General features: G+C 35.2%; 1 protein-coding gene and 1 long non-coding RNA gene across 3 annotated transcripts; both read left to right on the forward strand.

The window, feature by feature from the left end:
- The first annotated feature begins 28,159 nt into the window (after nt 1-28,159).
- LOC113055719 (uncharacterized) lies at nt 28,160-31,580 on the forward strand. Its single transcript, XR_003277566.1, has 4 exons — nt 28,160-28,328; nt 28,864-28,936; nt 30,183-30,388; nt 31,189-31,580. It is a non-coding gene; the product is annotated as an uncharacterized LOC113055719 (long non-coding RNA).
- A 9,231-nt stretch (nt 31,581-40,811) lies between these two features.
- Nucleotides 40,812-105,653, forward strand: LOC113055460 (ephrin type-A receptor 8-like). Of its 2 annotated transcripts, none has more exons than XM_026221780.1 (17): nt 40,812-41,083; nt 56,672-56,736; nt 75,664-76,327; nt 91,271-91,426; nt 92,110-92,577; nt 94,000-94,124; nt 94,852-95,014; nt 95,679-95,784; nt 98,763-98,830; nt 99,016-99,141; nt 99,822-100,007; nt 100,966-101,027; nt 101,159-101,368; nt 101,482-101,631; nt 101,946-102,136; nt 102,660-102,815; nt 104,355-105,653. In XM_026221780.1, the coding sequence occupies exons 1-17, from the start codon at nt 40,996-40,998 to the stop codon at nt 104,467-104,469; spliced, it is 3,099 nt and encodes a 1,032-aa protein (XP_026077565.1). In that variant the 5' UTR covers nt 40,812-40,995; the 3' UTR covers nt 104,470-105,653. The 2 variants fall into 2 exon arrangements, with proteins under 2 accessions (XP_026077565.1, XP_026077566.1); XM_026221781.1 differs by having other exon boundaries at nt 95,679-95,775.
- The last annotated feature ends 38,526 nt before the right edge of the window (nt 105,654-144,179 follow it).

The following is a 144,179-nucleotide window of genomic DNA, read 5'->3' on the forward strand; positions in this document are numbered from 1 at the left end:
ATATTTACCTCTGTTGTCAAAGAACTGCTGTTCTCCAGCTAACATTCAAACACCTCAGAGATGAAGAGGATCCAAGATGGAAGCTTTAGTTGATGCTGTCATATCCGTGTACCACTGTGGGTTCAACTCAAGGCTACCAGGTTCTCAGTGGCATAATTGTACCTGCCACAGAGAGAAGACGACGTGCATTTAACATTGCCCACAAACTGATATTCCACAGGGTTCTGTCAACAGACCGCTATTGTTATCTTTTCCAAGAGTTCAGCTTTGTTCAAAAATTGAGTGGTGTAAAATTTTAAGAGTGCTCTGAGACATCCATTTGAAGGTAGAGCAGGAAGCTCTGGGAAAACCAGAGATGGTCATGATAAGGTCATTTGGAAGCATTATAACTATATCACCTCTTCCCTCAGGTGAGAAAAGGCTTTTTTTCCTTCCTTTAATTGTTGGTTCACACCTACAATTCACACATACCAAATATTTTCACATTAGCTTCAATCATTAACAATGTTTGACCATACTGGTGATCTGTAAAACACGGCTGCAACTATTTTTCTTGTGTGATACTGTACATTATACTAAATCATAAAATCTTTCCATTAGTAACCAAAAATTAAAATGTGCACTTTCTATTTTCTGTGTAGCACAGAATGAGATGTTATGTACTGCTTTTAACAGTGTTGAGAACCAGAAAGTTAAAACTACTCCATGCAACCATTTATTACATACTCTATATAGACAAGTCATCCAAAGCCATATAATATTATTATACCATTTTTGAAAATTTTGAAATTTAAAGCGATAGTTCACCAAAAAATATTCAGGTTTGACAACATGAGAGTGCGTAAATTTTGGGTAAATTATCCATATAAAATCAACATGAAGTGACGTTTACAACCTACTTCTGTAATCAGCTGTATTTATACGCAAATATGGATTTTTTTTTTGAAAAGTGACGTGACATGCAGCCAAGTATGGTGACCCATACTCAGAATTCTTGCTCTGCATTTAACCCAATCAAAGTGCACACACACAGCCATTTATACTGTGGTGCCCAGGGGACAGTTGGGTGTTCGGTGCCTTGCTCAAGGGCACCTCAGTCATGGTATTGGCGGCCCGAGACTCAAACCCACAACCTTAGAGTTAGGAGTCAAGCTCTCTAAACACTAGGCCACAACTTTCCCAATTACCAAGCACATAATGTGGAGTCTGAAAAGTAGGTCACACCACAATGCAGCCAGTTTAAAAGGTTTGAGTAATAAAGTTGTTTCAGAAGCATTTTTGATTTAATATAAAGACGATCACAATAAAACCAAGAACACGTATTATAAAAGATTGATTTCATGTTGTTAGTCAGTGCAAATGAGTATAACGGACAACATTTTCAGCATAAATAGCTTTTGTCTGTTCTTCGCATAAAGCTATTGTATGGGTTCAGAAGACTTGGAATTTAATAAATGAGTTGCATGAACTACTTTAATGGTCCAGCTTTGTCATTTTCAGTGAGTTAAGGTCAGTAAATGACAACATAATTTTCATTTTTGGGTGAACTATTTCTTTAACCTTTCCCAATGACGTACTTCATGAGTTTTAGAACTTTCACCAGGTGTTAATTCCCATTAAACTCTGACAGGCGCTGTTGGGAAGCTGATTGTGAGCCGGCATTGTAGAAATACTGGGAGCAGCAGTCTCAGACCTGACATCTGCCCAGCTCCTAAACACTTCGCTGTGCCTCACTGTGTCCTTCTGTTCGCCAGACCTCTGTCTTTCAAGTCTACAGCAGCAAGATCCATGACGACGACCTCCTGTAAGATCCAGGTAACTGGGTGTGCAACCCTCCTTGTGCTCTTGAGCAGTTTATTTCTGACTTAGTAGATATTGTTTAACATCCCTATCATCTGAAATGATTTGGATAAATGAGATATAGGAAAGCTAAGCTGGAATTAGTATCAGCATAACGTTCTGTACCCTGTGCTGAAGAATACGAGCGTTGCTGCCTCATTATCTCCAATAAGTGTCAATTAGCTTCTCTGTAATACTACAGCTACCACACATGCCAACAAGGCCAATTTAAACAGGGCTATTAAAAGCAAAATGATCTGTGTTTATTATAATAAGATGTGGACTGGGTAAAATTCAGTACTCTCTTATATAGTTTTTTTTTTGTTATGAACATAAGGGCTTTGTTATGTCTGAGTTTTACGTTCTGAATTTAAAAAATCAGAGCTATGCTAAATAGCCTGAAGGTTGCAGTTAAAATTCACAGGACTCAGGATAACTTTACATTATTTTATGGGTGGATTTACTAGGATCAATAACATTCCTTTTTGTTCACCTTATAATACACCTTTTGTCTGTGTTTTGTAAAGGATTATTTCAGCCAGAAATAAGACATTGTCATGATTGACATGATTTTCTTTCAGTTGAACACCGACGGAGATGTTTTACTGAAAGATCACACTTTTATTTTCTGAGAGAGACTTATATAAGTGAGAGACGCCACAATAACCGACTGGTTTGTAAAACGTTCGGATGTATTTTAAAGATTCTATGCCGCAAACTTTAAATATTTCACATACGTTTGAAAATCCAGCATTCTGTTGATCCTGATAAGCACTCATCCTCACAGTTGTAAAAACGAAGGGTTTCTTTTTTCTTGAGGGGTTTTGGCATCACGACATCTTTGTTTCCAGGCGGAAAGTCAAAGAATGCATCTCCTGGAGATCCTGTATAATTCAACCAATCTGATGAAGACTTCGAAACTCCTGAAGTGTTTTCACTTTTGTGTGCCATATGCATTAGACGTTAAGCCATAGGAGCGTGGCGTTTGAGGCTGAGACTAGATATGACCCAGACTTGATTAGAACCCGAGCTAAAAGCTTTTATATGTAATGCTTTTTTGGTATACTGCTTTGACTTTCTTTGTGTCCATATGGATGATTTTTTTTAACACTTGCCTTGTTTGTGCAAAAGTCACATCAAGTATTAGAAATACAAGACACATACAAAGTACTTGTGTAAATCACTTTACATCCATCCAAATATACATAAAGAGTTTATGCATATATTCTCATGACAGCTTGAAGAAAGAAGGACAGGCTACTTATTTACAACAGATCTTTTTAATTAAAAACCAGACTCGTACGCTTCAAATGGTCTGCGCTGGTATCAAAGGACTCCTTTATTTCTTTCTCTAGTTCTTAAAAGAAACCTAAAAAAGGTGGAAGATGTTACTAATTGTATGCAACTGAGTGTTACATTTTTACAGTTTACAGTTACAGTTACACAGTTTTGTGCCATGTTTATATATTTACATATATTTGCATACTTTGCCATTAAAATGATTAATGTACAGATTACAGTACAATGGTACTAAATACATTTTAATGTGGAAGGGGCAATGAAACATTTAGCTGAACTTTTGGTTGTTTAATGCATATTTTTTATAGAATTAGTTTCAGATCAAATGATAATTAGCAGACCCCCTGCAGTACCATTGCGGACCCCCTGTCGAAAACCCTAAAGGTAGAATTTTTATGTTCTAGTTTATGAGCTGACTTATACAGAGTTGTGTTGCCTGCAGATCATAAAACGGAAAAAAGAATCCCATTAAGAAAGACCAAAGAGACCAGAGACTTGTGTTGTGGTGAGCACTTTTGACTTGGATTGGTTTGTAAGTACCTACCTAGCAATTACACCTTAGCATTGTGTCAAACATTCAGAAAACGTTCAAATCTGTCTTGGTTCCAAAATTGTTATTCAAAAGAATAGAGCAAACTCTTCAATTTGCTGTTTTTGTTTATTACATTTTATGCAATGATCCCTTTCATTTGACAAAATGCTGTGGTTTTGGATTTGTTCACATATAGGTCCGCCAGGCAGAAAAATCATTAGTAAAATCATTGAATCATTACTCACTAGCCTTAAAATTTTGTATCTCTAGCTATTTTGTCAGTAACTCCAGAACACTGGAAAGATTAGCTGTCACCGTGTGTTCAGTAACGACATTCGTTGTGGTGCACCATACATACTAAAAATGCCAATAGTCTCATTGTGTTTAACGTGCCGTCCTGCATCCAATTTCCCACCAACAAAATCCTGTCATTGATGATAAGCCCAATCTTCAAACCAATCAGCTATTAGTATGTCACTCTAGGTCCATTTGCATATTTATTGCCCAATCAAAGCAGCTCCTGTCATATCTCAAACATATGTTTGCTGTCCGCACTCAAAGAATTCCCTGGCTATTTTAAATGATAGCTTTTTACTGGATTATGAAGATGTCACAAATGAACTTTTAGCAATGTTAATAATCACTTGCATCTTGGAAAAGCTTCAGAAAAGTAAATATATTAGATTCAGAAGGCTTTTCTGCTGTGGATGTGTATGTATGCTAAATAGTTCTCGGGCAGTATGAAGGCACTGTATCCTTCCTGATAACAAGTTTAAAAATTAATCAAGTCATTTGCATTTATCGCAATATTTGCTTCTGCAACATATTTCAGTGGTTGCACTTGCATATCTACACTGAATGCAATAATGAGGCAGATTTGCCAGAGAAGAATATGCAGTGTCTAAGTGCATGACTGCATTGCTGGCGCAGATGTGTTCGCCTGATATGATGCCTCTGTTTAACCCAACAGACGCAGCGGGTGAGAGATTGTGAGGAGCCTAATAAGTCATTTATGATGCCAACTACTTTCATCTCAAGGGTACGGGGACTAGTAGAGTTAGACTGACGTGTGAGACTCCTGTGTTGCATGTCACTTAGATTTTTTTTGCTGAAAGGAAGGTGGCTCACACAAAAAGCTGTTTCTTTCCCTCTGAGTGCAGCAGTGCAGAAATATTGCGTGTCTCTGCTGCTGAATTTCTGAATGCAGAAATGCCATTTAAAGGAACAGTACACACACACACACATACATAAAATAGAGAACTTTTGAAAATGTTACTGACCCGATTTTTTGAATGGTAATTTATATGAACAAGTACAACAAAGGTTGATAAGTAGAAAATGTCCATAACATTTTGTCTTTAGTTTTAAAAATATATTAATTACTTAATATTTTTTTATTTGTAGAACGTTTTGCTTGAAAGAATTGTATTGCTTTAAAATGCCACATGTTTTGATATTTTGTTATATAATGCAAAGACATTTTAAATGATGGCTTATGTGTCCAAATTCCCTTCAGGACCTCTGTATATATGTATGTTTGTTTGTATATTTTGAATAGACTCGTATAGCACATGAGTCATGTAAATTACTTTAATGACATTTTTATGGTGCTTTTGTTGAGCCTGAAACCTTCATCTTTCATTCACTATTATTGCATGAAAAAAAAAACCCCAGATAATTATTTAAAATTTCACCTTTTGTGTTCCACAAAAAAAGTGTCTATACAGGTTTGAAAGTACATTAGGGTGTGTAAATGATGACACAGTTTCCTTTTTTGAATGAATTGTTCTTTATGTGTGAGAAAGTATTTCCTGTGTGAATCATTCAGTTGCATCATTGATATTATGGCAAGAAATTCTGTCATAAATCTTACCAACACCTGAGCTATATTACATATATGTGGCAACAACCTAAAGAAATTGGGGTTATTAGATTCATAAACACACTCGTGACAGTCAGATGCTGGTAAGAGATTCTGGAAGAATCCGTAAATAACTCGGAGAAGTGTGCAGGAGGTGGACTGATGGAGATAATGAACATGTAGGAACCGTAAACTGCTAAAAATGCCAAACGTCAGGATCACACTGCTGACTTTATATCACAGAAAAAAGGGGGCATGGGTGGTGGGGGTTTGATATAAAAATGTCATTATTACAGGAAAATCAGCTCATATGCAAAATATGAGCAACAAATATGTGCCTCTTAGGCACAACGCAGCCGCAGATTTCTTCAGTTGTAAATTAAAGCACTGTTCTGGGTTCAGAACACCATAGAAAATAACTTCAACAAACTGCATTTTTTTCTGAGTTTGTAAAAACCAGCATGAATTCAGTGTACAGTAATGCACTTGCAGCAGAAATGAAACAATTCAGTTCACGTAAACTTATATATATATATTTTCAATAGTTTTTTTTTTTTTCTGTTTTACTATATTTTAAAATGTTAGTTATTCCTGTGATGCAAAGCTGAATTTTCAGCATCATTACTCCAGTCTTCAGGGTGGTCACATGATCCTACAGAATCATTATCACTGATATCCTGATTTGCTGCTCAAGAAACATTTCGGATTATTATTATATTGCAAAAAGATGTGCCGCTTTACAGTTGTGCATAAGAACATAAATATAAATGGCATTACTCTCAATTTAACAGTTTAATGCATCCTTGTTGAATAAGATTTTTTCTTTCTTTTAAAAAATTATATGTATGTCTGTGAAATATTTCACTGACCCCAAACCTTTGAATGGTTGCATGTTTAAATTGTGCCTCCGGTTTGCTGGCCCAGTTTAGCCTCCAACATCAAACTGGGGAGGGTAAGTTTACTACTGTTTTGATTGTTGGACGAGTACATGAGTTTGCCTCAGTCGTAACATAGATGTAAAGGGGCACTTGAGTGAGTGCGCGTGCAGCACTTAAGAGGCAATTATCCATCAGTGTGCCCTGGTCCCCATTCAAACATGGTGCTCATCCTTTTTTAATGCTGTTGAATGGAGCACGCAGTCTCCATCGCAGCAGGGGGCTTCTGGGCAAGTCACGGAAGCCCTGGCTCAGAGCTGAAAGGCTGTGCTCTGGTGTCTCACGCCACTCGCATTTACACACACACACACACACACACACACTGCTCTTGCTCTAGTTCTCCTAGACAGACTCATTTCCCCAGCCTGATGCCTTGAACTACTTTTAAGGACAACCATTCACATGTATGTATATGCATCACCTGCATGGCTCTAAAAAAAAAAAAAAAAACTGGAATTTCCTTGCTCTTAAAGACAACAAGAGACAAACTTGAACCAATTTACTTCATAATATATTTGATGAAAAGTACAATATTTTAATCCTCCTCTAAAATGACCACTTTTCAGCTGATGTTTTTTTTTTCCTTGCTAAATATCTTGTTTGATTTGGATGTGCAACAAATTACAAGATTAAACAGCATTTAATGTTGACTAGGTTAAGTGTCAGCTTTGTTTAGATATTTAGATCTAGCACATCAATTCTCACTATTAACTAGTTGCTTATTAACATGCATATTACCAGGATATTGGCTGTTTATTAGTAAATAAAAAACATATATTTTGCATGACCGCATATTCCTAAATCCTCCCCATACCTAAACATAACAACTGCCTTAATTACTATTAATAAGCAGTAATAAGGAGTTCATTGAGGCAAAAGTCATAGTTAATAGCTAGTTAATAGTAAAAACTGGACCATAAAATAAAGTGTGACTGTTGTTTTTTTCTAAAACATAATTTGGAGAAAAAAAATACTATACACAAATTACACAATTTTGGATATACAGTAAGAGTATAAAGAGCTGAAAACAATAATTTTGGATAACAGCTAACTCTCAGTTAACATAATTCTGCTTCCCTCAACAAAAACTTTTAGATTAGGTTATTGCAGAAAATAAGCTTTGTGACCGACAAAAGTTTATGATTATTACACATTTTTTAATCAAGAAAATCTCAACATATAAACACACATTTTTTTTTTTTTTTTATATATTTTGAAGCCTAAATACAATCGGCAGAAGTAAAAAGCTAAACCTAGCGTATAAACAAGCTACATCATGATCACATGACTTCAGCATCACTACCATTTAGCTTCTGACAACTCTTTCAGACTTTATGGAAGTTAGAGTAAAATAGTTTCACTGTTGTGAACACAATGAGGCTGTAAAAGCAGATTATTGAGTGGATGAGTTTATCTTTTCGGCTAATGATGTTTTATGTCCCCAACAACCTCTGTAGTCCCATTTAGCAACTTATTAGCAACCAACTTTTCCAAGACAAATACAAGCTTTCAAAAAGTTTCACAAGGGTTTTACTGATGTATTTTATGTCGTAGAATAAAACTTGAAAATATTGAGAGCTTGTGTTGACAGACCTTATTTCAAGCATTTAATCAAGAACCCCATTTAAAAATGGGAAATGCTAATATGCTAACTTGTTTTTGGGCTTGTGGCCTAAAATATTTGAGATCAATTGAGATCTCTGATGTTTGGTTGGAAACTTTGATAAACTGATGTAAGATATCATTATTCAGGTCTGAAAACTGAAGAGGCTCTATTGTGAAAAACAAAAGGCTCCATTCAATCTCATTACTGTTTACTAGAAACAATTGAGATATTCCAGAGTTGTCATTTGTGACTTTTCTTACCAACAGACCTCTTTCTCTCGCTGTCTCTTGCGCAGACATGCAACAATGTCTTGTGGGATCGGTCCTCAACAGTTGCTCACTTCCTGTTTACCCACAACTAGCTTTAATCCTTTTATCTGTCCTTGTACGCTCTATTGTGTGAGAGCAGAATTAGTGCCTATTTAACAATGCATCATCTCAGACACACATTACCATTATGAGTCCTGATTACATTGGGGTGACTGTCTCGTTTCAGATTGATTTATGGCAGATTATCACTAGAAACAGTGTTAATACTTCAAATCCCAAATAGCAACTCTTCTCTCAGAGATTATGCATTCGAGTGTCTCTTATGAGATCTGAAATCGAATGCTGATTATGTAAGAATTTAGTTTATCAAAGTTTATTGATACAACTATTATTAATAAATGCAATTATTTACGAAGCGAAGCGATAGTGTGGTTCGATCATATAATGGTTGGATTTTTTTTATGAGTTAAATCAGGTAGAAATTGCTCTTTACGGTAACAAATGCAGATGATTACTTTTTACAATGTACTATTTTGTTGCATATTGCCTTATTATAAAGTGCAGGGATGTAAAAGACAAGTACAGAGAGAAATATTACCAGTAAAAAGTGAATTTCACAAGTCTCCACTGAATGATTATTATTTAATACACAAATCCTCACTTCAGCTTTGGGTTTCTTTTTTTGTTATGCATAACTTGGTGTTAATATTCTGTTTCGGATGGCTCACAGCTGAAATTTTTCATGTCTCACTCATGATTAGGTGCTGACTCTGATATAATGATACCGACTTCCGTGAAGCACGCATATGTTCGTCTTCCACAGCTACTGCGGCTCCGCTGGGACCCGCTAGATCCCGCTGGGATTTTCCTCCATACTCTCAGTACGGCTATTTGTGCTACACCTTGTTAGAATGAGGCAGAAAGTCCAAGAAAAATGTGTGAGGTTGAGGGAGGCCGGGGAGGAGTGAACTATAAAAAGAATCCGTCACTGCTGTATTCAGGTTGGGCTCAGGAATAGCAAGCAAACGCTGTTGGTAAACAGCGCGTCGGTTAAGGTTCACATAACATGATTACCAAAGCAAAACGACGCAAAACGTCATTTTACTCAAATGGGGACACCTTCACCTTCAAAACTAGGCATGAATCAGAAACTACAAAAACAAAGTAACTTCAACCAACTTTTAACAGGATGCCATACTGCAATTTAAAAACAAATCGAGAATGCTTTAATATATACAGTTTTATCAAATGCAACAATCACAGCACGATCTTATGAACAGATCTTGTGGTTAATAATATTCTTATTGCTCTTTTTAATGAGTCTGTTGCACCGATTTGTGAAACAGTATTGAACTTGCTCTTTTTTTAATGGTTTGAATCCGATTCAATCAGTCAGTGGATCGTTTAGAGTAACTCACAACTGAATTTCGAGTCATCTTTCAGTTAGGTCTGACTCCAAATGAGCCGTGAATCGTATGTATATTTTAGGTTCATACTGGTCACACCAACGGACTGTTGGCTGCACATCTGATGCATATGGGACACAACAGTGGAAATGCTTCAGGATTGTCGAAGTCCTCATCGGATTGGTTGAATTTCTACAGGATTTCTGCGAGACATGCCCTTAACGTTCCACCTGGAAACAAAGATACCATGGCGCCAAAACCCCTCACGAAAGAAGAAACCCTGTAGTGTTTACAACCGTGACAACGAGTGCTTATCAGGATCAACTAAACGCTGGATATTCAAAGTTCGCGGCATAGAATCTTTAAAATTTGGCCGAATTTTACACAGTGGTCTGTTATTGTGGCGACATTTCCACGCCTCGTAACGTGACGATGAACGAACCGAACTGTGATTGGTTGTTTGACATGTCGGTGAAACGGCCTCATGCGTGGGCCTTGGCCAATGAAAGCTGCCATAGATTCCAGACCTTCAGTTTGAACGTGAGATCAAACTAACATCAGACTGTTTACTGATTAATTTACATTTACATTACATTACATTTATTCATTTAGCAGACGCTTTTATCGCTTTTAATGATATATAAGTGCTAAAACAAGTCTCAGTTAGGTTAACACAGTACACGTAGCATGGAATTTTAAATAATATAATAAATAAAAAGAAAACAGATAGAATAAAAAAAATAAAAGAATAGAGCAAGCTAGTTAGAGGTCTTTACACATACACACATATATAAATAAAAGAAAAATAGAATACAAAAAGATTAGAAAGGTAGTTAGATTTGTTTAAGAATAGAATTAGAATATTGAGTGAGAAAGTACACTGATTAACTGATTTGATTAATTTAATCAGTGTATATTAAAACAGGATTATTTTACTTATAATTCAAGGGAAAATATATATATATAATTATATATATATATATATATATATATATATATATATATATATATATATATATATATATATATATATATATATATATATATTTATATATTTAACATGTTTATGACTATATTATTTGATTAAAAAAGGCAGTATATATTAAAACAAATATTTATATATAATTAGTTTTACATATTTAATATATTTAATTTAGTATAATAATTAATTTGTTATTATTTAACTAAATTATTCGTTTTTAATTGTTGTTTCATATATTACTATAATGTCTATTTTTTATATTTCACAGAGTGAATTGTAAAAGCCCTGAATCGTTCAGAGGGATTCACAACTGACTACCTCATTAAAGCGCAATTCATTTTTCGGTTATGTTTGATACTTAATGAGTTATCATATATTTTAAGTGACAAAGTGATCTTTTCTTTTTTTTTTACGGGCAGAAATATTCGTATAAATTCAAATTATACTGAGTGTGCCTATCAAGGAGTGTTTTGCACGAAATACCATGTGCTACTGTACATTGGCACCAACAGTTTAGTGAATTCGGTTCTTTCCTGGTTTCACCGAGCTGTTCCATATGTAACAAAGTTAATAACAGGACACGAGGGCTCTCAGGTTTAATTAAGAGGGAGCTATCTCTGCCCACACATCTTTAAAAATAGATTTCACATCCACCATAACCTCAAGGTTTCTCTGGTTAATATGCCAAAGCTTTATCAGATCGAAGAAGGAGAACCAGAAAGGCAAAAAGACGCAGGTGGCCACACTGCACCACAAAAATGCAAAACATTAAAATATTATAATTGTATATTAAAATATAGTTTTGTATACTTAAAATTCAGTAAAAATATATATTTATGTGTAATTGTATGTATTTAATATATTAAAAAATATATTAATATATCAAATAGTATCTCTTTATTTACTAGTTGTAAATCTTTTCTATTATTTATTTAATGTATAATAATTTTATTAATAAGTACCTTACATTTTTATTGTCTTTCATTTAAAGCTTGATAGACATCTAAAAATCACATCAATTCATAAAAATGAAAGAAAAACATCTTTATGTAACACTTCAATTCAAAACTAAAATGTAAAACATTAAAGTTAATGTTATCATTGTATATTAAAGTTTAATGAAAAATGATCAGTATATTAAACACTATTTGTAGTAATATATTAAATGGTATTTGGTTAAAATATTTTAATACTTAGTTTTTAATTATTATTTAATTAATTAAAAAACTATATATATATATATATATATATATATATATATATATATATATATATATATATATATATATATATATACAGATACACACATACATTTGTAGCACCTAAATTCAAAACAAAAATGCAGAACATTCAAATTATATTATATATAACATTATGAATTTATGTCTTATTTCAGATTGTCAGCTGTAGACAACTAAATTCTGCTTCACATTGTATATCTCAATAACATGCAGATCTCTTGTAGAACTCATGTCCACTGCTGGACACATTGGTGTTTTTATTTACTGGTTGATGCATTTCTACCATCATATGGTACTGTTATCAATTGTTTATGTGTTATATTATATTGCATTTTGCTTGAATTTTGTAACAAGATGCTGAATTATCAAGCAATGATCTGATGCTTTGACTTAATTACAGTTCACACATTACAGGCTAGCTAATGACAGCCCAATATAAATCTAAAATTGTTCCTCGCTCACTGTCACCCATCTGTCAGGCACATACGTAATGCATCAGGACATAACTCCATCTCCATAGCAGACAGACTGAGAGCACGGCACCTAGACATCTTAATGTTTCTGAGAGCTTCCCGTCCCCCCGTAGAGCCTCCCCCTCCACACACCACTCAATCCACAGTTAAGATATCTTGCTAGTTGATAACAAGCGGCCTCTGCTGGGATTTCGATAGGCACACTTTTATTTCACCAGAAGATGTCTGCAAGAAGTGTGGAAGGAAAGAAAGCGGGGGAAAAAATAAAAAGAGCTTGCTGTCAATTATCTTCCCTCCACCAAGCTCCAGGAGAAAGGAAGCGGGTAATGTTGGGTCCTGAGCTTCGGGCTGTCCATCAAGGCCCGACTCACACCGGCTCTGCCAGACCTGAAAAATGGATGGGAGCAGAGCGCGTCAAAAGGTACTGCGAGTCACAGAGATGCAGGGAGAAAAAGAGCCTGTCCTTCTGCCTGGTGTTAAAGGCATCTGTGTCCACAGCTGTTCATCGCAGACCACACTGAATCCTGCTGCACATTTGTGTCTGCTCATTACTGCTTGAGAAATTCACTTACATTTATGTATAACTTTGTGTGCATTGATGATACTTTAAATAACGTGGATTGCTGAGAAGTCTGTAATTTATTTTTTGGAGCAATTAGACTTTTTTAAGTCAATTTATGTGTATTGTGCATATTTATTATCTATATAAATACACACATGCATTTATACAGTATATTTCAGAAAATTTAAATTGTTGTATGTTAAATAATTTTATATAACAAATTATATGAATATATAGATGTAAAACATAATTTAATTTAAATATATATACTGTATGTATATGTATTTTTATATACATATTAAATATACACATATATTATGCAAACAAAAATAATATATATATTCTACATTTTATTATTATTTACTTGTCTTAATGTTGTTCCAAACCTGTTGTTATATTTTTTCTGTAGATCACAAAAATAAAAAAGGAGAAGAAGCAACCAAATCCATATAACCAAAATCCTGAAGAAAATCCAGTTGAGAACCTCACTGTTGACTGTTAAGGGATAAAAAGTTTAGTTAAACTATATTACACAGTTCTTCCATGGCATGTTTTTGATCTGGGTCATCTTAAGTCATTTAAAGTCTTTCCATTTCATTTTTTAGTCTAAGTGGGTTTTGATAAATAATAAAGATAAAAGGTCGAGAAGGAGCAGAGAGCAATCTGATAATAAAAAAAAAAGACAAGTTAAAAAGCAATACATGACACAAGAACTGCTTGTCATGTAATAATCGGACATATGCTTTTTAAAATGGACCACATAGTGTGTGTTCACTGAAAAAAAATGTGCATAAACAATTTTCACTCAGAAATTGCTAGTAAATTGAACAAACAGTTACAAAGAAATGACAAGTAAGAGCTCAATTTAAATGTGTGATTTTGCAGTAGAAAACTTTAATTGTATTTTCATTATTATTATTATTATTATTATTATTATTATTACAGTTTGATTTATTTATTAGATGCACATTAACTTTCCAGGTTCTAAAAATGTGAGAAATATTTTGTATTTTTTTATTAAGCAAATTTTTCGTAGCATTATAAAAGCAAAAAAAGTCATTTTGAAAAATGGTAAATATGTGTGACTTGATGTTTTCCCTACTGCGATTTTTCCACCGCCTCTACGCTTTTCCTGGCCAATTATTATTCTGAAACAAATCTAGTAGTCCATCAGGTGCCAAATGACCGAAATGTGAACCCGATTCATTACTGATACTGCATCTAAGATTAAGTGACTGCTTATAGATTTTATAATAAGTGGGCAACAGTGAACGCTTTGCTTTGTGCAAGCTGACTCCCGAGAGCACTGCAGTATCAATGCTGTACAAGCCAATTAATTCAAGCGAAATCTCTGAGAATTTATGGACTAGGATGACTTCATCATTGCTTATAATTACTTTCATAGCCCTTGGGTTCCTTCTAAATGAGCTAAAACCAGAGAAAATAAAGTATTGCGTGTCAGCCGGGGACACAGAAGACAGAAGAAGACACAGAAGAAGATGTACTGTCTTACACGGCTAAGCCGAACAGGTCCTTACAGCGAAGTAGCTTTAAAGTGTTAATGCGAACTTGCGCTGCCCCTGTCAAAACAAAACTGGAGGTAATCAGTAATAATCAGTCCAATATTATGAACAACACTTCACTGAGGTGTTTAATGTATGCTGCCGACTCGATGGATCGTGTCAGTCATCTCTTAGCTGAATCTAACATATGTTAGCAGCCATGCTAACACTAGATTTATTGTTTTCTCACCCGAGGCTTGGTTCCTGAGATTCCCAATATGCTGTAGAAGAACAGATTTGATTTAAAGACTCCCTTTTTAATTCATGAAGTGAAAAAAAAACTAAACAAAACACATTGCCCCCAAGATAACAAAGGACATAGACCAAGGAAGGCTGTTTTCCTGCAAATTGAATGTCGTTTCTTTTAACACAGTTGTCCTCTTCGACAAACTTTTGACTTCTGGCTACAAAAAGACAATACAAACAAGATTACAAAAAGGAGCCGGCATTACAAAGTCTTGCTTTGAATCCTCTGAGGTTAACACAGAATCTTTCCCAGCTTGCCCCAAGGTTCAGACGACACATCGACAGCAAAACAAAGCTTGTGGGTTAATCATTTCATCGAGCAGATGTTAACTTTCGTGCTCTGGGTTTTATATAACCATTTTTTTTTTTATCTTGCGAATCCCGGTAGTGTAATTACAGCAGTAAAACCGTTTCTCATTAGCATAGTTATGCAATCTGAACTAATGAACTGTGCTGGAATCACATTGAAAGTGAGAGTGTATATGCACTTCAGAAGTGCTTCTAGTTTTTTATGATATTTTAGATGCTGATGTATTCTTGCAGAAAGTGACTGAATTCTTTGCAGGTATTCTCAGTTCACTCAACAAAGAAATGCTCTCATTAATAACAGGTTGTTGTGACTACATCTGTCAAGCATTAAACTACAATATATATCTCTCTCACTTAAAAAAAAAAAAAAAAAAAAAGAAAGAAAAAAGAAAAAACGGAGGCAGTAGCCTTCATAAAGGTAAACCTTTGTATCTTATAAACCCCTAAACCTTAGGCATATTAGTACCTAAAGTGTAAATATCTTTATCTTAATGGTACATATTAGTATACGTACTTACCATCCCAGTTTGTACCAAAAGTGTACCACATCATGTTATAACTATGCTTAGGGATGCACAATATATCGGTATCAATTTCTCTGTGGATATTAGATATATATCAGCCAAATTAGATATTTTAACATGCATGCTCATTTCATACATTTTACATTAAGATCATTTAATTCTTCCTCAATATTTTTAAGTTAATCTTTAAAAACGTTAATTAACCGCCAATACTACAACTAATAAATGACTAATAATACATCTAATCTTTAGCACATTTCTAAAATATTTTTTATTCTATATTGTAGTGCTGTGATTCATAAATTCACTTGTAAAAATGACCAGTTTCAGTTTTTATTTTTCAATTTAGTGAAACAAAATAGAATAGAATAAAATCCTTGACAGCTTATTGTTTATTTAAAGTGACAAATAATTATTATTTTATATATTATATATATATATTTTGTAACTTTTAAATGATACATATGTTATTAGTATATAAAATACAATTAAAATATAATAAAATAAAATATTTAATACAATTTTATATACAAATTTTAAATGCATTTTTTAAAATATATTTTCATTTTTTATATTTAATAGATTTTTTATATCTATCTATCTATCTATCTATCTATCTATCTATCTATCTATCTATCTATCTATCTATCTATCTATCTATTTTTTCTTTTTTTTTTTGGAAAGCTGACAAATTAACCAAGAACATGATATTTTTGAGTGAACTATCTCTTTAACAATTAATTCCTGTTATGGGCACATGAAAAGAAGGAACAATTATGCTGAGGATATTCAGGGATACATATAGAAATGTTGATACTGCTGAATATTCCTGCAGCGCTGGAGGTTTCCTATGAATAGTTATTTCATGTGGTGTATATTTGCATGCATGAATATTGTGAATCTGTTTGTCTTAACTTTCGTGACCTCCTATGCTGATTTTCTGCAATCCATCTTCAATATCAGCTCCTCGGGAATCGTTAAACACGACTCCAAAGGATTCCACACTACGAAAATCTCCTGTCAGTTCATGGTACGTCCCTGAGCAAGAACCAAATTTCCATTATTGAAAGCCTCTCTCTGGGCATGTCAGAGTCCAGTCGATACAGGCGTACGGAAAAGCAGTGGCCTGTCATTGTCTGCTGTGCTTCTGACAGTCCTTAACACTCAAATGGACGACCCTCGTCTGGAATAAAGACCCGTGGCACTGGCAGCATTGGTGTGTCACTGTCTGGCTCCCAGATCAGCCGGGTGTCCGGTCCTGTCAGTGATCTGGTGCTGGGGATAAGAACACACAGGCAGACAAACCAACACTATCTATGAGATGTGCCTGCTGCCTGCACCCCAGACACTGTCACGGTGAGTTTGCCAAGCAGCTTTAACACAGGACACAGGTTGTACAACAACTGAGGCCAATGAGGTGGATAATGAACAATAGTTTTATTTTAGAGTCAACATAAACAGTGTTTACAAGTCACTTTACTTCTGAATTCTGATGCACTTTGGCCCCAGAAAGTATTGGACACATTTGGATGCTTAATAAATCTAATTAATTTTATTAGATTACTAAATGTCTATATATTGAAGTTTGTCATAACTCTAGCATTCCTTATTTGCATGTTGTAATCTAATATCTCATAAATACATAATGAACAATAAAAAGTATTTTATATATATATATATATATATATATATATATATATATATATATATATATTAAGAAAAAAATGAGTTCCTTTTTCTCTATGGTCCCAATACAGTATTTCCAAGTGAAACACAATAATCAAATGAAAAAATAAATAAAAAGGGCCACTATATTTATACTGTAGATAACTTTTTTCTGTATTTAATTTTTCTCTATGGTCCAAATACTGTTTTATTCCCCCTCTCCTCAAGTGACATATACGTAGAATAGAACAGAAACAGAATATTCAACAACAAAAAAATTAAAAGTGGCCATAAGAGGTTAAAAGTGGCCATGAGAAGACACTTGATAAGAGGGATTGTTGACGCAAGAAAGAAAATTGCTACAGAGTCGAGAAAGTTGGTACAATTGTTATTTTTTTTAATTTATTTTTTTACTTTGAAATAGCATACACAGCTGACACAAGTTTAATTAGACCAGGAATGTATATCAAGACTAATTTCATGTCAACTTAATTTGGTTAGTTTTTGGGGGGTTTTGACCTCTTGTGTCCCAAACATAGTAACACAGTTGGGCATATCAGTATTTCCCTTCCTTCTCCAGCCTTTGGCTTGTCCTGTAATGTATGTCACCTATTCCAATTTCCAGTCGACGGATGGCATGTTTGTGCTCTCTCTGAGGTTTTGTTCTCGTTCTCTTACAGTAGTGGAAGCCGTCGGACTCCTATCTTCAGCACTAGAGCTGGGAACAGAGATAAGCTGCTCTAAACGCAGAGAGAGATAGTCAGAGCTGCTTGCTGTTGAGAAAGATTGGGGACACCCATCCTCAAAGCTTTCATTTGTCCATTACGCTCGACCAGGGCCCCTTTCTCCCACTTCCAATCTTAACATGAGAGAAAAGTTTTGATTATAGCTGCCTAGGGGTTTTCTTTGTTTTTGTTTTCACATCGTGGGAAAAATGGGAAGAAAGGTCCTAATAAATTTAACTCGGCTGCTTTAATTATTCCAGAACATTTGGTAGAGAATTCATAAAGTGCCTTGGTCTTTTCCTTTTCAGGGTTTTGGTGCTGCGAACAATGAAAACAGCAATTTCTGTTTAATTGTTTTCCTGCACGACACGAGTGGTGAAGCATATTCATTAGCGATCCACATTCATTATATCCACACAAATGTAATTTTACTGAACAGATATTCAGAAATGGTCAATTTTATGCATTTCAACCTTGAATAATATGACCTGCATAATTGTCTCATGCTGCATTAGAAATCACAAGATGATGATATTGATGCTTTTTTAACTTTCACACCTGGTGCTTCACAATTACTCAACATGAGTGCTGCGTCTAAGCGTTATTCTCTCCAACAGACTGTAATATAATGTTTCGTCTCCACACCAGCTTATGGGCCAGCAACAGCTGGTGATATCACCTTGCCCCATCTGCCGAATGATGCTGGCTATCACCGTCCCTGCACATAAGACCTCGGGCATTATTCTGTCTTCTTCTGTTTATGTACATAACAGTGTTTATGAGTGCTTGCCACTATCTCAGATCAACAGTTTGAGGCTGCTTCCCCATCGAAATTAATTTAGCAAAGATGTTTGTCTGCATCCGTCCCTCTTGAATATAATGCTTAAGCTTCTTCGGCTCCTGAAAGTTAATGGTGATCTTGCTGAAACCAATTAACTATTTCTTTAACCATTCCTTTTCCCAAGTAACTAAAAGGATATTGGTTCAGGCACCATTGTGCTAAAGATTGTTTAATTATGGTCATGAGACATATTTTTTGTCTTGTCTTCAGGACTGACAGAATCAAAGAAACATACAAACTAGCATATTTGTCAGTTATTTCATTGATGAGATTAACTCTGCGTGAAACCTCTCTCCCGTGATTTGAGCCTACAACTTTTAGGTCCAATAAGCCACAATAACTGCAAGCATCCGTTAAAGAATCAACATTTTAACAACCCCAGTCTAATGAGTGATAACCATGACAATGCAAGTAATTAGAGAATGATGAGACATCAAAGACTTCCTATAAAGGCTTTCATGAGAGATTTGGAGGATGGCACTCCGGGCGCTTGAGATGGATATCACACGGATGAGTCTCGCATCTGTCTCAGCTGTGCCAGCTGACGCAAGCCATGTTTCTGAGAATAACCCTGACAGCTCAGCCACCGAGGAGGAGCAGCCGATGCAGAAACAATGTTTCTGAACCAACTAATTGTTTTGGACTAGTGTGCATGGTAAAGTTCGAACTTGCATGCTGTCAAAGACTTGATCTGAAGAACAGAAACATAACCTGTGTTCTTTCACAGAGTTCCTCTAGCATGGCACTCCGACCTGTCCGGCATGAACATGCGTGAAATCTTTCCATTTGACCCTTCAAGGCCGCGTTCCACTAGACCTGTCATATGAAAGTCTCCTCAAATATTCCCTTGTTGGAAAGGGTTGTCTTATCAGTGCAGAGGCTATTCCACAGTTCATGGGCCATGTGACACTGTGTCTAAGGTTCTCATTTTCCTCTCGCTTAAAACAGCACAGCAGTGATGTCCCTGGTGGGTCCAGTCAGGGGAAAGCTGTCTGGTCTAAGGTCGGGATCGGTCGCTCCTTCAGACCACAACTGCCAGAACGCAATAGGGAAATGGCAACCCAGACGCGTGCCTGACTGAATACGAAATGAAGATAGCTAGGAGAAAGACATACATGTCAGATATTTTAGGATGTTAAAAACAAGCCGGGTGAATTTTACCGATTGCACCAGTGTTTTAGCCAGTGATGACCGATTGGACGAAAAGAGGTTTACTTAATGTCAAAAAATCCCTTTAGTCATTTATGCTAAAGAAATGAATTCCAAATTAAAGCTTGTTCCTGACAAGACTAAAAAAAGTGCAGCTCTCTAGAGAGAGCATGACGCACGTATGGCAGAAGTTGTGAAGAAAAGTTTGGTTCTTAACACAGAGAGAAATGACATGCTCGGGCGATTTATTAAAGAATAGACTTTGGGGCAAGAAAAAATAAATTAATAAATAAATAAAATAAGATAAATAAATAAAATCAAAATATTTTGTATGTATGTTTTGTATGTTTGAAGTAAACCTTATTGCAATGCGTCAAAGCAGTCAAAAATAACTTAAAGAGGTTGCCAGTTGCCGTCTTTTATTAAACTGTGGAGCTTTGACTACTGACTTGAATGTCGATGCTTCCCGTTTGTCAGTTGATGGCCTTTCATTTTTAACCAGAAATGTGCATGCATCTTTTCTGATGTTCACTGTAGTTTCTTTGTCTTTTTCACATGTCACTTGAAATGTGTCCACTTTGAATCATTGTTACCAATGTAGAAAAATGTTGAGGAAAAAATAAATGATCAATTGTGAGACTATATTCTGACATAAGTCGCATACCATTCATTGCTGAACTTTCTACCATATGTTACTGGAAATTAAATTACTGGTTTATATTTCCCAATCTCAATAAAGTTTACACACACTTTTGAACCTTGAATTAGATCTTGTTTGGATCACGAGCTGTTGTGGTTTGGAAAGGACCTGTTCCAGAATTAAATCCCTGAGGCTGCTTAAACACTGCTATTTCGAGATTGATTTCCGCATAAATATGCGGATGTCATTCCTGAAACTTTGCAGGGTGTATGTGTCTGAAAAATGAAAGTTTCATACAAATTCTGAATTTATTATACCCATATAAAGTGTGCAAAGCACACTCCCTTTATAACTAAAAAGCGTGACTCATCTTTGTTTATCGCAATCTCACAAAGTTCCGTTATAATCAATGAAGCTGTCTAAGATGACCAATGAATATCTTTTTTACATCGCATCTACACTTATGCTTATGCTCGATCACAAGTAAAGTATGGAGTAACTCAAGGCTCAGTACTAGGGCTGTTACTCTTTATACTTTATATGTTACTCTCGGGAGATATCATCAGGAAACACGGTGTTAGCTTTCTCTGTTATGCTGATTATACTCAGCTCTATATTTTTTCACGGCCCGGCAAAACATTTTTAAAACTAATTCTTTTTCAATTTGAAAAACTAATGGAATGCATTGTCAATATAAAAATGACTTTGGTACAGCCTGGAATTGAACTGCTAGTTTCGTCTGGTCAGAGAACAACTGTTTGGTAACGACAGCGCAGGAGAAGGCGGCAAATGCATAACATTACTCTCTGCACTTTTATTTATTAAGTTTTTGAACTGTTCATTTTGTTTATAAAGCTTCGGTACATAATGGCACTTGCATCTGTCTTACGAATGTACTGAAAATGCTCTAAAGAACATTGAAGGCGAACATAAATGAGATGTACAGCCCCCTGCTTGCAGCGCGTCAGTCTCATCAAGAAAGTGAGTGAAAAACACACACAGACACACACATTTTCATCAAATCATTTGTCATTAAAAGCAGTTCACTTCTGCGATTTGGTACGATTGCGTTCACATAAGCAGCAAACCGTACCAGAGTTCACATGAAGCGTACCCCAGACCACCGTTTTTAAGTGGACTCGGGTACGGTTCACGGGTGCGCATCCGAGTACAGAAGACAGCGTTCACATCATCCGAAAGGAACTGAACTCTGACATCAATCGAATGTCAGAGATAATTTTTGACATTCGATTACAGTTAACCGATCAGTAGTTTTTGTACCACAGTATTTTTTTTACAATCTTTTGCCAAATCTGGCACACTTGTTTAATGGGAGAAAATTATTCTTTGTGAAAACACAGGTTTGAGGTACCATCACACTATACGTTGTGCTCCATCCTTATGGATGTGGAATATAAGAGTCAGTATTTTACTGCATTCTGAAAATTTGTTTATTGAAAAAATAATAGAGGATCCAATAGACAGAGAAATTGTTGACAGAAGTGTTCTTTGCTGAAGAGTGTTCTCATTTTTTTATAACTAAGACGAGAGTAAACATGCATCATGGCAGTAAACTATTTTAAACATACTTTTAAAAAATACTGTTTAAAGTAAAAATTTACACTGCATCATATTATGTTTCCCATATTCACTGTGGGGTCCAACATAATTTGCATGCTTAAAAGCTAGCCAATCAAAAAAGTCCCGTCCTTTTTCCCCCCATAAGGCCTGCCCAACTTTTGTGTCAGGAGGAGCTCAATCACCAAAGTTGGAACCTGAAAGCATTTTTTTCTTCTAGTTGCCATGGCAGCATCAGAGCCAAAACCTTTCTGTTTTCAGCTGACATGAAAATCAATGTGAAAAGTTGCTTCTCTCACACTTTCTCACCTGACAGTGCATCATATCATGGCCTCCATAAATAGTTCTTTTCATTTAGAGCTGATGGAAATCAAGGGGCAAAGAAAGAACAGTGCCAACTCCTAAATCCAACACTGCAGATATCCAATCTCCAGCCTTGAGTATTTATCACCGCAAATACCTACATGAAGTGATTTTAACAAATAGCTTTCAACCAAATTATCCGTGCCAGGAAGGTAAAATCCCAGTGTACTACATCACGGATTCCCCTTTACTCCAACTCAGCCACTTTTACCCCTTTATTCACCTCGTGCACTCATCTTTATATATAAATGTCCCTTCCCTCTCTGGTTTTTATATATTTCCCCATCTTTTCCCCACGTTAATAGCCTTTAACATAGTACAGTATTGCCCTGGTAACAAAGAGAAGCTTCCTCAAGCCATTAATCATGATGACAAGTCCTTTGTTGTCAGTTAGCAGCTGTGTGTGGAGGAACATTACTCTTCTATTCTGGCCCGCGGTGCCGAGTCGGCCCGCTCTGCTCCTCTTTTCATGAGGAATCGGAAACTGGAGGGTCCAACCCCTGCTCGCTTATCAGCTGCTAATTGAACTCCCAGCTGTTAAGAAAATGGTCCCTGTGTGTATTTTCAGACGAGTTTTGGCAGATATTGCAGCCTGGAGTGAACTTCGGGAATGTCTGCCAGCCGCGCTAGTTTCTAAAGGTTAATAATTTGTTTTTGATGAAGGATGATGGCAAACTTTGAGTCGTGTGAAACAGTATTTTAAATGACCGGCCCTCTGAGAATTCCCTGCGTGTCAACATCTCAACTTCGCTTTTGGCTCTGGGGCTGTTTAAGCAAACCTTTTCACAGCGATAATTATAGCTGTAGGCACTCCGAAACGCTGTGAAACTAAGTATTTACTCGCCTGTTAGCCGGTGACTTTATTTGAGGTTGCATACATTGCAATATTTAATGGCCATTTTTTTTTTTTTTTAATCTAGGATGCCTAATGTATATCCTACAGAACTCCATGTGGTGAAACATCTGTGGCATATTGCATTAAACTACTAAAAAGACAGCATGTTGAACAAAATCTTTTTATTTCATAAATTATATTAATATTAAAAATTACTGTAAAAAAAGTAAGATAAGTATGATAAAAAAAATATTTGAATTCATCGAGGAGGCATTATACTGATGAAAAGTGACATTTATCATGTTAAAAAAGATATATATTTAAAATAAATGCTGCACAACTGTTTCCAATGATCAATGATTCAGTGATAATGATTCAGTGATAATAAGAAATGTTTCTGAACCCATTTGGTGTTTGGTATTTTCTGTTTTATTAGGACGGGAAGTGAAGTGGGACAAGGTGGGACTCGAACTCGGGACATCTGAAGCGAGTGTAATATGGTAAAAATAAGACATTTTGGTGGTGCAATGTATTTACTTATATATTGCATTGGGACAATTATTTAATAAAAATAATAATAATAATAATAAAAAAATCTAAATATACTTATCCACCTTATTTTCAAAGAGTGGGCGTGGCCATTGGTAAATTTAGTAGGTCTGGCTTCCGGTGTCACCTGCTTCCAGCTATTAAGCTGTATAAAACTGCTCATTTTGCTGCTTGATAATGCAAACTGGTGTGTCTTACCATATTATTTTAATGTATTATCTGGTTTGTAATCACTGGTTTGTTTTGCAAACAGTATTACCATTTACTGCACTTTGTTATTCTTCTCATTTTTTCCCTACGGCGGCTAATGAACCGGAAGTCTCACACATTCACAGAAAGCAGCGTACTTCAAATAAGATGGATATGACCGGTCAAAAATATTTTTGAATAGTAATTTTTCTAAATTTATCCCCCATTGGCAGGGTGTTCATTTCGGGCTCTAGCTGTGGACAGTGATGGGAATAACGGCGTTATAAATAACGGCGTTACTAACGGCATTACTTTTTCCAGTAACGAGTAATCTAATTGATTACTCTTCTCATCTTAATAACGCCGTTACCGTTACTGCCAAAAAATGCGGCGCGTTACTATAACTGATGATGAAGCTGTTTTTTTTTTTTTCATCAGACCAACTAGATCTCTGAGCGAGAGGCAAATACTTTTTTTTACTGTTCTTCCTTGGTTAGTGGGCAGAGCACGAGACAAGCGCATAAATGCTGACGATTGGCTGAGGTAGAGTAAAATTTCATTGTAAGCCAATCAGAGGTAGAGTTGGGCGGGTTTTCGAAAGCACGCATAGTAATTCGGCTCTTTTGACTCAGCTCACTGAAAAGAGCCGGCTCTTTGGCTCACAAACGGCTCTTTAAATGACTTTGACTATAATATTTCAATTTTTATTACATAATTATTTAATTTCTATAGGCTAAATTTGAAAAAATAGAGTTGGCTCTTCAGATATGCGAGCCAGCTCCCGAAGTTCAACTAAAAAGCCGGCTCTTAGAGTCGGCTCATTCGCGAATCGCGAACGACTCATCAAAAGCTCATTCGCGAACGAGTCGATCCATCATCACTAACGCTCATTCGCGAACGACCCATCATCGGACAGGACAGGACACACAACGAACAACACAAGCCAGTCAGTCAACCAGAGACAGGTATGGCGACGAGCCCAAATAATCCAAAAGTAGCCTTCTCTAAATGGAAGTATATACATTACTTTTTCCTTCAAGAAATTAAAGAAACAATAAAAGGAAAAATATCAAAAGTTCCCAAAAATCTATCGTGTTATTTGCATTGATCCACTATATAAACATAAGATCTACATACATGCCATTTGATTGGAGGCTAGTCTCACTTTGTCCCACAGCAACTTTTTTTTTTAGATGTGTGTACAATGTTTCATGTTTCTGTTAATAATGTATTGTATTAAGTGTCCATTTCATTATAATATTCAGATTTATCATAAATAATTGAACATGCACATGTATTTTAAGTTCCTTTAAAGAGGGGTAGAGGTGGGGTCACGTTTGAGCATTTAAAATTTAATTTTACTTGAAAGTAACGCAATAGTTACTTTCTTAAGTAACTAGTTACTTTAAAAATTTGTAACTGAGTTACTAATTTAGTTACTTTTTGGAAGAAGTAACTAGTAACTGTAACTAATTACTTTTTAAAAGTAACTTGCCCAACACTGGCTGTGGACGACCACCTCACAGTTTTGTAAAAAGCAAAAGCAAATCAAATTCTAGCTAGTTTGCAGTGAACTCCAATTGACCACTGAGTGTTTTGCTTCCCAAAAGTAGTGCGCTCTAATTGGCCATGACATGTGGTTGGCGCTCCAGGTTTTCACCCAGGTTTTCTATCATAAAGACATGAAAAACAATCTGCAATGCGCAACAAAGCAACAAAACCAGCACGGCTATGTATAAACATGACTCACATTGCTGTGGTTTTCATCCTAACCGCTGTTGTTGTGTAGATTAGGTCTGTGAGAATCACCGTGCGGTATTAGCCCGCTACGCGCTAACTGCTGTCCTACTGCCAAAAGCCTGGAGTCAGTGCCTGTTTCTGGAGCTGCGTTTGGAGCCGAGCGCCTCCAGATGAACTTTCCTTCACCCTGCCTCCCACAACTGCTGTGACTGCCACTAGCTCGCTTACAGGCCTCCTCTGAAAGTGACAAAAAGCTTCTGCTGTGTGGTGACGGGCCTTGTTCTGTCTCTCTCCTCGTCCACCCCCATTTCCCATTCCCACTGTTTCTCTCTCAAAATGGGATGCATAAATGTGCATGTGTGTGTGTTTAAGACAGTGAGAGAGAGAATGAGAGAGAGCAGGGTGTCTCTGTAAGCTCAGCAGAAATCCCTCACTAATCAAGTCCTTCCTGTCACCTATAGCGTCTGTTTACTTTGTTCTTCCTTTATTTTGCATAATATATGTGCATATAGGCTTGTTTGAGTGCGCGTTTGAGTGTGTCTCAGCTCCAGCCATATGTGACTGAGATAACAAGTTCCACAAATTAATGATGCTGTCGTAAACATATTTTTGGAGCCATGCTAAGTTTATATCATATAGTCTGCATGTTCAAGTGTCTGGCTTCCTGAATTTTGCATTATATTAGACAATATTTTTGTGAATTTTTAGACTGGTGCTTAATCCGGTTTCTGTACCTGAAGAGGAAATCCAGACGGTGCCCCTGGTGGTTAAGGACATGAATGACACCTGATGGTTTTCACCTCATGGACAATAAAACGTGAAAGAACTCATATTTTCATTCGAGGAATGACCTGAGGTATAGAAACCAAAATGCCTTGGAACACGCTAGAACACACTACCTGCAAATCACCACTTAAAACACCCTATCAACCACATAGCAATGACATGGCGACACTTTAGCAACTGCAGAACAATGCTCTAAAAACACTTAGAACACCTTTGCAACTGTATAGCAATGCCCTAATAAACATTTAGAGCAATGTTTTCATAGCAATGCTATAAAAACCATTTTGAACACCTGAGCAACTACATAACAGAGCTTAGCAACCACATACCAAGACAACAAAAACATTTAGCAAGCACATAGCTTGATCATTCTGTTTTTTGCACAGGAAAACACCACTGACATTTCCGTGTAGTGAAATCTACAGCAGCTAACTACATTGGCAATAAGTGACTAATTAGCTCATCATAAAAACATCATGGGTCCCTGTCTGCTTAATTAGCTTGAAGAGTCCACATGCTTAAGATCCTCTCATGGTCTTTAGAGCATCGTAATCGATAGGAAACAAGCCGGATAATTTCACATACAGTACACTCTTGAATGGGTGAAACAATGGCTGAACTATGCTAACATCTTGATGCTTCTGATCTATGGAATAAAGGTTGAAAATGTGAGTAGATTTTGGCAATGGAAATGTGTCACCACAACGGGTGTTTTCAGAGCATTGCTAAGGAGTGTGTTCATTTAATCTGAACAATGTCTTGAGGTGTGGTAGCCATAGTATCTTGAGACCCAGGCAGACTATTTTCCTCTGTAGAGGACATTATATTTTAGTGAATTTCTCTGAGACCCTACATGCTACAGTTTTAAGTCTGGATGTCCTGTTCAGAGCACATTTTAGAGAGATCACATGTTTGGAGGTTTGATCATAAACCCTGGTCCTTGGTCTTTAAATATGACTGATATTGACAGAATGATCAAATTTAGCACTCTTAGGGGAAATACGATAATATTTTGTAATTATCATTTAAATAGGGCTACTTTTATTTATGTAAATAAACATGTAATTTTGCCTCAAATAACACATTAATATGCAACTGATATGCAATGAATAGATGCATTGTATAGAATGAGAATACCAATTTATGGACAACTTTGACCTTTTCATGTCTTTTTTTTTTTTTTTTTTTTTGACTTTGTCCTGGCATCCTCTTCAAAGGACATAGAATAAAACATGAATACATTTATTTATTATTAATATTATTATTTATTATTTTTTCAGAAATGTTTTTCTTCATTTGTTTCTCATGCTTTAAGCCAGGGGTCACCAAACTCAGTCCTGGAGGGCTGGTGTCCTGCAGATTGTAACTCCAGCCCTAATCAAACACACCTGAACCAGATAATCAAGGTCTTAATAGGTATACTTGCAACATCTAGACAGGTGTGTGTGTTGGGGCAAATTGGAGCTAAACTCTGCAGGACACCAGCCCTCCAAGACCAAGTTTGGTGACCCCTGCTCTAGCCCAGTGGTTCCCAGCACTGCACATTTTGCTTCTCTCCTTTGTCTTGACACAACCATTTCAGGTCTTGCAGTTTCTACTTATAAGCTGAGGATCTGAATCAGGTTAGTTTGATTAAGGAGACATGGAAAACTTATTATTTAAATGAATAATATCATATCCAGTTTGCTTTGCTGCCAATGTAGCTCTGTTGCACCTGTGTTAAGGCTTCTTATCACAACACCAGTTCGTCTTCCTGGAGAATGTGTGCTTGTAATGCATTGGTCAAGCATTCGTGTTTAAGTTTTCTTACTTGGGTCGAGTATATATCTGGCCTTAGAGTTAAAGGTTTGTTCAGTAATAATAGGCTTTAGCATGCAGAACCATTTCTTCAATGAGAGCACTATTCCCAAAAGGACTCAAAGTTTCCCAGCTCATTTTATCAGTATAACTAGTTAAAGTAAAAGTGTGATTCTGTCCTAAAAAAGCTAATTGAAACTGTCTTTCTTAACCTGGATGAATGCATATGAAGCCGGAGTGTCATCTCAGAGTTATTAATCATAATTAGGAAGCCATTTAGTGGTCATACTTCATAACAAGGCATCATGTCTCTGCTTCTGATAAAGTGATAATTAACCCCTAATCATCTTCTCTCTCAAGGTGCATCACCTCTGATGCCGAATATGAGGAATATAAGAGAAAAAAAAGAAAAAAAAACATTGAACAACTGAAGGTAAGAGAAGCACCAGTGGCTTGATAGCAGTCTCCAAGATTATAGTTTTTGTATGTGTATATATATATAATTTTTCACGTCAGCCTTTTATTTATTTTTTATTTTTTATTTTTTTACTCACTTTTAGCATACTGTTAGCGGGTGTTAATTTTGGACTTTTTGCCTTGAAGTCTTGCGTTACACTGAATACTAAATTCCTAGGTGTGAGCTAAATCCATGAGGGGAACGGTGTTAGCAGACGAGCACACATGACTACTCTTAAAGTTTTGTAAGGATTCTTCACGAGCGCAGTGTCACGTTCAGTAGAGCCGGGAGCTGATTTTCACAGTCTATGAGGAGGATGACCACATTAATCACTACTTTGAATTTTGAATCCTGGCACTTTCACGCAAGGCGGCTTTCCATGCCTTTGAGGGAGATAAGGCAATCTTTCACCATCTCTAATAGAATTAAAAATAGAGAGGATGAAGCGGATCGAAAGTGAGGGTGAGAGTGGGCGAGGAGTTTGATACTCTTGATTTGATCCAATCAGGCTAGTGGACCATTAATTTACAAAAAAAACTGTAGCTAACAATGTATATTACTCATAAAAACAACTTTAAGTGCTTAGATGGAAATGCAGAAGAATGAGTCTATACAAATGTGCAAAACAATGAGATAAAAAAAATCTATTAAATAAGAGAAAATCTGAGAGATAAGCTGCTTTATGACTTTCCCCATCGATGGCTTAGTCAGAAAGAGAGACTCGTTTGCTGGGAGGTTTATTCACATTTCAACAAAAAGTTTGTTTTATAACAAAAAAAATGTACAGTGAAGATACTCATTAATATGCATCAAAGAGAAAACTTAATAAAGCCATAGAATTCAGCTTATTTTCATTGACAGCTACTGTATGAATTAGCCTTAAGCAAACAGTTTAGATGTGATTGCAGCAGCATGTACTGTGATTCTTCAATTAGGGAAACTTTAAAGAAATCCATGTTTTTTTTTTAATAATCTGGTATTAAATGATAGAGATAAAGATAATGTTTTGTGTCCCTTTAATTCCCTTTTCCTTATTTATAAGTGTTGAAAGGTTTAACTTCACATTCGTGACGAATCTTTTATCACCTATGAGACATAGTTTGGAGAAGTTTTGTTTTTCAAGATACTCAAAAATGTAAGTATCGCCCATTAGCGAGAAACAAAGACTGGCTTATGATTCATTTCTGACGGAATAAGCAAAGTCTTCTCGCTATGGTTCCAGAGCTGAAGACAACATAATAAGATCAGCGGGCGGTAACCTGTCATGACCATCTACACACTTCATGCTCGGCCTATAATGTGAGATGCTGGAGGTGTGTGATTTTTGCAGAGGGCTTAACTTTGAATGTCACATTGATCACACTTGCTGATTCGGCTGTCAGGAACGTAATTAATGTCGCTTTGGATGTTCTCAAACTGTCATCGCTGGTAAGAGCTGCTGATATTCTGCATTGGGTCTGTGACTCACAGTGTATTTTTACCTCACTCACAGCACGCTGTTTATGTTTTAAAGGGCAGTTGACAGTCATTTTAGCATTTTACTTTATACACATTAATTGCTTGATAAGCAGTTATGAGAAGTGGAGGAATGGAGGCTTGGTAAAAATAGGAATTAAAATCCCATATATATATATATATATATATATATAAAATATATAATTTATCTACTGTAGTTTAATTAGTATAGCTATAGTTTATATTAGCTATACTAATAAAACTACAGTAGATTAAATTAGTCTAAAATTAACCAATAGTGACTTCTAATCAATTCAATTTTTTAAAACATGTTTAGAGATTGTATTTTATACTATTTTTAATAATAAGCATGACTCTCATTTCACAAGATCTGATTTCCCTGTAAAATAAATAAATATTTTAAAGTTTTAAAGCTGGTTTAATCTGGTCTGTCAATCTGACCAGTTGACAATTGTCACAGGAAAAAAGCCCTATAAATCCAGCAAATTTGCTTGACAAGGCCAGGAGACCATTAAACCAGCAAACCATTTTCATTATAAAACCCTCTTAATTTGATTTATAATGATGTGATTAATATACACTAAAAGATTGCTTCTTTTAAATGTGATGTTTTCCATATTTTGAACAAACAAGTCGGAATTTGTGTGAAATTAAAAGATTTGCTCATTTAATCAGCTCATTTACATTTTTGTTAAAGCAGTTGCCAAAAAGGTGTTTTTTCACTATTCTTCATTGTGTTTTGTGTGGCATAGCGGATTCTGGTGATTTTTGCATCCTTGTCATGGTGAGCAGAGCTGCAGGGCTTCCCAATGTGATTACCCTAAAACTGGCTGTGAATCCTGCCATGGAGAAAGTGATTTGCTGGTGTGTTTGAAGTTGGCGGCAAATTTAGGAAGCCTTTGAGTGGCTGTCTGAACTGAATTTGACCCGTTTGTTTGTTCCATCCTTCCGGTCTTTGGCGTTTGATTAAAACTTCACATTAGCCTTTGATGAGAGCAGGCTTCTCCTTTGTAGCGCACGCTCCATCTGGAGCACCGGCCACCATACAGCTGCCATCTTCATTGTGACATTCTCCCATGCCCTCTGGCCACTGTTAAAGGGATAGTTCGGCCAAAAAATAAAAAAACAGTTGTCAGTGTACTAATTCTCCAAATCCATATGATTTCTTCTTTTTGAATATTGCTACTTCTTTTATTTGACTAAGAATAAATATTATTATAAAAATTATAATGATAATTGTTAAAATACATATTATATATTATGAATATAATATTTCATATACATAAATTATTTTATATAATCTTTTATATATTTTAATTATTTATTTATTGACATGTTTTGCAGAGGAAGCTTATATAGCATATGTTATCCCCAAATGTACTTAATGCAAACATATAATGATAAAAAAATTATAAAATTTTAGTAAATATATTTTCATTTTTATTATATAATATGGAAGAAAGACTAAAGAATATGGCTGCTCTTTATATTTTATGTGTATATTTTTAAATAAATGTGTATACTAATATTTCTTGAAAAATGAATTATTATTTTTATACTATTACATTATATAATTCTTTATATTTATATAAATAAACAAATAGTATAAATATATAGCCTTCATTTTTTTTCTGTGCATTACATTTATTTATTTATTTATTTAGTAAGATAACAATCATATGTTTTGCAGAGGAAGCTTCTATAACTTATGAGAAATAACACATTTTACTCCCATATTCACTTAATTTTATGTTCACATATGAATATATATATATATATATATATATATATATATATATATATATATATATATATAATTATTTTTTTTTCCAGATACTGAAGTACATGGCTGCTGTTTTCTGTACAATGATGTACAAAAAAGGCACAAAAGCATGCAGTGAATATATCTAATGAAGTAATATAATATACCAATTTAATTTTGCAGTAAACTATCAATTTAAAGTTACCAAACATCCAGAAAAGTCTTTGTCTGTGAGTTTGTCTCAGTAAAAAAGAGCAAAGCGATGATGTAATAGCAACAAGAGAACAACAAGTCCAGCCAATAGCAGATGACGTCAGACAACAATGCATGCCATGATGTGTTAACACAGAACAGCATTTTGTTAATACCAATACCATTTTTTCATAAAATAAATTAATTTTATCCACATTCTAGGCACGAGCATGATTCATTGCAATACTGACTACATTTATTATGTTTTCTCCATAAATTGGTGAATCCATTAGACTACACAAGCAGGTTTATATATAGCAGTCACTCTGCGTCCAGGACCCGTGTAGTGACCCGCACCATCTGCTGCCACACAGTGCCACAAAATGGCAGGCTGCAGGGTACCCAAGCAGGTAATTCAAGGCTGACGTGTGCTAACCACGCTGCCTGAGCGTCCATCAAGTGCACATGCACGTCAGTTCCCCAGCAGTGCTTCTCATGCTGCAGTATGTAGGGGTTGATTAAACACTTGGAGGCTGGTTAGTGCAGGCACATCAGGATGAGAGCGGACAGTTGGGTGCTTGAGGGATACGGCCAAAGAAAAGTTCATTGTAGTAGGTCAATGTTGCTAAAGTTGTCTACAACATTCCTGTGTGATATTTTTTATTCCAAAAATGAAAAAATGTAAATAAGAAATTAGATTCTCATTGAAGATTTTTTCTTTCTTTCTATTTAACACCTCACTGTAAAAAACATGCTGCCTTAAATTTTTAAGTACAATCAACTTAACTGTGAATGTCATTTAAACTTAAATTACATCATACTGACTTAAAAACACGAGTTCTTTAAAAGTTGAAAGTTGAACTTATTTGAATATATATATGAATATATCTTTTTTCTTTTTTTTTCGTGTGTGTGTAAAATATGACCTGGACATTCTTTTTTTTTTTTTTTTTTTTTTTGGAGATTACATCCGTATGTTCTGGGAAACGTCAATAGCCTTGTGAGGAAAGAGAGAAATTTGGGAGAGATGTTGTGGTGAAGGTTTCAGGCCCGTATGATCCATCGATGTGTGATCCCTTCCACTATCTCAGTTCTCCTCAGCTCCTCTTCACAGAAGCACACAGTGTTTCTTCCACAGAGCGAACTGTCGCGTTTAATTTTGATCATTCCTTAATGATGTCCCACTGACAGTTTTTAGAAAACAAAGAGCTGCAATCAGTAAGAAATGAAATACTCTTGATTTTAATGACAGGATTTGCCTTTGAGCAGAGAGACATATGGTTTAAACTGATTACAAGTTATATTGCATCATCGCTTGTTCTCTCTCTCCCGCTCTCTCTCTCTCTTTTTCTGAGAATACCTGTCATATATGCTTTCTTTATGTTCAGTCATTGAAATGGAACAAAATGGCTTTGTTTTTTGTTTTTCTTTGAATTAAAATCAGTCAGAACCTGAAATAATTATAAACCAGCATATGTGGAGATTTGAGCACATCTGTATTTTTGATAAAAAAAAAAAAAAAAGTTTCATTAGTTTCTGCAAAGTTGCTGAGAACTCAGAAATCATGCAGGTGATATTTAGCGTCAATGACTGCTCATCAAAGCAATAATAGTGTAGAAATATATGTATTTATATATCAAACAACCATTGAACACGTCCATAATGCAGGAAGCGCTAAAGCAGCTTTGATGTTGAAATGTAATCATGGGCTTTAATCATTTGATTGTTCGTGTGGCGTGTCTGAGTATTTAGGTAGCATCATTTGTGTGGGTGTTGCTCCACGTCTGGTGTAAAGCTCAGATGCCGGGCTGCTCTCGTCTCCTGAGGATTAGGAACTAAAGAGCGAAAGAAGCCTCTGCTGGTAAAACCTTAACGCTAGTGCGTCTAAAAGCACACTGCTGAGGAAATGAATTCATTTTAATCTGAACACTATCTGGATATTCTAGTGCTAAATGCATAAAGGAATGTAATAAAATAGAATATGAAATCAAGCCGTATGATTTAGTCACCCATCCTTAAAATGTTCTGCTCTATTTTGCGCACTGCAGAGACACAATAGAAGTTCTTGGCCCTAAAATAGGAAAATATATAGAGGAAAGAGCCTTAAACACTGCAAAAAGTATTGTTCCCTGCATTTTGGCCTGGAAGATAGTGTGTTATGTAATAATGTTGTTTTCTTTTTTTTTTCCCCTTTGTCATAATACATAGTTTTAAATGAACATACTGTATAATACTGTACAAAAGTTTGAGGTTGGTTAGATTTATGATCTCTTATGTCTCTTATGCTCACCGAGGCTGCATTTATTTGATCTAAAACAGTAATATTGTTTAAAATAACTGTTCTATTTGAATACATTTAAAAAATATAATTTATTCCTGTTATGTAAAGCTAATTAAATAATTATGTAAAGCTGAATTTTCAGCATGATTACTGTCTTCAGTGTTACAGGGTTCTTCAGAAACCATGCTAATATGCTGATTATCCAAAGCGACTTACAGTGCATTCAGGCTATCAATTTTTACCTATCATGTGTTCCCGGGGAATTGAACCCCCAACCTTGTGCTAGCTTGCTTGCTAACACAACGCTCTACCAGTTGAGCTACAGGAACACTATGGGCCCTATTTAAACGATCTGAAACGCAAGTGTCAAAGCGCGAAGCGCAAGTGAGTTTGTGGGTGGGTCTCGGCGCTGTTGCTATTTTCCCGGCGGGATAAATGGCTCTTGCGCCCGGCGCAAATCTAAAATGGGTGGGTCTGAAGTAGCTTCATTATTCATAGGTGTGGTTTGGGCGTAACGTGAAATAAACCAATCAGAGCGTCATCCAACATTCCCTTTAAAAGCAGGTGCGCAAGTTCCATTATGGATTGCTATTATTATGGCGTATTTACCAGGCGCACGCCAGGAGCGGTTCACAGCCGAGGAGACTGATGTTCTTGTAAAAGCAATGAAAGACAGAGAAATTGTGTTGTATGGGGATGGGAGAAACCCACCCAAAATAGCGTCGGTTAAACAGGCGTGGGAGGAAATAGCCACAACTGTTTCATCGATTTTTTTTCCTGGTTCTTGACGGACAAACCAATTTGTCAGATGTCCTTATATACATATATGTCTTGCCACTATTGGGCAAACAGGTCTGATCCTTAATTACTACAATTAGCCTGAATAATTTGTAAGCAAGATTTATGCCTATTTTTTCACATCTTCGTGGCACACCACAATGATTTCCGTCATCTCATGTGTTAATATTTTTTTAGTGTAACAATTTATGAATCTTAATAAAAATCTGTGTAGATTATATGAGCAAAGTGTATGCGCGTTGTGCACGCTATATACATTAAGGTCAAGCATGCGCCCTTAAAATAGCATAATGAACAGCGCGCAACGCGCCACTGACTTTAGACTAGGTTTTTTCTGGTCAGTGGCGCAATTGCTTAATGGAACAGCAAAATAGCACCAGGGATTGTTTGCGCCGGAACACGCCTCTTTTTTTGCGCTGATCCGCCCAGGGAGCGCAAGTTCATTCACTAGTTTAGCGACGTGCTTCTGTGGAGGGAAAAGCGCGCTTTGCGCGGGTGCAAAATAGGAATGACACATGCGTCGGTGTACAAAGTCAATTGCGCTGGGTGCAAGATAGGGCCCTATATATGACAATATATATATTATATACATTTTGCTAAATAACTATCTGACCAGTGCCGCTTATTGCACATTTACAGATGCTACCATCTAGTTTAAAGTTGATGTTTCACATTCTCAGAAATTTGTTTCTTGTTGCCAAGCAACGTGACACTTTTATAATATTTCTGGGAAGGTTTAATGTCTGCCAGGCATAGATCATTGAAGTCTGATCACTAAAAATGAACAGCAAACCACACCTGTAGCACAAATGTTGTGGTATGAGTTACACGTTGAAGTTTAATACTTGGAGTCAGATGTTTGTTCAAATCATTAAAGGAACAATTCAGCCAAAAAATGAATATTTACGCCATCTGAGATGTATATTTGGAGAAATGTAGCATTACATCACTTGTTCACTGATGGATCCTCTGTAGTGAATGGGTGCCGTCTATGTATCATAACTTTGAACGCTCCTCTTGTTTCAGGTGTGTTTTTGTTTATTTTGGTGACGTATAAATAAAGTCTTCCCATCTGCCTGCACTTGAGTCTTCACCTCTTGCGATCTGTGACACTACGTCCTTAATAACAGTGGATGAAAAGTTTAGAGCCCTACTGATGATTAAGGCTAGAGTGTGTCCACCTTTGTGTGTGGGTCCATGTACATGATGAATCGACAGGTAAAAAAAAGCCTCAAGTCCAAATATTCATTTATCACCAATTAACTGTTTGACAAACACTTCCTGCTTCGAGATCTGAATTTAAAAAAAATCTCAAACATGCTCCGAAGTCCCGATCTGAATCAACCGAGTCGCGAACAGGCTCCGAAGTGCCGATCTGAATCAACCGAGTCGCGAACATGCTCCGAAGTCCCGATCTGAATCAACCGAGTCGCGAACATGCTCCGAAGTCCCGATCTGAATCAACCGAGTGGCGAACAGGCTCCGAAGTGCCGATCTGAATCAACCGAGTCGCGAACATGCTCCGAAGTCCCGATCTGAATCAACCGAGTCGCGAACAGGCTCCGAAGTCCCGATCTGAATCAACCGAGTCGCGAACAGGCTCCGAAGTCCCGATCTGAATCAACCGAGTCGCGAACATGCTCCGAAGTGCCGATCTGAATCAACCGAGTCGCGAACATGCTCCGAAGTGCCGATCTGAATCAACCGAGTGGCGAACAGGCTCCGAAGTGCCGATCTGAATCAACCGAGTCGCGAACAGGCTCCGAAGTGCCGATCTGAATCAACCGAGTCGCGAACAGGCTCCGAAGTCCCGATCTGAATCAACCGAGTCGCGAACATGCTCCGAAGTGCCGATCTGAATCAACCGAGTCGCGAACAGGCTTCAAGGTCGCGATCTGAATCAACAGAGTCGCGAACAGGCTCCGAATTGCCGATCTGAAAACTTCGACCAAAGAATGTAAAAAATAATTCTATTTCTCTAATAACTCGTACTCTACAACCCTATGAAAGACTCAGATCAGGTATCTAAAAATAAATCTCTATAGTAAAAGAGAAATAATAAGAGGAGTGAAGTTTCCTACAGTTCTGCTGTGTTTGGTCCTCATGTGCATCTGACACTCCACGGCGCGTCTCCGCCCCTCACACGCGCGTTTACAGCGCTAAATTAATCATCTTTGTTAATTATTATACATTTACTTCATTGTCAGCTTCAAGTAGCCTACTTCATTTATTATTGTTCAATGAACTGTTTGAAACAAAAAAAGGTTGTATTTCAGTAATAATTCTAAATTATCAAAATAAAATATATAAAATAAATAATAAAAAAATATGATTTTCAGTTACAATAATTCTAATCCTAAATTTCGACATTAATAACTTACTTTTAGCAACATCAGATGCACGCGCTCACAAGATCTCCCAGTTCTTCTGTAGACTCGCACTAAACGGTTCATTTGAATCAGTGAATTCGCGATCCGATTTAAAAGTTTATTTTGAAAAGACTCAGTTCGGTCATGATGAATCAGACACCGCTTCTATGTGTCGGAGCACGTGATATATTATAGGGAGTAACGATATGTTTTATGAAATGTAGTGAAGTTAAAAGTACGATCTTATGCTTTGGAATGTAGTGAAGTAAAAGTAAAAGTTACTCAAAATAAAACTACTCCAGTAAAGTACAGATACTTAAAAAATGTACTTAAGTACAGTAACGAAGTAAAGCTACTCCGTTTCTGTCCACCACTGCGTCAGAATGAGATTCCAATCAGCTGTTAAAAATGACGAGTTTGTGTATTGTAAACATATTCACAAGATGATAATTATTGGACTGAAGTGATGTGGATTACTTGTGGATTATTTTGATGTTTTGGACTCTCATTCTGATGGCACCCATTCACTGCAAATGATCCATTGCTGAACAAGTGATGTAATGCTAAATTTCTCTAAACATGATTCCAGGAAGGAACAAACTCATCTACACCTTGGATGGCCCAAGGATGAGTATATTTTCTGCAAATGTTTATTTTTGAGTAAACTGTTGTTTTAATTTTAAGTATAATAATAACTGAGCAGTACTAGCATTTGAATAACATATAAGATCTAAATTGGGCTGGAGTTACAAACAGAGGCTCATAGACTCCTCTTCCTCACAAGAGGGACTGAACAGCGCTAGCTGTGACCAGCACAACATCTTCCCTGTGTTCTCAGCCTGAGCAGGAAAGACATTGGCAGGCGGGATGCAGACCCTCACTTTGGCTCCGAATCCCCCCAGTGTCTTTCCTTCTCTCTTCTGTCTGTTTCTCCTGCCCAGCTGCAGAGCCAGAGATGGAGCTGGACTGGTTTATGCTATCACTGCTTTACTTTAAACTTTTATTAATGACATTTGACAAACATTCTTCCATGTTATAATGCTTATTATAAAACAAATCATTCCAGTTATGGTTAGAAGTAATTCTACTAATTACATAATATGACTCTAAGGAATACTAGATTATATAATAACCATTGTCCAGGCAACAGACTTTTAAGTTTCATATCTCTCATGTAACTCATGCACTTTCTTTTTGCATAGTTTTGTAATTGAGCTACATTTGACAGTAGATTTCATTTACTGACATTAGTTAATTACATTTGTTAGTATGAAAGATACTAACTCAAAATGTATACATTCAAATCAAAATTTCTACAACATTACTTAATGTTCTGTAAACTAACACAAATTAACAATGAACAAATATATTTTTATTAACTAATATTAACAAAGATTAATACATGCCCTATGTAATGCATGCTCTAATTTTTAGTTCACGTTAGCCAATGCATTCAAGTATTACCAATTATTTCAATGCAAATCAGTATTTTTTTAGTTGTCAGGAGAATGTTTAAAAAAAAAAAAAAACTTAAAACAAATGACCACGATTATGCAAAATATCCCTTAAATATTCTTTATGATTATTAAAGGATCATTAATGCATATTCCAACACTTACAAAACCATGATTTCAGGGTTGTTACCAAATTTCTATATAAGCTGGTCACATAGAAACCCATAAAATTGTTTACATTTGAGAATTTATTTATATTGCAAATTGGCATAATGTGGACAAATATATTTTCCATGGCTAAAAGGTTTGTGTATTTCAGCAAAAAAATGAAATTGGTTATCGAAAACATGTTGATGCAGTTTTAGGCGAGGGATTCTAGCAGAAAAACAGTATTCTGTTGTGAGAAATGGAGATTTCTTTTATGGATTAAGTTGAATCAATGTCAGGAAAGCAAATAGTGACCCCAGTTTGGTCTGGGTCTGACTGAATCTGACTGAATCAGATATTGCCATGAGAAATGCTCTGAGAAGAGATGGAGCTGCACCGATATGCAGACATCATTTTATCTGCACCTGAAGCATTAAATCATAAAATACATCAAACGATGGTGACAGAGGTGGCCTCTTGTTCATAAATAATAACACGCTGATCTGAAATTGAATGTCCTACTTTTTTATCTGCTTAAATGAGAGAGGAAGGATATTTGATAAACATATCCGATGCACAGCATCAGTCTGAGATTATTAAAATTCATATAAAATTGTTGGTAATATTATGTTATTCAGTACTGTTGAGCATTATATAAATACAAAAGTACTGTATTTTGGGGAAAAAAATACTGTATTTTAAAACATGATGTCATAAAGGTAAAAAAAAAAAATATTCCCTCATGTTAAGGAAATAATTTTTTTGGCAACTTGACTTGACAATATACGCGCGCGTGTGTGTGAGTGTGTAATTTTTTATTATAATTTTATTACTAAATTTACATTTCTAAAATGCATTTAATTCTATAATTCTAAAATATTCATTTCTATATTATATTTTCAAACCAGTATAAAATGTTTTGTTTGGTAATCCCCTAAATTAATAATAAAAAAAATATAATAATTCAAGTCATACATATTTAATATGACTGAATAAACTCAGCACAAATCATTTTGTGTTCTCTTGTAATCTGATTGTTATATTTTCCTTAAAGAAAAATCTTTTCTTTGATGATTATATATCATTTTGACCATTATATAAAGAAGGAAATCAAAATTTGTTTTGAAAAAGCTGTTTTCCTTATTTTCTTTAAACAAAAGGATTTTAATATATGATAGCAAAAATGTACAAAAATAAATCAATAAACCAACAATAGTAATCAGTAAATATATGCATAGGAATGTGGCGGCAGATGAGACATAGGAGGTGTGCTGCATGTAAAACTAGGGATGTGCATATTCCATACACTGCATTCTGATTGGCTGCTCTTTGTAACATGCAGCGCTGGACACGCCCCCGTACTGCTCCTGGTGGTGTTGCATGTGCCCAAGTGCAGGCAGGCAGTTTTGAAAGCAGTTCCTGATAGAGACTACTGGTCTGATTCTACACTGGCAAAGAACGAGAGAGGGAGGGAGAGGGGAGAGCAAGCGAGAGAGAGACAGAGGGAGAGAGAGAGAGAGAGATTTCTCCCCGTGCACCGAGTCCACATTTGCACGATGGCATCAGATCCAGGGCTGCTGCCCCTCTTAGTGTGGACTATATCAATGCAGGTCCTGGGCTCCAGAGGAACGTCTAGTAATGAAGGTAAGTGTGTGTGTGTGTGTGCATCATATGGATGGGGATTTATGCTATCTTGCTTTCAGATGACAGATGATATATATATATATATATATATATATATATAAAGGGAGACCGGGTCTAGTTGTCACAAGGGGAAGTAGTAACAAGGTTCATATCTCGGTACCTATATGATTTTGAGTGTAAAGTTCCAATGTGTTTTATCTAGCAGGACGCCTTCAATTATAACAGGATATTTTTATCCTGTCCTCCAAACTAAAATTTCTTTATCATAATATTTTCATTCCAGCTGTTAGATAAACATATTAAAACAACAGTGACGCACATTTAAATAAAAGCCAGCTATATAATGTACATAGATTTGAATTATGTTTATCAGGACAAGGGTATTTTTAAGTATCTAACTGGGGCGTGTTGTCCCAAGTTGTTTAAATGTTGCAGTAGTTTAATATCTTTTTATGTTGCATTTTCTAGTTTTGCATTATTTGATTTGAATTCCACTGGAAAGCTTATAATAAGCTGTTTAAAGGCAGGTTTCCATTGTTACTCAGTCTACATAGCGTCACAACATGCCCCGCTATCAATAAAGGTCAATGTGTGTTCAGCGAACTGTATTTTTTCCTGTCCAATAATAATAATAATAATAATAATAAATTGACTTTAAAAAAATAAACCTGAGAAAAATTCACTGGAGTTAAAAGTGTGACAACTAGCCCCGGTCTCTTTTTAGTTATACTTGGCAATAAAGTATTTGTATGCATCGGTGCAAATGGCAGGAAAACTTTATTTGAGAGTGACATGCATGTGTGCATGTGCTAAAAAAACGATTATGCTTATAGAAAGTCCTTTTAAATCATACAATCCTATAGATGTATGTGAGGGCTGATCTGTTACGGTGAAAGAGGGACCACACTGCCTGGATCTGTCATTGAGACTGAACTGATCCTGTCACTTATTCTGTGTTCTGCTGGGCTCATCAGTGCGATAACACTACATGTGATTTTCCTAAGTGATATCATACAGTAATCCTATATATTTGAGCATTAAATTGCCAAGAACTGAACTGTTGAACTGAACTGGGGCATGTATTCTGTTTTTAATGATGTACAGCCCATCATATCTAACATCAGATTATCTTTTGAGTTGTTCTTTTACACACACACACACACACACACACACACACACACGCACACGCACACATGCTGTGCAATGTTGTCTTGTTAAGTTCGCAGTATCCTGTCTGCTCCGTCCGGCTGTGAGGTTGTTCCCTCATTATAACTGATTTTTCAAAATGAATAATCCTGCATTTGTGTAGAAAATCAAAGCTTTATTCATTTTCCACTAGACATTTTTTCCTTTTTTATTTTATTTGAGTAATTAACACATTATATGTATATTAACAAGCATCACAATATGCTAAACAAGTGTTGCCATCATTTCTCAGTCACAGTTCCTTTGACATCTTTTACGGTGTCCTGGTTTCATTGTAATACAACTACATGTGAATAATTGAATAATGGTTTTACAGTCTGATGATGTCAGCACATTATCTCATGCGTAATCAAAGGTATTTGTTCATAAAATGTGCATTTACCTTTTAGTGTGATTGGATAGCCACTAAAACATTCATTATCAATGTATTGACAGCATCATAATTACATGGATATATTTAATTAATATAATTTGTTATAAAATATACTATAACTGACAATATATTAAACACATCTGTATATTGAGATGTGTGTGTATATATGAATATAAACATATAATTACAAATATAATATAAATGCATCCTTTTAATTCTATTCCTTTTTCTTAATCTACTGTGAACATCTTTGAATCAGATTCATTGATATTTGGAGATTTTGTTAAAACAAATTCATCTTTCACTTTAAATTGATATTTCTATGAGTTTAGTAATGCATACATTTAAAAATAATGTTTAAATACACTATAATGCATACATTTAATAATAATAATAATAATAATAATAATAATAATAATAATAATAATAATACATACATAATACATTTAATAAAACAAGTATTTTAATTGCTGTCAGTAATTCTTTTTTAATTCTAATTAAATGTTTACATTTTTACATTTACATATTCTTGTTTATTCTGAAATATACATTTAAAAATGTAATAGAAATTAATACTGTTCTATTCTATGCCTGATTCAGATTCATAAACAGTTATTCATCTCTAAATTAGCATAACTAATACATAGGTTTTTTAGTTGCTGTCAGTAAGTCTTTCATTTTCTTGAAACATTTCATTTGTATAATTTATTATGAAATATAGTATGAATTAAAATATACAAATATATTGTAAATTCATACTATGAATTGAATCTTTTATTTTATTCTATTCTATTGTATAGTAGAAGACAATAAGAGACCTCAAATATCTGATTCATATTCATAAACATTTGTACATCTCTAAATTAGTTTAATTTATAGATAAAGTGTTTTTGTTGCTGTCAATAACAGCTGATATGTTCACAATAATCTCAATCTCAACCTGATCATAAAATATATCATAAAATAGATTTATTTAGTTTTTCAAAGAAATTACTATGGTTCAATAGCAGTCCACAGACTCCCAGCATTAGCGCCTAGCATTATTGGAAACCCAGGCTGTGGAATATTGCAATCGTCAGTGGTCAACCTCTGTTTTATTGTCATATCATATTTGTTTACTATGAGGACAGGAAGCAGTTGTGACCCTGTGACCTTATCCAGTCCCTGGATACGTGAGTTTTCCAGCCATAGCATGTTTTTGATCTCAGGGAGAGGGTTTGCGTGTGGCTGAGGCTGCAGCTGGACACGAATGTTTCGCTCAGACACACTAAGAGAACACACTGTGTGTGTGATGTTTCTGCCTCTCCAGTCACTGTCACAAACGGTTCAATACAGCGTAAAGACTGCTGAGGTGAGAGAAAGCAAGAAAGGCAGTCCGAAAAACACCCGAGACGAGAATTGTGGTGCCAAACAAGAGCTGAAGAACTGAAGGGAGGAGACCGGGGCTAGTTGTCACGCAGGGAAGTCGTCACAATGGCTTTATCTCAGAGATTTTGAGACAATCATTTTGAGCATAAATACGCGTCTTAGCTTGTAGTAAACTAGGTGAATATGTTCCAAATATATAATAGAATATCTAAAAGTTTTGTGTCTTTACAGAAACTGACTTTCAGAAATAAACCTTTCTTGAGAAATATTTACTGAAGTAAAAAGGGTGACAACTTGCCCTGGTCTTCCTTACGCAATATAAAACAAATAAACCTTTCAAATTCACCTTTAATTTAACACCTGATGCTTTCAAAGACTTCTCGGCAGAAATGTGGACTGAACGAGTTGCAGTGACAAAAGAAAACAAGGCACCTATTTTGAGCTCTTAAATGACGAGACGCGTGTTTGAAATTCAAAATAACTGTGTTGTTTAATGCTGTGCTGATCGGTGCATTACTGCTGATGCAGTGGCTGTTTTGTCAAATTGTTCCATTAACCTGCACAAAAGTCCTTTGAAAATCCCTGTCGAAAAGCATTTTTTACATGCCTTATAAAGTACTGGAGCTTTTGTGCAAGTGCAATATAAAGCTGGAGTCATTGTTCTCTGTTGTGATGATTGTTGTGCATATTCTGGTGTAAAAAATGCCAGAGACATATGTTTTGTCATGATGTTGACATAGAGTGTACTAATAGGGAGAAAGAGGGAGTGATTATGAAGACAGAGCACAATAATAACACATTTTTACATTTTATAAAAAACAAAAATATCATCAGACATAACTACAAATATAATGTATTTCGATAATTTTATGAAGGAACACATTGTGAAAGTTTACCATATTTGATTTGATTTTATTCTGAAGTGCATTAACAGATTTACTGAATTAATTCCACATTCATGCTGACTGGAGGACAAGTGCAAGGAAAAACATTAAGAGACAAAAAGTTATTTTAAGTGCCTTCTCATCTAGAGTTTTAGTTCTCCGCTGTGTAATTTTCTAGATTGGCCCTTAATCCAGAACATTGTTGGAATACTTATCAGCGGATCTGTGCAATCTATGTAAGAAATTAAATCAATTTTAGTCAGACAGTTTCTCAAAGACCCTTTGTACGGTGTTAAATCAATAAAATCTAGCTTGAAGAGTGATTCTTCTTTTCCCTGCATGATCGACACATTTCTGATGAGAAAAGATTAGCATGAATGTTGTTTTGTCAAATATTAATGCTGTGCTCTGCTCTGATGATTTTATTATGCAATTCATACAGTACACTGTAAATATGATTTTTAAAATGAGTGTTTTATTAGAAAATACTATTTCAGACTTTCTACTTCAAATTGGAATGTTTAATTTAATTGTTTACTGTTGTTTTCTCAGTGTATATGAGCTACTGTTTTATAATTTATACTCTAGAAATTAACTGAATTTAATTTAATATATTTCATCTATTTATGAACATAATATGAACATAACTAGATTCTATTTCATTTACATGTATTCATTGGCAGAAGCTTTACAAATGAGGACTATGACAATCGATTAATCATAAAGATGCAAGCTCGAGATGTTTTAGACGTTGATTGGATTAGCACATCATCGAGAGATACTATTATAGTTTCAATTAACATTTCAAATCTGTTTATAGTTTTTGTATTTTTTACATTATACTGCTTCCAATGGTTTTATTTAAAAAAACAATTAGTAATTGTTTAATTATGTCTGTATGTTTTTATTCAGTTTTTATGTTTTTTTAATTTCGGTTTTAGTTATATTAGTTCATCAAGTTAAACTAAATGTTGAAATGCTGTAGTAGCAGGTTTTTATTTTGTGTGTGTGTGTGTGTTTTTTAATGGTTTTAGTTAACTATAATAACTAAAGGGTTTAAAAACATAGCTGATGTGTTAAGTTTGTAGAATCTAAGAAGTTTGCAAAAAACAAACAAACAAACAAGCAAACAACAACAATAAACATTTAAAATATGTAGATATTGTGCTTTTTTCAACTTTAAAAACAAGTGTATAGTGCTTGTAGTTTTCTGGTTTTAGTATGATTGACTTAAGTAAAACATCTTAAAGTGCGTCGAATAAAACTGCTGATTCTTCAACATCCAACAGAACAATTCTACTTTATATTTTAAATTCTAGACACTTAAGTTTCTGCGTATAAGTTAAATCAATGCTTTGATGCCTCTAAAAAAGGGAAGAAAAGTGTCTGTTGAAGTGTGACAGTGGAAAAAAAACAAATCCCAAAGCAAATCCTTATATTCCCAACAAGGAAACAATAATTCCCGAATAAGACTGTCAAATCCGTTTCTTGTCTTTCTATCCATGTGGGATGCTGAGGAAAGAGATGGCGGTCATGCTCTGTAACTGGGGTCTCAGCATCACAGGGTTCATGCACGATTTCAGGTGGGTTACGCACAATTTCCCCCATGTGTCCTGCTGCTGTTTTGAGGCTTCGTATCGCCTTCCTTTTACAGGATGCATTTGCACTGATCTGTTTAGAGTAATTATTATTATTATTATTATTATTTTTACTGAGCGTCTTGTGTTGATAAAATGACAGGATACAGTATCTGAGTTGCATTGTGATTTCTGACATGTCCGTCCTCTTTGTGGAATAAAAAGCAGAGCCGAAACCTGCATGTGGCTCTCGGTGTCTGGGGAATCTGATTGATTGTGGTCCGTTTGTGACTTTGATAAGTGGGAATTCGGCAGTGGCTGAGAGACACTGGGCTTTTTTAAAGGGAGGCAGTGGTTTAGCATCTGACTGATAACACAAAAGGTTGTAGGTTCAGTTCCCAGAGGAGAACGAGAGGGACACTGAGTTCACACAGGGATTTACACAGCATATAATCATCTTACACAGCCTTGGTTTTTGTTGCTATTGCTTGCTAAAATATATAGGCTTCACTACCACTGCAAAGTTTGGGGACAGTCATTTTAACAAAGTGAATTAATACTTTTATTCAGTCTGTAATTCAAATACATGTTGTTCTTTTGTACTTTCTGTTCATCCAAAAATACTGGGAAAGTATCATGGTTTCTGCAAAAAACATGAAGCAGCACAACTGTTTTAACATTGATGATAATAATAATAAATGTTTCTTGAGCATTAAATCTACTTATTAGAATGATTTCTGAAGATCATGTGACACTGAAGACTGGAGGAATGATGCTGAAAATACAGCTTTGTAGCACAGGAATAAATTACATTTTACAATATATTATAATAGGAAACAATTATTTTAAATTGAAATAATATTTCAAAATATTACCATTTACTGTATTTTTGATCATATAAATGCAGCTTTAGTGAGTGCATTTAAGAAAAAATAAAAATAGTAATAATTCACCAACCCCAATCTTTTGAATAGAAGTGTACAATAAACATCCTTGATATATTAAGAAAAAGAAAACATAATGTATATTCTGTCTTCATAATTTGTAATCATATTATTTGGTTGAAGCTGAGCAATAAATCCAGTTAGTTAGTTAAGCGCCTAGACAATTATGTATTTCCTTAAAGTTCCATTCCAGGATCTAGCTTTGCTGAAATGTTTGTCTAAGACACAATGTTGTCTGTTCACCATCAGACAATACCCAATCTTTATCAGACAGCACGGTTGTCTGGGTTTGCAGCTGTAGTGTGTTTGCACTAGTGAACTTGTGTTACAAGGGCAATTTGGTGAGTTTAGGGCTTCAGACGGCTAAACAAGGAGAAGACTCTAGTTTGGAGACTTGATTCACAGATATAGTATGCATTATTTGGTCTTGCTGAATGTATGCTGCTTTTCTGTTCCCGACCTTTTATTTACATGATGTGTCTGTCCATGCAATTTGCTCTCTGCCAGCTGTAGTACCAGCCTGAATGAGACGAACAGACCTGATGCCTGACAGGGAGGAAAAAGCCACTTGATGTTGTTTTTCAGGAGGAACGAAAGGAGATAGATGGCGTTTCAGCATTGTGGAAAATGAGTTGCCCACAGCAGACATAAACAAATGCATGTGTTGAGCTTTATGGCAGTGCTTTTGGTGTGACGATCTACTGCTCCAGCCAGAGGCCTGTTTCTGTCACGCTGACCAGATGCAGCTCAGCGTCCCACCATGATGGAGAGCGGAGCAGAAAACCCAAACTCCACTGTGTGCTTGTGCCGCAGGAGCCCTCAAACACTGATCCTTCAGCCTGCAGAAACGCTTCCTCAGACTAGAGATGAAGGAACTAATCTGGTTTGAAATAATTGAACTTAGTCCCAAACATTTATTAAACGGGCAGTTGCCATTAATTGTGCCAGACCGAGATTAAGCTTTATCTGAACAGACACCTTTTCAAGTTTAGCTTTTTGCCAGAATTCCGCAGAATCTCATTGTCACACTTTTTGATAGATTTTTACAGTTAATTATCTTTTTTTTTTTTTTTTACATGACAAAATAGTTTGGCTTCAATAAATCATCAAATGATTTGTATGTGTACAAAGAGAATATTCTGCTACATTTTACTTTTAAAATTTTATTTTGACTCTTTTGAGTCCTTAATTCAAAAATTATTTTATAACTGTATGAAATCAACATGAATACATATATTTCTTCTGTGACATTTTTCATTTTCATTTCAATTTTTTATCCATTGAGGTGTTTATAAAAGATTTCATGATGCATAAAACAAGGTTTGAGTTTAAATATGGATTTATTGTGACATCAAGTCCTATTTAGTCTTTATTTGGGGGGCTCTTCAGGTGCTTACTGCTGTCTGAGATTAAATTGGGGAATATTTAGAGTCTAGAAGATTCTTTTGTGTTCCACCTCAAACGTCAAACAGTGTGATGCAGCGATCCTGAAACACTCTCTGATCCTCGCTGATGGATCTCCCTCTCTCTTTTCACAGTGGAAATGTATTTTAACCTCATAATCTGCACATAAATCAAAGGTTTAACCTAATTCAGTGATGGGGTGAACGTGGTGGAAGTCTACGGTGAGATCTCCACAACCAACACGCTCGCTGTAATATCGATGCTTCTCGCTCGCACATTCATCACATTAAAAACTGACAAATAAATTCATCATTTAAAGCAAGCACAGATGCTACCAAAGAAAGAAAAATTAATAAAGATTATTTGAAGGAGAGAAGAGCAGCAAACAGAACTCATTCGGAGGAAAAGATTTATTTAATATCTCTTTCCCCCCGTTGCATCATCAGCGTACAACAAGTTTTTTAGGCTACGGCCCATTATTGGAGAAATTATGTGAAGCTTGCGCTCTAAAGGTTTAATAGAGGTCTGAGCGAGGCTTGCTATTTTTTCACGTTAAATAATCATCTGTTTGCTTAAACAACACACTTTTCCCAGGCCACAGATTTGTGGAAAATCAAGTTATAGTTTGGTGATGAAAGAAATATTCTCTTTTTTTCCAAGCGTCGGGTTTTTGTGTCGTTATTTTTAGACGTTTTATTGAGAAGCGTAATGAAACAGCCCAGTGTCATATCAGAGGTCTTGAAATGCATTGGCCATTTTCAGTCGAGCGTGTCCTGTCATTTCACGGGGTACGGCTGAAATTGTCACAAGCAGACGTGCGGTTCTATCAGCGAGCGATCATTTAGTATTTGCTCTATTGTACTGAACTTATTTCCATTAAATGCTATCAGTGTGTATAGATTCACCTCAGTGCTTCTGATGAATGGCAGCTCAACACTAAAGGCTTTTATATGGATTAAAATATGTCTATCTATGACTGTCAAAAAAGACTTATCGTTGTTCATCTGAGAAAGACTCGTGTTGGGACTTATCCTGACATAATGCTATATGAGAAATCGTGCATTGCTGTGAAGGATTTACTGATTTAGTCAAATGATTTTGTCTGACATGTGAACACAAATCGGGCTTATTTTTGTCAAGCACTGGAGACTCAAAGAAATGAAAAAAAAAATAATAAATTAAGCAATGCAGACTTGGGACCCTTGCAGAGATGCAGCAGGCCCACACATAGCATAAAGTTGATCTTTCTCTGACTATGAGGTGTAGACAGACAGACACATTAATTACCAAAAAGCTTTGCGGGACGGAGTCAGCCCAAGAAGAGCGGGATGCTTGAATCTTTTTAAGGACGTTCAGGAGCCACTGGCCTAATAAAAGTATTTAGATTTTGGTTTAAAGTGTGCATTAACTAAAGTTTTGTGTTATTCAAGTATTATTTTTATCAGCTCATTAATTAATTAATTCTGGGAAATGCACAAATACCTTTTTATGATTCGTAAATGCTCCTAGTAGTTCACTTCTCAGCTATATTATTACATGTAATAAAAAAAAAAAATATATATATATATATATATATATATATATATATATATATATATATATAATATTTGTCAGAAAAAAATTATATTTACTTGTTCCTGTCTTCTATTATTTTTATTTTGTTAGATTTATTTTGATTTATTTTACTTAATTTTATTTTTATGTAAAAGAAACATGCCATTTATTTGATTATTATTATTATCATTATTTATGTTATGACATCCTACAGAATGTTTCTGTTAACATTGCTAATTTTATTTAATTAAAATGTAACTTTCTAAATAAAGTAGTGTGTTTATTATGGTATATGCAGTTTTTTTCTGGGGAATCAAATTAGGTATTGAGTAAATTTTACTGGCATTGATAAGAAATGTATAAAATAAATATTGTTATTATTATTAAAATTATGATTAATTTTTTTGGGACATTGTAGGCTAGGATTTTGTTTTATCCATTGGGATTTATTAGGTTGTGAAAAGTAAATTAAAAAAATTAGAACTGATTTTTTTTTCTTCCGAAATTAAACACAAATTGAACACTTCAATGGTTTGAAGCATTTAAACCCCTTTGAACACTAGTGAATATTAATTTCCTGGTTCATAACTGCTAGTAACTAACTCTTAACTAATACTAGCTGAGCTATGTTCCACATAGTAGTACTGCTGTGCTTTCCCAAAATAGCTTTGCAGGTCTTTCCATCCCACCAGCAAACAAGTGAGCAAACAGTCCCCAGGGACCGTACGGCTTTGACGCCGCGCGGCCGTTTGTGCCACCGCATCCTCCAGAGACCGACAGAGGCTTGTGTTCCTGTATCTTCAGGTCTCAGCTCACCTCGAGCTGAGGAGAACACAGAGCACTGGCATAAACCAATCCGTCCGACAGATAGTCTCCCGAAATAATTGAAGAGTGAGGAGAACAGACAGACCCGTGTCGTATATAGGGAAATGTATCTCTGTTTCTGAACACCATCAACAATTTATTACAGCTCACTGAAGTAGTCTTGCAGCTAAAAGCAGACGGATGTTTGACGCTGGCAGAAAGTGGCAATCTAATGACCGTTTTCTACAAGCGTGATGTGTTTTCAGCGGAGGGACTCTCCGGGGCCTTGAGGATAGATCATGAAATGAGTCCTCAAGGATTTCTTCACTTCAGACGATAAGCTGAAACAGAATCTTGTTTTAAACGACTCCCCGCAGCAGCTTTCTCTCCGTCGAGCGCGAGGGTGTTTAGATGTCCTACCTTTGTTGTTTTCCTTGTGAAGTGTTGAAAGGATGTGTCATTTCAAACAGAACGAGGTGGCCAGTTTTCTGCCTGAGAAACAAAAGCACCGGCACACAGTCGCTGTGTGAAATCTGAAGTCAATGTAATTATAATAGAAAACAATATTTGTCAGACGGACAATTGAACAAAGACTCTAATAATCAAATAAACACAAAAAAGCACGACAGCCCCTTGCGGACGACTGGTCCTGGTCCTCTCTCGTCCTTCACTGTCGTCGCTCCTCTTTTGTATCCTACCAATCTCCTCCGTTGTACTCGAGACCGGTGAGTGTCGCAGGTGTCATTCATTTCCAATCACTGGCTGAGTGATTATTATAAACATTATTTTGAAAACACATTATTGTCTGGTTAGTAAAAGATTTACATTTTTAGCCCAAAATGGATTGTGCTTAATTGTTCAGAGACTATGATGTGCATCTTCTTCACCATCATTTCTCTGTCAGTGACCCCGAGTGTTCAGCCCACAGCCAGCCCCCATCAGTCATCAGGTCTAATAGACGCCTCTGCCTGAAAAAACAGATGAACTGAAAAATTGAGAACACTTTTTGGAGTGTAAAAGAAAAAGATGGAAAAGTTAACCACAGCCTGCGGGACGTCTCCGTTTGTGAATGAGCACAACTGTAAACTTAATTCACAACAGGTCTCTGACTTTTCTGTTTTTGATGGATAGACTCCTTAAAATGATATTTTCTGAAGGGGCAAAAGATTAAAAATTGTTTTAAAAAGTGTACACCTAATTTAAAACAGAGAGATGCTTTGGTTGAGGAAAGGCATTCGTCACCGCTGACAGGCATCTCTGTGTGTAATTGTGACATGGGCTTCTGAAATTGGCTGTAGTAAACAGCAGGATGTTGATATTAGTATTGGTGAAGCTATCAAGGTGCTCTAAAATACCTATATAAATCACTTTACCCTTGTATGCGGTGATACATCTGTCAGTATGTGAACAAATACATGGGTGTACTTATTGACTGATGGCACTACAAAAACACAAATACAAGTACATTTCACTTTCTTGTTTCGCTTTCATGATTATTTGTCAGTAAAAGTCCGTCGGATGACACGTAACACAATTAGGTCTGTGTATAATAAATCACAAAGACTATTTAGATATGTCGTCTGCATGTTCTGCGTGTCTCTATGAGAATGAATGGCGTGGTTTCTTCTGCTACACGCTTGATACCTGTGATACTTCATCCCCAGAGCTGCTTCGATAGTCACTTCATTTTACCATTTCACTTGACCAAAACGGTTGTCATATCATTATACTCAGAAACTTAAAGGTCTTCACAGCAGCCTGTCCAAATAAAACCTCACTCCCACTAAATGGATTTGACACTGGTCAAGCCTATCCAATAGGCACAGACTGGGAGTGGCCTAGGACGACAAAGTGCATTATGGGTGTTGGAGTTTTGCTACCTTATATATTCGTGATTGTTTGAGCAATAGAATGTTCAATAGAACAGCAATTATTTGTTAAATAATAAGTCTAAATTAATTAAAAGTAGCATTTTAAGATACAAAATAATCTATAATGTAGTTCCTTTTTGGAATCTGAATATGTAATCCAGATGACATGTAATCAATCAGTTATTACCCAGCACTGTGTGTTTGTGTGTGTATGTATGTATGTATATATATATATATATATATATATATATATATATATATATATATATATATATATATATATATGTGTGTGTGTGTGTGTGTATGTATATATATATATAAGATTATTTATTTTTAATAAAATATGATTTTTATATTATTGTCCCTTGATGCAACGTCATCACAACATAACAAGGATTTATGCTGATCTTGTCCTACTTTATAAATCCCACTTTGCCTAGTGTATTTCAACACTTTAATGGAGACTCTGTATATTTATACAGTATGTATATTTAGAATATTTAAACCAAATTGTCAAAATGAACCAGATTTTCTATCTCTGACGAGAGTGTGTTTGATTATTGTGTTAGATTGCTCAGCTGTAAAGCTCTGTGCATAATGCATTTTGACAAAATAATGTTAGGTTTTGTCACGCTGCATTGCTACACAAACACACACACACACACACACACACACACACACACACACACACACACACACACACACACACACACACACACAGAAGCTTGTCGTCCTTAGTTTTAAATCTGTGACAAAAAGCCCCAGAATGTACAATGGTTAACTTGCACAGTGTCATTGGCAGTGCACTTCCAGTGTGTGAAACATGTTGACATGCAGATGCTAGTGCTTATGTCCTGAAGTGTGTACTTGGCAATGCTATTTTGGAAGCAGCTGTGCTACTGTCACACTGCGGATAAATGTTAAGGTAGTAACAGCGCTACTTTTAGTTAGTACTGCTTTGTAATAAGCAGCCAAAGAACGATAGGGAAGAAAACCAAGAAGGAGAGAGTGAGAGAGGCCATCTGTTCCTACTTTCTGACCCAGTGCCCTCATCAGAAACAGTCTTTCCAAATTAGAAGTCCAATCGCCAAGTGCACTAATACTGCTGATTACAGCGTGTGAGCGAGGGACGGAGAGATCAGAGAGAGTTAAAATAAAGTTCTCAAGTAGAAAATTACCAAAGTGATGACATTTAAAAGAAACTGAAAAAAAAGGCACAGACAATCTGTTAAAGAACAGAATCAGAGAGTTCCTCTAGAGTAATGTACTGAATTTACCTGTAAAATACAAGAGGAGCTCACCTGGGGTCTGATGTTCGGGTGGTTCTTCTGTAAGTATGGCCAGTTAAATGGATAGGCCACCCAAAAATGAGTGCACCCATCATTTACTCCCTCTCATGTCATTCCATGGATTTCCTGTTTAAACCTTTATTAGAATATTGGTAAACAAACCATTTCGGGTTACATTAACTCCCATAATATTCTTTTCCATGGACATCAATGGGAATCGAAACCATTTGGTTACCAGTGTTTTATTTTACTTTACTACTCCTGTGGCCAAGTAATGAATAAAGACCTTCTGTATGATATTTGCCAGTGGAAGTATGTTGTTGAATTTTCTGCGCATTGAGCTGTGGTCTAAATTTCAGAAACTATCAAAACATTTGCACTCAAATAAAAATCAATCTGTTACAGTATGTACATCCAGCATGGCAAGATGACCGACACTGCGGTAGTCAAACAGATCACTGATCTGTGGAAATGTCTCGTGACAGCTGTCAGGATGGATTTGATATCATACAGTAGTCCTGTACTCAAGCAGGTGTTCTGTACTGTGAAGGTTTAACATTAAACATAAAAAAAACAAGGTGTCAGTTAGGGCTGAACCTGTATGTGACCTCCACGGCATTGTTAAAAATACTGCACCACTTTGGATGAGCAACGTAATGAGGGGAACGCGAAGGTATCGGCAAGCTTCATTTGTTGTTTTGTGGCACCTATGGGACGCTGAAGCTGGTTTGTGTTATCTGTTAGCGCACTACCCGACACACGTCCATGTGGCAGCTGGCATTTTTCCAAATTGGAGGTGACTCTTTGTTTACCCATTTCCAACTAGTTGGGTGCACACTGAATGTAAAGCAGCATTCATGCTCTCTGAGCTTATGGAGGGTAAATTGGGACGGGTGAGCGTCTCACACACAGATGGGCACATCAGTCACAGTTTCCCGCGTCAAGTGTCCCGCCGGCAGCTCAGGGCCAGATGCACATCACCTCTCATGTTCCCCAGACGGATGGGAGCAGGAAGATACAGTTTACACTGTTTAGCTGTGAAAGAAATCTAGCATGATTTAGCCCTCGGCTGCAGTCACAAAGAAAAAAATGCTTGTTCTGTGGTGACCTTGATTTGTACCGAAAACAGGCTATAGGTGTCTGCTCATCAATAAAGCCTTGGGATAGCCCACTGCATATGCCAATGATACTGCTCTACATACTTCATCATGCTACATTTGGGACCTAATGTAAACTACACTACAACAAATCATTATATTTGTCTGATGTTAGCCCTTTTGTACAGTTTTTTAAAGCAGAAATCGAATAGAAAATACATATATATATATATATATATATATATATATATATATATATATATATATATATATATATATATATATATATATATATATATATATATATATACAAACACACAATGAATAATTATAATTATAAAATTGTATTATAATAAATATACAGCAGCTGTTTTCTATAAAATCATATAGTTATAGTTAATTAATAATAATAATAATAATAATAATAATAATAATGATAATAACAATAGTGGTTTTCTTAAATTCATATATATATATATATATATAGAGAGAGAGAGAGAGAGAGAGAGAGAGAGAGAGAGAGAGAGAGAGAGAGAGAACATGACGTACTTTATAAAGAAAACACATTTATAGTGTTCATCTAAAAGTCATTTGTTACAGTTATTTTTAAAAGTCATTTGTTAACAGCTGAAGGGCCAGAAGGCAAAGAAAATGGCAGGGACAGTATTTCCAATTTTCAAAAAAATAAGTATTAAAAATAGTACAATGAACAATTACAGTAATGGTAATTAACCACATCGAATGTCAGAACAATTGATTATTATTATTATTATTATTATTTTAATGATAAAAAATAAAAATAAATAAATAAATAAAAGAAAACAGTCCATCTTCTGTGTTTCTTATTCAGTAGACCTTGTGTTTACCTTTGGGTTAAACTGTCATATTGATCCAGCCGTTGGGGGTTCAGACAAACATTTAGGAAGATATTTGTAATGACTCTTCAGCCTTGAGAGGATGATACCAGTGACCCTTTTTGTCCTGTCCCAGACACGTTATATTATTGTCATTAGACAGTCTGCTTAAAGGTCATGTGACAAGGTCAAAGGTAAGTAAAAGCAGTTTGTTTGAAATAGAAATGTATCCATATAAAGAGAAGATATTGATGCAGTCTCTCAAAATATGCTCAGACGTGCATCAGCTCGTGTCCTTGCAGTAATTATGAAGAAAAGTTATTTTGAAAGCTGCTGTAACATGCTTTTATGTTCAATTTGCAGTGAATCTCCTGGACACGACCAAAATATCGGGAGACTGGGGCTGGCTCACATATCCTTCACACGGGGTAAGAAGTGTCTGCTCTTTCATTACTATTTGTGGGTTGTGTAATTTGAAGGTGTTTTCTAATTGAAGTGCATAGATGCAGCAGTACTAACTGTCATTTATACACTGACATTCTGAAGAGTGTAAACATTGTAGCTTTATGGCGCCTTCAAAATATGTTTTATTTTGTTTGTTCGTCTGTTTGAACTGAGTTTGGCAGATGAAATGTTTGCAGATCGTATTAGGAATCAGTGATTGTTCTTGCAGATCCACTGAATGACAATAGTGAATGAACTTGCTCCTCCAGCTTAAGCCAGCTGGCTTTAGATTGGCATTGTCTAGTCATTTTCACTCGTTTACCCTCACCAGTTTCTTGCTGGCACTAACCCTACATTCTGTTGCACGATCGCACTGTTTCTAGTTTTATGAAGAGTAGGCTATGTTATCAAAGCTGTCTTATTGGCAGTGTTAGAGCCAGTGGCACAGAAATTACATAAAGCAGCTTTAAAGTCAGCATGAAATTAAAAAAATGACCTGTTTACTCTCTCAGTTCACATTACTGGTCACAGCTGGTGCATATTATTCCAAAGAAGAATAATAACTAATAATTCCAAAGGTTCTTGTAATCATTCATCAGAATGTAATAATTTGATTCACTTTTTTTTTTTTTACTGAAATGTTTTGAAAGGCCTCTCTTCTGCTCATCAAGGATGCATTTAAAAACAACAAAAACAGTAAAATTGTGAATTATTATTACATTTTAAAAGAACCGGTTTATATTTTAATATGTTTGAAAGTTATTAAAAAGGGTTGTCTTGAATAAAGAATTATATGAATATTTATTATTTTTTTTTTAATGTGGGGTCAGAAAATACATTTTGGGACAGTACTTTATTTTTATTTTTTTAATTTATAGTTTTATTTAATGATGGATTATATAATATTGAATTTTTTTTTTTTTGTTTAATTTAATGTAATTTCATTCATTCAAGCATGCATTCAATTGTTAGAAAGTGTCACAAAAGTGAATCATTACATAAGCATTATGTCAGTGGTTTTCAACCTGTGGTGGTATTGCAGGTGGGCCGCCAATTATTTTCTGTTCATTTCCAGTCCATTCTAGGGCTGTTCGATTAAAAGAAAACGTCCTAAAATCACGATTTGAGCGTGCGCGATTTCTAAATCGCTTTATACCACAATTTTCCGCGGCCCTGACCTCCCGTATCCGATCCCATCAGAATGCATTGCGCCTAGCGCGAGAACAGAGACTGGGCATATGCCTACAGGTTCACACACTGTCTGTGATGCACCTTTTTTCTGAGCCAATGTTGACGGATCAGAGCGTTCTCACTGCGGTAAAAGGCTAGAAATAAAAAACGTGCGATAATTCATGTCTAACACATGAGCATAGAGTGAATTTGTTAGTGAACAGGATGCAGTTTAAGTGAGAGGAGACACGTTTTAAGTGTGCACACTCTCTCCTCGCAAAGCAGTGTGTATCTGAGCAAGCACGACTGGTTTTGTGACAGAGCAAAGGAAATCTGCTGCGAACAGATAGATTCACACTCGTGCATTATTTTAATGTGCTTTCGCGTTATATTTATGCACTCTCACTGCTGACCGCATACACTGCAAACACCTGAGGCACCGCTACAATTAATGAGCTCTATGAACAATGCATGGCAAAAAAGAAAAAAAAGTCCCTGTATACAGGATTTTTTTTTTTTTTTTTTTTTCACAAGTCTATACATTTTTTTACATCTTCACTATAGTGATAATTTTGACTTATGTCTGTTCTAGAGATGACTTTTAGATAAAGCTCTGATTGGTTTTCTTTTGGAAATATGTTTCAAATTAATCCTGAATGCATTTTGACTGTAAAAGCATATCGATGTGTGTCACAATTGCAAAATTGATAAAAAAAATCACGATAGTTTTTGTTTTGTTTTTGTTTGTCCATATCGCACAGCCCTAGTTTATTCAATAAATAAAGTTTAAATCTAGCTTCTGAGTACTAAGTTATTAACCCAACAATAGCGGGGTCAGTTAATTTTTTTGAAGTGGGCCGCGCAAACATATGTGTTTGGTTGTGTGGGCCGCGAGTTGAAAAAGGTTGGGTACCACTGCATTATGTTATTATAATGTTACAAAAGATTTTTATTTGCAATGATGCATTTATTATAAAATAAAAATAAAATAAAAATCACTGTATCCACAAAAATGTTGCATTAATATTTCAGTAATTTGTCTCTTTAGAGAAATAAAATGGGTTGCAAAAACATATCATGTTGGCTTAAAACATTTACACCTGTTGTTTTGATTTTTATTGAACTTGTTTGAACTTGAAAATTATTTTTACATTTTAAAGTGAAATATGTTCACTGACTCATCTCTTACAGGACAAATGTAAAAAAAAAATAAGATTGCTGCCATATGCTTTGTTCTCACGAACAAACACACACACACTTCTTGTTTCTATCTCTCTTTTATGGTACGGCTGAGAGTAGTTGAATAATGTGTCAGATGGACAAGTGGGATAGAGGAGTTTGGGATTAGGGAAAGTATGTGTGTGTGTGTGTGTGCAGGTGAGTCAGAACAGAGCAGGAGAAGAAAAAAGCAAGGCGATGTACAAAGTTGGCTTCATTTATATTTTCCACTGGAGAAAATGATGCATGGGGTATTGAATTAGCGGCGCAAAAAGTGATCTAAGCGTTGAACTGTCACAATTAGTGTGGGTGGCTGTCAGAGGCTGACGGCAGTGTGATGTCCCTTTGTGAGGTGACAATTAGCAAACCACGCGACGCATCGCAGCCGCTGATGTAACAATCCCTCCATTATCGGCTCACATGTTTAACGCTGGAGGAACGCAAGTAAATTCCTTTCTTTAAACAGGACATGAAAAGGTTATAATCATCAGCCTTTAGTGCTTGTCGTGTGTCGTGAATTGTTATCTAGAGATTGTTTTGGGGTTAAGTGGTTACTTAGGTTGCTAAGTGTTCTTAATGTTCCACTGGTGATGATGGAACTTGGAATCATATTCGCTTTTAAGAAACACACCCCTGGTCTCTAGATATGGCTCAGACCCCTCCTTTTCACTGCTTAGATTTCACTGCTGGTTATATATGCTCTATATAATTGTGTATGTAGTTTCTATTCATCAAATAGTCCTGAACAAATGGATCCCGGTTTCCACAAAAATATTGAGCAGCACTGATTTCTGAAGGATCATGTGACACTGAAGACTGGAGTAATGATGCTGAAAATTCAGCTTGTATAAAGATATTTATATGAATAAAGACAAACTTTCTGTAATGAACTATTTTTACTCCAAGTTGGCACTTAGTAGGTGTTAAGTCTAGGTGTAGGTGTTAAAGAGAAAGTGCAAGACAGAAAAAGAGAGAGAGAGTTTCTGAATGACTGTACAGTCATGAAGGTGCACAAATGAAGTGGATTTCCTCCCGTATAGAGAGCACATTTACTACGACCTGAAAGCTAGAAAATGGGACATACATAATTCACTGAAGTGCGCGTTCAATGCACGTCAACAAGCAGTAACAGTAAAACTGCCAGATAACGAGCATCCCCGTTTGCATTTGCCCTCTAATAACTGCTTGTTAAATGTATTCTCAGCGAACGGTGCAAGCTATTTACTTGAACTTTGCCACCTTTTTTCGTTCGCATCCACTCACATAAACAGCGAAGGCCCGGAACAGTGATCTTTTTTCTTCTCTCAACTGTAAAAATAATTTCCGCAAATAGATTATGTTAGCGTGCATATTCGCACCAGCACAGTGAACACCTCCTCCCCAATTATTACTTGACAGCTAAAATTAGTGGCATACTTTAACAGCTCGGCATTAGTTATTGTACCTGTCTGATGTGACTGCGGCGATCCCCGCTGAAATGAGCCCAGACAAATGCATCTCATTTGCTCTGTTAGATGAATAAACTCCTGTTTGCTTTTCTAATAGCTGGATTTTTCTTTTTTGTTTACATTCTGCTTCAGATCTGCTGACTCCAAATACATAAATAGGAAAGTAAAATAACAAATGCAAGCTCTTTAATATCTCAGTTGTTTGGTATGTCTCATAAGCTAGGTGGCGATGAGATTAAAAGGAGAGTCTTTTGAAGTTTTATTTCTGCTTTGATAAAGACCCTAGTAAATCCATATGCATAGTTTCAGAAAGAAAAATCTCAACTACAGTACTGTGCAAAAGTCTTTGGCCACTAGTATTTTCACCAAACAATCTACAGTATGAATATGCCTAGATCATATTTTAATGATAATAGATTTTAATGTCTTGGCAAATGAGAAATGCACATCTCCATTTATTTATTTATTTATGAGTTTTTATCTCCTATTTATTTTATATGATAAGCGATATCACACAAGCAGTGAAAGCAATATCACAGTATTTCAGTAATTAGATGTTAACAATGTGGTATATTTTAGATAAGCCCTATGATTCAATGGCTCATTCATAAAGAAAGCCATTTACTTGAATGAATCAGCAGTTTGAACCAGTATTGTAGCCAGAAAAGAGACTCTGGGTGTGCATATGAAAATCTGGGTGTGCCACATTTATTGTCAGATTACTGTGCAAAATTATGGGATAGTATTTTTGTCGCACTGCTTCCGTCCAACCATACTCCTAGTGGTAATTTGCAGGTCGCTTCAAAATGTAGTTAATTGTTAAATGTAATAATTTTCTTCCAAATATAATAATTTAGAACTTCTGGCTTGGACATTTCCAATCTGGCAACACTGTCTGTTTATGTTGGGCCCGGGGAGGGAGAAACATCCTCATCAGGTGTAACGTTAGGCCTTGTGTCCGGCTGTCCATCAAGCTGAAGTTTTTTGCTAAAAAAAAAAAAAATTAAGAAAGGAGCTCTGCGACATATTGCTAGCTAGCAATGTGCAATCAAGAATTATCTGTTTATATCATAGACAGTAGCTAAGGTTTATATGCAGCAAAGATCTCTGACTCCAGTTTGGGAGTTGGAGCGGGATCGCGAATCATTTGAGTCAGTTCGGGAGTTTGTAGCGGGATCGCGAATCATTTGAGTCAGTTTGGGGATCGCGAATCATTTGAATCAGTTCGGGAGTTTGTAGCGGGATCGCGAACCATTTGAGTCAGTTTGGGGATCGCGAATCATTTGAATCAGTTCGGGAGTTCGTAGCGGGATCGCGAATCATTTGAGTCAGTTTGGGGATCGCGAATCATTTGAATCAGTTCGGGAGTTCGTAGCGGGATCGCGAATCACTTGAGTCAGTTTGGGGATCGCGAATCATTTGAATCAGTTCGGGAGTTCGTAGCGGGAACGCGAATCATTTGAGTCAGTTTGGGGATCGCGAATCTTTTGAATCAGTTCGGGAGTTCGTAGTGGGATCGCGAATCACTTGTGTCAGTTTGGGGATCGCGAATCATTTGAAGCAGTTCGGGAGTCCGGAGAGGGATCGCGAATCATTTGTGTCAGTTTGGGGATCGCGAATCATTTGAAGCAGTTCGGGAGTTCAGAGCGGTATCGCGAATCATTTGAGTCACCTGACTCCTGTTTGGGTGTTGGATCGGGATCGCGAATCATTTGAGTCAGTTCGGGACAATACTGTAGCCAGAAAAGAGACTCTGGGTGTGCATATGAAAATCTGGGTGTGCCACATTTATTGTCAGATTCCTGTGAAAAACTATGGAATAGTATTTTTGTCGCACCACTTCCGTCCAACCATACTCCTAGTGGTAATTTGTAGGTTGTGCCAAAATGTAGTTAATTGTTAAATGTAATAATTTTCTTCCAAATACGATAATTTAGAATTTATGGTACGATGCTTGGACATTTCCAATCTGGCAACACTGTTTGTTTATGTTGGGCCTGGGGAGGGAGAAACATCCTCATCAGGTGTAACGTTAGGCCTTGTGTTCGTCTGTCCATCAAGCCAAGGTTTTTTGCTAAAAAAAAATGAAGAAAGGAGCTCTGCGACATATTGCCAGCTAGCAATGTGCAATCAAAAATTATCTGTTTATATCGTAGACAGTAAGGTTTATATGCAGCAAAGATCTCTGGGGAGCTGCTGGGGTCACAGTCAGCTGTTGTTTGCTGATTGGTTGGCAGTCCGAATGTCAGCAGATATATTTTAACAAAATTAATTTAAAATGTAAATTACATTTGAACATTTTTAGCATTATTGCACCATATATTGGATTCTTATTTCTGTGCCCCTGAGAGTTTAAATTATAATGTTCAGTGGCGTCACAGAACTGCCAGATTCAAACAGCTTTCGTGCGTTGGCTGGCACTGTGCCAGAGACGGACGCGCTCAGCGCATGTCATAATTAATATGCAGTGTTTTCAACCAGATAATGTTTATTTTAGGTTTCATACATTTAAATATACATAATCACTAGTAAAACAATAGACCCCTTAATCGCCTACGTCACTGTGACGTCACCGTTCTAGCTGGAGGCAAAACATAAGGCAGAACTCATTGCTGGTGCACTAAAAGTTTTAGGTTTTGACTTTAAAATGTCTTCTTGTTGGGTTTTTGGCTGCCAGAATAGAAGGAACAGCACTTTTGTTTCAAAACTAAAGTTTTACCGGATCCTGGCAGACATTCCTTCACAGAAATCAAGAAGACAATTGTGGTTGTCGGCGTACAGACTGGACGGAGATGATCATAAATAATGCTCATGTTTGCAGTGCACACTTCATATCAGGTAAAATAATCTATGCACATGAACTGGTGCGTTGGTTTTATTTAGTAAATCAGCAAGTTTCTGTTTTATAGGTGAAAAGTCGCCAACCCTCAGCGCACTAGCTACAGTAGTTTAAATGTAAACAAACATACAGCGATAGATGTGTGTGCCATCCTTTGAATGATCTCTTAAAATAATACACATTGCTAATCATAGTTAGCCCAGCGATGGGTTACGTTAGAAAATAAACCTTGAAAAAATTCCCCATACCACCCAAAAGTAAATCATATGGCCGTATGGCATACGGGTCAGGTAGCTTGCTTCCATCCGCGAGAATTAATAATAAAAAAAAAAGCTGTCATGGTCCCGCAGAGTCAGGGACTGTACATATTCGGACACGAGGTTACGAACCTTCTTCTGCCTCCATATTTAATAAATCCCTCCTAAAACGTGCTAGCTTACGCTTGTCAACATTGTGTCCGCGCCTCTATTTGCCTCCAGCTAAGCCCCGCCCACCCGGAGACGTTGGAATGTTTACAAACTTTTAAGGGGTATATACATTGGTAGTTTGTAAAAAACACACTGATGTCTATGGAAGCAGCAAAAACTATCTAATCAAATGTAATTTGCAGACGTGCTTTATTCATATATCAGACACACATAGCAGAACAATAAAGTTTACTCTATTCTTCGTCCAGTTCAACAGCCACTTACTTTCATGTATTTCGGGAGAAACTGGGGAATTCAAATGTTGTACGTTAAATCCGGCTGACAGGACTCTGAACTGCAGCGCTCATCTCGTTATAGATCAAGATAATTTATAAAAGTTTTTAAACGAAGAATCGGAATATCAGATAGTTGACATAGTAATCAAGTTTGTGTATATATTTAAATAAAAAATTAAAAACTAAATAAAACAATTAGCGATACATCTGTTAGTGGCTGCGGTGTGTCACGTGACAATCATGACGCGTCACCATGGAAACAATATATATATATATATATATATATATATATATATATATTCTAAGTAAACAACAATAGCCCAAGTTTAGTAAACATTTTTTATTTAGACTATAAAAAATAATTATTCATCTATTTTTAGCAGTGCCAGCTGCCACTGTGGGTGGCACAGGCACACCCTGGCACACCCGTGGCTATGCCACTGGTTTGAACGAATCAAATGAATGAATGACTCAGTGAATTTACATTTACTGCTATCTACTGACAGATGTAGTTTCTTATTAAGAGCATAATTTCATACATACAAACATAGATAGATAGATAGATAGATAGACGATTCCTCTGAGACTCTACAGACAGATCCTGTTGTTGGTCCAAACAAAATGTTTGAACATGTTGATCACGATGGTAAATAGAGTTTGTTTTGTAGTCACAGGCCTGACCCTCATGTTAAAGTGCTACGCTGCTGTCTGCTGGAATCGCTATCGATGGATTAAATAGTTCAGTCTGCATTGTGCCTCTGATTCCCATTTACAAAAGGATTTGCTGCATGGAAACTTTCTTCTATATCCATTCGTCTTTTTCCAGGATTCAGCTCTTCCATTTCCTTAAAATCCAGTCTTCCTCTGAATGCTATGTGACTTTGGCGATGTACGCCGTGCCGCACAATGCATGTTATAGCATCAGGGACAGAAAAAGAGCAGAGCACAAAGAGATTACACTTTGTTTTTGACTCTTTTTTTTACGTCGTCACACAGCGGAGGTGCTGCCGTGCCGTGTGAGTCTCGTAGGTTTGGTGAAGAAACGTTTGCCATGACAGATTGTGTCTCGCGAGGAGGACTTCTTCAACTCTGGGTCGCTTTACACCATCGTTGAGCACAGCTAGAAGAAAATGTAGTATATGGTTCAAGCAAATCTGTCATGTGCTTATCATTTAAGTTTGAGCTGATGGCTGTTTGAACTTGATTAGAGACCAAAATTAAGTTTACTTTCTCTTGAACTGCTAATCGTAAGCAGGTCTTTGACTAGCATGTACTGAAAGCTTTACCTCTCTCATGAGAGTAACTAATAGCATATTGTGCTGTCTCTGACAGCTGCTCAACACATTTCATTTATATCTGCGTCTTGGCTCTTGGGAGGTCTGGAAGCTTGTCATATCTCATGTTAGCGTGCCATATTTTAACGGTTTTAGTGGAAGACTAGAGTTTAATGTTATAGAAATGATTTCACAAGTGAAGATTGCCACTGAATACATGAATACCTACATAGTGATTTCTGCTGATCCAACATGATTAAGCTGTTTTCAATGAATTCAAAAGCCGTCTGCCTTATTCCATCATTTTTGTCCACAAGAAACCGTGGAATTTATTTATTCATTTGTTTGTTTAAATCATCAATCATTATATAAATCAAACTTTATGAACATTTCTTATATTTTCTTTATTTTATATGATTTTATTTAATAATTTATAAATAAATAAATTGCATATAAAAAGCTATATCATTTAAATAAATTTTATATGAAAAGTCATAATTTGTAATTTAAACGTATTTTTGTATGTAAATATTAAATATATATTTAAATGTATCAATTTCCCTCTCTCTCTCTCTCTCTCTCTCTCTCACACACACACACACACACACATATATATATAAATATAATTAATAATATATTAAACAGTATACATTTATATTTTATATGAATATCAAGTTTAGAATATCATAAGTACATTTAAATATATATATATATATATATATATATATATATATATATATATATATATATATATATATATATATATATGACAAAATTAAATAAATAATGAATTAATATTTATGATTTTTATGTATTAAAATACTAAACTTTGTGTAAATTTTATTTATTGATTTTGGTTGCATAAATTTGTGTATTAAAACAATAAAAATGTATATAAAAATGTATAAAAATGCATCAAATTCTTCTTGAATTAGTTCAAATCTCTTTTATTTTTAACAATTAAAAACAGTGTTTTTTTATTTTTTATATATCGTTTAAATATATAGAGTGTGTGGCTTGTTGTGTATATGGTTTTGATAGCTAGCACTATCCCTTCTTAAACTAATTATTGTGTATCTTTTCATGTGCTTTTGTGTGCACACGTCTCTTTTGTACACTTCAGTGTGAATGAAAAATGAGAATGGGCTGCATTCTCAGCAGTAACCTGACAAAAGGAATAAAAGCCATCTCAAACTCCGGCCCGGGGAGATGGATTAAAATTGGATTAAACCAGCACCTTGACTATGAAATCCATCACGTTCCCTCATGCAAGTAGGAGGCTTATGGAAGCTTGTGTGAGCGTAAAGCAGAAAGGAGTGATGAGGAGCTGGCATGGACTGAAAAGTGAAGAGATGGTGCTCTTTTTAACCTACTCCTGTGTGTGCAGTTCACACCTGTTGTGTGTGTGTTTGACCCAGGGTTTGACATGAATCAGGCTGGGAAAATTAGATGTGATACACACTGGATTTAACCAAATCAATGATGTGAATGAATAGGAGCACAAATCAGCCAGTCAAGAGAGAATACCTGCACTATACTGTGTAATATACAATTTAGTCAATTGTAAAATTATTTCGACTTATTAATGGAACACTTATTCATGTCAGAATATTATTATTATTATTATTATTATATATATATATATATATATATATATATATATATATATATATATATATATATATTTTTTTTTTTTTTTTTTTTTTTTTTGGATGAACAGAAGTATTATGAAATGTAATTTCCATTGTTTTCAATTTGAATATATTATAAAATAGAATTGATTCCTGTGATGCAATCATGCATCATTCCTCCAGTCTTCAGTGTCACATGATCCTTCAGAAATCATTCTAATATGCTGATTTGCTGCTCAGGTAACATTTCTGATTATTATCGATGTTGAAAACAGTTGTGCCGCATCATATCCTGATTCATATGATCAGGATTTTTTGATGAATAGAAAGTTCAAGTGTTTTCTAAGTGGTTGCTAGCTGGGTTGTATGCCACAGAATTTCTTTTAAATGACCTCTCGGTTCTTGAATTTGAATTGAGATAGCGAACCGGATGCAGAATTGCATTTGGAATTTAAATGCATGTAGTCCCCATCTAGTGTCTGACTGTACACATGAAACTATCTTGCACTTTAGCAATAAGCTCTGTCACAGCATAGGTTATGGACACTTGTGGCTGTGAGAAATAACAGTGTTTTGATCACTTCTGCTGTACTGCTCTCTGCTAACTGGTGAATCTGATTCCTCTGGAGCTGGAGTGAAAGAGTGGCAGAGCATCCTGTCCCTTCATGACAGATTTCTAGGCTTTGTGTCTGGTCTAGACTGTGCAAGGTGACAGCGCTGTGCCTCAAGTAAAGCTTTGGGAACTTTTCACAAAACAACACCCAGCCACTTGTGCAGATGTTAGCTGGATGCTCGAATCCCAAGCGCGTTTGAGATTTGTCGAGTGATTAAACGATAGCTGTAATTGCTGATTTTACAGTTCAGCAGTATGTCAACGTTTCAGAAGATGCAACAGTGAGCACATCTGAAACTTGCTTTTAGCTGTTAAGATTTAAGGTTAAGGTTGTGCATCGTTCAGAATTGAATTGAGAATTAAATTAAATACCAATTTTCCTGAGTTTAAACTGAATTTGAATTGATTCCTACCAGACCTAATGCAGAATTTGAGCAACTCTATCAAACATGATCTCAATCAAAGCTTCAATCAAACTCTTAAATATTGAATCCGGGCTTGCTTTCATAAATGTGGCACTAATGATAGACGTCTGATGCAGGGTTTGTGTCTGAATGCATTGTTATGTCTCCTCACTGCAGTCAACCAGCCCTGAATCATTTATGGCCCTTCATGAACTCATAGTGAGATGTCTTTTTACAGTCCAATTCAAGCAGGCAGTGAGATGGCTGACCCCGGGCCGACCCCTGGCAGATATCTCTGCCTTCTGCACATTCCTGCAGGGCTCCAGTCGCCATCGGCTGTCACTGAGCCAAATCAGTCAGGCCTTGACAGCTGTTGTCCGATGACTTCATTATGTTCCTATCTGGCTTATGTTTGCCGTGACACGTCTATCGACACCCGCCTCCTTTTTCGCCCACCCACCACAATCGATAGCAGTGATAAGGCAGTCGGAGACGATGACAAATGGACTTTGAGGGGGAGATGATATGGATGCATCCAGATGTCCGCCCACTCCCCCGTTACCGCCAAACATGTCTCCAGATGTCAGCCCGCGCTGTCGCATGGATGCACAGCATTAGTTTGGGAGAGACTGCAGCACCTGAATGCCATCCGAATGGTCATGAGTGTCTGGCTGTCACAGACGTGCAATGATTGCATCATGCTGTATTCACGTCAAGACCATTCGCAAAGGGCTGAGAAACACCCTCGGGTGCCAAGCTTAATGCATTAAAAGTAAAAACATGAATGTGGGTAAATACGTGACAAGCATTCAAACAAAGTGAGCAATAAACTTTAGTCTGAGCCAATAATAAATCATAAAGTATTATATGATTAAGAGGGTGTACATTTGCATTTCTTTTTATATTATGCAAAAAAAAAAGAAGAAAAAAATATTATATATAATATAACATGTAAACACTAAAGCAACATTTAAACTCATGAATAGTAAAAAATAAATACAAAAATGCTGTAATGTATGATATTATTGCATTCATTCATTCATTCATATACTTCATGTTATATCATTTTTCTTGATAATATAAAAATACTTCAGGGTCTCAACGTGTCTTTTTTTCTTAGTTTGAATGATGTAAAATTTTACCTTATTTTCTTTATATAATAAATATTACATTTTATATATTTGTATTAACAAATAATAATTGCACAAACATTTAAAAAAAGGCCAAAAGTTAAAAGTAACTTAATTAAATTGTGAGTATAAATAAATTACAAAAAAATGAATAGAGTGAAAATATGATTATCATTAATTAAGTAATATTCAAATGATATAATAAATGATAGTATGTCTTTGTATGTATAGTATGTCTTATTAAAGGATTAGTTAACCCCAAAATCTAAATGATGTCATTAATGACTGACCCTCATGTCGTTCCAAACCCGTAAGACCTCGGATCATCTTCTGAACACAGTTTAAGATATTTCAGATTTAGTCTGAGAGCTCTCTCAGTCCCTGCATTGACGAAAATGTGGGTAGATATTTGATGTAAAAAAAAAAAAAAAAAGTGTTTGTACAAGAGTATTATATGAGTGGCCAGTGAAGACATCTGCTCAGAGGAAAATGTTATTGATCTTTGATAGCACTGGAAACATTTTGGAGTTCTCTGTTTAAAGGAATAGTTCACCCAAAAATGAAAATTTGTTAAAAATGTACTCACACTCAGACCATTCAAGATGTAAATGAGTTTGTTTCTTCATTGGAACATATTGCTCACAAATGGATCCTCTGGAGTGAATGGGTGCCGTCAGAATGAGAGTCCAAACAGCTGATGAAAACATCACAATAATCCACACCACTCCAGTTCATCAACTAATGTCTGGTGAAATTAAAAACTGTGTTTGTAAGAAACAAAACCATTTTTAAATTGAAACCATTGTTTCCAGCTTAAATGCAATCCTCTATTTATTGCGTTCTACAGTGAAAAAGACGTTTTGTCTGAATCAGTAGTGAAATATGCACATATTAAACACTCATTACAAGCTAAAACGATCCAAAACCGTTCTAAACAAATATATTGATGGGTTTTTATGTTTTTATCAGCTGTTTGGACTCTCATTCTGACGGCACCCATTCACTGCAGAGGATCCATTGGCGAGCATGTCATGCTACATTTCTTCAAATCTGTTGAGATGAAGAAACAAACTAAGCTGAGCACACACTTCTGACCACACACACACACACACACACACACACACACACACACACACACACACACTTCACATCTTTGTTTTTGTGAAATGGTTTTTATTCTGTACAAACTGTATATTCTATGGCCCTACGCCAACCCTACACCTAAACCTAACCCTCACAGGAAACTTTGTGCATTTTTACTTTCTCAAAAAAACTCATTCTGTATGATTTATACGCGTTTTGAAAAATGGGGACATGGGTTATGATAAGCCCTCTCCTTGTAATACCTGTGTCATACCCATGTCATTATACAGAGTTGTGTCCTGATATAATATCACACACACACACACACTATAGATTATAGATATTTTGTTATTATAATTATAATTAAATAAATTCTTGTTTATTTTGAGTAAAGCTTAATTAAATTAATACAAGTTTCTGGTCCAACAATATTTTCTGATTACACCGAGGAACTGAAATTAATAGAGGGAATTTGGATCACTGAAACATTAATGGATTAATTAAAATTAAACAATTACAATTTATTTATCATATTAATTTAATTAAGAATTTGTTTAATTATGAGTGTATTTTTGTATATATTATTTTATTTTGTATTGTAAATATTATTGTATTGTATTATTGTATTAATATAATTTAATAATGTATTCATTTTTTGTTTATATCTTCTCTAAAGCGGTTTAATTTAATGAATAAAAATTTAGAGTCCAATAATCTTTTTCTACAGAACTTTTGATCACTAAAACATTAATTACTTTATTAAAAATTAATTATTAAAATGTATTTAAAATCTTAATTTATTTATTATTATATTATTTTGTTATTCTTATAATACTGCTTCACCAACGTCATTAAACTGTATCAATTAATTAAAAGTTGCTAGATCTAAGAAGCCATGTATCTGCATAAAAAAAAAAAAAGAGTAATACCTTTTATATTGATCTGGAGATTAAGATTAGCTCCATTTACATAAAAAAGTGTCTCAATTAAATGAACAATATCTGAGCAGAAAGATTTTCATTGTAGCTCATTGTACCGTCACTTTGATTAATTTCAATCTTTCTCTCTCATTGATCGTCTAATATGTAATGAAGCTAAAACAAAACGCAGACTTTTATCGGAAACCTCATGAAAGAACTAAAGGAATTACTTGCAGCCCTCGAGTTAACCTGAAAAGTGTTAGATTTGAACAGACTCTCTAATCTAATCATTAGTGTAAGGACAAATTCAATTTAACCGCTGAAGACTCAAAGTGGGAGGCTGGTTACGGTGTTCGCTCGAATCCAACGTTTTAATTACCGTAACAGACTTTTTGTAGTTTCCTCACGGGAATCACGGGCCGAGGTGAGGCCAGGAAAGTGAGGAAATCTGCTGCTTTGGAAGATGTACTCGTGAGAAGAGGCCAAGTTCATGGTGGCCGAGCTCTAGCCTCCTCTGAGGTCAGCCTTTTCCCTTTCAATTAGGCCGGCTGTGTCCGTAATGTATTCAGAGGAGACGATCTACTCGAGGCCAGCGGGAGCTGAATGTGAGAGTACTGTGTTTGCATGATGGCCTTAAACTTCTGCTTTTCCAACCACTGTCTATGTTAACACTTTTGTGCTTGTTAGCAAAGAAAAGATTTTGTTGCTAGCAGGTACGACCCATACAAAGCATTATGAGGCTTTTCTGAGTTAGCTTAAGTTGGTTGCCAAGGTCATTTTTATATCATATCATATAACTTTTTTATTTTTATTATTATTATTATTATGAGTTTTTATAATTTTAGTAATGTGCTTTTGTGATGTTAATTTATTTTTAATATTTTGCCCTTATTTATTTTTGTTTTAGTCATTTTAGTATTTTATTGCATTTGGTTGAAAAGGTGTAGTTTTTAATTTTTTTTTTTTTTTCAGTTGTAGTAATTTTAGTACTTCAGCTTAAACTTTTTTGTTGTTTGCTAAGGTTTTTGCTTTTAATAAGTTTTAATTTTAGTTTAACTAATTTTTTTATCTAGTTGTAATTTGTATTCTTATTTATTTTAATTTTAGTTTAAGTGTTAGTATACTTTTAGTAATGTGCTTTTGCCATTTTATTTATTCATTTAATTTAGGTTTATTTTTTTGGAACTTTCAGTTAAAGTTTTTTTTTTTTCTATATTTATATTCAATTTTATTTAAGCTTTATTTCATATAATAAAACTATTTTTGATGTTAGGTTTGTGATGCCTTCACAGCATCAGTTCTCTCAAACACATCTCAGCCTTGTTCTCATGTCTGCCTGTTGTTTATCTCGCTGTATATCATGTAAAAACGTGAAATAATATCCATAGAGGAGAAAATAGATATGAGATTAGCCTGGAAGAGTATCAGGCTAAAAACACATCATCCCCAGGCTCTCCACAGGCCGCAAAACCATCATTTTCCAATAACAACATAATGCTACATGATGCTCTTTTGCTGCTTCTAAGGAACAAATGCACAGATGCAGATGTGACATCTTTTATAACAAGCTATATGCATTATATATAAATATAATTTATTATTTTTTGACACTGTATAATTAAATCTTCCAAAAATGTGCTTTAAACGGGATGTAATCAAGCCTGATTACTAGCTATACATGTAGCTTACCTGCTGAACTAATCAGAAACCTGGCCATAGACGATGTTTATGCTAATGCCAACTATAGAATATTGTTGTGCACAGTACACAATAAAACAATAACATTCCTTTTTCACAGTTCCCCTCTCCCGAGCTTCCTCATCTGTCCACTCTGCTTATCCAGCAGCCCTCCGCTTTTAATTAGCAGTGAATATTCAGCGGTGTGAGCTCTGAGCTCCAGAGATGAAAGACTCGCTGTGTGGCGGCACATACTGGCTCCTTCTCACGAGGCTGAACCCCAGTCAGACTGGAGGTCTTTCACAGCACCGCTAGTCTTCAACTCGCTGCTTAACTATTTCATGAGCAGGACGGAAGAGACGAGCTAATTACAGACAGACAGCAGTGTTAAAATAAGGCTCTCCTCTCCATACGCTCTACCTGCGCTGGTCTGTCTGCGGTGAGGAGAGGCGAGGGACTTTCGTTAAGGCTGAGTGCTGTTGTTCTTGGCCCTCTACCTGAAAGTCACTCAGTGTTCACGCTGATGAAAGTTGTATAGCATATTTCATCAGTGTTTCTAGAAGTCTTGAGGAAGCCAGATTTGAATTATTTATCAGCAGTGTTGAGGAAGCTGCTTTATGACGGGCAAACTCCAGTATTCATTTCCAGCAGTTCAAGCAGGGACAGAGTTTAGTTACATGCTGCTGTTTCTGACTTTTGCACTTTGTATTCTGTATAGTTATTTTTTATTTGTTAATGATTTTTTTTATGATTATTTCAAACGAAAAGGTGACCATAGATATTTTGCATCTTTTTCTTTATAACTTATTCCGAATATTTAGTCAGATGCTGCAGTTTTTGTAAATTTTTTGTATATTCTGTATAGTGCTATATTAATAATTCAAATTTTATTCTTATTTTATTATTATATATTAATAACAATATTTTCCCAAAATATTGTTACATGCTGCTGTTTTTAATATTTATATTCAGTTCTTATTTTATTTTGTTTTTATTATTATTATTATTATTATTATTATTATTAAATAATATATGTGTGTGTGTGTGTTTAAATATTTAGTTACATGCTGTTTTTAATCCTGTTATGTATAGTACTGTATTTTCTTATTTTATTTTCCCAGCAGGGAGGGTCAAATCACCAAATATATTTATAAAATCTTTTTCATATATATTTGAATTTATTTATTTATATATATATATATATATATATATATATATATATATATATATATATATATATATATATATATATATATATATATATATATATTATTTTATTTTATTTTATTTTACAAATAATTTTTTTTGCTTTGCTTTTGCTGTGGTTTATTTGGTGTATACTATTGTCTTATTTTGATAGTATTTAGTGTAAGTTTAATTCTGTCACCCAAATTAAGATTTGTTCATTCAATAAACCTGGCACTGGACTCCATAAGACTTGCACATTCAAGTTAAAAAAGGGTTATACCCACTCTTATGTAAAAAATAAGGCGAACAGCAGGCAGTTTAGAAAAAGAGGATTGATTTACTCTTGAGTTCACCGCTGTATAAATGTGTGCACAGTAAAGTTGCACATTAAAAGCAGTGATGTTTTGTCATGCTACCTGCTTCCACTACATACAGGGAAAGCTACAGTATTTTGAAAAAAACAACACTACTGAAAACTGTATTTAACTTAGGAGCAATTTCTTTTAGTTAGATCTCTTGCAATATTTTACCTGTTTATTGGGTTTGGTGTTTTGTGACCGATACAGTAGATGAAATTCACTGCTTGTGGACTGCTTCATTCAGACTGATCAGCATTTCTATTTTTTATTTTTTATTTTTTTGCTTCAGGCTCATTATATGAATCTGTAAGTTCATTCGCAAGTCATAATAAAATATTTATTCATGCCTGATTATTTGCAATGCATAAGAAACTGCTTAAACCGCACAAAACCACCCATGAATAACGAGGGATTCTGGACGTTATTAAGGAAATGCAGGACACATTCATCATGATATTAATCTTATGCACCGAAAAGCATATGTAAACGTTTTAAAGAAGCTCTCATGCACATTGCTGTGAAAAGAGATATGCTGTTGAAATCATAATGGACTGATTTATAAGAATCTTCACACTGTAAATATGTAAATCCACAAATAAGATCTCTATTGCATTAAAGAGGTGATTGCAACAGCACAGATTAAGCGTGTAATCTCCTCTACTTAAAGGTTCACTTTTCTGTTTTTGTTTTTCACTGGCTTTATTATTTTATTTATTTTATTTTATTCACATAGAAAACTGTAACTGTATATAGTAATTATTAATATTTTAAAAAGTAACTTGCCATTAGCTTGTTTCATCTAGTCATGATCCCAGCATGTTTATTTTATTTTATTTTAAATTGATAATAAATTGTAATTCTTTATTTCTAATAATCATCATTAAAAAATATATATACAAAAATACTGTATATATATATATATATATATATATATATATATATATATATATACACGTATATACACTATTTTTGTTAATTTCTTAAATTAGGCTATATTTTAGAATTTTCTGCTTTCATAAAATTTTTTGGCAGGATTTAGTAATTTTTTATTTATTCATTATTATTATTTAGTAACTTCATCATTAACGCAATTAAAATGGCAATGTTACAATGGCAACTAGTTAAAAAAAAAAAAAAAATCTAAGATTATCTGTAATTTCTATTAATGTTTATTTTATGTAATGAAAATGTTTTTTAATGGTTTTAGTTTTTAGTTAGTGATAATAACCCTGATTCTCTTTCTGTCTTTGCCAGTGGGATGCAATCAATGAAATGGACGAGTATTTCAGCCCCATCCACACGTACCAGGTGTGCAACGTTATGAGCCCGAGCCAGAACAACTGGCTCCGGACCAACTGGATCCAGCGAGACGGCGCCCGGCGGATCTACATCGAGATGAAATTCACATTAAGAGACTGCAACAGCATGCCAGGCGTGCTCGGGACCTGCAAGGAGACCTTTAACCTCTACTACTACGAAACCGACCGCGACGTTGGCAGCAGCATCTGGGAGAGTCAGTTTTCCAAGATCGACACCATCGCGGCCGACGAGAGCTTCACTAACGTGGACCTGGGTGTGAGGAGACTCAAGCTCAACACTGAGATCCGCGGCGTCGGGCCGCTCAGCAAACGCGGCTTCTACTTGGCCTTCCAGGATATAGGAGCCTGCATCGCTGTCTTGTCCGTCCGAGTGTATTACAAACGCTGCACGGGAATGGCTCGTAACCTGGCCGTCTTCACAGACGTGGTCACGGGGGCCGACTCGTCCTCTCTGGTGGAGGTCAGAGGTCAGTGTGTGGACCACGCCGAGGAGAGAGACACTCCTAAGATGTACTGCAGCGCTGAGGGCGAGTGGCTCGTTCCTATTGGACGATGCGTGTGCAGTGCCGGCTTTGAGGAGCACAGAGACAACTGCATCGGTCAGTGACAGTGCTCTAATTATTATTATTCTGCATGAATTCAGTTGCTTTTTCACCATCTTTAAGCACCTTTGAGTATTTCAGAATTCCCAGTCCAGTCTGTCATATTTTGGTCACTAGATGCAGCTAATGTCTCTTCTTCAACTGAAAGCAGTTTTATTATCTGCTAGGACTTCAGGATGTCTATAGTGGGATGAGATACATGCTAAGGTTCAATTCGTAGGGTTAGAGGTTTGTTCTTAGCCTTAATGAGAACCATAAAATATAAATGTTGGATATAACAATTAGGGAAAAAAATAAAAATAATAATAATAATGAAAATCATGAATGTAGACAATTATCATATATATATATATATGTATATGTGTATGTGTGTGTGTGTGTGTGTGTGTTCTGTTGTGTATATAGGAAGATTTTAGAGACACATTAAAAAAAAAAAATCAATAATATTGATATTTAATGTTTAATACTAAAATATAATATGTATTTATTTCTGCTGTGCTGTAAAGAGGATAAGACACATACTTAATTATATAATTTTTTTATTTATATGCTTATTATTAAAATAATAAAGTATAAAATATATAAAAATAATATTTTATGTCATATTTTTATGACATAGAAAGGTAAAAAGGATGTAAAAAGGATGCTTTATATTATATTATATTATATTATATTATATTATATTATATTATATTATATTATATTATATTATAAGATTGAAGATTTTAATTTTTAAAGTAGCAAAGGTGATGCCCATATATTATATTATTATAATTTTATTATTATAAAATTTAAAATTTAAATTTGTAAAGTAGCAAAGGTGATGTCCATATATTATATTATATTATATTATATTATATTATATTATATTATATTATATTATATTATATTATATTATATTATATTATATTATATTTTTAGTTCTGTGTTAAACCATTAAAAAAAGGACTTTGTTATATCATTAAGTTTCTTTTTAGCTCGTTTTAGCACTTCTCATTGCACTGGAATGAGCAGCCACTGTATATTTTACAGGATACATGACTAAATGCTGTGGAATTGTTATTAATTCAATTTCCCCTCGTGTTGCCGGTACAAGGGCATTCTGTTTTGAACGTATTACTCAAGCGGTCACAGACTCCTTGTTTGTCAGGTAATTTTCTGCTCGATCTGTGGCTAATAGTACTCACAGCAATCCTTTTCCTTTTCCTCTGCCTCCTTTCTAAAGTGCTGCCACTGTCTGTGTGTGTCAGTAAAGGTTAAGTGTCTGAGCCGCAGAGTCAAACTGGGTCGCTGTGCTAATTCTCTCAGTGAGCGCGTCCTCCTCTAGTCACGCACATCTCAGGGACAAACCCAACACGCCAGACTGGGCTGCTCTAGGACACAGCGAAAAAAAAAAAAAAAACAGCATACCACTCTAAAGCCTTAGGCACAGACCCCCGTGGAAGGATTGCATGTCGTCGCAATAGAAAATGTCAAAAGGCTTCCCGTTTTCTTTGACTGAGAGCCGAGCGATGGGTTTTTAAGTGCCGATCAAAACAGAGCACTAGCTTCACGTCTCACTCCTGTCAGCTCTGTTTTGGGTTTTCCAGTGGCAGCCATTACTCCCGGGTCTCCCGGTCCAGTGTGAAAATAGGGAAAATATCTATTTCAGAGGAGATGAGATAGTTCATGCTCATTGGGGTAGCAGGAGCCTTGTCAAATCCACTCCATTTGGCAACTTGATTTAACCTGCTTAGATTCAAGAGAGAGTGTCTTCCCCACGTGTTCGGTCGTCGCTGTGGGCTAACTTATTCATGAGTGCTTGTAAACAGACTTCCATGCAAAACAGTTGTGTTCGGAGAGCCACGGTGATGCTGTGCTGGTGTTAACAATCGGAAAATACAGCGGGATCCAAAGATCTGAGGCTATACTGAAAAGTCTGGAATGAAACTTTTCAGGATTTTTAGAAATGTACAGAATAAACATCAAATGTGGTGATGTAAAATTATCAAGTAATATTTAAGATTTTGCTGTGTTTTTGTCAGTTTGTGATTTGGTCATGTCAGATTTTCTAGCTTTGAACTGAAGACAACCTTTTACACAGATTGCTGTGCTGATGATAAAATTTATAATGAAAATAATAATATAAGTTAGAAAAAAAACATTTATTTTAAATATAAATTTTTTGAAACAATTTAAATGTATTTACTGCCATTTTTGAATAATTTTAATGTGTCCTTGCTAAATAAATAACTATTAATATATTATAATCCATAATAATACAATAATAATATATAATAATATATATAAAAAAAAGTCTTACTGGTGGCAAATATTTACTTTTATTCAATGTGTGTATAAAGAATATGTGTGTGTGTGTGTGTGTTAACTGAAATAAATACAATTTAAAATAAGTTAATAAAATATAAAAACGTAAACTCATTTTATTTCATCTAGTTGCCAAGGCAACATTTAACATTTTTAATTAGTTTACCTAAAATAACTAAAATTAAAACTGAAATAAAAATTTACTAAAACTATGTAGACATATTTTAAAACAACCAAATCTTAAAAAAAAACAGACTTACTTAAAAGTTTAACTAAAATTAACATGAAAGCAAAAAATATAAAAATCAAATATATTTTTAAAACATTATATCAAACAATAGTAAAATAGCACTGAGATATCATTAAAATTCATAATTTTGTTCAGCAGGGACACAATACATTCATCACAAGTAATAGATCAGACTTTTATAATATTACAGATTTTTAAATTTCTATTTCAACTCAATTCTGAGTTCAAAAAAGCAATTTAATATATTGTGGCACTGCTGGTTTCCCAGCATGCATTGCAGCTGGGGTCTAATCAGAAGTGAGTTTGGTCTGATTACTCGCTGGGACTGTAAAAATGTGGGTCTGTTGAAGGTATTTACTGTATAACCTGTTGAACGTGTAGAATTCACTGCAATGTTGCATTTTATATCTATTTACATTTACATTACATTTACATTTAGTCATTTAGCAGATGCTTTTATCTAAAGCGACTTACAAATGAGGACAACGGAAGCACTCAAAAGTGCTAGAACAAGTCTCAGTTAGTTTAAACACAGTACATGTGGCAAGGGCTATTAATAATATGATTAATAAATATAAATCAGACAGAATAAAAAAAAAAGAATAGAGCAAGCTAGTGTTAGAGGTCTTTTTTCACTTGTTAATTGTATTATAAATGTAAAGAAAACAGAATACAAAAAGATTAGAAAGCTATTTTAATGGATATTGCTAGAGTTATAGTTAGTTAGTTAGTTAGTTACCTACTTGTATGATGTTGCATGCTACTGTTTGTACTCATCATGTGACATAAGTATGACATTACTTAAGTCATTTTTAATGTCGTCTTGCATTAACAATACACAGGAAAAACCTAAAAGAAAAGCTTTCTGTCCAAGCTTTCTGTCCGAAATGGATTGTTTATTGAAGAATTTTGCTAGTTATTGAGTTTTTTTAAAAAGCCTACAGTCTGACTTCATAACATTTTGTGATATTAGATGATTTGAAAACTACGGAGCCCCGCACATGAAATACAAGAAAAAATAAATAAATTGTGCGCACGATTTACTAATTCGTTCCCTCAATGTAATAAAATGTGCACACGATTACTATTGCGTTCCGAATTAGTAAATCGTGCGCACTATTTATAAATCGAATGAACGAAATAGTAAATCGAGGGAACGCAATAGTAATCGTGTGCACGTTTTAGTACATTGAGGGAACGAATTAGCCTACAATTTTTTTCCTGCATGATTGTTAGGCATCTCGCTGGCTTTCATGAGGTGACACATCAGCAGCCCGCTGGCGTCATGTAAGGACATTTCAGAATGCTTTAGTCTGTCACTCTTAGATAATGATGTTTATTTTCTGACAGTATACAATTGAATGAAAAGGAAAGGAAGAGAGCTGCAGAGTTTTAATTTATGACATTAGATCAAGCATCTGAAAGCAGCCAATCAGATTATGAATTTACTAAGCAGACAGATTCGATCTTGTCACTTAATAGACCTCCAAGTGTATGTTTATTTCTCACAGACTTGACAAGTGAAAATATGATGTGGTTCGAGAGATGTGAGGAACTGGCTTTGCATATAAGCTGAGAATGATCGTGTTATTTATTTGCATGTGTCGACTGTGTTATTTTAGGCCTCTATTCGCTATTATGCATTCAGATCCCTCAAAGATCAGTTTAATGTGTTGTTTAGATATGGGTCAATCTGTGTCAAATCAACCCAATTTCAGAAACCTCCTTGGCTCAAATTTTTCATTATAATATATAATGGGAAAAAGCACTTTTTAAGTTTTTACATCAACGTTTGCATGCTTGTAAAAGTAGTAGTTTAGTCAGTAAATTTACAGGGGACCTCTAGTTGAGTTGACACAGAATGACCCACATAACTTTTAAGGTTGAAAAAAGGATATTAATGCTGGGTAATGTTTTTTAAAAGTCTGTTGACATAATTTTTAAGGAGTGGAAGAGGGCACCATCTGTGCTTATGCAGCACAATCAACCGTTTAACTGTGTTAGCAGGGAGATTTGACATGACATGAAAACAGACCTTTGCTAAAGTGTAGTGTGATGGACAGTATATTTTTAGATACTTTATTAAGCTGAGCAGGGATGAATACAAAATCTACTGCATGTTCTTGAAGTCATGTTTCAGGTTCAATACAAACATTGACCATTAATTGTTTATTCGTTTTCGTGTCTCATTTACAAGAAAATAAAAGTGTAGAAAATAATTAGTTTTTAGAGGAATTTAGTAATTAGAGTTATTTTTTGAAAAATATAATGTTTACAGCAAGGCACTTGCAATGGGAATATAATTTTTATGTTTAAGAAATCACAAATGTGAAACGTGTGTTTATCTTATTTAACTTATATCGAGCCCAGAGCATGTCTATATGTCTGGCGGCTCGTAGTTTAAATCCAACAAGTAAATAGTAATTTACTGTTTCATTTGAGCCACAGTGTATGTCAAATAAAGCAAAACAATAGCAGCCTACAGCACATGGGTGGCCCTGATAACAAAACCAGATACTGTGGCTGTAAATGGAAAGAATGAGGATTTACGAGGGGGGGCGGAGGGGTAGGGTGGGCGACTAATTAGGCTTTTCTGTGTCTTAGCTGGGCACACATTGTGTACAGCGTGAGTGTTTTCTGGCCAACATATTACACAGGGATTAAATGAGAAATCGGGGGGCTCCAGTGGACAGTATTAAAGCCCTGCACGCAACTATGCCATTGTGGTGACGGCGTTTAATCTGTCAGACCACGACACAGACGGGCGGACGGGGGAATAGTGATGGAGAAAGGGCTTTTCCTGATAAAGGAAAGAATTTTATCTTAGCAAGAAGTAGCTCACAACGTGTCACTCAAAATCTCGGCCCCCCTCCCCAACCGTCAGTAATGGCAACAAACAAAAGCTATGTTCATTTATTCCATGCAGCGGTCGTCCATGTTTTGTATTATAATTTATGGGAGTCTGTAGATTCAGATTCATGTGTTTGCCAATGTAATGACACCGGAGGGACGTGAATGACAGTGTGGTGTTGATAATGAGGGGAAATTATTAAACACATTATATAATCAGATTTTTAGATTCTGATATTCTTTCTCGCAATCTCTTTTTCGCTGTTAATTTAAACCAAACTCGGCAGATGCACAGAAACAGGCCTGCCTCCCTGTCCTCAACTGAAGACCGAATGTCTTATCAGCCCATTTGCATTGCTATTGTTCTCATGCAACAAACGGGCCGTGTGATAAAAATCCACAAAGCCACGGCATCGCAGAAACTTCATAAGATAGATCAAGACTAAAGAACAAGTAAAGCACGCTGGGCTTTTCTCTGGTAATTGCCACACACAAAACATCAGAGTTTTTCATTCAGATGGCTTCTTTCTGTCAGAGGCACTGTAAATGCCTCACTTTGCACGCTTCAATTAGACACGCTTAGATAGGTGACAGCAATTCCATCAAACAATTAGCTGCCATTTAATGCTCATTAGCAGAGATGCATGTGTCTCATTTAATGTGGCTGCACAATATTTCCAAAGGAAAACACTCTTTGACTTTTTTATGCACTAATTGTTGCACAATACCAAAAGGAACCAAAAGGAACACCTGTTGAACAATGACTCGCTACATGACAGTCTGTGTTTACATCTTTAGTGTAAAGAAATTGTAAATATTTCTGGGCGTTAATTTTTAATACACACCAAAAAAAAAAAAAAAAAAAAAATTATCATGCAAAATATCAAATATACAGTATATATATACAGTATATATATATATATATATATATATATATATATATATATATATATATATATATATACATATATATACATGTGTATATATATATATATATATACATATATATACATGTATATATATATATATATATATATATATATACATATATATACATGTATATATATATATATATATACATATATATACATGTATATATATATATATATATATATATATATACATATATATACATGTGTATATATATATATATATATATACATATATATACATGTATATATATATGTATATATATATATATATGCACGTGTATATATATGTATATATATATATATATATATACATGTGTATATATATGTATATATATACATATATATACATGTGTATATATATATATATATATACATATATATACATGTATATATATATATATATATACATATATATATACATGTATATATATATATATATATATATATATATATATATATATATACATATATATACATGTATATATATATATATATACATATATATACATGTATATATATATATATATATATATACACATATATATACATGTATATATATATATATATATACATATATATACATGTATGTATATATATATATATATATATACATATATATATATATATATATATACACATATATATACATGTATATATATATATATATACATATATATACATGTATATATATATATATATACATATATATATACATGTATATATATATATATATATATATATATATATATATATATACATATATACATGTATATATATATATATATATATATACATATATATACATGTATATATATATATATATATATACACATATATATACATGTATATATATATATATATATATACATATATATACATGTATGTATATATATATATATATATACATATATATATATATATACACATATATATACATGTATATATATATATATATATATATATATATATATATATATACATATATATACATGTATATATATATATATATATACATGTATATATATATATACATATATATACATATATACATATATATATATATATATATATATATATATATATATACATATATATATATATATACATATATATATATATATATATATATATATATATATATATATATATATATATATATATGTATATATGTATATATATACTGTAAGTAGATAGTCAACATAAATGGTAATAATTGTGAAAAAATATTATTTGAAAAATGCATTACATTATAATTAGAGAATTAATATAATGAAAATATATATTATTTTAAAATATATATAATTTATGAACATTTTGTATTTTGAGTAATAATAATAATAATAAAAATATATATATATATATATATATACATTGGTAAACTTAGATTTTTTAACCCCACTGTAAATATTTAACAAAAATAAATAAGTATTCCTTGTCCAAAAAAATAAAATAAAATATTTGGCAAGATATAATAAAGGCTATTTAAATCAATTGAGTGACTATTTTTCCTAAGCCTGTTGCATCAGAAATGGAGATAAATGCTCTGTATACTCTGTGCCAACTGGGGCGGCATCTAATCATGGACTCACTTTGATACAGTACATAGCTTACGCTCCTCCGTAACGGCTAAAATTAATGCCAGCCCGTGAAGATTTTAATATCTGTGCTGAGGTCCCTTTTTCCTGCAGGATTTGTTAACATGGTGCCATGTTTCATTTCTGCCTATTAGTGCATGTGAGAGACTTTTAAGAACATAATTAAAGTGGGACGCCCCTGTGGGAGCGTTCAGGTAGATTAAACGACTTCATTAGCTTCACGCTACAGCAAGTGTGCGATGTAGCCAGCGGACAGAAGCAGTGGTCTGAGATACAGGGCTTCCCTGCTGGGAGTCGACTGTCAAAGATCGTACAGCATGTGCAGACGCATCTCGTTAGTGAGAGTTTTGACGGCCAAGCAGATTATTACCTCAATTCTGTCTGGCTGAGAAATTTTGAGAGCTTTTTAAACCAACCTGGACTAGTTTATACCATTTTCAATGGCCAGTGCTGATTTGTTCACTATTAAAAAAAAAAAAAAAAAAAAAAAAAAAAAAAAACTAAGGTGGTTTACTGGTCTTAAATGGTCTGATTTAAAGCGATAGTCCACCAAAAAAAAACAAAAAAAAAACATAGTTTAACACATAAGAAGCTGTTTTGGTGTACATAGGCTACTATGAAAGTCAATGGCTACCAGCAACTGCTTGGTTAAATCACATAAGCTGTTTAGCTGAAATCAGATAAGACCAGTAAACCACCTTAGGATGATTTAAGCAGTTTTCAATAGCATTACTACAGATTTTGGGCTATTTGGCTTTTCATCACTATCGAGAGAGAAATATGAACAGATCAAGCACCGTATATAAGTCCAAAACACTGCTAGAAGAAGTGATGGCTTAAAGTTAAAATAACATAATGATGGATTTGTTGATAAAGAAACAAACTCATCTAGATCTTGGATGGCCTGAGGTTAAGTAAAATTTCAATTTTGGCCGAACTATTCCTTTGGCAGAGTCTGTTTCCATTAGCCCAGCTTGACCAGTCAAAACTACCATACATCTAACAAAAACATGCCTTTTACTAGTATTTTATCTCATCCGGGGATTTTTTTCATTTATTTTTATTAAATATTTCAGAAATGCCTAATCATTTGAACTCCATATCTAGTCTATCTGCGCCATCACAAGGATTTTCCAAGTCAATAATGTCACCAGCTGCATTTCTCCTTCTACTGTTAATGACTCTTCAAGGTCACCCCACATTAAGATAAGTTGGTCTCCATCTATCAAGCACTTAGAAACAGGCACCACTTCTCTTGAGTGAATTGATCTGATAGCAATTACCCTCCTGAGCCTAGAAAATTTAAGATGGGATCTTTGGAGGACGCAGTCCAAGCACAACTATAGACAATAAGATTAAGGGCCAAAACAGAAGCAAAACTGGATGCACTTCCACACAGACCCATACACACATATATAACTATATGTATATTATTGCAAGTATTAGAGAGAAAAACTAGATAATAGACTCCTCTGCCCTCGTGCTCTATGCCACATGGTGTAGTTAATATCAGATTGCGAGCCACAAACAATTAACTCCTTACGGTCCTCTTATATATCCATTAAAAGCCTCCCTCTGGGATAAATAGACATTTTTACACATGGCTGGTTTCGAATTATGCTTCTTTCTTCAGGCTAACACAAGCCATTATCACAAATTAAGATATGCTTGTGTGTCAGAGGTATATGGTTATTTGTGCATGGGGGGTTGTGTTCGTGGGCTTTATAACTCATGCACTTCCTTATAGCCTTGGGATCAATTAAAGGAATAGTTCACTGAAAGTTTTGTCCTCATTTAGCCCTATACCACCCTAACTCCCTGTATTGTTTCCTTACATTATATACACTTACATATACACATGCTTTTAAGATGTATTAGAATTGCATATAAAATATATTTTGATTTCACCATTTTAACGCAAACTAAATTATAACTAAATTATAAAGTTATAAATAAAACGATTATTTTATATATACAAAAATATTATTGGATTTTTTTGTTAAACAAGAAAAATACCATTTCACAATTTCTGCTTCAACATTTCACATTTACTTTAAATAAAAAAAAAAAAAAAAAATATATATATATATATATATATATATATATATATATATATATATATATATATATATATATATATATATATATATATATATATATATATAGAAATCTTACCATATTTTTTTCTGCTATTACAGAAATCTTACCATATTTCATTTATGGAGTGCATGTGAAACATAAAGGAGGTTTTCGATTTTTCATGAAAGTGGATGATGATTTTATATTGTCAAACTTCAAAAAGGAACATAACATAAAGCTGCAATTTAAGACATTCTTAGCTTTATTAAAACTTAGTAAATGTTTTATTTGTGGAGGAACATAGCAGATAGCAGTACAATGAAATATGTTCAGTAACTCTTAAATCTTTTTTGCACAAATGTTTTCATATACAGTATAATTGGCCACATGACCCCAAACCTGCCAATGTAATGATGCCGTTTCATATTCATAATCAATCAAGTCATATTAACATTTTTTTTTTTTTTTACTTCATTGGCAGTATGAATCACAATTTTCTTTTGTTATCTGAAAAAGATATTTGTTTGGAATGACATAAAAGTGAGTGAATGGATAGCAAAATTTGTTTTGGGTGCACTGTTCCTTTAAATCTACAGAGGAGACATTTAGCAAAACCGCAGACATTATTATGACTGAAGAGTAAGTTAAATATGCAGGTAAATCCTCGTATTGTAATGCAAAATATGATCCACGCTGTTTGAAATCAAAGACCTGTCTATTTAATGACTATCAAAAGGTCATGTCTGTGTTCACTGTTATTGTACTCGTGCTTCTGCTTGAATTTCATGCATGAATTGGCATTTTGATAGTCAGAGCTGAAGCTTGAAGGCCCAAACGTTTGCAAGCAATCTTCTCTCCTTCTTATCCATCCTTATTTATTTCTTTATTTATTTTTACCCTCCGGTTGCTCGATCTTGAGACTCGTTCACATGTGGTTTGAGGGCCAGTGGGCATTAGGTCTTATCTTGGTCGCATGGCTTCAGGATCCGGACGGTGCCAGTCATGCTCGGTATCACTGCTGCAGGGATTTTTGCCTGGGGATGGATTGGCCGGCTCCAAATGTCACTGACCTTGATTAATGTCACCCCTAAAAGTGCTGCCATGGATAGAAAGATGCAGAAGTTTTTGTTTTATGATTTGAGAGAAATAATACAGCATGTACTGTACACAACCTGTGGAAAATCTTTGCCTTTTGATAATTAAAAGGCACAGTGCATCACAATGCAAAGCTTCCTCATCAGTCCATCCAGAAGGAAAAGGCTGCAAAAATAGGTCTTTCAGAAATCTGCTTCATGGTAAAAGCTCCAGAGAGAATTAATGATTTTTAATGATTAAATTCAAGCAGTTAAAGGATTTCAGTCTTGACATAAACATGAGCTGATGTGCCTCAGAGATTTATTCTGAACATTTTGAAATAAAATAAATTTCTGCGTTCGCTCGCACACTGCCGTTCAAATGTTTATTTAATATTATTTAGTTAGTTATTTTTTAAAGAAATTAATACTTTTATTTAGCAGGGATGCATTAAAATCTATTTTAAATAAATGTTCTTTTAAAATTTCTATTCTTTACAGGATCCTGAAAAAAGTATCACTGTTATTAAAAAATATATATATGAAGCAACACAGATAAATAATAATAAAACATGTTTACTGAGCAGCAAGAAGGAACATGTGCCAATTCAGAATATTCAGCTCGATAATTCAGCTGTGATCACAGGAATAAATTACATTTTTAGTATATATTTAAATAAAAAAGTTATTTTAAATTATAATAATAATTTAGAATAGTACAATATTTTTGATCAAATAGATGGAGCTTAGTTAAGTGCAGATTTTAGGAAGTTAATGAGAGAAAATACATTTTTAATTATAATCAATGTTTACAGTCGTTAAATTTAATATGCAAATTTTTCTTTGTATGTGACTCGTACCTATTATTTTTCCCCCAATTCTCAAGTTCTTGAAAATGTTCAAACAAAATGCAAAGCATTTCAAATACTATAAATACTACTTTTATGAAATAATGGAAAAACTACTTCCAGAACAGGTGGTCACTGCCGTACTTTATTGACGTTATTCATGAGCTCATTAACATAAGGCCACCCACTTTTAAATATTTATGCTTATTCATCAACTACTACTAGATTTGTGATTGGTTATCCAAACAAGGTGATTTATATCCAACCGAGGTGAATTAGATCTTTAAAAATATAAGTTTTGAGGGTACAGTAGCAAAAACAGTTTGTTTAAGGGTCAAAAACTACACGGGTAGGCATTTTGGTGCAAGAAACTTTGACTGAAATTATACTTGGACTTAATAACAATGCACTTTGGTTAGGCCCTTTAGGGATTCAGCCATTATGTAAAGTTAAAACAACAAAGCAGAAATGTTTGCGTTGTATATTAGAGGCTGAATGGGAGCATCTGTTTTATGAGTCTCACAGGAAACAGTCATTACAGTAACAGTACAGGCCTCCATACATCTTTAAAACAGTTCACCGCTGTGCTGTACGTGTGGCTGGTCCAGATACAAAGCAGCGAATGACACACTAACATGAGTGTGCTGGATGCGTCTGGACCCTGAGCAATCAGTAACCCCTTCAGTGGAGAGAGGGAGTGTGTTTGGAGGACCTGTGATGGAGCGCCACATTTCCAGCCATGATTTAACTGACAGAATCATTCATCACTCAGACAATCCTGCCAGCTCATAAGCAGCTGTTGTTCGGCTCCCATAAGAGTTCTGACGGTGTTTGAGAGCATGAAGAGTCTTTCCGTGTGTGTTTTTGTGAGTCTTCCTGAATACTCTCTTGGTCTCTTAAAGAAATAGTTTGCCAAAATTAAGATCCATTATTTACTTACTCCTGTTGTGTTACTCAGAATAAAGTTTGGAAAAGATGAGGGTGAGTATATGATAATAATAATCATAATAATAATAATATTAATACATTTATTTTTATATACAACAGCAACTTTAAAACAGTTTCTCAAGGTGCAATATATAACAAAACAAACTAATTCAAAACAAGCTAAAATATAAAAATCTAAACAATCATGAAAAAGCTTACCTAAAATGTTTTTTTATAATGACAGAATTGTCATTTTTGGATGAACTACTCCTTTTAAAACACCACGTCTTGTAATCTTTGGACAAAAAGATTATTATTGTTATTAATGATAATAATAACAAGGAGTGACTATAGTAAGCAATTCTTTCAATGTTTTATGTTATTTTGGACACATTTTTTTTTTTTTTTCGTGGTTACATTGTACTCCAGCAGTGTAGCTGTGGGCAAGAAATATTTACTTCTTTTATTTTATTTTATTTTAATTTACTTTATTTATTATCCAACCAATAATCCAACACATCTCTATCAGTCTTATGTTTTTATTGTAAATATAATATAATAATAATCAATATAATAAACAGTTTATCTTTTTATAATTTTTTATATTTTAGCCAAATTGAAATTTATGTGGTTAAATTTGTAATGTATTCAATTTACAAGTTTTAACAAATATTATATTATATTATATTATATTATATTATATTATATTATATTATATTATATTATATTATATTATATTATATTATATTATATAGAATACTATTCTACTGACTAATCTAAGAAGTTTCTTTTTTTATTTTTAAGTATATTTGATTATTGTTAAAAATAAACAATATAAGTAAACAATAAATACATTTTGGCCAAATTAAAATTTATTTGGTTGCATTTTTTATGTACTCAGTTTATTTGCAATTTTTAACACATTTTACTTTATATTATATTATAAGTATGTTTTTTGTATTAAATGATTTTATTTTAAAACAATAATCCAGTAGTTCTCTATTAATTTTATGATGATTTCATGTTGAAAGTTTCTTTATGAATTGTGTAATTGGTCTAACTTGGTTTATGGCATTTACGTGGAAAGACGCCCATACAGGATCATTTAGTTGAGCGTATGAAGTTACACAACAGTAAATAAAAACATTTGATTTGTGCCGATACTTGAATGGTTTTGTTCTCCTACAAGAGTTTGTATAGTCAAAAACACCAAGATGGTTTTTCTTTTCAACTATATTTATTTAACTATCTACACAAAGAGTAAAAATCAAGGTCAGCATACAGTGGCTGTAAATATTCATTAAAATTCATTGTAATGCAAATGTGGATGCAAGGAGCGCGGCGCTCTGACAGGTGCTGACAAACCAAACAGTGTGCCAATGTGCAACAAAAAAAAACGTAGAACAACGCAGCCGTAATGTAGTGTATGTAAACACCACCAGATAAAGAGCACCGGAGTCTCTTCTCACCCCTCGTGCTTTTTTACCCCTCATCTGCTTTGAAAAGACACTTACTGAGTAGGAAGAGTCTTAAAAGCGGAAAAGGTCACCGAAGCTCATCATGATGAACTCGCGTCTGTCTGTCTCAGTGTATGTTGAATGTGTGCTTCTGATTATGTTGCCAGCGGTAGTCGGTCAAAAACTTCAAAGCGTGTAGACGTCACTGTACTCCATGAGCGTACGGCCCCAATGTTTATCGTGACCTGCTTTTCAACTCAGGAGCTTTTCAAAAAAACATCAAGGGAGGGAAGGATTAATCGGATCAAGCCAAAAGAGAAAACAGACAAGGATAAATACTGCAAGAAGGAATACTTTTTGGATTCCCTGGGGTTTCTGTCAGTGGAGATAAAAAGCTTGTTGTTAATTCTCAATCCTTCTTTCAGATTCCTCACCCATATACTTGTTGTCCTTGTTGATTCTCTGAACCGCTACATTTAAGAGTGACACGGTCACTTCACAATTTGTTGCACTTCATTTTGTTCAAATAATGTTACCAGATACGGTTAGAAAAAGTTTTCTGACCATCTAAGCAACAAATAAGCAATGGATTGTTGATTGTTAAACTGTGTTTTACTTTCAGCATGTGAGGTGGGCTTCTACAAGCCAGTGGCAGGTGATCAGCTCTGTGGGAAATGTCCCCTCCACAGTCACTCTGAGACTCGAGCAGCTCTAGCCTGCCCCTGTGATGCCAACTTCTATCGTTCCTCTACAGATCCTCCTGCCTCTCCCTGCACAAGTGAGTCTTCATGTTTGCAAATCATCAAACCAAGAAATCTTCCAACTTTGATTTAATTTTTAGATACAGTCGGACAGAAAATAATTTTAAAACACTATATGAATGTCAATGCATAACATGTAATATAGAAAAGATTTCAAATGCTGCTGGATATTTTCTCTTCACTAACTTCAGTCTACTTTTTTCAATTTTAGAAGTTGCAGTATTTTAACTGAGCTATTGCTATTGCTGAGCTATTAGCTATTTTTTTTTTTTTGTAGATTTACCACAGATCATTGCAATAAATATCCATTTTATTTTATTTTATTTTATTTTGGTCAGCATGCCTGATCAAAGAAGTAAAACAAAATAAAATGGAAAAAATAAAATTAATAAAAATATTTTTGTATATTGCTTAAAAATGTGTGTTTGTGCAATCTGTAAAATAAACATTTTTTAAATAATTTAACTATTTTAAGGGTGCTTTAAGTCTCCCAATACTTTCTGGGACCAAAAATATAACTTTTTTTTTTTATGAGTGGAAAAATCTCAAGACAAGATTACTTGTTGAACTGGGGTCGCGTGGTTACTGAAGTGCAAATTCAATCATTCTCTTTTGATCAGCTAGCCTGATAACCACCAGTTCCCTCAACCTCTCTAATTAACCTATAATTAAGAACTGTCCAACTTCACCCTCCCCGCAGGACCTCCGTCAGCTCCAGTAAACATCATCTCATCTGTGAACGGCACCTCGGTCAGTCTGGAGTGGGGTTCACCTTTGGACCCAGGAGGACGCAGTGATGTCATCTATGATGTCCTTTGCCAGAAGTGCGACAAAGGCGGGACGCAGTGTGAGGACTGTCGGGTGGGTGCCAGAGGGGGTAACGTGGTGGGGAATGGCAATGGAGGAGCTGCAGACACCAATGGAGCTGTCAGTGGGACAGTTGGAGGAGGAGGACCTGGGCTGAATGGGATTGTGGTGGCCCGGACAGGAGCAGCCCTGGTGCGCTTTATCCCTCAGCAGATGGGACTTACAGAAGCATGGGTGACGGTGCTGAATCTCGCCGCTCACAGTAACTACACCTTCCGTATTGTTGCTCTAAACGGAGTCACGCACTTGAGCAGCGAGCCCCCACAGTCTGTGACGGTCAATATCACCACAAACCAGGCAGGTAGGAGACACTAATGGGTCACTTAAGTTTGATTCCATTTATAATTCCTACAACACTGCCAATTGAAAATCAAGGCCTTACTAGCCTGTGATCTAGTCTAATCTACTAGGCTCCAGCCTACAAGTCCAGTCAAAACTAGCTGACTTGTCCATGATGTGTTTTGAAACTTGGTCCGCCTCAGCCAAAGTGTTCTGACAAGGTTGAAATAGTCCCCACCAACTTATTAACCACCTAAAGTAATTTGAACCTGCTATTGATAATAATGTACCAGTTTTAAACAGATTAATCAGTGTAGGTTGATCTCAGCCAAACTAGCTAGTAATCTATCTGATGAACTAACTTAACTATCTTGAACTTGGTAATGTCCATAAATGACTTTTGATCAAGTTTTAAGTTTTGAACAACTTAGTCAAGGTGGTCTACCAGCCATAATCAGGTTGACCTCAACTAAACCAGCTATTAATCAAACTGATCAAGCACCTAGACTAGTTTGAGCTAGCCAATGATCACGAATAATAATTTTGAATAGCTTAGTCAAGGTTGTCTACCAGCCCCTAACCAGGTTGACCTCTGCTTCATCCTCTAGCTGATCGATCACCTTAACTAGTTTGAACCAGCTAATGACTATACATGTTCAGTTTTGAACAGCTCAGTCAAGGTTGTCTACCAGCCCCTAACCCGGTTGTCCTCTGCTCTATCATCCAGCTAGTCTAGCTGGTCAACCACCTAAACTAATTTGAACCAGCTAATGACTATAAATGACCACTTTTAAACACTTTAGTTTAGGTACCAGTTTAGACACCACCCCAAACCAGGTTGACCTCTGCTCCATCGTCTAGCTTGTCTCGGTACTCATCTTAACCAGGCTGACCTATGCTCCATGAGCAAGCTGGTCTTGCTGACCAACCACGTAAACTAGTTTTGACCAGCTAATAAGCCTAAATAACCAGTTTTGAAACCATTGGTATGAATAACCAGATTTAAACAGTTTAGTCAAGGTTGTCTGCCAATCCTAGCCAGGATGACCTACAGTATGTTCAATCAGAAAGCTAGTCTAGCTAATTAACCACCTAAACTAGTTTGAATGACGTAATGACTATAAATGGCAAGTTCAGTTTAGGCACCATCCCTAACTAGGTTAACCTCTGTGCCATCAGCAATCTAGTCTAGCTGATCATCTGAAGGTGGTCTACTAACCCTAAACATGTTAATCTTGAGCCACTAGCTAGCATACTTGCCAATCAACCACAACCAGCTAATCAGCATAAAGACCAGCTTCGATCAGCTAGAAACCATCTAAAGCTGGTAGTATACAATATGTATTTTCCATCAGAAATAAAATGGTAATAGAATATAATTAAAATATTTGTGAAATGACTCTGCTGACTTACTGAGGTAACCCACATGTCTTTGTTTTCACAGCTCCGTCTCAAGTGATGGCCATCCGACAGGAAAATGCCAGTCAGAACAGCGTCACTCTTTTCTGGCACGAACCTGCGCAGCCCAATGGAGTCATATTAGAATATGACATTAAATATTATGAAAAGGTAGTTTCTTCATCAGAGTGATGAAGAGTGACACTTAATGAAGGGTCACATTTTATAGACTAGCCTGGAGTCAAATATAGTTTAACCATTTGATTTATTGACAGCTCAGGCAAATTACCAACCAACAGCACTCTCAGACTGTTTTGTCGATATTATTTAAAGTGACATTGAAGGCAAACATACTGAGCCATGCCAAACACTGGAGGGAAGTTAATTGTCGTGCAAGCCGGGAGCTTTGCTGCCTAATGGCGCAAATGAGATCTCAGCTGTGACAGAGAATTAGTATACAGTGCCTAGTCAACAATGCTGCTATGTAAATATGATTTACGTGCAATCCCTGTTTGCCGAGCTGCTGCCCATGTGCTGATTCCTGGGGAATGGTGCTTAACAAAGACCACGAAGTTGTTTTTGATGGATGTGCAGTGCTGGCGATCTCCTCAGGGAACAGAAGAGGAGCATCAAAGGCTTTTTAACAAAGCGTAATGCTTCGGAGGGTACAGAGTTCACGGACGCAGTGAGGTGAAGCGGGGAATGCTAACAGATTAGTGAGCACTTCAGTTTAATCGCTCCAATCCTCCAGCTTGGGTCTCAAAACATGATTTTGTCAGTTCCTGGTGTGAATTGTCCACTACTGTCTATATTTATGGATTGCATTTACATAAATGACCTTAAATAGACTCTTTATTTGAATATAACCTCTCATTGTCTTATTTGGCCGTTTCCACAGGACAACGAACAGCAAATTTATGCTACAGTGAAGTCAAATAACACCAGTGCTAAAGTTTCGGGTCTGAAGCCCGGCACAAGCTACATCTTTCAGATTCGGGCCAGAACCTCGGCTGGCTGTGGGAGATTCAGCCAGTCAGTGGAGATACAGACGGGCAAAGCAAGTGAGTGTTGTATTATTACCAGTGCAACAGACAGGAATAAAACTTTTTTTTTTTTTTTGATTAATTTATTCCTTCAAGGAACATAGTTGTAATGTTTATGTTCATTTACATAATTATATGTATTTATGTTTATGTATATATTTTTAGTTTGTTACATATTTTTAATGATAATGCATGTTAATATAATAACTTAATAATGTTTCATATTTGTTGTAATGATTAAATGTTTCCTATTTTTAATGCATGAACATGTCAATAAAATATTGAGTTATAATATAATATGAGTCATAATTACGCTAAAAATAAAGAGAAGATTGAATGAAATGGTACATAGTTGAAATGTTTATTTGTTTTAGTTCATATATTATCATTTGATATGTATATTCATATACATTTTCTGCATGAAAAGATATTGGAAGAAATGAGCTTTTATGTCATCATTTTTATTTAATTTTTACATTTAATTTCAGAATTGAAAATCAAATTATATGGTATATTTGTGTTAAGAACATCCTATTGTCTCTCATTTATATTAATAGTGTGTTAAATCAGTGTCCTATTTACAGAATTTCCACTGGCATATCAAGCACAGAAAACCTGTGATGTTTTAGAGTGTTTAATGACGCGTTTGTGTTGATATTTGGTTTCTGTTTTTCTCCACCAGTTCCCCTGCGAAATACCAACATAACCATTATCTGGATCTGTATGGCTTTGGTAACAGCACTGGTGACATTACTGGCCGTTGTCATCTGCAGAAAACGGCAAGAGGAGTACTTTGAATTATCTGCATTTATTTGCCCATTTGCTTTTACTTTGTTACTTAAGGGATAGTTCATCTGAAAATACATTCTGTCATCATTTACTCACTCTCCTCTCTTCTAAAACTGTATGACTTATTTCTTTGACTGAATCACTGACTGAATGAACTCAACTTTTGAATAATTAAGACTGGTTTTGTGAACTGGAGCAAATTATTCATTCAAAAGATTTGACACAAAAGAGTGATCTGTTCACAAATCAGATATATCTATTTGTCTTATAAATGTGCCAAGAAGAGGGTGGAGTTCAGATTTTAGGTGAAATGTTTTGCTGTTATACATATCTTCAGAAGTCATACATGTTATGAGGGTGAGTAAAATTGTCATTGGGTGAATTGTTAGAGTATATTCATGCTAGCTTCCCTTCCACTCAAACACATCTGTGTAATTATCTATGAAAGAGTTTCATGGGACTATATGTACATGTTCACCCTGAAACACATACCTCACAATGGGAATTTAATATGATTGAATTTGGACTAATAACACTATGAAAATATCCTTAAGTCATATACAGTATAGTGCAACAGTGGAGTTCCAGAAATAAAAATCTCATTCATTTTCTCTATACAGAAATTGTATGGACAGATCTACCAGTATTGCCATGTCTGTGGTTTTCCCCGTTGAACTGGTTAAGTGATTATATATATAACAGAAAGCACTCCAAAATATCATAAAACTCCTATGAAGCATTGTGAATTAAGTAATGTTTGCATAAGTTTGAATATTTTGCTATCAAGTTGTATTATATTTAATACTTGCAACCTTAAGTGGCGCAAAAGAGGTTCCGGTACTCTATTATAGCCACACAAAAAAAAACATTCTGTTTTTTTTTTTTTTTTTTTTTTTTTTTTTATGTTTCCCCTCATCCCGAGGTAACAACTATTATTTTGAAGGGCTTTTAAATACAGCAGTCAACAGGCAACCTTAATAATAAATCCTTTTATTAGTTTGTGGATTTGCTTGAGCTAGAAAGAACTACTGAACATAAATAAAATGTGCAAAAGGATTTTGAAAAAAATACCCTTAGAAAGAGCTACTCCATTACTGCATTACTGTATTCAAACTTCCAAACTGACTCAAATGATTCGCGAACCAGCTCCGAACTCCCGAACTGACTCAGATGAATCACGCTCCGAACTCCCGAACTGATTCAAATAATTCGCGATCCCCAAACTGACTCAAATGATTCGCGAACCCTATACGAACTCTCGAATTGATTCAAATGATCCGCGAAGCCGCTCCGAACCATAGACAGTAAAAGAAATGGACACAGCGACCCCATTGGAACTCAATTGAGACAAGTGAAGCCCATTTTTAGCGTTTTTTTAGCACTTCCGTTTCTGACGCGCAGACTCAAGCGAAGCTTGAGGACGTCAGCAACCTGTCTGACAGATGAAAATCTTCTAAGTGGCTGTGCGTGCAAACTGCCATCGTTAATCTTGCAGAGACGGCGAGCTTGAGCGGGGAGTTCTTTGTCGTGAGTGAGCAGGAGTAAGTATTCTGATTAATTATTTTGTATAGTATTTTAAATTGTAACGCCAGTACGCCATATTAAGTTAATTCCCTGCGAGCTTCTCCTCCTGTCTGTACGGTAATGCGACAGAGAGTCGAGTGGTTAGGACGCAATCGTTAGCCTATTTTTTTTTACAAAAACTGTTTATATGGGGCCATAATGTAACATAGAAGGTAATGGAGCCCTTTATACATTGTCGTGTATCTTTAGAAATAAATAATGGACAAACGGAGTCTTTAAACGCCTCAGATGTAAAGTTATTCGCTGTCAAAGTGACGCCAAAATGAATGGGAGTCAATGGGAATGCTAACGCAAGTGAAGTTCTGCTAAAAAATGCCAGCCCCCACCCGACTTCAACTTCCGGTCGAGTTCTTTGCCCCCTGCTCCGAACTCCCGAATTGATTCAAATAATTAGCGATCCCCAAATTGACTCAATGACTCGTGAACCCGCTCCGAACTCCCAAACTGACTCAAATGATTTGCGAACCCGGTCCGAACTCTCGAATTGATTCAAATGATCCACGAATCAGCTCCGAACTCCCGAACTGATTAAAATGATTTGCGATCCCCAAATTGACTCAAATGATTCGCGAACCCGCTCCGAACTCCCAAACTGACTCAAATGATTCGCGAACCAGCTCCTATTTCTCGAACTGATTCAAATGATCCGCGAAGCTGCCCCGAACTCCCGAACTGACTCAAATGATTCGCGATCCTGCTCCAAACTCCCAAACTGGTTCAAATGATTCACGCTCCATACTCCGAACTAGGAAGAATTAGGAAGCGTGCACTGTGAAGGGCGCTCTGAAAAGCGGCAGTGAAGGCAAAGGATTAAAAACTCTATTAAAACAAGATGTCCAAATGAACGTACTGGTACGCTAAAAGCAGTTCTGGGCCGCACTGAGAGGTGGTGGTACGCTCAAGAGCTATATTTGGAAGTGGCGGTACTGAGTACCTGTGTGTACCGACCCACTTAAAGCACTGACCACTGTTTCTGATTTGATCGGTTCTTTTGTCATTTAAAACACTTGTTTGCTTTGAAATCAAATCTTCAATATGATTGATCTCAGAGCTGATTGGTTTGGATCATGATATGAACTCTTTATTGTAGATTTTTCTGTAATCTATAGAGAAAATGAAAGTGAACTGAAAAGTGGGCGGTCTCTGTTGCTCTATTGCTTTTTGATGACAGCAACTTAAAGTTTATGTCAAATAATGAATTTCAACGAACATTTTTCTGTTCATACTATATAAGGCATCGGAGGACGTTTGTTATCCACATTTGAAGGAAAAATTAAGTTAATTAAGTTTTACATTTTTGCTTGAATATTATTAACGTGGGGTTGTATGTGACAAGGCCCTGTTTAAAAAACACACACAATATTTCTCTTTCTTCTCCTGGTTTGTGTTACAGACGTTGTGGGTACAGCAAAGCTTTCCAGGACTCAGACGAGGAGAAAATGCACTACCAAAATGGCCATGGTACGAGAGACACTCTTTTCCTCCGATGATTTTTCTTTTAATGAATTTTAGGCAGGAAACTATTGCTTTTTTGGTCCAGTATTTTGCTGTAGCTGCTGCCTGAGCCCTTCAGTGATTGTGGCTGTGACTGAAAATTGCTTTTTATGCTGCAATATGTGACCAAATGCTAATTCTGTTTATTCTAGTATCATTTCCAGAAGCCAGATTTTATATTGATCCCCACACATATGAGGACCCCTGCCAGGCTGTCCATGAGTTTGCCAGAGAAATTGAAGCGTCCAGGATCAAAATAGAGAAAATCATCGGTTCAGGTATAACTGTCCTTGGTGATTATGTGAAATACACCTGGGCATCTGGGGAATACGTGAGAAATGGCTGGAAAAAGATCCACAGGAAATAAAGCTTTGCTCAAAGAAAATGCAAGTTGTTTATCATTTTATTTGAGAAAAGAATGAAAAACCCTGAAACAAAAACATGTTCATTATTTGAAATAAAATATCTAAAGCGTAAACTTTTTATACATACGTATGTAAAAAAAAAAAAAAAACACAAAATTAAATGAACACACAAACATAACACTCATACATACAGTACACATAAAAATCATATTAATTTTCAAATTATCCTATGCACTATAAGTACATTTTTGATAACTTGATAAATGATAAAATCTAGTGTAAAAAATATAATAATAGTATCTCAGAGATACTAAAATAACACTGATACACACACACACACGCACACAAATAATATTTTCCTTAACACGTTTTTTTTTTTATATTACCGTAGACCATAAGATTTTGTCTTATTAAAAAATGCTAAACATCTCCAGAGAACAACTGTATATATACACATCATTCTATTATTAATGTCAAAACAGTCAGAAATCATGGGAATTTTATTGTGAAGGTTAAACGTGTTAGTCAGATTCAAATCCAGCATGAGATTTTGAACTGTCCACTGTCTGATCTTGTTTTCTGGCACACATCAGGAGAGTTTGGGGAAGTGTGTTACGGGCGGATGAAGCTGCCGGGGAAACGTGATATCCCGGTTGCTCTGAAGACTCTCAAAGCCGGCTACACAGAGAAACAGAGGAGAGATTTCCTGGGCGAGGCCAGCATCATGGCACAGTTTGATCACCCCAACGTCATCCACCTGGAGGGGGTTGTTACCCGCAGTAAGCGCTTTAAGAGACTATCAGTGTAGTGCGCTTCTCAATGGGACATTTTCGAAACACATTATTTTGTTCAAAATTATTCAATACCATTTAGGTAGCATAATGTTTATCCCTTATCCCATACACATATGAATTTGACTATATCATTGAATAAAATGTAAATACATTTTTATAAGAACACATTATTTTTATACTAATTCAGTTGTTATGATTGATTTAACAAAATTTCAGTAAGTAAATAATGTAAGAAAAGGGATTTTGAAATAAATAAAATGAGTTACTCTACAAATAATAAGATCATATATTATTTTCTATTAATTTTAAGTAAAAAGTAATGTAATTAATTCAAATTACATTATATAATTCTTTAATATATATATATATATATATATATATATATATATATATATATATATATATATATATATATATGCACACACACACATTCAGTTTTATTAAATCTTTTTTACTCAATATAAAACATACATGTGTATGCATATTTATTTATTTCTTGAATTATTCATCCAGTCTCTCTCTCTATCTATCTTTTTATCTATCTTTATTAAATATAATGTCTTGTAATATGCAGAAAGATGTAGTAAAATAAAACCCTTGAGGTTGATAATAGACCCCTTCACTTCCTATTGGAGTCCTGATCACCCTGTCAAGGTTTATTATATATATATATATATATATATATATATATATATATATATATATATATATATATATATATATATATATATATATATATATATTTTTTTTTTTTTTTTTTTTTTTTGCCATGATCTGCTTAATGTAGGCTACATTACTACTTCACCTAGTAAGTTGCTTAAAGTTGGGTAAAAAACTAAGGAAAACCCACTGTTTCTCTTCACTCAGACTTGCATCAATCTCCTGACATCTTGTTCGTGTGCTTTCCCCTGTTTTTCTCTGTGTTTTTGCATTCTCTACCAAGGCAAGCCGGTTATGATCATCACAGAGTACATGGAGAACGGCTCCTTGGACTCTTTCCTGAGGGTGTGTAAACATTTTTGTGTTTGTTCTCGTATATCTCTATAGTATTGCTTCTCCTCGCTGAACCTCCCTGTGAACCGAAGTTCAACTTCACAGTTTCTCTCCCTCATCTTGTTTTTCTTCCCTCCAAACAGAGACATGATGGTCAGTTCACCATTATTCAGCTGGTCGGGATTCTGCGTGGCATAGCGGCTGGCATGACTTACCTGGCTGATCTGGGGTATGTCCACCGGGACTTGGCGGCCAGAAATATTCTGGTCAACAGTAATCTGGTGTGCAAGATTTCAGACTTCGGTCTGTCACGCGTGCTGGAGGACGACCCTGATGCAGCCTACACCACCAGTGTGAGTGATAAAACCAGGAGCATACTCTACAACAGGGCTTTTGGTGTTAATTCATGCACCGTTTGGTTATTTGTCTCCCTAAACTGTCTTCCTCCATCTTCATTGGCTTTTAGGGAGGAAAGATCCCGATCCGCTGGACGGCGCCAGAGGCCATTGCCTATAGGAAGTTCTCCTCCTCCAGTGACGTATGGAGTTATGGAGTGGTGATGTGGGAAGTGATGTCATACGGAGAACGGCCATATTGGAACTTGACCAACAGAGATGTGCGTCTAATCGACACTATATATTGGCTATGTTCAGAATAGTGCAGGGTTATTTTAGTTAACTTAAATTTTTTATTGAAATAAAATAAATATTAACTGATATAAAATAAAAATAAAAATAAAAAATTCCAACATTGAGTCGTAAAAAGGATCACCCCCTTGTAAACTCAATCAGGTGTAGCTGATTACCTTCTCAGTGGCACACCGACTTCATTCCAAATATAGCAATACATCAGCCATACTGGAATCATTTTGGCGAGACAAATCAGTGCGATTTCCCACATTTGAACTCAGTTTGATTGTTTTTTCTGCAGGTGATCAAGTCCGTAGAGGAGGGCTACCGACTCCCGGCCCCCATGGGCTGTCCCGGTGCACTGCACACCCTAATGCTGGACTGCTGGCAGAAAGACCGCAACGAAAGGCCCAAATTCTGTCAGATCATCACAGTCCTGGACAAGCTGATCCGGAACCCCAAGAACCTCAAGTCAGTTGACACGTTGTGCAGGTTAGCAGCTAGCAATCGATATGCTGCCTTCGGCGGATTTAACCGACAAATGCACTTTGTCTGCTTCAGATTTGATCCATTTTAAAAGTCTCACAAAGTTGACAAGAAAGTTTCATCCGAGTTGCTGCGATTACGGTGGGCCGCTTTAAGATGCAAGTGTACATTTTCCAATAACCTCATCTTATATTGATGTATTCGCTGTTAAATAAAAGACCTCTGTGCTATATTGACATTGATCTGCCATGAACCGAAAAAGAACGCTTCTGCTTTCACAATTGGACTTGTATAAATTGCACAGCTTGGAGCGCATGTCCTGTCAAGTTGCCGGTGCATATCCAGATGCGTTGATGGAAAGTAATACTGATTTCATCCCTGTATTAATCTACCTACACTGGCCAAATCTACAGCCCCCCTTCCCCACCTTCTATATCATTTTAACTCGTATTGATTGTATGCTCCAGCTCGCCGCATTTCAAAGGTATATCTTGCACATGCCTTCTCACTCCCTCTGCTCTCATTTCAGACTAAACAGTCCTTTGATGAACAGAAGTATTCCTGATTTCACCAGCTGTAGATCTGTGGGCGAGTGGTTGGACACCATTAAGATGGGCCGTTATAAGGACCACTTTGCCGCAGGAGGGTATCTGACTCTAGGACATGTGATGAGCATGAAACAACAGTGAGTTGATTGAGTTCTTACACCATAACACAATGGAGCGCTCCAGACTGCTAATGCAGAAATGAAGTCTTTTAGATGCAATGCCGCATTGTGAAGCTTTGCTCTGGGGTAGATGGAGGACAGATTGGAGGTGCTTTCATGACTTTAAGCCTTTGATTGATCACCACTTCCTCGAGTCGGATGATCAGTGACCATTAGATGGAGTTTCAGGACTATGCGTCTATTGTCTGTCCAATGGCTCAGTCAGTGCTATGCCTGTTGGTCCAGTTTTAGTGGATTTGTAGACGTCGCACACTTCAACCGATGCCTGTTTTCAAACAAAAATGGGAGCTAGCTTGGCGGAGATCAGTTTTAACAGCCTGTTTCATTTAGTTTATGCTATCAATTTGATTGGCTAAAGATGTTCGAAAGTTTAGATCACCCAAAAATGAAAATTTACTACATGCATGTTGTTCCAAACTCATATGACTTCATTACTTTTCTCAGAATTGTGAGATGTAAACGCACAACTGCGAGAAATAATTCAGAATAAGTTGCAATTACAAGAATAAGTTGCAATTATTATTATTATTTTATTTTTTAGTGGTGGGAATGGGCTTCCAATAAAAAATAAGTTAAAGCAAAATAAATAACAATTAATAAAACTGATAAAGTTACTAAAACTTAAAACACTGATTAGTTATCAATTGAAAAAAAAATACTGTGGTATATTAGGGCTATTTTGCCATGTTTTCTCCAAATTTCCTTGACTGTTCAGTGGGTGGTCAATTTTGGACCAAATGCACTGTTCTGCTCAACAAAATGCAATTAGCTTTCTAGAAAACATTTGATTAGAGTCTCTATTAGATGTGCTCATAAAATCAGCCGTGATGTCTTCAGGGTTTATAGTGTGTAAGAAAAAACATTCTTCTCTGACCAACTGCAACTGTGCTGTTTACAAATCATTTGTTTGTGAATCTTTTAACATAAAAAGCCCATAATTAGAGCTGCACAGTTAATTGCATAATTAATCATGTTTATGGTTACAATGGCCATGATTGAATTGAAAAGGGTCAATTACAGCAATAGAAAGGGTTTTGTAGATGTGTTTGTGTAGAAATTAATTGATAGTTCCAATAATTACAGAGGCTTGTTTCCACCATGGTATAAATAAATATAAAGTTTGACTTTTTGTATCACAGTACAGACTTTTTCTTACATTTTTTGAGATTATTAGCTAAGAATTGCAATATATAAAGTAGGAATTCTGATATAAACTCTAAATATCACACACATTATGACTTTTATCTTGCAGTACTAACATTACCTTATTCCACAGTGGAAACCGGCTTCCAATAAAAAAAAAAAAAAAAACTGACATGTCTGTAGTCTCATAAATAATGAGTGCGTTTTAAGTTCTCTGAACACATTTCTCGGCTTGTCTTCCGATGTTTACATTCATAACACAGAGTATGAATCAGAAGTATGAATCATAATTTACTAAATTAAACATATTTCCATAATTATCTAATCAGGTTTCTCTGTCCACTTCCATCTCAGTGACATGCAGAGGTTGGGAGTCACTTTAATGGGTCATCAGAAGAAGATCCTGACCAGCGTCCAGTTGATGAGAGCCCAGGTACTGAACCAGAGCGTGCCGTCAGTGCACATATAATCACGAACACAAGTACATATTGATCTGATATGTATTTGGGTCTTCAAACGACATGGACTATTATTACTGGGATAAGGATGGAGTTTTTCTTCTTCAGCGGGACATTCTGCAATTATCCCTTTTCTCTTTGACTTTCTTTTGTAAATGTTTGGACTGCCTTAAATTACACTTTATTTAAATATTGTTGTACATGGATAAGATTTTATGAATAATAGAGTCATGAATATGTAAAGAGTGGACCTAGTCATGAATATTAAAAAGATTGAAATGAATATGCATAGTGTACAGGTTTGGCCACACCCTTCACGAGTGCCTCAAGCGCTAAAAACGTGACGCTGAATAAAAGACGAAATTAAAGACGGAACGATGAGATGCCACAGGAGAATATGTGTTACAAGCATATGACAAACCGAGAACCTCGAGAGGAAACATTTGGGCTTCTGACAAAAGCTGCAGAGCGTGCAAGAATACGGACAAATACTGAATTTGTCTCTGTGGTCGTAAAAAGGGAAAACGGCAATTGCGTATGTCATGTGTTTGATGAAACACTCTGAAACTCGACCTGCTGTTATTTATTGCGTACAAAACGATGCCGGATCCCTCCGGAAATGGGAGAAATAAATATGTGTAAATGTTGGTCTGCGGAAAACAGAAACATTTAACTTTCCTTACTCTTGAAATCTGCCTGAATTGGAGTCTGTATCTTTCTCTTACTGCTGGATTCAGAGTTCAGGCCAGTTTTGAAATATTTATTCAGACCCTGAGAAAATCAGTATTCTCAGCGTTTGAGCTGCATCAAATAAATCTTTTGTTTTACTAAAACTAACACACTAAGGATATAGTAGTGAACTTGCCTAGCGCTAAAGGGGAATCACACATTTGTGTGGATCTTGAAATGGTGGAGTGGCTAATTTAAAGTCAACATGAAATCAAAACGGACCCTGTTTACTTTGTTAGCTGTTCCTGGGATTACTATGGTCCATTCATCAGTGCATTTTTTTCAAAGGGGAAAATGTTTGTTTTTGTCATTTTCATCAAAAAGATCTCTGCCTCTTTTGCCAGGTGAAAGTTCCCCTCCAACCGCTTTTCACAATTCGATGGAAGCTTGTTTCCACCAAGGGATTAAAAAAATAATAATAAAAAGGCAATTGTGACTTTTCATCTAACAATTACATTTTTCCCCCCACAATTCTGAGTTTATATCTCACATTTCTGACAGAATTTTTATATATAAACTCAGAATTGTCAGAAAAAGTATAATGTCACAATTCTGAGAAGTCAGAAGTGCAAGATACAAACTGAGAATTGTGAGATGTAAAATCTTAATTGGGAAATATAATTGTGAGATAAAAAGTCACAATACATTTTTCTATTTTTTTTTTTATCCCTTTTACAGACATGGGCTTCCATAAGATCCTGCCATATTTAAATCGTGATATGTCCTTTTCACAGAAGTAAAATGGGTTGTGAATGCCATTTCATGTTGACTTTACAAAAACACTGGACCTCATTTAACTTTTGACAACAGGGTATTGTCTGTATGTTAACCTTTTTATTTATTAAATTTTAACTATTAAGTTTCAATTATAAAATGACCTAATTGTGCATTTGTTTGTAAGACAAAGATTAATAGAGTTTGATGAATTATATGTAAGTATTAATAAAATGATTTGTTTTCGCTCCCTCTTTGTTTCTTTGAAAAGCACAGTGCAACTAAAAAAACAAAAAACAAAAAACACTCCCATTTTGTGTCTGTCAGTAAATTCAACCAATTGTTGAATACATTTAAAAGTGTTTTCTTCTTTTTTTTCTTTTTTTTTGTTATCATCATCAATATTGACATCATTTTTACAATTCTCCATTGAAAAAAAAGTTTTTTGTTTTTTTTTATCATTGTGACATATCATATCATTAAAAATATTAATAATATAATAAAATAAAATAAATTTATTTTTCATTATGGTAATTAAAAAACATCAATAACAAAAAAAAATTATATTCATAAATGTGTACTATCAAGTAAATACATTTTTGTATAGTATACACCATGGTATCATACATAAGAAAATATTTTTATGCCTAATTTTTTTTTTTTTTTTTTTTTTTTAGTAGGCTTACAATCAAAAGCTGTTTAAGTCATTTCCACTTAAATTACATTAAAATGGATTAAAAGATGAGTTGAACATTGTACAACTCATAAAGCTGAAAACGGTTTAATTTATTTTGATGAGTTAAAGTAATGTTTGTTTATTTGTTTGTTTTACATTGATGTGGTAATATTTGACACCTCTTGACAGTGTTTGAGTCATTCACCCACATGGATATTTGGTGGAAGATTATCATGCATTATCAGGTGTGTGTGCGTATTCTGTCCCATCTCTCCGGTCTGAACCACAAGCCGCAGCACATCAGTGACAGCAGAGCAATTGCTTTTAATGTCCGCTGGGCTTTAGCTCTCTCCTTTGAGAGGTTTCTTCATTACTTTAACGTAAAGCTGTGAATTTAATGTCTTCAAACTGATTTATGACTACATTGCATATACTGTAGCAAGAGACTGTCAGCTTGCACTTTCACATTATGAAAGTTGTCATCTATGTGGAGACAAAATATTAGCAACTGTGTTTGCCTTTGCCAAGAGTATCACTTGCCCATTTGGATGGTTCTCTGCATGCTGAAACCATTCATGTGCAAATGTCACCTTGAAGCGGATTATACCCAGAATTCATTTCAGGTGAATGATCACATTTACAGAACCCATACAAACATCATTATACTGCAAAACAAGTCTGAGAATTTAGGTTTTCCATGCATACAGTGACTGCTAAAAAGAGCATTGTCCGACTGTAACTGCACTGCATATAAAATATAACATTGAGTTATTAATATAAAAAAAAAAGTTTCTGCAGGTTTTGTTCATAATACATTAAAGTTACATTTTATACATCTTGAAATGTTGGAATTAATATCGACATTTATTGCATTAAATAGTGTTAAAACACCAAACCCTATGTTAAAGTGTATTTCTGTTAATTATTCATTGACATGTTTTTTCCCCTTTTTTTTTTTTTTTTTACCATCGACTTGTTCAGTTTCTTATATTCATTTTTTTTTTTTTTTTTTTGCAGTACATGCAATGTTTAGTGTCATATATTTACATTTTAAAGACTTTAAATTCTTCCAATGTAAGACCTTTTTTAACTGCAATTAGCTTGTAATTGTTGATTTGGAGACTTTATGGTTTCTGATCGAAATTGATAAAGAAAAGTAAATTTATTGACTTTCAGGCATTTTTAAGTGTGCCTTAAATTGCATTCAAATACTATTGCTTCTAGTTGATTTAAAGAACCATACTCTCAACACTGAACTGAGTTGCACTTTCCACAGACAGCTAAAGTGACTTTCTTCCGCAGTTAGATGTCAAATATTGAGTCTGTCCCACAAAACTGTTAGATAAGATAAGTTCAATTCAAAGACAGCCTCGTTTCACAGCTTCAGCCATCGGAGATAACAGAGTTCACTGTTGCGGATGTGTGTTGTGACGATGCATGAAACTTGTCCTCCATCACTTTCTCCTTCCTGTTGAGTGAGCACAGGCAGACAGGACACCAGGAGGTCACGCAACAAGCTGAGCAGCTCCCACACAACATAATGCACACTATTAGAATCAGATTATGCCGCAGAAGACTTCTGACTATAAGTTACAGGCATTTTTACAGCTGTGACATTGCAGATTATACAAACATTAAAATCCAAGTGTAGTTAACAGATAAAATCAAGATTTGAAGTTAAAATATGTATCTGAATGTTTGTTTTCCCTTAAAATGTCACATTTATTTTAAAAGTTCAGCTTTAAATCTATTTCCCTAAACTTCAGATATTTTTAGCTTAATATTTTAACTTAAAAATCTAAAAAGCTTTAGCAGAAGGCACATATTAACGTCAACTGACATTAAAGACATATAAAATCAAAAAAAAAAACATTTTTATTTTTATATATATATGTGTGTATATATATATATATATATATATATATATATATATATATATATGTGTGTGTGTGTGTGTGTGTGTGTGTGTGTGTGTGTGTGTGTGTGTGTGTATATATATATATACATATATATATATATATATATATATATATATATATATATATATATATATATACTTTTTTTTCATATAAATACAGCCTCACTCTCAGAAAAAACTTTTTTTTCCGAGTGCATAATGAGCAAAAGAAACAGCTAATTAATTGTTTAAATTCCTTATAATTAAAACATTTGGCCACCAACAGCAGATATATTTTCATTAAAAATCTTGATATAATGGCCATGGATTTTGACAAAATTAATTTGTATGACATTTTTATCAAAGTACCAATATTTTATATAGATTGTAGTTTTAATTTAGGTTCCTATAATTTCTGACCACCTGTAACTTAAATATATATATATATATATATATATATATATATATATATATATATATATATATATATATATATATATATATATATATATATATATCAGGATACAGAGCATATTAATAATTTTAATTTGTACACTGTAAACAATGCTATAAATTACCTGTCACCAACTGGGTTTAAGACACATACACTTCAATATTAATGTCCACAGTTATCCAAACGAACAAAATGCAAACAGTGGTGTTCTTGTTGTCTCCCAAACATTTGCAATGCGTGCAATTTATACAAACTCTTTGATTAACAATTCATGAGCATTTGAGTGCATGTGACCCAGTTGTACATTGGAAAGGTTGAATTTGTTGCAAAGATCTATGTTGGGCTAACGTGTAAAAAAAAAAAAAAACATTCAGAAATAAGCGGAGAGGAACATAATTACACATTTATGTGCTACAAATATATTCTGCACGCTTTTGTGACCTTGTACTGTAAGCAGCTCTTAATTAGCCTAATTTATCTCATGACTATTTAGCATGAGTCATAACACTCTCATACTTGCATGTATAAAGAATTAAAGAGATTCACAGTGAGTGACCTGATTACCTGAACAAGTCGAATAAGGATTTCCCTACCCTGAAAGCAGAAAGCTACTAGTAAAATGTAATAGTGCCCTCATTAGCATATATGCAAATCGGCATCATTTCAATGCGAAACCTTTACTCTGCTGGCCTCGGCGTGCACCCTAACCACTCAAACTTTCCCTTTGATGTTATAATCAAAGTCTGTCACCGATGATCCTTATTTGCATGAATCTGATACAATCCATGCTGCGCAAATGATCATGCCCCGGGAAATATCAACCAGACAGAGGAGAAATTAAGGTCTAATTCTGAAGATAAGATATTTTAAGGGCCGAGAAAGCGCATATGGTATGAGGTGAATGCTGAATCAGGTGCTTCCGTGGTTTTGTCAGCCAAGATTAAACCTTGTTAGTCACAGAGAGGCCTGAACACCGATTCAACATCATGGAGCTTGTTACTAAAAAAAAAAAAAAAAAAAAAGATTTGCACAATTGAGCTCAAATTATTTCTGTTTTCAGATTTATTTTCTGGAGGGACTAGTGGGTCTAAAATGTAAATTACTCAATTTTAACTTCTTAAAGTATGAAGGCAATATCTAATAATGGTGCTGCCCCCTTAATGTTACTAATAACTTCTCAGAAATTGTTAGCCTATTAGTCATTAGTTATATCAGTTGGTAGCAGAAGCTTAGTCGCATAAAAAAAGTTTTACAAACATATTTACGTGGTTGTTTATTGAACTGTGAGTGTGATGTAGCATTCTAAAAATGATGTATGCATGGGTTGTTAACATGACAGGGAATATTCACTGTCACAAAACATAAAACTGAATATAATTAGTAGGCCTATTGTCATTATTTAAAATGCAGTAAATGGGTAAACTTTTATTTGTCCTACATTGATCTGTTGTTATAAAAGATGCCGTGTGATAAAAAAAAAAAAGCATTACTGCCTTTTTGACCACTGCCCATATCAACTTGTAGATGTGATATTGTTTTAATTGGCGCCTGCAGGTGTACGGCTGTACATACCAGGAGTGCTCTGACTGACCTGAAGCTGAAACAAAAAACTGCATTTTTAAAAGTTAACTTAAAAAAAAATGCAGCCAAGACCTTTGAATAAGCATCCATTCACAACAATTGTGTGTTTCCACTTGTGCCGTTTTTGTTTTCCTGTGTGAACACGCAATGGATGTCTTTGACCAATCAAAAAAAAACAACAACAACAACAAAAAAAACACTTTTAGGGTTATATATATATACAGTGTGAAAAAGTATGTCTTTTGACTCAAAGTCAAAAGACTTGCAAAAGATAATTTATTATTTCATTATTTTTGCTTTGCTTTTGGGTAATATTTGACCCGCACAGGTTTTGAGATTCATCCTTAAATCCAAGTTAGTACAAAATCTAAACACACTGCCTTAAAACACATTTTCAAACTTCAATTTAGCCATAAACCCAAAGGTCTACAAGTGAGCAGTGTCAGAACAACGTCCTCTTCGGTTTCATCTTTTTTTGCCTTTCAGGGCTGTATTTCGAAATCAGTGTCTATTTGAAAAGTTTGGACCTGTCCTAGTTATCTCACTGATTTTGCCTGTGGTTTGTTTTCCCAGCATGCCGTTGCTCCCCCACCGCTGTAGAATAAGGGGGCGGCAGCATGTTTGCAGGCACAGCAATGGGTACGTTACCCCAGACAGAGTGTCTGTCTATTCCTTCCAAGATTTCTGAAAATCAGATCAATGGATGTGACCTAAAAGTTTCAGAATTTCACAAATCAATCAGGAAATTTGATTTGAACACGTTTGACTTCATTTGAGTCATTCTTGCCCATGCAAATGTTGCAGCCATCATGTACAAAAAGTACCATGGCTCTCTTTTTAATTTACAAAACTTTCTCTGTAGTCCAGTGACCCAAATAGAAATGAACAGATGCAAATCCACATATGGGTGTAGAGTTGCAAAATGTTACACCTGTATCACCGTGCAAGTTTTTGTGGAAAACAGCCGAGCAAGACTGATTACCGGTCTGATTACTCTATGCAAATTGCACTAATGTCCATGCCAAAAATAAATTTTAGGGAATCAGCATGTTTCAAACTGGCTCTCATTAAGCACTCCAATGAGGAAGAGAGGCAGAAAAATGGAGCACAGAATTGATGTGCATTGATCTCCAAACCCCTGGAGCCTGAATTTCTCCTCCGGTCTGTCCTCTGGGCACACGTGTTCGCTCGCTGAACCTCTCACCACTGGTCTGACTGGACGTGTGCAACCTACAGGTCAGCATGTTTCCTCTCGGGGGTTTGAGCATCAGCATTTTGTTTCTGATAGCATATTTGCCTTTTTGAAGGGAAATAAAGTTCAGCACTTTGGATGAAAGCAAACCACTTCTGTCTTTACGCAAATGGGTTCTTCAGTTAAATATGTAGCATACCGTGTGAGAACTGAACCCTTATACTTTCTCACCTTTAAAACCTGAAAACGTTCTCAAGATAGAAAACCAAAGCAGTAAAATAAATTAGGTATGTACTGACATGGCTGTTTAATTATAATCCATCCATACTGCATGCATTAGAACACTAGTTTTATATAATGTATTAGAACAGAGGTTCTCTAACCTTCTTTGGCAGCTGAAGCCCTTCAGTCTAAATAAATAACATGAACAATTCTAAGATTTCAAATAATTCAAATATTATTAACTTCTAAAAATGTTATTTTATTTAAAAATAATATCAGACACAAAAATGCAAACACAAAGCAATGGCAGAGTCATTATTTTAGGTTGCTAAGGCATATCCTATGTTGCTAGGGTGTTTGGGGTGGTTACTGCGGAGCCCTGCACATGGCATACAGGAAAAAAGTAGGCTGAATCGCACAATTTACTAATTCGTTCCCTTGATTTGCTAAATCGTGTAAATGATTTATAAATCGAGAGAATGAATTATTAATTGATTTAGCAAATCAAGGGAACTAAATAGTAATTGTGAGCAGATTTTAGTACATTGAGGGAACAAATTAGTAAATCGTGCACACTAATTATTAATCTTTTCTTGCGTGACGTGGACTTTTTTCTGAGTGAAAATTATTTCTACACCAAATTTTCAGTGTAATTAATAAATAAATATAAATAAAAATAAAATTATTGGGTTTTATTGCACTAAATCCAAGCCAAAACAGATTATTAAAATATTATCTGGAATTTTTAATTCATAATTTAATTTATAATTTTACTTGTATATTTTTTTATTTTACTGTTTAGATTTTTTTATATACAATTCTTAATTAATTAATTTATTTATTTTTTATCACATCTTCCAGAGATCCTCTCCTGCAGGTCCATCACAACCCCTATTGTTAGGCTAATTATTGCACACTCTTCAGTACAGTTTGTACAGTGTTGGGTAATGATTAAACATAAATTATTGAAATTAATGCATTTCAGTTTTCAGACCTGAACCAGAAATAGTTATAAGAGTTTAAAAAAATGAAAAGCTAACCCAAACTCACCACATTCTATGTACAGTAGGGCCAAGCATGATTTCATCACGTACAACATGTTCCTGGATCAACATCCTTGTTGATCCTTGAACAACATTCCAATCAACCAATTAGAATTGAGATATAACTTTTCAGGAAATATCTGTTTTAGGCTTACTATCAGGGTTAGGTGCTTTTACACCATTGTCAATCAGCTATCATATCCCAATGATTTTAGGAAAATTATGGGTAAGGTTAAGTTTAGGGGTAGGGATTGGGTTAAGTATATTTTTGGACAATAATGTTGATACAGGATCATCAAGAAATGTTGATCCAGGAACATGTCTTACTTGGCAAAATCACGGCAACCATTCAGTAGGTCCCATTGGGCTTGGGTTTGATTGCAGATCTCTAATTAGAAAAACACAGATGGAGGATTGAAAAACTTCTGGTTGAAGGTCAGAGATTGGTTTTTGTTCCTCATGAATGGTCTGTTTTTCCTTAAAACTTCACTCAACCCAATCATGCAGACTGAGTAATGGCAGCAAGGCCTCATGGGCCGCTTGGTCACGCACATTCAGACTGTGCTGTTTTTGCATGGAAACCACCAAGTGGTTCACTTGGTCACATCACTCCATCACCTGGCCCATCCAACCTCACTTATTTCAAGCTCTGCCCTCCACCCCCTCACAATAGAGTAAATGTTATACTATGTTATACCAGATCAAAAAAAAATCTACTATTTTCAGTATTAAATATAGATGGGCTGGCCGAGCATGTTGTGCTCCTGTGAAGCGTGTTTGTGTCTGCATACTTGAGCGTGTGAGCCAGTGGAAGTGGAGCTGTTCGTTTCATTAGCTGTGATGTTCATTCATTCATGAGAGAGCTTTTCACTCAGCCTCCACACCGCAAGACTTGGAGTCACGAAACGAGCTGCAGCAAACGGGCTTGAATTCAGACACACATACATTCACACTTCAGTTCATGACAACTTTCTGTTTCTGGATTTCACTGATATTGTTAGGCCAGAGCACAATCTGTCATTTTGCTTGAGTGCTCATATATTCTTATTATAATTACTATAAACATTTGTTTTTATAGAGATTAGACATTTAAAAAATTAATAAATAAATAAATGAAGACACATACTAATTATTCACACTGTACAGACTATGTAAACAGGCTTCTTGTCACTTCCACAATTGTAATGTCTTTTCTGGAACAGGAAAAATGCAAAATTATTACCAGTGGTGGACAGAAACGAAGTAGCTTTACTTCGTTACTGTACTTAAGTACATTTTTCAAGTATCTGTACTTTACTGGAGTAGTTTTATTTTGAGTTACTTTTACTTTTACTTCACTACATTCCAAAGCATATCGTACTTTTAACTTCATTACATTTCATAAAACTTATCGTTACTCCCTTTAATATATAACGTGCTCCGAAGCGGTGTCTGATTCATCATGAACGAACTGAGTCTTTTCAAAATAAACCTTTAAATCGGATCGCGAATCGCACCAAACGATTCGTTTACGAATTAGAATGATCCGATTGCAGCTGTTCTGGAGTCGACCACTCACTGATTCAAATGAACCGTTTAGTGCGAGTCTACAGAAGTAAGAACCGGGAGATCTTGTGAGCGCGTGCGTCTGATGTTGCTAAAAGTAAGTTATTAATGTCGAAATTTAGGATTAATTATTGTAAATGAAATCATATTTTTTATTATTTATTTTATATATTTTATTTTGATAATTTAGGATTATTACTGAAATAAAACCTTTTTTTTGTTTCAAACAGTTCATTGAACAATAATAAATGAAGTACTTGAAGCTGACAATGAAGTAAATGTATAATAATTAGCAAAGATGATTAATTTAGCGCTGTAAACGCGCGTGTGAGGGAGTGAGACGCGCCGCGGAGTGTCAGATGCGCATGAGGACCATCTACAGCAGAACTGTAGGAAACTTCACTCCTCTTATTATTTCTCTTTTACTATAGCGATTTATTTTTAGATACCTGATCTGAGTCTTTCATAGAGTTGTAGAGTTAGAGTTATTAGAGAAATAGAGTTATTTTTTACATTCTTTGGTCGAAGTTTTCAGATCAGCAATTCGGAGCATGTTCGCGACTCTGTTGATTCAGATCGGCACTTCGGGGCATGTTCGCGACTCCGTTGATTCAGATCGGGACTTCGGAGCCTGTTCGCGACTCCGTTGATTCAGATTGGCACTTCGGGGCATGTTCGCGACTCCGTTGATTCAGATCGGCACTTCGGAGCATTCGTGACTCGGTTGATTCAGATCGGGACTTCGGAGCCTGTTCGCGACTCGGTTGATTCAGATCGGGACTTCGGAGACTGTTCGCGACTCGGTTGATTCAGATCGGGACTTCTGGACTTCGGAGCATGTTCGCGACTCGGTTGATTCAGATCGGGACTTCGGAGCCTGTTGGCGACTCGGTTGATTCAGATCGGCACTTCGGAGCCTGTTCGCGACTCAGTTGATTCAGATCGGCACTTCGGAGTATGTTCGCGACTCGGTTGATTCAGATCGGCACTTCGGAGCATGTTTGAGATTTTTTTTTTAATTCAGATCTCGAAGCAGGAAGTGTTTGTCAAAGTTAATTGGTGATAAATAAATATTTGGACTTTAGTAGGCTTTTTTTTAACCTGTCGATTCAGCATGTACATGGACCCACACACAAATTTGGTGGACACACTCTAGACTTAATCATCAGTAGGGCTCTAAACTTTTCATCCATTGTTATTAAGGTCGTACTGTCACAGATCGCAAGAGGAGAAGACACAAGTGCAGGCAGATGGGAAGACTTTATTTATACGTCACCAAAATAAACAAAAACACAACTGAAACCAGAGGAGCGTTCAAAGTTATGAGACATAGATAGACCAGTGGTGGACAGTAATGGAGTACCTTTACTTCGTTACTGTACTTAAGTATTTTTCAAGTATCTGTACTTTACTGGAGTACTTTTACTTCACTACATTCCAAAGCACAAAATCGTACTTTTAGCTTCGCTACATTTAAAACATATATCGTTACTCCCTATAATATATCACGTGCTCCGACACGCAGAAGCGGTGTCTGATTCATCATGAACGAACTGAGTCTTTTCAAAATAAACATTAATCGGATCGCGAATCGCACCAAACGATTCGTTTACGAATTAGAATGATCCCATTGCAGCTGTTCTGGAGTCGACCACTCACTGATTCAAATGAACCGTTTAGTGCGAGTCTACAGAAGTAAGAACCGGCAGAACTTGTGAGCGCGCGTGCGTCTGATGTTGCTAAAAGTAAGTTATTAATGTCGACATTTAGGATTAATTATTGTAACTGAAAATCATATTTATGTCAAATTTGTCAGTTGTTTGGGAACTAAATCCGCTGTAAAGAGTGATCTGTTTAAGCCCACTGAAATGCTCCAGTGCAAACGATGCAGACACAGCGTCTCTGTGTTTTAGGTTAAAAAATAAAATAAAATAACCTTAAACTAACACAGATTAAATAAAATAACTCATGCATGTCCAAATTCCCCGCTGCCGTAATATTAACAGTTTTATTAAAATGCTACCATTACGTCTGTTTTTATATTGTTTATCAACAGTAACGTTATACTGTTTGGATTAACTACGAGTAACGTTAGACAGACATGAATGTTTATTCATAACCGTACTGAAAATAAGTAAATATTGTAGCTGATGCTAAATGTCTAGCTAACAAGCTTGCTGGTGCTAACCTGAGGTAATTTTTATAAATAGGCCTAATGTCCAAATATTTTTATTCAACCACCTATATATATAAATATATATATATATATATATATATATATATATATATATATATATATATATATATATATATATATATATATATATGGAGAAAAGAAACGATGTGATTTTCAGAACATGGTAACTACAGTAATTATCAAAGAGGGGAAGAGATGCACCCCGTTTGGCCAGGGCTGTTTTTACACCACAGACAAGGTTTGAGAAGGAAAGAATATCATTAAGAAATAATAATTATATTTTCCTTAAGATGTTCTTCCTAACTTCAGGCCTTATTATCATGTCATATATAGCTGTGATGTTCTGTAAAACCACAAACTTTAAAATACTTTGTTCTTACTGGTGAAAATCAGATGGTCATCTCTGTTTTCTCTCAGGAAAATCACAGTGTAAGCTTCACAGTGAACATTACTCTCGTCAACGTAGTCCATATCAACAACAAAAATATATCTTGACTCCATATAGTGGTTATTTTGGAAAAAATCCCATATTTTGAGCAGTAGGATTATAAAAAAAAAGTGCTAATATAAAATTAAATTAGCCTATATAAAATTGCAAACATCTATCTTTCAGTACTTTTTTACTTAAGTACATACAAAATTGAGTACTTTTGTACTTTCACTTGAATAAAATTGAAAAAGGAGTACTTTTACTTTTAGTGGAGTAATATTTTATTATACGTATCTGTACTTTTACTCAAGTACTTGATTTGTGTAATTCATCCACCACTGATTATTACAAATGAATTTGTATTGATTTTGAATTCATCCAAATCTGAACATTATTAGCCAACAGTTAATTTACTTTTTTTTAAAATAAGCAACCTAAACAATTTTTCATGTAATACATTTCTAACCCATAAAAATATATTATATAAATATGTATAATTTATGAATATAGGTAAAATGTTAAAATGCTTTATAAACTTGAATACCCTTAACATCTGTCCTATCTCAGCTGAAATATATTGCATTTAGTCTGTAAACATTATAATAAAGTATTTGAACCAATCTCTCAGTAACACATTGAATATTTTATGATTGTTATGAATTTTGTTATAATAACTGCATGGTTCTATATTACGTTATACAATGGCCCCATCTAAATATTACCATTAGTAGTGGTGCACTCCTAAAAATGTATGGTTCCATGAAGAACCTTTAACATCCATGAAAACTATCCATTCCACAAAAAGTACTTTATAGTGGAAAAACCTTGTTCTTCACACTAATAATAATAATGATAATAATAATAATAATAATTATATTTATTTATTTATTTATTTATTTATTTATTTATTTATTTATTTATTTATTTTTAAGAACCATTCACTGAAAGGTTCCCCCTTTTGGAACCCCCTTTATTTTTAAGAGTGTACATTTGAGTATTGACTTGGAAACCCTAGCTCAAAGGATACTACACCCCAAAATGTAATTTTTGTCAATAATCACTTAACCCCATGTTGTTTCAAACCCCTTAAAAGCTGTGTTTGTCTTCGGAACACAATTTAAGATATTTTGGATGAGAACCGGGAGGTATGTTACTGTCCCATTGACTGCCAAGTAAATAACAATGTCTAGGTCTAGAAAAGTATGAAAATCATTGTCAGAATATTCCATCTGCCATCAGTGACAACAATATTTTTTGTAAACAAATAAAACAAAAACAATGACTTTAAACAACAATTGTTCTCCTATGTGTCACTCTACATCAGCGTAGTGCCATTTTAGAGAATATGAACTGAACGCAGGCAACTTACGCTCTTCTGTGTCAGCCGCACCATATATTTAAGTTTTGATTAGAAAGAAAAAAGTGCATCAGTGCAGCGCGGCTGACACAGAAGAGCGTAAACTGCCTGCATACTGCTCATATTCTCCAAACTGGTGCTACGGTGATGTGGAGAGACACAGAGGAGACAAATTAAAAAATTGTTAAAGTTGTTATTTTAGTTTTATTCACGTACAAAAAGTATTGTCGTGGCTTCATAATTTTAGGGTTGAACCACTGATGGCAGATTCTGAAGATGCCTTTCATACTTTTCTGGAACTTTGACGGTGTATTTTACTTGGCAGTCAATGGGACAGTCACAAGCCTCCCGGTTTTCAACCAAAATATCTTAAATTGTGTTCTGATGGTGAACAAAGGTTTTAAAGGTTTGGAACAACATGGGGTAAGTGATCAATCACAAAATTTAAATTTTGGGTGGAGTATCCCTATAATCCATCCAGTTTTCTTCTGCCAACAGTCTACAGTATTCCAGATGTTGTTTATCAGTTGTTTGCTTCACTTAAAAATATGAGAAAGAGAGAATAGGAGAAACAATTTCAGCTGTGCCCCATCTGTGAAGTACGGCTAAATAGAAGAGCCTACGTGAATGCGCCATTTGATTTGATTGTTTATGTAGATAGAGCCGACAGAACGCCTGTTCGTGCAGATTCGAGGCAGGAGTAAATCCTGTCTGTGTCTGCGGCGCTCAGAGGAAGACAGAAATGCATTACTCATGTGGCACATTATCAGCTAAAAGAGTTTGGGTAGTGGTGCACAATTAGACGTGCTAATCCTTTACTGAAGAAAGAGTAGCAAAACAGCCGCCATGTTGGGTGGGCTCCGATTGACTCAACCTCACCAGGGTGTTTAAATGGTTTTGTTTGTGCTGTGAAACCACCAGGAAATTTCATAAAAATTACATTTGTAACATGTTGTTGAAACGTATAGGTGTTAACATTTACAAGGCTGAACAGATGGGGAAAATAGTCCATGTTACATCCTTTTTGTGGAAACAGTTTTCACTCAAAAATTGCTAGTAAATTTCACAATTACAAAGAAATGTCAAGTAAAAAAATATTTTACACTGTGATTTTCACCAATCCAATCAAAAGCCCTGCCCTGCAATTACTGTATTTCCCACTGAATATTCTGTATCCTGACTTGAAATACCTCACATATAGTCAAATGCATTGCAAATGCTTTTTGTTATGTTTGTTATTTGTTTTAAGTTAAAAGTCATCATGTGTCTTTGTTGTTGAAGATTCGCAAATGACAAGACCAAAGGACAAGACAGTAATACATGATAATATAAAGTATTTATTTTAATCTGATTTATGTAGTAGTATGATCATTAATGGTGCAGTAAGTTGTAGATCCTACACTAAGTCGAGGACAGAAATGTGTTTCAGGGCGAGACACTTGCCTGAAAAATATTAGCGTGCAGTGATGAAGACGCACTGAGTGGAGTCGACTGCTGAGAACAACAGATGTCACTGCTGGAGACGTCCTTGAAATGACACAGGGATTACAAAATTAATTTGCTCAGATTTGCCCTATTCAGGGGTGATCCAATTAGTACCACACAATTATTTCAAATGCCACTTACTGACCTTTGCCCTCTTGCACCTTGACCCTGCATGTGCAGTAGACACAATGAGTTTGTGCTGTCATTAGCAATACACATATTTTAGACGAATTCATTTTAAGCTTATATTTAATATGAAATATTAAGTGGTTTTGCCACTGTTTCAATGTTCTGCTACAAAATAATCATACATCTTTCATCATAATATATTGTTAAAATGTGTAAAAGTAACAAGTTGTCAACTTTTGGGCGAATCCACCTACCTAAGCATTTAAAGATAATATGAATTATTTGCAACCCATTTAACATCTAAAATGTATAATTTCAAAGTAAAACAGTTTATTAAATGTACATTTCCCATATGGGAATTTTTTTTTTTGGCAAAAATTTATATAGAATATGCTAAATATAACAGCATGTCATATTTGTTTATATATTTCATTTAAACCTTCAAATGGCAGTGTGTGTGTATATATATATATACTTGTTACCTTCTTCTTCCAGTCATTTCCATCTTTCTTCAACGGGATGCAAAATAATACATTCATTTGATAGAACATGCTTTTATTGGAGTAATATGCAAAAGCCTGATTAATCACTTGGCTTATTGAAGTGTTACCTGCACAACCTGCCCCTCTTTTGCATCCTCTGTGCCCTTGCTAGGATGCCATTGCTTTGGCTGCCGCCCGGCATACACTTTGCTTGGCAACAGTCTGGAGCTCCTCCGGTTTCTGCATACGGCTGGCAGACGGGCAGCCCCTGGGAGTCAGGATTGTGTGATAACACTTTGAAATGATTGTTTAGCCCAGGAGAGCACTTGACACGCAATATCTTCCCTGCTTCGATCGACATGGAAAGGCAAGCTTAGAGCAGGGTAAACATCGGCTCAGGGCGTAGACAACCGGCGAGATCCAGAGGAAAGAGTGCTCATCGCATGCTGAGATGCAGGAACGCATCTGGTCCGCCGCACAATTACCACTCTGTCCATCACAGGTCTCATCACCGGAGGCTTCTCTCACCTGCCGCAGATGCATTTATTCTCCTCTTGGCCTGTCTGTGTATTCAGCCTCGACAGCTGCAAATAGACAACAGGTTATGTATTGACAGTCTAATAAAGAGTGTTGGCACTGGATATAAATCACGCAGTGCTGCATGTTTATTGGTAGGGGCGACTCTCACCTCTTTGTCATATTAATAGTTATCCAGATGAGATGTAAAAGGTGTCAAAGGAAGGATGAAAGGTGTATCCACACTGAGAAAAACAATTAGTTGTGAGTTTACACTGTTTTCTTCATATCTCATGCACAAGTCATGCTGTCGCTTTCACTAGACAGAGACGGTAAGGGCCCAAAATATACTCAACTGATGGCTCACAAGCTGTTTTCTGTTTTGAAATGGGTCATAGACCGCTGGGAAAAACAATGCTATATATAAAATGCATGCACTACACTACTGTTCTAATGTCTATTTATTTGATCAAAACAGTATAAAAACAGTACTGTTGTGAAATATCATTACAGTTTCGAATAACTGTTTTCTAATTGACTATATTTTAAAGTATTAATTATTGCCTTGCATGGCTGAATTTTCAGCATCATTTACTCCAGTCTTCAGTGTCACATGATCTTTCGGAAATCATTCTTATATGCTGAAGCATTTTATTATTATTAATATCAGTGTTTAAAACAGTTATGCTGCTTAATATTTTTGTGAAAACGGTGATGCCCTTTTATCTAGGACTCTTTGATTTATAGAAAATCAAATGCAGAAATTATTTGAAATATTTGTAGTGGAGATGAGTGGTACCCGGTGGGGTCTTCTGCTGTTGTAACCCATCTCAAGGTTGTGCGTGTTGTGGCTTCACAAATGCTTTGCTGCATACCTCGGTTGTAACGAGTGGTTATTTCAGTCAAAGTTGCACTTCTATCAGCTGGAATCAGTCGGGCCATTGTCCTCTGACCTCTAGCATCAGCAAGGCACTTTCGCATTGAGGATAAACAGAATTTAAATTCTGTGCAATAAACAATTGTGGAACTGTATTGGATTTGAGTTGAGTTGAGAATCTATGGTAAAAAGTTTATAGCTACGTAGATAGATGAACAATAACAATCCAGTTTAACGCAAACTCTATCGCCCCATCTACGGGACTGAGAGAATGTGCATTAAGCATGTGCAACATCACTGTGCACTGGCATTGGCCATGTCATAGTTATGCGAGCAAAAGTTTGGCCATTGACATAATCCAAACAAGAACCATTCATATATCTATGAAAATGCAGACTCGCTGACATATGACTCCATCAATTGCTTGTTTTATGGCACTTTTAGGGGTGGGTGATAAACTGGTGTGCAGATGTTTCTCTTACTTGCAACTATATGCTTTAAACTAAACTCTTAAGTATATTAAAATATTAATTATAATCAATGCATCATCAAATCCAGTTACTAGTTCATAATCACCTTTTCCAGCAGTAATGCTGAACAGACCACTGTTTCTTTCAGCAAATAAATATAGGTTGTATAATAGGTCTGTCAGAAGACAGAACAGAAAGAAAAAAAAAAATAATTTATACAATAAATACTTATAGTAGGGACATATATACATCATTATATACTGTAATTACTACTTCAAACACTGTTCCAGACTAATGTTGTGCAGCACTCTTTAAAGGGGCGGTGAAATGCTAATTTTCACTCAATATCCTGTTAATCTTGAGTACCTATAGAGTAGTACTGCATCCTTCATATCTCCAAAAAGTCTTTAGTTTTATTATATTTTTAAAAGAAAAATAGTCTGTGCCGATTTTTTTCGGAAAAACACGAGCGGCTGGAGGTGTGACGTGTGGGTGGAGCTAAAGAATCACGAGCGCCAGTAGGCTTTTGTGTTGAGAGCTTCTGTGACATTACCGTGAGGAAAAAAACATCATCCAAAACAAACCATGGTTAACAGTCAGATTCAGCGTATATTTATGATCCAGAATCAGATCCTGAGGCTGAAACTTAACGATAGCAGCAGCAGCAACGATTACAGCAGGACGTCTCTATGTGGTATGAATTGAAACTGTATATATTTGCTTAGCGGTTTTGGACTTCCACTTTATGTCATCTTTTTTTTTTCTTTAAAGGTGTACAAGGTTTACTTGATGTGCTTATGCGCCGATAGCTAAGTTAACAACACAGAGATATTTGAAGCAGTTTTACCTACCGCATGCGGTTCCAACACACGATCGTGACCCTTTTTCGTTGGGACTGCATTATCCTTAAGAAATAAACGATGTGCAAATCCGGCGTCAAACTGGGCCTTGTTTGTAAAACAAGCATCTTCGAAATGCAGGGAACAAACACAAACACTTGCACAACTCCGTCGATGCTCTGTAAAAATAAACTCCATCCACTGGTCCCTTAATGTTTTTTTTTTTTTTGGTAATCTGTGCAGGGTTGTCTTGCCCTCGCAACCAAAAACACACTGCTTTTGTGACATTTCGCTCTTGCTCTGATCAGTGAATGTCTCTGCTCTGCTCTACGGGAGCGCGCGCTCTTCCGGCAGAAGTGGCCTTAGGACCCATATAAGGAAATTCCGCTCCATCTAACGTCACACAGAGCCATACTCGAAAAAAACTTTTCGAAACTTGTGACAAACCGGAAGGAGTATTTTTGGAACAGAAATACTCCTTCAAACGTGCAACTTAATTTTTGAAACTTTGTCCATGTTTTGCATGGGAATCCAACTCAGTGTAAAAAACTCAGTATGCATGAAATAGCATTTCACCCCCCCCCCCCCCCCTTTAAACTTTCAGTGTGAATTTTTCCCAGGTGTTTTATCTGAGAAGGGTCTGAGACTTCAGTCGACCTTCACAGCACAGAAACATCCAGAGCAGTGGTGAGGGTGGACTGAAAGTGTTTGATATCTTACATTCACAGAAATCACTGCAACCTTGGCTGTGTGCTGTCATCACACCAAGGACTTTACTGCTCCAGAATCCATACAACCTATAGAAACAACTCAAAAGAGCAGCCAGAATGTTTTAAAGAATTGGAAGAATATTACAATACATTAGAAATGATTATATTCGCCCCATTAGAATCTCATTGACATGAATGGGATACTAACGGATTGCTATCGTATAATATAATGAATGCTGAAAGAGGGAGTCCAACCATCCATATTTGATATTTGAAAACAGTGATAATTTTTACATTACACAGAATAACACATTTCTTTTAGAAAAGTTAGGTTAGGAAACCCATTATTTTGAAAAGTCTAGCCAATAACAGTTATGTTGACCCGTCCGACAGCTTATTAGCACCATAACAATGATTTGGAGTATATCTGAAACGGATTTGCCATAATTAGATTGTCTCTCTTTCACCCTCCTGCTGCACTCTTTCATTTGAGTGTCATGATGGCAATGAATGACAGAATATTTGCTAGAATTAGTTACTGCCAGGAACGCTAGCGGCCAGATGGCTGGTATATTTCCAAATCAGAAAAGGAAATTAAATAAATAAGGATGGAGATGAAACAACGACACAAAACCTGCCCCTTTTTTTTATTATTTTTTATCAGTGCGTATTTTTATCCTGTTTTACATGATTGTGTTTGTCAGTTAACAACACTTAGAAGTAATGGTGCCACGTGCTAACCTGTGATAACATTTATTCTCACTTCTCAATAATTAACGGTCCTTGATATCTGTCTCTCTGGAGCATTTGCACATTATAGCCAACAGCATTTTAATTATCCTTCATTAAAATATATGACAGTTTGAAAACCCAGCGTGTTCTCATTGATATTCATATAGGTATTTAGCACACATACATTTCAGTACAATTGGACAGGCACTGAAGTATATGATGTTACACTGTTTAACATGTAAATGTGAAAGAATGTGATGCGAGATTTACATGTCAGATACTGCCGAAACATTGATCTTGTACATTTCATTGTCTAAATGTACAAAATTTGTGTGTATACTTTCACATTTTTCAGAGTTTATCTATGGTTAGCTTTGGATGCTCAAAGGGACAAAATTATGAATATATCGAATTAATTATAGTGCTGTTTCAATTAAGTTTGTGTGAATCAATGCTGCTATTGTTAACTAAAATAAATTAAAATATTAAAAAGTATTTGGTAATTGAAATTAATAAATATTAGATTAAATACTAAAAACAACAACAACAACAAAACGATACTAGAAATTATTGATTGCCAAATAACTTAAATACAGACGATAATAAAACTAAAACTGAGATAAAATTTATTTTGTTTATTTTATAATATTAGCCAAAAAAGCAGCAAAGACAACATCATTTTTAGCAGTATTATTTATAATCTAAAAATCTCTCGCTTTCTTTTTGACAGTCTGTAATCTAGAGCAACTAAATCCTCCCTTTCCATTGGGCATCAAACAGCTGCGTTATTGTTTTCTTCCCAATTCCTAGAGGACCACAAGCTGTCATAAACCCATATCTATAAACCAGCTGTCCCAAGATCATGCTAAACTTCACGGCACTCAAGTTCAGTCCATTTACATTCGACATGTGCCTCGTTGTAACCATATGCACTGGTATATGTAATGAGAGGTGGCTGTATGAACGGCTGATTGTCTCCCAGAGTCGATGTATTCTGCTGGGAGGGCAGAAGGTGAAGATCCCAGTGCTGGTACACCTGAGGCAGCTGGTTGAACCCCTTCAGCTGTGGAAGTTATGACGCCGCTTCCTCTGACAGGAACAAGATTGAGCTGCGCTTTTGTGCACTGTCATTATCGCTAAGTAAGATGCTGTCTCCCTGACTAATGAAGACTGAGATCATTCAAGCAGGACATTATGAATAAGGTAATCAAAACTGAAGCGTGGCCCTCTCTAAAATGATTTCACAAATGGGTCACATTTATTTATGGATATGAACATGGCAAATTAAGATGTGCGTGTGTTAATTTTGTCTCATAATTGTCTTTTTACTGCAAGTTGCCTCAGTTTGCAGATTCTTAAACATACTTATAAAGATGTTTTAAAATTGATTAATGCTTGTTGGAAAAGCTACATCCTCCTTTAAATCCCATTATCTTGTCTGTTATTGATTTCTAATTGTGGTTAAGTATCCAAAACTGAATAATGCACAATCTTATGCCAAATTAAAGTCAGAGATGGGAGCACTGATTATAGTTGAAATTCCCTCCTCCAACCTTCAGTCCAATACTTTCTCACTCCCAACTCGTCACATGATTTGGACTTGGTCAGGGCTCCTTGATATCACTTTTTAACACACTGGGTGTTTCTTTAGCATCATTTTTAAACATGCAGGATACTCCATTACATTCAGTTGTTTGCCTTATGTGTCAGATAAATCACATCTGCATGACACATACTGACTAATAATAACAAATTTATTTAAAAAAAGCAAGTATGTGCTAAATTAAAAGACAATTCTGTGTACCAATAGGTGTAAAGATAATCTTGTATTTAACAGAAATTTTGTGAATTATAATACATTTGTTATAATATCAGGATACCTGTATAGGATTTTTATCGACATTTACAACTGTGTGTTTGTTGTGTAAAAATATGGGTCGATTTTCAGTCTGAACAAAAACAGCAGACAGGCTTATTGAAAATGTCAATTCATTCTCTTCTGATGCAGCAGAAAACAGTGCTGTGCTCATAAATGCTGTTTTATCAGCCATTATAAGGTAAAATGAAATGAAGACAGTCTGTAACCTTCGAGAGCTATCTCTCAGAGATAGATTCATATAAAAACACCTGTGCCGTTTATTGAATTTGAAACCTGCAGCGCTCCTATTAATTTCATGAAATCATAGCCTTTTAAAGTGTAATCGTCACATTAATGTTGTCTTGTCTTTTTCTATCCCCAGATGTAAGACCTCTTCAAATTAGACTTTTCTTATACCATTTAAGGTATTCAAGACCTTTTATGGTCTTAAATCTGATACAACTAAATTGAAGACTTTTTAAGGACCCACGAGAACCCTGTATTTTAAACACATTAGCTTAAAAGAAAAAATGCTTTGGTGGCACACGGTCTAAGCAATAGTGAAAGCAAATAGGAGGATTTTCTTCTTTCTTTCTTTTTAAGCAGGATGCAGGAAGTGCTGACAGAATTTTGAGGTGTTTTGATGTGTTTCTTTAATATTGTCAAGGATTCTGTGTTCTGGATAGGGTTGGGAAGATCATTCCATTAGTTAATGAGAATGTTCTGGAAAGCAGTTTTTACGCCTTTCTGTGATGGTACAAATAGGCATCGTTCACTCACCGTCTGTAAGAGCGAGTGGAGGTAGGGGGTGCAGAGCCCATGGCTGTTCTGTATGCATGCATCAGTGTCTTGAACTTGATGCGAGCCGTAACAGAGGAGTGACGTTGGCTCTCTTGGGCTCATTGAAGACTAGTTGTGGTGTTGCATTCTGAATCATTAGTAGAGGTTTGATTGCACATACTGGAAGTCCAGCCAGAAGAGCAATTCAATAGTCCAGGCTTGAAATAACAATGGCCTTCCATAATATTGTGCAATACAAATCTGAATGATTGTGCTGTCATTGCATTACAAATTCAGCTGGATGTTAAAGACTGCCCCAAGATTTCTGACATGAACTTGAAGGGATTAGCCACTTCACAATAATATAAAACACTTAAGAGGTAAGTAAAAGTACATTCATGGGTATTTATTGCAAAAACTGATCATACGATATACGATATACTTATGATATACTCAACGATTTGGAAATAAATTTAAATCAATTAAATTAAAGTACATTTAAATGGTGGTCACAGATCTTCAACAAGATGTTTGATTTTTCCCAAATGTTGGTCGATAAAAGAACATGCTCATAAAAACATATATTCAAAGCCATGCTAATGGTTTGGACCCTAGAGGTTTTTCGCTGTGTAGTTTTCTCAATGTCACAATAAAAGAAGCTCAAGCTCCCTGCTTGGTTTGAGTCCGTGTTGGAGGTCAAGTGTTTGAAGTGAAAAGCTCTATAGTATGGAGAAGGGCGAAGCGGACAGACTCTCTTTAACAGTTAGTAAAGTTGGTTCAAGGTCTGTCCTTGGCATCTTAAACGCAAAAAGTCTGTTCAAACAAAACTAAGAAAAGACTGGCACAACTCTTTCTCTGGCTTTAATACATGTTAGGTCATTCTTACAAGATAAATAGATTGTTCGCTTCTCAGACACTGTTGTTAATTAAAAAAATAAAATAAGTAAAATTGTTTTATTTTAATTCAATCTTGATATATTGTATATGCTTGCATTTAAAGTATATAGGCTATTGTATTTAGTTTTAAATCTTAACCTTAAAATGATTTAAATTGAAGGCATAGTGTAAGAATGGTCCTCATGCAAGTTCACTTTATTAACATTTAAACTGCACTTCAGAAAAGAAAAAAAAACATTGCAATATACAGTATGGCATTTTAAAAGGTTTGGAAGAGAGAGAAAACAGTATAGTTAGACTATTTTGGCATATGGATTATGGCATGAAAAAACTGTCTAACCTCTGAAATAAAGGTGACTTGACTCAAAGATTTTCATTGATGTTTATAATATTCCTTATGCGCAGTGAAGCTCATGTGCCTGGAATTGACTTCTCAAAAACAGATTAGTGTGGGCTGACTGCTTTGGAAAATTGCTGACCTTCCCCACCTTATAGCAACTAACACAGTTCTGTCACTGTAACATCTGAAGTGGCCAATAAAGTTTAATCATCCAAACATTTATTCTTCCATTAACAAAGTGCAGAGCCGCCTCTAATGGAGTGAGGGTCAGCACTCTCTGCTTTGTCTCTATGAAAGAGCTTTCTTTAACATAATGATGCACACACACATACACACAAAACAATCTCAAACATACACTCACATTACTTACAAAGCTGTCTCTAAAATCTAAATGAGCTACATTCAGAGCTGTAGTACAATGGCTCAAATCATTTAAGTTGTTTTCTAGAAGCAGAATTATGATAAAATACATCTATGTTCATTGTAGAGTTACATTAATTAATAGTAACCACAATAGACAATTTTTGCATGAAACTACAAATATTCAGTAATCCAACTTTAGGCCATTTATTGTCACCAAGGAACATATGGGCAAATAAATTAATCAATATTCCATGTCCACACATTTATTTTGGTTGAACTCATACTTGCAATAAGCCAGACACTCCAACACTATTACAGTAACATTAACACTAATATTAGTACACAATGTGATATTTAAGACAAGAAAGTAGCACCTGAAACTATTAAAAACACTTAATTAAAATAAAGTTAATAAATATTTGAAATAATATATTTATTTTTGTTGAGAAATTATATTACTGAATTTAATAATTTAATGAAATACTAAAATATCTATATATATAAAATATTTATATACAGTATTGTTCAAAATAATAGCAGTACAATGTGACTAACCAGAATAATCAAGGTTTTTAGTATATTTTTTATTGCTACGTGGCAAACAAGTTACCAGTAGGTTCAGTAGATTCTCAGAAAACAAACAAGACCCAGCATTCATGATATGCACGCTCTTAAGGCTGTGCAATTGGGCAATTAGTTGAAAGGGGTGTGTTCAAAAAAATAGCAGTGTCTACCTTTGACTGTACAAACTCAAAACTATTTTGTACAAACATTTTTTTTTTCTGGGATTTAGCAATCCTGTGAATCACTAAACTAATATTTAGTTGTATGACCACAGTTTTTTAAAACTGCTTGACATCTGTGTGGCATGGAGTCAACCAACTTGTGGCACCTCTCAGCTGTTATTCCACTCCATGATTCTTTAACAACATTCCACAATTCATTCACATTTCTTGGTTTTGCTTCAGAAACAGCATTTTTGATATCACCCCACAAGTTCTCAATTGGATTAAGGTCTGGAGATTGGGCTGGCCACTCCATAACATTAATTTTGTTGGTTTGGAACCAAGACTTTGCCCGTTTACTAGTGTGTTTTGGGTCATTGTCTTGTTGAAACAACCATTTCAAGGGCATGTCCTCTTCAGCATAGGGCAACATGACCTCTTCAAGTATTTTAACATATGCAAACTGATCCATGATCCCTGGTATGCGATTAATAGGCCCAACACCATAGTAGGAGAAACATGCCCATATCATGATGCTTGCACCTCCATGCTTCACTGTCTTCACTGTGTACTGTGGCTTGAATTCAGAGTTTGGGGGTCGTCTCACAAACTGCCTGTGGCCCTTGGACCCAAAAAGAACAATTTTATTCTCATCAGTCCACAAAATGTTCCTCCATTTCTCTTTAGGCCAGTTGATGTGTTCTTTGGCAAATTGTAACCTCTTCTGCACATGACTTTTTTTTAACAGAGGGACTTTGCGGGGGATTCTTGAAAATAGATTAGCTTCACACAGACGTCTTCTAACTGTCACAGTACTTACAGGTAACTCCAGACTGTCTTTGATCATCCTGGAGGTGATCATTGGCTGAGCCTTTGCCATTCTGGTTATTCTTCTATCCATTTTGATGGTTGTCTTCCGTTTTCTTCCACGTCTCTCTGGTTTTGCTCTCCATTTTAAGGCATTGGAGATCATTTTAGCTGAACAGCCTATCATTTTTTGCACCTCTTTATAGGTTTTCCCCTCTCTAATCAACTTTTTAATCAAAGTACGCTGTTCTTCTGAACAATGTCTTGAACGACCCATTTTCCTCAGCTTTCAAATGCATGTTCAACAAGTGTTGGCTTCATCCTTAAATAGGGGCCACCTGATTCACACCTGTTTCTTCACAAAATTGATGACCTCAGTGATTGAATGCCACACTGCTATTTTTTTGAACACACCCCTTTCAACTAATTCAACTAATTGCCCAATTGCACAGCCTTAAGAGCGTGCATATCATGAATGCTGGGTCTCATTTGTTTTCTGAGAATCTACGGAACCTACTGGTAACTTGTTTGCCACGTAGCAATAAAAAAATATACGAAAAACCTTGATTATTCTGGTTAGTCACATTGTACTGCTATTATTTTGAACAATACTGTATATATTTTAAAAAAATACAAAGCAAAGTGATAATAAAAATAAAAATATAAAGGTATAAATGTTAACTTTAAAATGTAGTTTTTAAAAGATAAAATAAATAAAATAAACTATTTAAAAATATATGAAAATAATAAAAATTACAAAAGTAACTAACAAAATTACTATTTATAAAATATACAAATAAAAGCAGTTTAAATATATTAGCAAGAACTATAAAATGACGTAAATACCATAAATGTATTTGAGTATGTTTGTACATTAGCTTCAAAACTAAGTTTACTGCAAATATATTTACATTATTATGTACTTAGTAAACAATAGCCTGCAACTGACCTTAGCAAAAAAAAAAAAAAAAACGCCGATAGACAAGACAGAGCAGGTTACTTCTGGTATGAAACAAGGTCTTGAAAGCTTTCAAATTTTGCCACTTTTTAAGAAATTCAAACAATAAAAACGTTTTGTGGCTCTTTAATGTTTCAATACAGATTGCTGTATTGCCTCTGTTCAAACGGTACGTGAACTGTCTTTTCATATTTGATTAAAGCACTACATGAACATGAATGGACAACAGAATATATTTTATTTAAGTCGTGGAAAAACGTCAATAACACACAACTTTTTAAATTTAAGTCCACTGAAGTTAATCTACTCTCCTATCTGATTTGTTTGTCGGACAAAATGGCAGATTTGGCATTATGATTGGTCAGATCGCTTGTCAGTCAAGCTCTTTGCAAATGGTCATTTGTACTTTTGGTCTTCTAAAATCTTGAAATCTGCTAAATTGGAACAAATACAGAGTTCTGGCATGAAACTCTAGATGGTGCAGTCTGATAGGTCTAACTCAATCGGACCTAATGACATCATTATCACATGGAACTGCTGATTGGTTCTCTCCTGTATCAGTAGCCAATCAGCTCGCTGCTCAACGTTCAAATATATGACTTGCCGTAGCAGTTGCAGCTTGCTTCAGAAACCCTCCACCTTCCCCAGCTCCACCTGTATATATGACGGAACTAATTTTGTACTTAATGCAGTTTAATTGTGAATAGTGCTGAAGTCCAACTAAAGATTTACTGAAGTATATTTGATTGTGCTAAACTATTGCTCTTTGTGTGCTATTGTGGAACTATTGTAAGTATACTTTAGGTACACTTAAATATCTTGCATTTAAAGAGTACTATTATTCAAATTTCATACAATCATCATCAATAGTGACATTAAAACACATTTTAGGCTTAATATAAAAAAAAATATGCATTGTGCATAAGTACTACTCCAAAAAGGTTTAATTATTTTTGTATATCAGTAGGTCTCTTATCTAATAGATCTGAACTATACTTAGTATGAAATGAATGTATTTTAAATAAAAATATTACCTTTTTATTAGGGTAATACAAAAAAAGGTCTTTCTGACATTTTATTAAAGAAATAAGGCAATCGAGACGATGTGATAATGTGAATTTACAATGTTTTAGTGTACCAAACAACACTTTTCTCTTACATTTTATCCCATTTTGTCTTATTATTACTGTAACGTCTCACTGAAAATTCTTCTTCCCTGTACCCCTTTCCTTTTCCCTTTCCTTTATTCTGTGCATAATCAGAGTGCCGTTCAACAATCCATCCTCTGGTCTGAAGGAGGTCTGGGTTGACCACATCTAGTCGAGGCTGCGATGGAAACAGTGATTATCTCAGTGGGACGCCCTCTTATAGTGAGTCAGACCTGACCCTTGGTGACCCTTGCTGCCCATCTCTCTCTGTTTGGAGTGCAGCCGAAGTCCATCTCCATGTGAGGATGTGGAAATTATGGATGAAGGAAGATGCCTCAAATTTTACAGGGTTGATGTTTCCCCACTGCAGAAACTCCTTTCATCTTTCACACTCGTTTCTGAGCGGTGCAACTTTTTGAGTCTGTTTGAGTGATGATGAGTGGCAGGTCGTGATGGACGGAGGAGAATAAACACTGGCTGAGATGAGGGGCAATTCTTACGGTGTGTTTGGAGGTGAGAGAATGTGGTTTGGATGGGAAGTTTTGCGTTGGCAGGCTGCCTTTAGGGCAAAGCTGTGATCAAAGACTAGACAGCAGGTCAGGAAGAAAAACAAAGCTCGAAGCTCTGAAGTCGAAGATGCCGTTAGGAGAATAGACAGACTGAGATGTTAGGAGGATGGGGTCACATGGAGGCCATGGAGATCAGGTGCGTTTTAGCATGACTGGTGTCTATAAACAAAAATTTAACATAAATAATCATAATAGCATTTCAATTTGGCAGACTCTAATCTGATTGGTTGGCTTTATATAAATAGGGGATAAGGACCCATAGATTTTTAGATTAGTATCATTACATTCTATTAGTTTTTGTTATTATTTTTAATTTGTTGTTATTTTTATACTTTATTTTCTCTTTTGACTCGAATTTTAGATAAGGTTTTAATTATTTTGTTGTGTACTCTTCTCATTTTTATTAGTTTTTTTGTTTTATTTTAAATATTTGTATATAAATTTTATTTATTATTTTTATTTATTTTTAGTTTTTGTTGTTTTAGTAGTTCAGCTAAACAATATTGCCTGACCACCTAGCTGAAAAAACAATCATTTTGACCTTTCACCCTGTAAAAAACAACAACGACAAAAAACACCTATATTGGTCACTTACAAATGACACTTATATTGTACTCCTATAACCACAAGACATAAACAATATATATTTTTTAACAAGATTTTAGTGTGAATATTTCACTTGCTAACCGTTTATACAATTTAGCATTTTTTCTATGACAAAGTAACTATAAAAACCTGCAAAATTGCAAAAACTACAAGTAATACAAAAGTTTTATCATAAGAATTTATTGTTTCATATTTTTTCCCTTATTTAAAGAAAAGAGGTATGATAGAACCCAGAATATTCCTTCAAGCACTTTTGAAGAAGGGATAATCATTGGATTTATCAAATCTTTTCACAATCTTTAACCACTAACCACATCTTAAAGAAAGGAAAAGTGATTTCGGAGAGACTAGCATTGATGTCTTTGATAGCTTTAAAAGCATAAGATCCCACCCCCCCTGCATAATCACTCTGCAAAGCCACGCCTCCTCCGAAACACATGGACACGCACAATCAGACCAGGGGCTAACCAGTGACATGATGAGAGACACTGAGCGTTGAATGCTGTCAGATTGCCTCATTTCTCATTCACCGGTGAGAAAACATTACCGGACAAAGCGCATAATAGTATAATAGTACAATAATAAGTTCATGTTCCTTTGGTCAAGATATATATTTTCTAACTCAGCGTGGGAGAGAATTGTCCTTTTCCAGTCTAAAGTGTCTTGCAGTGCAACCATCTGTTATGAAGGCCTTGTCATTTCAAGACACAGCAGGTTGTTTGTTAAAGCTACTTTTATAAGGATGAATTATGATATCATATATTCAAAACACCTGTGGTGTTGTGGAATAACTACATAATTGAGGGCAAAGAACATAACTACATCTGTCATCATCCCACATCTTATTACTTTAAATTATTGTTCATAGCATATGATATCCAGTAGTTTTGACTAATTCAGGTCTGATAATGTATTTCCTTGTGAATTCATTATTTCTTGACCCTTTTTAGTGATATGCAGCTTGTGCTCACAGAGATTATTGATCAATAAATATCACACAGAATGATTGTAACGACAGATAGATAGATAGATAGATAGATAGATAGATAGATAGATAGATAGATAGATAGATGACAGACAGACAGATGACAGACAGACAGACAGATGATAGATAGATAGATAGATAGATAGATAGATAGATAGATAGATAGATAGATAGATGACAGACAGATGATAGATAGATAGATAGATAGATAGATGGATGACAGACAGATGATAGATAGATAGATAGATAGATAGACAGACAGACAGACAGACAGACAGACAGACAGACAGACAGATGATAGATGGATGGATGGATGGATGGATGGACGGACGGACGGACAGACAGACGATAGATGGATGGATGGATGGATGGATAGATGGACGGACGGACGGACGGACAGACAGACAGATAGATAGATAAACAGAGACAGACAGACAGACAGACAGATAGACAGATAGATAGATAGATAGATAGATAAACAGAGACAGACAGACAGACAGACAGACAGACAGATAGATAGATAGATAGATAGATAGATAGATAGATAGATAGATAAACAGAGACAGAGAGACAGACAGATAGATAGATAGATAGATAGATAGATAGATAGATAGATAGATAGATAGATAAACAGAGACAGACAGACAGACAGACAGACAGACAGATAGATAGATAGATAGACAGACAGACAGACAGACAGACAGACAGACAGACAGACAGACAGATAGACAGATAGATAGATATATAGATAGATAGATAGATAGATAGATAGATAGATAAACAGAGACAGACAGACAGACAGACAGACAGACAGACAGACAGATAGACAGATAGATATATAGATAGATAGATAGATAGATAGATAGATAGATAGATAGATAGATAGATAGATAAACAGAGACAGACAGACAGACAGACAGACAGACAGACAGATAGATAGATAGATAGATAGACAGACAGACAGACAGATAGACAAACAGACAGACAGATGATGGATGGATGGATGGACAGACAGATGGGCGGACAGACGGTGCAACTCACTGTGACGCCTCCAATACAAAACTACAAAACCATTGTTCATATTGATATGTAAATATAATATGCTTGTGTTCTTCTAACAAAAAGTCACATTTCCAGCCCAGACACGGCGATTGCACTGTGCACTCTTCTATGGTCGCTGTGTGAATGCCATATTGTCTGAGCGTTTCTGTCTCTGTATATCCTTGTCAACGGAGCGGGAACTAGCCAGGTCACGTAGACGAGCCTCAGCTCAAACCAGCTGTCAGCTGTGGGCTTTGGCTCCAGCTGTTGTGAGCCCTTCTGGGCCTGAGCTGCTGGGGGTTTTCTGCTGGAAGCCGCAGTCGCTCTCACAGATGCCTAACTAGGATCTCTCGCTACATTGTCTTTCTCTCATTTGGGTGATGTCTGCTCTGCATGTTAATTACCAATGTTTATTTTCATCTCTGAGCAATGTATAATTATGTTTTTTCCCCTTGTTTGTATTGCACTTGTTATTGTGGACAAGACGTTTGACTATTTGACGGTTATTAGAAATGATTGGCAAGTAATTTTAATGAAAAGTCATGTCTTCACTGCACTGAATGAGGCAGATGTTTCAAATACTGATCTGCCCACAAACTTCAACGCTGATTTTTCTAAATATAGGTGAATGTCTGGATAAACTGTATCCAAAAAAATAATAATTATATATATATATATATATATGTGTGTGTGTGTTTGTGTGGGTGTGTGTGTGTGTGTGTGTGTGTGTGTGTGTGTGTGTCTGTCAGTTTTTCTTCTTTTTATATTGTAACATCATTTTATTTTAATTAGCGTACGCACATTTTCCCATCTTAAATTGTCATTATTATTATTAATTTATTATTATTATATATTTTTTGTCAATTTCCATCATTATCAGTGGTTAAATTATTATACTAATTAAATTCGTATTAAAAACAATTAATACAACTGCTATACAAATATTTGTTAATTAAAATCAGCATATAATAAAGATATAAATGTGTAGCCCTAGAAATACTGTTAATTAAAAATGTTATGTATTTTCTTTTACAATTACTACGGTAATTAATTTTGATTAATATGGTAATTAAATTTGTTGTCAAAAAAGTAATGACACAATGCAAAAAATTCTGTTCTCATTATTTTCTTTAACCCTATTGAAGGTCATTTTGATGTAATATAAATTAGAAATCAGTTTGATCCTGTAATAGTGACAATGCATCTGCAATGGTAACAGCATGAAGGGATCAAAACATAATTTCTTATTGTTTATTTGATTTTTGGGGTGAAATGTGGATGGTTTATATAGGTTCAACAATATATGGTCTTCTAGAAATCAAAGAAATGAAATCCAATCGATACATTTCTTATAGGCTTTGGAACTTTTAACTTAAAATTAAATTATGGAAAAGCGGTCCGACAGTGATGTGACAAACTTATTATTATGTACTTTTTTCCCCACTCTCAGACAGGTCTGCTGATGTAAAGAAATATAAAGAGCAGATACAGTCCTGAGACCCTGCCCTGTTTTGTTTACACCTGTTCCTGGTTTTAAACACAGCATGACAGGCATCCCGCCAGGAAATTAGCTAAAGATAAACGCCTCAGCAAGCAGGTGAGCTATTTCTCTCCGGACTGCTTGATTAATGAAGCCCGCGCTGAGATGGAGCACAAAATCAACAACTCAGAGAAAATAAATAAATAAAAGAAATCCGGAAATGTCATTCAAAAGCAGGATTCGTTCAGACATGGTGGTGAAATATGGTTCCTGTTTTTCAACAGATGCCTGCTGGGAAAAAAAAGTGTGGAAGGTGGAAAACAGTATAGAAATTTTTTTAGCACCTATGAGATTTACACCCCACAGAATATCCAGGTGTTTCTTCAACTATTGCCACGTTTGGCCATGTAGAAAATAAACTCATAAAATGCAGTTTGCACACTCACCATTACTATAATTTGTGTGGACAGGCATGCATCATTGGAGATTTATGTCATTTATTCTAAAATAGTCACCAGAGCATAATATTCCACCACGGTTTCAGTGTTGTGTTTAATTGCATCCTGTGACGAAAACGATGATTTTATGTTGTAAAACTTCTGAAAATAGCATGGATGTCTCTTTATTAGTTAGTATTATACATTCCTAAACATTTAATTGTTTAGGAGCAAAATTGTTGGTTGTGATGGAAATGGTCCAGTCATTTGTGAAAAAAATAATAATAATCATGGTCATATAATCATTGACATGTCATATGATTATTTATCTCCTTGTTTAGATCTTATGTATGCAGATTTTAATGTAAATCATATTTTTATGATGCATTTATGCTGTAGAGTTTGTTTCTTCATCCAAACTAATTTGGAGAAATGGATCATTCCATCACTTGCTCACCAATGGATCCTCTGCAGTGAATGGGTGCCGTCAGAATGAGAGTCAAAACAGCTGATAAAAACATCACAATAATCCACACGACTCTATACCATCAATTAAAATCTTGTGAAGTGAAAAGTTCGTAAGAAACAAATCTATCATTGAAACGTTTTTAATTGCAAAAACCGTTGCTTCTGGCAAAAATTGGTGTCTTCTATCCATAATATTGCTTTCTCCAGTGAAAAAGTCGTCTTATCTGCATAAGGAGAGAAATATGCACAAGATCAAGCACCGTTTACAAGCAAAAGCTGTTAAATAAAACAAATCTCAGTGGATTTTGTTCTGAGAGGACAAGGGATGGACTTTTCACTGGAAGAAGAGTTATTATGGATTATGGACTGGTATTTTGGCCTGAATCAGTAGTTTGTTTGGTTTAAACTCATAAATAATGCATTTGTTTTTTACAAACACAAAGCTTTTCGCTTCTCAAGACATTTATCGATGGACTGAAGTGGTTTGGATTACCTGAGGATTATTGTGACGTTTTTGTCAGCTGTTTGGGCTCTCATTCTGACGGCACCCATCCACTGCAAAGGATCCATTTCTAAGAAAGTGATGGAATGCAACAGTTCTCCGAATCTGATGAAGAAACAAACTCATCTACATCTTGGATGGCCAAAGAGTGAGCACATTTCCAGCAAATGTTCATTTTTGAGTGAACCATTAAAATAAAAGCCATCCCATAGAACACAAGAGTGCCTGTAGTTAAAGAAAAACTACAAAATGAACCGAAACAAAACAACTCCACTACTGGAATTTAACTATTCTATCAATCCCAATCAAATTGCAAAATTTGATGATGCTACAATGTTTCCACACATCTCATTCACTGGTGCAATAATTCAAATAAATATTCGAAACACATCTGTAGCATTCGTGTATTCAGGCATGAGGGATTATGAAAACCTTGTGATATTTCAATCCAAATCCAGCCAACTGCAATCGTATTTCCTTCTGCTTTAAGAAGCGAGCGTGCTCCTCTCCAGTGAGTTTTAAGTTAGCCGCTCACAGCTGTTTACCATGAGATTACCGCCGTCCCCTCCATCCTGTTTCTTGTCAGTCTTTGCACACATGTACAGAGGACACAGCATCTGTTATGTTGCTGCACAGTGATCGTCGGCAGCTCGGAAAGCTTTGATATGCTTACCTCATCGATATATCCTAATGCAGATTAATATGCGAGCTGTGATGTGACCCTCCTTGCTTTTTCCTCACTGCCTGGGCTGAACTCAGGCATCTCCCTGCTCTTTTCCCATGCTCCTTTGCACACGCACCATAATCTTTAAATCTACTTGAAAAGAAGGGACTGATTATTTAACATTGAAAAGTATATAAAAAAAGAAGGTTTTAGTTAAGTGTAGGCTGTTGTTGAAACTACTTGCAACTAAACTACTACATTCCTGGATTGACAGCAACAACAGCCTGGTTGATATTACCTATTTGTTAAAACATTATTTTTAATAATTAATCAATCTGAAGGCAGTAGTGTTTGGTTTAATTAATGCAATAGCATGTCTAAGTAAACTTGCCTCATTAATTTGATAATGAGTGCAAATATCTATGTGCAATATGTTTACATCAAAATGAAGTGTCAAGGCTCTTGTGCATTTTGTGTTTCAAATCAGTCTGGGGTTCCATTGCAGGTAGAATGTTCCCTTAAAAGGCTATGTTACATTCTACATTCTAAAAAAGAGAACGTTTTGGAACTAATTCACCTCTAAATACTCTTGCAGAACATTCAAGGAAGCACATCGGATGACACTTTTAATAATTCAATGCCTCAACATGTCTCTCATTTGTTTAACAACAGCAGTGAATTCTGGGTGCAACATGTCAGAGCAATCAACAAATGCAAACATAAGACATCTTAAGTGAGCAATGAAGGCCTTTCCCATTAAATCTCTGCGACAGACACTAAGTGACCCATTTCTGCCTCAACTGTGTGCCACGCTATCTCTCTCTTGACTGGCAGCGACTCAAAAGTCCTCCTACCCACTCCTGACTCACGCAGGATGAGAGGAAGAGGAGGCAGAAGTCTGACAGCCTCATTTTCAACCTCACCTGCTTTAAAGAGTTAGCACGGCTGCCTTTACACTGATGCGAAACCAAGTTCATGGCTCCATCTGTAGCGCCTCGGGTTGTGATTCGCACAGGGGAGTCTGATTCCACATCAGTGTTAAAGACACCCTCCACCGGGAGCTCGGTTTCTGAAGGAGAAAGTGTGACGAAAGGAGCCCGCGGGCTTTAAACTCGGGGTATCAGGGATGTTTGTGGACACCGTGGGGTCTAATTTCTCAGCTTTTCACGCATACAGTTGCTCAAGCACAATGTTAATGATGCAAAGTCGGGGTCATGTGGGTGTCACAGACACGCCAACAGCGCTGAACTCAGACATGAGGACAGGAGCGCTAATAGGATTTCCAGCGCCTTCCGTTTAGTGTAAAGATTTTCTGTTTCGAGTGGATGAGTCAGTGTGTGAGACCAGACAGACAGAGTTGACCGAGATAGGATTTTTTGTTGGCTATCTATCTATCTATCTATCTATCTATCTATCTATCTATCTATCTATCTATCTATCTATCTATCTATCTATTACTATCTGTCTGTCTGTCTTTCTATCTATCTATACAGAATTGTATATAAGGTATCAATATTTCTATTGTATTTGTCCACTATCTTTATTGATTTTTTTTTTCAGTGAGCTCATTACAGTGCATTGTGGGAGAGCCTTTACTGCAATGCTGCCATTAATATATTATGATATATAGATTAATATAGCAAAAAAAGAAAAGAAAAAGAAAATACTGTTTATGTAGGTAATTCACAAACGTGGAGCAGAGCAATACTGTCAATTCAACTGAAGAGTTACTTTTCCATTGGAGTTTGCCAAAGTGTTGCTATGCAAGGTGTTCTGAGTTTTTTTTATCATGTTCTAATTCCTTTGATAGGATAAGCTGTTCAGTGCAAGTCTGTGGGATTTTATTTAGTTATTTTATTTGCATGCAAGCCTTATAATATGAGGTGTCATTCGTGTCTGTAGAGCTGACGATGCAAGTTGAGATATATCCCAAGGTTTACTATTTCGGATTAGGAGTTTGTTTAATCACTGACTATAATTATGAGGAATAAAAGATAATAGCCTGTTTTTGTTTTGTTTCAAAAATCACTAATTACAGTTCACCAAGATTTCATCAGTAATGTATTCTGGGATGTACACAGTAAACTGTTATGAGCTTGAAAAACATAATTTTTAAGCATGATCAAATAGTAATAAATAACTTACTTTAATCTATCCCAATGTTCTTGAATCTTTTTGTAACAGACAGCAATTATAGAAACATCTCTGCATCATCCATAGCCCTTATTTCATAAGCATTGTCTGCTTTATGAGAGCAGAGTAATGAAATGCTTAATAATTAAGTGCCCATTTGTCAAAATGAGCATCTGCAGTCTGTCAGTGAAATCACTGGGACCTGCAGCAAACTCGTGGTGTTCTCAGCATTGGGAAATGGTTCATCTCTTCAGACTGAGAAAACTCGACACAGACTTGAAGCATTTCTGTCTTTCTGACTGTTATCAGCTGGTTGTGGTGAAAGATGGTGTAGATGTTTGAAAATGCTGCCCCTTAGAGGCCAATTCTAGAAACTGAAATGTCTTCATCTGAGAAACTGCAATCAATCAAACTTTTAACCCTCTATATGTTTATTAATGGAAGGTATAATAACACCCACTAATAACTTAAAATAGCTCCATTATCTACAACACACACACACACACAGAGAGAGAGAGGCAGACACACACGCACAGAGACACACACACAGAGAGACAGACACACACACACCCACACACATTATTAATGTATATATATTTTTATACATTTGTTTTACATATATAACTATTTTACAATATAGATACTGTGTACGCTAACAAAGTCAAGGTGAGTGAATCATTATATCCACTTCTGAAAAATATTAGGGCATATGCTTTATGAACATGTTTATATTTTTTGCAATTGGTTTGAAGCCATGTTAGAAAAAATAAATAAATTTAATTATTTATTATGTTGCATTTATTTAACTCAAAGATGCAAATAATAATAATAATAATAATAATAATAATAATAATAATAATAATAATACAGTGTATTATTGGAATTATATGAGTACTAATATGATTTCCTGCTCCAGTGCAACAATGCAATATATATATAAAAAAAGGAATTGAAAGGGTATGTTGCCAAATGTTGAGAATTTATCAATTAAGCTAAATGATCAAGAGAGTTATGCATATACATTTAGCAGGGAGATCCTTAGAATAAAAGAAAAATAATAACAACCACCCTCTCTTTATTTGGAGAAATTATAATTGTATGTTAAATGCTTCTAATTAATGTTATCAATGTCACTAATGTGATTGATGTCATCTATTAGTCACATAATGGAATGCTAGCAGGAATTCATTCATTCATTCATTGGGTGGAAATCTTTCTCCTGGAATTTGATGCTGAGAGTTGTGCCTCCCAGACAGTGGTGGACGAATTACACAAATCAAGTACTTGAGTAAAAGTACAGATACGTATAATAAAATATTACTCCAGTAAAAGTAAAAGTACTCCTTTTTCAATTTTACTCAAGTGAAAGTTCAAAAGTACTCAATTTTGTATGTACTTAAGTAAAAAAGTACTGAAAGATAGATGTATGCAATTTTATATAGGCTAATTTAATTTTATATTAGCACTTTTTTTATATAATCCTACTGCTCAAAATACCTGGGATTTTTTCCAAAATAACCACTATATGGAGTCAAGATATATTTTTGTTGTTGATATGGACTACGTTGACGAGAGTAATGTTCACTGTGAAGCTTACACTGTAATGTACCTGAGAGAAAACAGAGATGACCATCTGATTTTCACCAGTAAGAACAAAGTATTTTAAAGTTTGTGGTTTTACAGAACATCACAGTTATATATGACATGATAATATTAATAATATTAATGATAAATAATAATAATTATTATTTTTTCTTAATGATTTTTTCCCTTCTCAAACCTTGGCTGGGGTGTAAAAACACCCCTGGCCAAACGTGGTGCGTCTCTTCCCCTCTTTGATAATTACTGTAGTTACCATGTTCTGAACATCACATCCTTTCTTTTCTCCCCAGATGTAATAACGTTACTGTTGATAAACAATATAAAAACAGACGTCATGGTAGCATTTTAATAAAACTGTTAATATTACGGCAGCGGGGAATTTGGACATGCATGAGTTATTTTATTTAATCTGTGTTAGTTTAAGGTTATTTTATTTTATTTTTTAACCTAACACACAGAGACGCTGTGTCTGCATCGTTTGCACTGGAGCATTTCAGTGGGCTTAAACAGATCACTCTTTACAGCGGATTTAGTTCCCAAACAACTGACAATTTTGACCTAAATATGATTTTCAGTTACAATAATTAATCCTAAATGTCGACATTAATAACTTACTTTTAGCAACATCAGATGCACGCGCGCTCACAAGATCTGCCGGTTCTTACTTCTGTAGACTCGCACTAAACGGTTCATTTGAATCAGTGAGTGGTCGACTCCAGAACAGCTGCAATCGGATCATTCTAATTCGTAAACGAATCGTTTGGTGCGATTCGCGATCCGATTAATGTTTATTTTGAAAAGACTCAGTTCGTTCGTGATGAATCAGACACCGCTTCTGCGTGTCGGAGCACGTGATATATTATAGGTAACGATATGTTTTATGAAATGTAGCGAAGTTAAAAGTACGATCTTATGCTTTGGAATGTAGTGAAGTAAAAGTACTCCAGTAAAGTACAGATACTTGAAAAATACTTAAGTACAGTAACGAAGTAAAGCTACTCCGTTACTGTCCACCACTGGTCTATGTCTCATAACTTTGAACGCTCCTCTGGTTTCAGTTGTGTTTTTGTTTATTTTGGTG

Source organism: Carassius auratus, chromosome 36, assembly GCF_003368295.1.
Source record: "Carassius auratus strain Wakin chromosome 36, ASM336829v1, whole genome shotgun sequence".
Classification (NCBI taxonomy): Eukaryota; Metazoa; Chordata; class Actinopteri; order Cypriniformes; family Cyprinidae; genus Carassius; species Carassius auratus.

Coding starts and splice junctions, on each gene's coding strand:
- LOC113055460 (XM_026221780.1), top strand. CDS start 40,996: ATGGCATCAGATCCAGGGCTGCTGCCCCTCTTAGTGTGGACTATATCA. Junction 100,008..100,965: donor GGAGGGGGTTGTTACCCGCA/GTAAGCGCTTTA, acceptor TTCTCTACCAAG/GCAAGCCGGTTATGATCATC. Junction 102,137..102,659: donor TCAGTTGACACGTTGTGCAG/GTTAGCAGCTAG, acceptor CTCTCATTTCAG/ACTAAACAGTCCTTTGATGA.